Genomic DNA, 113,103 nt, shown 5'->3' on the forward strand with positions numbered 1-113,103 from the left:
TGATCTCCTGTTCATAGCAGTGAATTCAGAGCATTTTCTCATTGGACTTAAAATTTCTGTTTTTAACCATGCCAATCTCGGAGAAATCATCTTCGTCCCGGTCTTTGCGGTTGTCATCAGTGGCGGCTCGGGATATTGATCCATTGTTAAAGGATTTAAATGAAAAGAAGCAGAGCTTCAGGCGCAACGTGGTGTCATTAGCCGCAGAGTTGAAGGAGGCGCGGAGCCGCCTTATATCACAAGAGCAATCATTTGCCAGAGAAACCCTAACAAGACAGGTTCAAAACTTTCTGTTTCATTTCGAGCTATGCTATCATTATTATTATTATTATACTCACGACATTGAAAGTTGAAAACAATCATTCCTGCTCTGTGGCTTGGTGGGGACAAATTTTAATCGAGCTAAATTTTATGAGTATTCTCTCTCAGGAAGCAGAGGTTAAAGCCAGGAACATGGAAGAGGAAATTGATAGGTTGCAGAAGAGATTGGAGGAGAGAAACAAGCGACTTCAGGCTTCAGCCTCTACCACAGAGAAGGTTTTATTTAATCATGTTCTACTATTTTTGGAACCTTGTTTCCGGTTTTTCTTTTAAAAATATATAATTCTAATCATTTTGTTTGCACATATGAAATCTCCATACGATTCTCCATCTTACGTTTTTTGTGTAAACCTTATTTTTTTTTTTTGGCCGTAAAAAAATACTACATATTCGGTGATCATTTGAGCGTTTTTTTTTTTTTTTTTGACATTTCCATTTTATGGTGGAGCCCAAGGGAAGAAATGGTGACTAAATGTTTTGATATGTTATTATGTTGTTACTTTTTAATCTGACTTATTTTATTGTCTATGACATTTGTTTCTGATGCTAATGATTATAAACAGTGTAAGCAACATCAATATCAATAGTCAATAGCATTGGTAAAATATTTTAAAATTAAGCAAACACTCGATCATTGCTTGTTTATGGAGGCACGTTGCTGATATAAACAATTTCATTGATTCGTTTTACTTTTTGGCTTTCATCCTCAACCAGACTCATTTACATAACGGGTTAATCACTAGTTTCAAATGGCTTTGCCAGTACTATGGGAGCAAAGTAAATGTCGTGGTTATTTTACTTTTGACTTCTAACAACGGCTAAACTAAAGCCAAGGTGGAGCAATTTCAAATTCTTTGAACTTTTCTGTGCCTACAGCTGTACAGCATGTTTCTGAGTTATTGCTGAAGTCAAAATTATTAGATTCTTTCACGGTGGTAGACTCCCCCCCCCCCCTTCCCTCCCTTTTCCTTTTGGTTGGGTTCGCCAATTTGTCAGGCGAACACTGTACATGCACTGCGTCTGCCCCGACTCCGGAATTCCTGGCACATTAAGCTTGGTTTCTTAACCTTTGCTTATCGCATTCAATGATATACCGTGTACTTTTTATTTTATTTTTTAGTAATGCAATAAAACAAAAATAAAATTTAAATGCTGGATCAAAAATTACTCCTTTTTTTTCCCCTCTCGCGATCAATCCTCGTTAATGCATCAGGACATCTGGCATGAAGGCAATTAAAAATTGTTGACAGAGTCAAGATGGATCATGACACAGGTCTTTGGCATCATGACATCTGTAACAAATCTTGAAATTTGAAAACTTTTATTGTTAACACTAAATTCTGTATGTGGCACTGTCGCTTAATATCTCTTGCTAGTAGTTTGCAGAAAAATGTCATTATAGTAAAATCATAATGACGCATTTATGTTGGTTGTAGCCCAATCAGTATTGATTAACTAATCAAGTTGTTTTGATGCAGTATTTAAATGAGTTAGATAATCTTAGAACACAGATCGCATCAACTAGAGCGGCTGCTGAGGCAAGTGTTGCATCAGCTCAATCAGCAGATCTCCAATATGCAGAACTTGTAAAAGAATTAGATGAGAAAAATTGTTCTCTGAGAGAGCAGGAGGGTCGTTTCATTAGGATGGGAGAGCAACTAGATAATCTCCAGAAGGATCTTCATGCTAGGGAATCTTCACAAAAGCAACTGAAAGACGAAGTTATGCGGATTGAGCAAGATGTCAGGGAAGCCCTTGCGAAAGCGGGAGCAAACAAGAATTGTGAACTGAGGAAAATATTAGATGAAGTTTCCCCTAGGAACTTAGAGAAGATACACGAGCGTCTGATTGTTAAGGATGAGGAAATAGCAAAACTTAAGGATGATATCAAGATTGTGTCGTCTCATTCGAAGTTCAAGATTGAGGAATTAGAATCACAGGTAAATCCATCTGCTGTTTGCCTTGTCATGTTCTTGTTCCAGCATTATGGCTTGTGTATTTATGAATATCCATTTGTTTTAAAATGCAGTTAGAGAAACGGCGGTGTGTTGACCAGGAGCTGAAGAAGAGGATGCTGAAACTGGAATTTTGTCTGCAAGAAGCCCGTTCTCAGACACGAAAGCTTCACAAGGTGAGATTTTACTGAGCGTTGATCATTTTTGTTTTACGTGATTTATACTTGCTGCTATTAAAATTTTCACGGTTTGCTTTAATATTGCTGTTTGGGTCAGGGTATACACTGCATTATGAAAGAGTGAGTTGGTTTCATTCTGAACTGGCAGGCTTAGAAATGAATCCACGCCCCAATCAAATGACACGTATGTTTTGTATGGTTTTGTGAACACAGATGGGAGAGAGACAGGACAAAGCAATAAAAGATCTGAGAGATCAGTTGGCAGCAAAACAACGAAGTGAAGTGGGTGCAGAAAAGCAAAACCAGAACTTCTGGGAAAGCTCAGGATTCAAAATTGTGGCGTCCGTGTCCATGTTGATCTTGGTGGTATTCTCGAAGCGGTAGTTGGGGGTGTTCAAGTTCTTACCGTTAGGAAATAAATCAAATAATTCTTGTACATAGATTTAAGGAGTGCAGGGAAGTAGGAGAAACCATTTTGCTGGTAGAAATACTGTTTGATATATAAAAATAGTTTAGCTCTAGTTTACACTCCTAACGAGTTTTGCTGTCTGTCGTAAAAGTAAAATGACGTCTAATTAACTGTGCTTGAGGCTGTGGTTCGCCGTACTTGTTGGTTGTTTAATGCATACCAGAGGCGGTGGACCAATATGATTTATTAGTTATTACTGTAATCATAACTTGGCGGAATACTATCACCAAGTAATTGATGCGCGTCCTCTTGGAGCGTTAATTTATTTTACTGGCAGATGAGTCGTCTGCTTCATAAAAGTTAGTCAGCTGTTGTGATAATTTTGGCCCTGTTTTCTGCCTTTTTGAGAACTCGAGCAAGCGTTCACTTCACAATTAGCAACCAACTTCAGAGTTTAACAAGGTGCTTATATGGAAAACTCGCGATTTAATATCTCGTTAAGGTTTAGAATATTCGGACTTTCTTGGATTATAAGATAGTTAGCTCTGCTGTTGGAAATTGAAATTCTACCACTATCGAATGTGTAATCTGAGCGAAGCAGGTTTTCAAGCATGTGGGCTAACAATAATGTTATCTGAGTGTCAATCCGGCAGACACTAATGTAACGTAGCTCCGACAAATTATGTACATTACAATAACCCCGTGTAGCAAAGCACAGGCACAGCAGCCCAGAAGCCAGAAACTGCAGTTACTTAAATTCTACAAGTACACTCACCTAAGTCCTGAGCCATAATAATAGAGCTACTCGTCCTATTCTAAGGAAGCACGCTGAGTTGCGCTGTGACCAGCGATGCCAGCAGAAGCGTCGATCCAACAAAAGGCCTGAGACCACTTGAATGTGACCATGTGGTGGAAGGTGGGCTTTGCGACCCAACAAGCGGCGTATAACCTGACACCGGATTGCTCGAGTTCAATGTCGCCGATGATGATGTTGGGCTACCATAGCTGCAAACAATAATAATACCCAGAAAGAAGCAGGATTAGCATCCATGTTCAAGGCTTAATGGTCAACATTTGAGAATTGGTGAAGCCATGCATGAAACTCACCCTAGAGTACCACCTCCTGGTGATGACGGTGTTGTTGGAGTCGGAGATGCTGTTGGTGATGATGACGCAGATGCTGGCCGCGACGACGAAGAAGACGACGGGGTTGTTGGCGGTGGCGGCGACGACGAAGAAGAAGACGCCGACGATGCGTAAATGCAAGAACCCGAACCTATTTCAAGGGGGGGGAAATAATGCTCGGTAGGTTGAATCATATCATGCACAGAAGACAAGCAATGGAGTGGCTAAAATTAAATAACAAGATCTAACTCACTAGGGTTGATCGTAACTAAGGTGGCAGTGCCTCCGAAGTCGCAGCTGGTAGGAGAGGGGTTCTTTTGGTAGTAGGCGTTGAAGGCATAAGAAGCGTGGTTTTGCAGAGTGTCGGGATTGTAGCAATTCCCTCCCTGCTGTATCTGAGAGCAATCGGCGCCTCCCATTCCACAGGCATAGTCGAGTGCGGATTGAAGAGCAGACTGTGAAACTCCAGATTTAGCCACACACCACTTCTGCCCAGAAGCAGCAGGAGCAGCATTAGAGGTGGTCGGAGGAGGTGGTGGTTGAGAATTTGTCACCGGAACACCAGTTGACGACGGTGGAGGATAAGCCGTAACCGGCACGGGGGAATTAGAGGAAGGTACCGTGACAGGCACCGCGGATGGATTCGTGGGGTACACAGTGACAGGATTACTGGAAGGTACTGTGATGACGGTGGTGTCCCCTAACGTTCTTCTGGGGAGGATCTTGCCAATCATTCGAAGGTGAGATAGGAAGATACTGGCACCAGGTGGGGCTGGAGAGTCGCGATCGGAAAAGATGGGCATCATGAATCCTGAAAAGAGTGTGAGAATCGTGAGATTGCAGATGAATATGAAGGGGAATTGAGAAGAAGCAGAGAATGAGAGAATGAGAGAGGGACTCACCGGAACTGTAGAGAAGGAGGAAGGAGAGAAGGAGGAAGAAGAAAGAACGAGGAGGGCTGGCCATGGTGATGGGAGTGATGGGAGAAAGAGACAGAGACGGTTTGGATCGGAAATGTAGAATCAGAGCGTGGGAGTGGGAGGCGAGATTGAGGATAACAGAGTGAAAAGCGGAAAAGTGTCGCATGAAAGAAGATCCGTTTGGGAGCATAAAGTAAAACATGTTACTTTGTCCTTAAGGATGATGATGTGTTTAGAAATCTTGTCGTCTCCTGCAATTCCCCCTCACTTTTCTTTAATTATCTTCTTTTTAGGCGCACGAATTCAAATTTTATTTGCGTCTTTCACCACCCTCCTACTCTGCTCTCCCCTGCGTCGCATGTGACCCTGCATTTTCTTTTCCCTATCAATGTTTTTTAAAAAAGAAAAAGAAAAGGAAAAATTCGTGCGCTGTCATGTCGGCTATGCTTTTTTTAGCTTGATGAAAGATTTAGCATGCATAGTTGGTCACTCGTTCTAAACAAACGCGCACGAATGTGAATGACGAATAACGCTATTTTTTTTTTTTAGAGGAAAAATGAATGAATTTCTAATGTTGCCATCAAATTGGACCAAGCCACCTGCCTCTGCCTCGTCGGTTGGGTCATGATGGATATATCGGAAAGAAGGGTTGTGATATTGCCAAGTTTGTGGTATCTTATTTTAAAATGTTGGAGTTGAGGAAGGAAATCCAACATAACATATAAGCGAGGGGGAAAAGACAGCCCATGTGGAACAATGTAATGACTCTCTGGATTTCAAGCCAATCAAAATCAGGGTGTGCCAAAGGGCTCCACCACAAAAGCAAAACCACAGACAGAGAGTTCATTCATTACTATTAGTCATCGGCAACGTGTAAAATGGAAATGCCACCACCAAAGTGCTCCGGCCGCCACGCGATCCTACCTAGATTGGGCTCTCAAAGTATTAAAGAGTTGGTGTCCACAAAATCCCACCTGTACTAAACCAAAGCAACAGAAGGACGATGATATGTGACCCATGATCATATATATGTCTCTTAGCACAATTTTATCCACTGATCATTGGTCACATATCAAAGTATAACAGAGTGAGAGTGAGTTTAGTTTGGAGTGACATGGCAAAAAGCTTAGATAACCAAATTAAACCCACTCTCACTCCATCATACTTTGATCGGCCAACACTTAGTTACTGCAATACAAATATGCGTCTTAATTTATGACTGATCCCCCTAGTCTCCTGGGAGGCTAGCACACAGCCACAGACCCCTCAGTTTTTAATTCAGGAAATAATAGACGGCTATGTATGTCACGCGTGCGATTCTGCTTGGACCATAAAGGAGCAACGAAGAACATTTTGTGTAAAGCCGAGTGATATAATTCATAGACATAAACTTAGAAATCATGCCATCGTATACATACCGATCCATGTATTCTCGCTCAATGAGTTTGAACATGCTAGCTGGCGACTACATAATAAACACCCAGATGACGCCCCTTGACGCCCAAAAACCAAAGCCAACAAACTCACACACTAGATGCACTGGCGACACACCAACACGGACATGCGCAAAAGATAGTGTCGTGAACAACCTAACTGAACACAACAATAAGTAGTAACAAGTTGAGGTGGCTTGGTCATGCATGCGGCGGCGATCCCACTCCCACAACTGGGTTAAGGGGCAGGGTCGGGGTACAGCCACCTGGGAAAGTGCAGAAGAATCCGGCAAAGCCGCCGGGGCTCGGAAACGTCCCTCCTGTCCCGGAGCCTCCTCCCAAGAAGCTCTGCGGCTCTTCAACCTTCAGTTTCCGTCCACCTTCGACCTTCGAAACAAGCAGCCCCACCAGCAGCATTGCCAACACCACCAACACCTTAACCTGGCTTGCTCTCTCCATAGTCTCAACTCTCAACGTGGTTCAGTGCTTTGAAATGCCACTTCCCTCCCTCCCAATTTATACTTAAAGGATTTAGTGATATTGGTAGGGAATTTAAGACGGCCCCAACTAACCCAGGAGGAAGGTCTTGGGACCCTTAAAATCTCTGGACATTGAAAACCCCATTAAATTACGTTTCCAAGTTATTGTTCAGAGCTACTAACTCCTTCATCTACCAAGGTGTGTTATCTTCCTATAACAAGCCTTGGGAAAACTAGTACCACTGCTGCCCCGCCTAGCTGCCCTTGTCAGAGTCCTGCCTGTTTCCTATAGAACTGCAACTCTGGTTTACTTTAAACTCGGATCCATTTACATATGTAGGTCATAATACTTGTGAACACTTTTTTTTCCCCCCACTTCCTCCTCGTAGCTGTTTATATGTACTTAACAGGGAAATCCAAATCGAATTTCCAAAAAGTCATTTTACAGGACTTTGTGTTGGCATTGAAAACAGTAAATAAAATATTTCACAACGACCAATGAAGGTCCCGTAGCTCAGTTGGTTAGAGCGTTGGTCTTATGAGCCGAAGGTCGCGGGTTCGAGCCCCGCCGGGACCATTATTATGTTAAAATTCCCTCAGTGTATGCATGATTTTCTAGCCCGTTCGTTGCACATTGGGTGCGCAGTATAATAATACATTTTTCCATCTTCCGACCCAAAAGGGCGAAAAGGTCTACGTGTCTTAATTTACTATTTTTAGGTTTTTGATACTGTGGTCATTTAAAAAAAAAAAGCAAAAAGAAACCTTGGTTTGATAATTTTCTTCTACTTCTAATCCAAAGAAAAAAAAAATGCGCATTTATTGATTTTTTTTTTTCAACAGCACCATTCGGCTATCTTTGAATATAAAATGATAAGGTATTATTGAGCACCTGATATGTAAATCTTTCTTATTGATTATTTTTCAGCACATGAGTACTCGTACTCTCAAATAGATATTCAAATGAAGAAACAAGTGAAGCAACGAAAACGAAGCCTCAGACAAAATTCATCTTTACATGAATACTGCCATTCAAATGCTAACTCATAATGTTATCAGTAACTATTAAAATGGAATTATCGTGCAAATAAAATTATACAGAGCATGATAATTAATAATCGGACTCCTTTTGAAGAAATAAGTAATGAAAACCTTGAAAGGAAGAAATGATGAAGTTGACGAAATGGATTTTTATGGCTTAAGATAAATGTGTACTTTTGGTCTCTCTCTCTGTTTTTTTTTTGCCAACATTTTGGTCATTAGGTTTTTGAATGTTTCGCAATATACAGGAGTTGGTTGGATCCTTAATTCATAGATTTACGATGTTGTTGCATTATCAAGCAATCATCTGTTTCTGTACTAGAATTCTTCAACTTAAATTTAGATAGTTGATGAGAATCAGTATAATCTGACTCAGATATCAACCATTGAGTACGACTAAGCGCCATTTTTCCCCGGCGAGACTGTGCTCCGAAGCTAGTTTAGGATGAAATTTTCACTTTAGAAAAAGGCTTGACTGAATTTTTAAATATGAAACCCGAACTCCTCAAGACTCGAAGACTGTTCCTTGATAGAAAATTAAAATCTCATGAATATTGACACACTTCTTAAACTGTCGTCCACTAAAATTACATTTTTCACAAATCTCTTTCGAAAGCACAAAAATGTGATGACAATATATGTTCTCTTGGCCATGAAGGCACACAAAAACGCAACAGTTGAATCACATTATGGGGGAGCAAGTATAACTGTACAAGGAAGAACAATTTGAGCATCTCCCCTGAATTTCCCTTCACCGACTTTATGAAAACTACCCCAAGCATCAATGTGAAACGCCTCATTGGTGGGGACAAATGATTGCGGCTCTACGCTTCAGACACGAAGAAATCTATTGCCTCATGATGAATGGTTTTAGACCCCCATAAGAAAACAGATAAGGGATATCATTTGGACCCAAAACCCATGAATGATTGCATGAGGATATGTAACATCTCATATGTTAATCTTTGGGTGATAAAAAAATTATAGGTAATTTTGAGGAATATAAAAAAAATTCTTGAGGCATAGAAATCGTGAGAGCATCGAAAATTATTGAGCATTTATTGACGATTATGAATTTTGAAAATAAGTAACATAATTAATATACGTGTGTGTGTATAAAACTTGCCCAAGATGAAATAAATATAACGATTTAATTTCAAACAATAATAATAATAATATAAATAATATGTATGTATGTCTATAAGTTTTTAAGTATAATATGTTATTGAAAAAAGAGGAGAAAATGGATTAGGATGGCACACAGCCCACTCCAAATCCGTTAGGTATTACTCCTCCTATCCTCTTTATAAGTCATTTTTATCAATCTTATTAATACCAATGTAAAAAAAAAATACAAGAAATAAAAGGGTGTAGAATTTCAATTATGCCCCTATATAATAAATTTAAAAAATAATGTCATATTACTTTTTTTTCTCTTAAGAAAGGTAATTTTGAAAATACTTTTAAATATTATCTAAAAAGTCACATCATAACTTATAAATATAATCAAATAGACATTTTAAAATGTGCTTTATAAATAAGATTAAAAGGAGTATACTGTATCATGCAAGCGTGCACATTCATGATTTCATTAGCGGCGCACAGACAAGAACAAGAGAGAGAGGTGGTCAAGAGCATAGCATGAGATTTTAGGATATAGGTTTCAATCAGATATTTCAAATCTGGTACGTGGCTTTGTAGGACTAGGCTCTCATTCAGAACTTTTACTGCTTAAATTGCCGTGTGACTACTTATAAGTTAAAGTACTTATAAGTTAAAGGATAGGTCATTTGAATTTTTTTCATGTGTGTGCAAACTATAATTTATGTCATGCTTTATAAAAGTATACTTGTGCATTAGTTTATCTAATTAAGTATGATACATGTATATAGATTATATGATAGATTGTTGAGAAACTATAAAAAATAAGATTGTGCATGATTCAACGATGTACTATTTCTTTTTTAAAGCTTGTTTGTAAGCAGTAGTTGTTGCATATGCATGACATGCATTGGTAATGGATTAGAGAGATGATAATATAGATGGTGACATTGATATATATTATTTATGACCCTATGACGTTCATGTTGACTTTGTATAGTGGTTGCCATTTTTTGAAGGCTTGTTCCCTAATATCTATGTGGCCAGGCTGGTAAAAAAGGAGGGTGAAATAGTAACAACTCCTAGTTAGGTTATTTAAAAAAGAGATCCATAGTTTAAACTTGGGCTCTATATGTTTGGCCTGGTATATCTTGAGTTTCGGAGATGCTTTGGTCAATCTAGCATTTAGGCTATGTAACACACCAAATTTTTTTTTAAATAATTTAACTCAACCATAGTTGGGTTACAGCCACCCAACACATTTTTATATCAATAATTTTAATATAAAATATTTTATAATTGGCTTCAACTCACACAATATAACATTTCAGATAAATTTTTACCTCCCACATACCATTAGGCTAAATCACATTTATCCATCCTTATACTCCCAACAAGTAAACTAAATTACATTTGTCCATCCTTATACTCCCAACAAGAAAAATAAACAATTTAGTCAATTTTCAACACAACTCAGTTATTTGGCCTCATAATCATGCTATTTTAACCAATCCAAAGTAAACCAAATATTAAAATTACAGTCATCCAAATTGTACTAAAAATAAAAATAGTTTGAAAGGCATGATTGCATTTATATATTCATATAATTGTCAATAAACAAAAAGCCCTAATATTGGCAATATAACACATTATAAATCATAAATCAAATACCCAAAAGAGACAGTGGATCTATGCCACTAAGCCTCTGGGACTCCTTCACGTGCCACTCATGGCTCTTCTCCTGAAAATTGTTAACCACATAATGAGACTCAAAAGTTCCAGTAATCAAAGCCAATTTATGATAGTGTGTACAAACAGTTAAGTGTGTGTTTACTAAGTGGGAACCAAAATAATATAATTCTAACAAATATAAGAAATATTACAATATACACAAATATCCATCCTTATATCCCTCCATTAACCTCGAGCCATAGCCCTCACTCGGTGCTAAATTACCCGACCAAAAGTAGATTAGCCCGAGTCCTTATAAACCACCTATTGAGCTCCAATAGGGGCATACCACGTGGCACATAAATACAACAACAATAGCAAGTCTCCCAACACCTCCCACAATAATCAAACAAATTCATAATAATATTACACAATTATACAATATTATAAAATTTATAATTTTTCTCAATAATCACTCAATTAACATGAAGTAACACTAATCACAAATTAAAAGCATGGTTACCTTGTGGCTTTTTCAATAAATTATTCCTTACAATTTCTCTCCCACCATAATTTTCACCAATAATACAATCTACAAATACCATATTATTTATAAATATTAGTTTCAATTTTTGAAACTAATAAAATAATTCTAATAATAGAATTAAAAATATAACATAATTCATAATCTCAATCTTAATACAAATCTAGAGTTAATACTATTAAGTAAAATTTTTAACTCCTTGTTTACTCATCAATAAACATTAATAATCTAAAAATCAACTTCTAAACTGATTTCTATTATCAAAATTTTCTTTTTATTTTATAAATTCGCATCTAAAATATTCAAAAATTAAAAATTGAGTCTCTAGCTTAGAATCATAATCCTATAGCCATAATAATTCATTTCTCATCCCAAATAATCATCTAAACCTCAATAAATCAACATATATTTTCAGGTCTAATTTAGAATTTGATTCATAAGCCACAAATTCAAAGATCATCAACAAATTTATACTCTAGAACATTTATTATACTATTAACAACCTTAAAAACCATATTTATTCAACATAAATTCATCCCTCTTCCAGATTTTAAATTTTCTACCACTACAAACTCAGAAACCAAAGAAGAAGGATGATTAAGAAAATTTTTTAGAATACTTACTTAGTCTTAAAAAGCTTAAAATCACACCCTAAATATCCTGTTAAAAATTGTTACCTTAAACCCAGCACCAGCGAAACTAGATGCTCTTTTTGCCTCAGCTCGTGCACAGGAAAGAATGAAGAAACGAAGGAAACAGGTGAGTTTTCATAAAAATTTAGTGGGTCCCACATTTTTTTTATTTCTTCTTTCCTCTCTCTTTTTTCTTTCTTTCTTTATTATTATTATTATTATATATATATGTGTGTGTGTGTAATGATGGCACGCAAAAACGCCGAAAGCATCCATTCCTTCTCTTCTTCTTCTTCTTCTTTTTTTTTAACCTTTGCCCTTTTTTTATTATAATAATAATAATAATTTAATAATATTTTTTTAATTTTTTTAATTTTTTAATTTTAATTTAGAATGATATCCTAAGTTAGATTTAATAATCATTTTTTACTAATTTGCTTACTTCTAAATATTTTTTAAAATTTCTATTAACCTAAATTAATTATTAAAATTTAAATTGAGATGTTACAGACTAGACCATGGATAAGCTTATGGCTTCAGTCAATGGTATAAGGTTAGACGAAGTAATAAGGAGGGTTATAGGTATTGCATATTATCATATGTTACATATAACTGTCATGAATGATGGCCCGTAAATTGTTATGCTCATAATGAAATAACAATGATAAAAATATGTGTTTACCTATAGGGTTATTTGTGTGCCGTTGTTTGTACATATATGATATAATTCTATATAACTAAAGTGTTAGTTCTCACCTATTCCTATAACATTTTCAAATTAATAGGATAAAGGGAAAGCATTTGGAAACTTAAGGTTTAGTTTAAATAAGTCTCGAGACTATTTATTTAGTTTAAAAAATAATGTCATTTTTTAGCTTAGGATTCATCTCTATTATTGACATTTATTATTTTATAAATTTATTTGTACTATCATGATATCAAATTAAGTTGTTAATTTGAAAATAAATGAGTGAGTAATTAATTGTGGCTAATAAGATTGAGGCTATGCACTACAATTAGCGCACCCATGTGTTGCGACGAGCTTCCTCTGTGACGTGTGTAAAGATGCCATCCACCACAATTCACTGCAAAAAAATGATAGCACCAATGCTATCAAATCACAACATTAGGTGCATATGCACACGTGCAACCTCAATTTCAACAAAACCATAAGGGAGGCAAATATAGCATATAATCATTAAATACTCCCTTTGCACAATTCCAAAATAATCATTAACTTACTTGTACTAGTATTAAGCCTTAATTCACTTTATCAGCACATACACAGAGCTAAGGCACTAAATACAAATATCAACCACAAATAACATGCATTGGTACAAGTAAACTCAAAAAAACATGACCTAAATTAGCAACGCATCATCAGTGAATTACACATATACATAAAGGAAAGTAAGAGGCCCACATTAAGAATGTAGATTCCCAAGCTTCTTGAGCTTTTTCTCTATCTTCATCAAAATTAGTGCTTACAAAATGTTAAACAGGGTGAGCATAATTATCTAATAACCAAGAAAAGCTCTAAATCACACACATGCAAGTCAAATTAATTAAGGCATATAAAGTGGGCAGTTAAAAATCCAAAACAAAGACATATAGTACAATATCACATCCCATGATGTCATAAATGCATGATCAAATACTTTTTATCTCTTCCATATATTGTTGGCCAAATATGTAAGTTGACAATTCAATAGGATTGAGTCCATGTAGATGGATTAATCCAAACTCACCAATCATATGGAGTCACTTGGCCAAAGATGCATCTCTCAATATTAGACTATGAATTCCTCCAATTTTCGAATCCATTAGGGTGTAGCATGTTTCACCATTTACCAATTCAGGAAAAAGGTTAAGGGCAAGGTCTATGCGACCTACACTTACATCTATTGTTAGGTGAAATTTAGAAAGACCCGACCCAAGAAACTAAATTATTGGAGCCACCTATGATGTTGGTTATATAAGATTTCATGTGAAAAATTATATACTACTCCTCTTAAGGTACCTTCCCGCCCAAACCATGGTTATACCATCATGCACAATGCATCTACTATACATTTTCATAACTCATAACATAATGCAATTATTCAAGAATGCATATAACAATATAGTTAAATTATCACAAGCATGCATATAAAACTTCACCATTTCATAATACAATCATTCACAATATATAGCATTTCTAATAAAATTTGCTTTAATGAAAAATTTGAAAAAGCCACACTTTCATATGTTTTCTAAAACAATAAAATGAGTTTATACTTTAATAAATCACATTAATCATACTCACAAAAGAATCTAAATTAATCTAACAGGCAATAGTACAAGTTAAAGATCCTTCAGTTATTTCAAACCTTTAATAATTTAAAGGTTATCTCACAAAACGTTTGCTTCCCAAGCTTAAATTGAACTCCAAACAGTGTGATAAGTGCAAAACTACAATTAGCTACATTACTAAATATCAACTTAAATGACATCTAAAACTTTGAGACTCACTTTTATTACTTCAACTTCCCAATCACTAGTTCAAAATTATAACTAAGCAGTTTATTAACTCTCAATAATTTTATTGCTATTATAAAAATAACCTTTTACACTTATATTTTACGTCAATTAAAACAGAACAGGTGTTAAAAATAAGGTAGATTATAAATAAATTAAAATTTTAAAAGATTTTTTACGCCGATTATGATTATAACACGAGTAAAAAGTATAACTAATGGCATTTTTATAAAAGACTTTTCACACCTGTTATAATTTTAACCGGTGTACAAAGATAGATAAAAATTAACCCGCTTCAAATTTCAGAAATTTCTCATGACGGTCTTTCATCTTCTCTCCTAGTGTTCTTATTGTCGTGAGGGTTCGGTCCCTCTCCTTGTGAGAGTTCTAGTCTCTCGGCTCTTCTTGGCCTGTCACTCGCTTATTGTAGTTTGATTGTGGCACTTGCTCTTGCTTAAATCGACAAAGGCTCTCACTTTTAGTTCAGATTCAGATCTCAACGTTCACGGCTTTATTTTTAGATTTCATAGTTCAACGCCCCAACCGCTCAGCTTTCACAGCTTTATTTTCTTGCTGCGCGTCATTTTCTCTTCTTTGCATTCTCGTTCATCTCTGCTTAGATTCAGATCTTTAGTCTCCTTCATCCGTCGGCGTCATCCTCTGTTCTGATTTCTACCAGGAAAGCTGGTCCTGTAAGGTATTTTTTGAGTTTTTTTTTCAGCCTCCTTCATTTAGCCTTTTTCGAGTTATTCCGTCCTCTGTTCTGATTTCTATCGTGGATTTAAGGTCTTCAATTGAATATATAAATAACTAGCTTGCCACCTTGAACTACTTAGTTGGGTATTATCTGATATGATGTTAAAATGAATAGCTGTATTAATATTGATATTAATTCAGGCGAATTCCTTTATGCTCAATTCTGGAAAAATTATTTAGGTATTGATGGATGAATGTATTCTATCCTATAAATTGACTGCATCTATTATTTCTTATTTCAGAATACTTTCTCCCAAAATTACTCAGAATTGCTGTTGTAATGTTGTGTTATTACTTTCATGTAATTGCAGCATTGGTTTTCCTGTTGCCTACAGTTTAATTAGTGTCTATATGCACTTGTATGTATGTGTGGTCAAGTATTATTAATTTAGAGTTTTGTAATGATCCATTTGATTCTTCCACATCATCTATTGCATTGGGTGTCTCATATTCTGCATAAATCTAATTTATAATAATCAATTTGATGCTATGGAACTTTTGGTTTCTATGAATGCACGTTCTAAATTGAGAAAAGTTAAAAAGTGTTAGTCTATTTGTGCCGTTGATAAGCTAATAAGCTAAGCAAGTTTGGGTTTGGACTCAAGATTAATTATGATTTATTCAGATATATATTTTTTGAATTGAATTTATCAACAAATTCATTACTCTGTCTACTTTATGTGTCACGCTTATCACTCTTTCACATGCATAGAAATTCCCTCTCATTCCAAACAAATCTCAATGATTCTGTAGTGCAGCACTGTAAACCTTTTTTTTGAACGAAGCAGCACTGTAAACCTTAAGATTTATGTTTGTAGTTCTATTTTTGATATGGACTCTGATTTTGATCTTTGCTAGAATTTTTGAATTAATTTAAATATCATTTTTATGGCAATTAATTTATGTGTTCATGTTCATATTGTGTGCAAATGAGGGTACGCCGTTTTAGTTTGTGAATCAAGCTTATGATTCCAACACTTTATAAGCCTAGTTTCTCTAGTCTGTAATGTCTCCTTGAGTATATATAAATACTTTTACCTAAGTATAGATAATATCATTCAGTCTTGAAAGAGCTTGAAGTGTTGGAAGATCCCTTCAGAAAGTAGCGATGGTGCATAAGAAAATTGATATGGCTAAAATAAAGACTTGAAGCCACTATGACAGAGCTGCCAGAAAATGGTACAAAAATTTATGAGCAACAAATTTTATTTTCTTTTTTCTTTTTGTAAAGTATTTGTTGTCAGAAAATGAAAAAACAATCAAAAGGGAATCTGAATTCTGGAATTGAATGATAGGAGAAATAGTATAGAGAAGCCTTAGAGTTAAAGCTTTTAGTTTCTAAAAGTTTATTACATGTTTCCAATGATCGTGTTGGGTTAGTCTCCAAGAAAATTATGTAATGGTCTGGCTAAAATGATTGCATTAGCAAGGGACTGATAAATGAATTAGAAATTAGACATAACTAAACACCTCTTCCAAGCAATGATATAGTTTGGTAAATAAGACATGTTATTCATGAGCCAATGATACGGTTTACTATATACTTTTGATTTTATATTGATATTTGATTATTCAATCTTTATTTGAATGCTGGGGGATTTTTTTTTTTTTCTCTTTCTCCTCCTACCTTTGAAGGTTTAATGACATTTTTTGGATAAAATAATGCAGCTGAGCTCTAGTCCTGAAGTGAAAGATGAGGTGGATATGTTCAATTCTTTACTAGCATCTGTGTTTTGATCAGGTGGTGGGTTGCATACGCCTTTAAGATATATACCAATAATCAAGATCATACAAGGAAGATAATATGCTGAAATTTTAAAAAATCAAGCCGATCTTTACCTTTTAGGAAGCCCGCCTTCCTAAACTCTCTCTCACTTTTTGTCAATTTATTTTGATTATGTACATCAAACAACTGCACACTCCGAGGTATCTTTCCTACACGTCATCTTTTTGTAGTTGCTAAGAACGATTTTAAGTCTTCCAAACTCGCCTTTATACCTTCAGCTAGTGCATTATTTGAGAAGTGGACATCCAAATTACAGGTTTGTTTGCACAGCTTGAGGGACTTTGAAGAGATAGAAGTCATTTATTTCTTCTCGTCTTTCTGGAGTGAATATTAGTAAACCATCCAAACTCATGTAATAATTTAACTGCTTTCATATTGTATTTTGAATATTATTAAAATTATGTAATGGTCAAAATTTATGTAATTTGTTATTTATTATGAGAACTATTAGTATATATATGATGATAAAAAATGACATTTTTTAGATTGGAGGTAATTTAAATAATCTCCAATCCAAAAAATGCCTCTTTTTTTTTATAAAAAAAATTGCAAAGTTTATTTTCTACACCAATGTAGATAGTTCCTTTTTTATATCAATTATTGAACTGGTGTAGAAAGTTCACTTTCTAAAACCAATGTAAAAGGCTTTTTTTAATTGGTGTAAAAGTATTTATTGTAGTAGTGCATTTAGTTTCCATTAGCTTAAATAATTTCAAATAATAAATTTGTGGGCTAATTTACTAATGCTCTGTATGGTGGTTAGCGACTGTCATCTAGTATTTTGTTGTATCTGGAATTGGGTGCGCCTGTCTGTGTTTGTTTTCCTCTTATTATTTTATTCGTCTATGTATCTATTTGTTCAACTCAATATTTCCCCCTTCTGATTGAAATTATTATTTGTTCCGCAATTGACCTCTTGTTTAAATGGTCTACATAATGGCGTCTTTGTTCACTAAATGAATGTTATTGCTCATCATTTCACACTCGTTCTATTGATCCTGTATATATTGAATGAACTTACGGTTCATCATGTCACTTTCTAGCCTTCCAGTACCATTTATATTTCCAGCCATGGATGGAATTTTTCCCATATAGTCTATTGTCGTGGAGAGGGAGAACAATCAAATTAAATTTAACAATTTAAATTTGATAATTTGTAAAAATATAAATGGGTTTGTTATTAAAATCTAACCTAATGGTAAACTGCAGCGAAGATATAGTGGGGAGAAATGCATTGACTGCATTGGCAACATCATGTAATTGGGAGCTAGAAGGATTTTCTTTCAACTTTGGGACAAATTAGCTTCCTATTATCTCCGTCCTTTTCAACTTCTATAAAGTTTCCCTTGGATAACATTATATAAGTGATAACATTGGAACAAAAAGGTTTTCCTTTCAATCTCGGATCAATTTGCTTCTTATTATCCCCGTCTCTTTCAAATTTTATGCCGTCCCCCACCCAAATTGGCTGCTAGTTCTACCCCACCATTCAATAATATGATTCATTCATCCATAAAAAATGCGACATAGGAATAACAGCTGTAAGGAAAATGAACACTTATTCACGATGTAAAAATGGACGGAGCATTGTCTAGACAAATTATTGGAACGTTGAGCAACATTAGCCATGGAAGCAAATGCCCCTCCTACATCTGTCATTTTCCTTAAACGGTTTAAATTTAAATATATCTTCGGTGCAAGTACATTCATCCCACTTTCAGAATGTTGCTAACATGCGGAAACAAGTACCTCTAACAAGGAAGAAATGAATTGCATTTGAGTATCTTCATCTATTGTCAAGAAGAGAGGGACATGAACACAGAGGGATTTGATGCCGTTCTGTTCGGCGAAGCGCAGGGAATGGTAGTAAACATAATTGCTACAAACCTGCCTGCATCATCAGATGTCATAACATCATAACCTTTCTTTGCCAATTCCTTGCTGATCTCCTCTACTGGAAGGCAAGTCTGCATGAAGTTTAACTCAAAATCATTTGGCACCTTTCTATGTAAGAAAAATAATACGTATTGCTTACAAAAGGGGAGCAGATTTAACTACTTGCAGCTTCAGCCAGGACAATGATGGAACGAGAGTATAAATTCATTAACAAAAATGCATAAGAAAAATCATATTATCTGATCTACCTGGCGTGTTCGTGAAATTCCACCATCTGATGGAACAATTGGGACTTTCTGCAACAGATAAAAAGTAGAAAATTTAGTGAACAACAACATAATCAAACAATATCCGTTTGAAAGACTTAACGAAAGCCAATTAAACATGTGTCCCAAATTTTCCGAACTAACTTGGGGCTTCCATCCCATTTCATCGGGGCAACGAAAATTAGCCTCATTGACAGCTTGGTGCTCTACAGCAAACCTCGTTGCACCACTGTTGACCCCTAAATGCAGCTGAATTACCAAAATCATATATAGTCAGAAAATGAGATGCCGGGGTTTAGTAATACAAATGCATTCACATGACTAGAGATTCAAATAACTGGATATAATCGAGGGAAGATTCCGATCAACTGGGTATTTTCTTCATTACCTTAAAGAATTCTTCTATCTATGAGATGATATTTTGGCCCTCAAACTTCCACGGCTATTCTTCTTTAGTCTGGCCAAAGAAGTTTTATTTTACCAAAAGTACTAAAAAGGGAAGTCTTGTACAAATTTGGTTATATTTCCGTACTTAAATTTTAAAAGAAACTTCAATTACAGAGTTCAGCGACCTTTAATCAAAGTCAAGTCATCAACTATTCACCTTTTATGGAAATGTTTTGTACATTGCATGAATCAGTTCCTTAGTGGGGAAAAAAAAAATCTAGTAGAGCAGAGGCAGCGACTGCATGGAACCTCTGTGACAAGGTCAACCCTACTTACTTTAAAGGCAATACAAGGTTCCTATACTTCTATTGTCCAGGATTGATCAGTTTACCATGTTAGAATTTAGAGGACGTCTTAGTCACACTTTTTCACCAGATGACATAATTACCATTTATTAGAACCATGTTCAATGGGAAATCAGTTGATAAGTTTAAATATGTATTCTCTTTTATTTATTATAGGACACTTTCAATCATTTCACATATTTCAAAAAAAGTTAGTTTTTTTATATAATAAAAAAGTGAGATTCACTCTCATTTTTAACTTTGATTTTAAATAATAATACAACTACATTAAATACATTTATACTAATCAATAAGGGATAAAATTGAAAAAAGTGGTTTAATTATTATAAGGTGTCATATATATTTTGAACAAAAAATTATTCCTAAAAGGTGTCTTATAAATAGGATCGGTGAAAGTATATGGTTACATAAATGAAAACTCAAGAAAAGTGAATCAATAAATATAACTGTAATTCTGTAACTTTATACAGGGAACTTACCCAAATAATTCTTTGGGAATTTGAAGATTCAGAGTTCTTGGCACTAATGGCAGATTGCAAGGTCTGGTACAAGGCAACAAGTGCCCCTTGACCAGCAGTATCAAGAATGATGCAGCTCCCAATATTTAAACCTTTCGGCAAACCTTTCTTCTTCATATACTCGATCAAATTATTTACAATGGTCTCTGTTGGATTCTCTGAGACCCCATGGAATTTTTTAAAACCTGTTATGTTGACTGTTGCTGGTGGTGGAGGACACTCAGACCCCATTTGCTAATATATGTGAAGACGTAGTATTTATAGCTCCAAGTACAAAAGAGTTATCAGATATCTGCACCAAATAATTAGATATTTTCTGTTAGTAAGGGACAGAATTGAACAGTTTGTTGCCTATTGGGTACCTTAGAAATCACATCATAGTTCTTAATAACCCCCATCAATGATCTGTTTTTTAAATGCTACGAAGACATTGGGTCTATATAGAAATTCTCCTTCAAGTTATGTGCTCTTCATCATGTTAGAACGACATCTAATAAACATTGATTAAATTGAACGAGTGGAAATTATCCCTCATAAATCAGTAACCATAGCAGAGAATCCTGTCTCACGAAAATTGTACAAAAAGGATGATTGTATTTCAAAACACAGATAAAGACACATTCGAGAGGATTCAAGAATTTTCAGGATAAAAGAGACAGAAAACACCAGCGATTAATTTATACTGAATTACGCAGTTAGCCATGATAAACCCAGAGCAGAGATCAAAAAGCCATCAAACTTAAGCTGAGCCAACTCAGGAATGATCAAACATCCCCCCCCCCCAATTATAACTAAGCATGTTTTGTGAGAATATAGAAACGAACTCGAGAGCCCTTTTGCTTACCAGTAATCTTCAATGAGAGAGATGACACATCCACCAGTAAGCCGATTAACTGGTGAGGATTCCGATCAGATTTAGAAAGTGAGAGAGGAAGACAATAGAAAATAAAAATGCCAATGCAGGTCACTTTCAAACAACGAAGTACGGCATCATAATGGACTACTGTGCCATTTTTTATTTCGAATGCATAACTAGCTATTTCTTATTGTCATTTTTCAGAAAGCGGGCATTTAATAATGAGTGGCCTAAATCTCATAACAGACGGTGGATTAGCATATTCATTAGGCTCCTTGATCCCATTCTTATCTCGTTCAAAGCTTCAGGGACCCTCTTCACATAATGATTAGAAAAAACAAAAACGATGAACAGCGTAAATGATTCCTTTTCTTGCTTTATAACGTTTCTACGAAGAAGCCATCATCACGAAATTAAGCATAGGAATATAAAAATGTTGACTTTACCCTCCTATTGTGCTGATTATGTTTTCGGTTTGCAGGAGACTACTTTTTCAAATAGAGCGTCAAAACTAGCCTCCCCCTTGTAATAATCCAGAGCCACAAGTTTTGGCAATTTATTTTGAAAAATAAAATGCTTGATCTCGTATTTTGATTGTGTTTTTTTTTTTAAATTTTGTATGATTCTATTTTATTGTTTTCAATTCTTTTAATTTGATCCATCTCTAATATTAATCTTTATAATTTTAAAAATGCATATAATGACTATGAGATGTTCTGTTATAAGTTACAAGTCATTTTAGACTTCCCTTACAGAGCAACATTCAATGACACTTTTCCTGTTTTATCCTTAATGCAATATTGCACTGCTAATTAAATTCTGAAACAAATTAGAAGCAAATTAAGTTTTGATAAAATTTATAATACTTTTACATATTTACGAACTTGTGTGTAGCAATTTCAAAATGACAAATATAAGAGAGTTAGTGGCATTATTAAATTGCCAAGTGATTAGTAGCTGTGAAATAACACTGAACCATCAGTCCGGACGTGGGGAAAACCGGAACATGCAGTAATTACGATAAATAGATAGTTTCTTGTACGATGCACATGTTAGGATTAAAAAATTTAAAATAAATATCATCATTAATATTAATGTCAACACATTGGATATAATTAAATTTTTTTAAAAAAAATTTATTCAATCATTTTTCTCTTTAAATATTTTATTTGTACATATATATTGTCTTTATTTCTCGAGCTTATGGTAAAAAAATTGCATAAAAAATACATGTTGTTAGAGTGCTTAAAGAATATTAGCAAAAAAAAAATTTAGAATTTTCAATAACTCCTCATTTTCCGTTACACAAAATAATTAGGCACTGGTTTATGAATTATGACATAAATTTCATTTTCATAAATATGGATATAAAAAAGAATTTAAAGGGATCCCTCTTTCTTTTTAAAAAATTGTATTATATTCTTTTGTATTTTTTCATTCCTATTCTTCTTTTTTTTATGTGCAAAATAAAAGGGTTATCAAAAAGATATCTCTACGACTCAAGTTTTGCGTGTTTGGAGTATTTAAGTAGTTGTCACATTATCTTAGTAGCGAAGAATGTATGGTGAAACATGTAGAGTTTGAAGGGCTAAGACCACGAGATAAAGATTGATAATTCAAATAAAACTTAAACTTTTTTATTTTCTTTTTTCCTTCTTATGGATAATGTTTGTGGATAATAGTTGATTAGAGTTTATTGACATTGACGATAACGAATAAGGAAAGTGCATGAAAAATAGGAAAAAAATTAAATCTAATTTATCACGAAAATTGAAAAGACATGGAAAAATACAACAAATGCATAAGGATAATCGGATGGAGTTAATGCTAACGATTAAGAAAATTTAAAAATGAGATTGTTCTTAAATCAATACTTCTGTGAAAAGTAGATTGAAAATACATGAAAAATAAGAAAATAGGTTAAATCTCAATTATCAAGAAAATTGAAAAGGTATGGGAAAGTACAACGAATGAAGAAGGATAACATATGAAATTGATACTAACAATCGAGGAAATTTAAAAATAGGACTGCTCTCAAATCAATGATCCTGTGAAAATAGACTGAAAATACATAAAAAATAAGAAAATAAATTAAATTTCATTAATGAATTAAGAGAAATTTTCATATTAACATTAGCCTGAAATCTATTAACCAATAAGAGTCAATTTTTTTAAAAATGAAACTGCTCTTGAATCAATGCTCCCATAAAAATAGACTAAAAATATATGAAAAATAAAAAAATAAATTAAATCTCATTAATAAATTAAGAAAAATTTTCACATTAATATTAGCCTAAAATTTATTTAACTAATGAGAGTTATTTTTTTTTCCAATCAAATTGAAGCTACAAGATATATATATATATATATATATATGATGATCATCAAATTGTAAGGTTACTTTTTCAGATGATGACATTAAAATTCTAAAACAATAAATTTATGATGATTAGATCCTTAATACAAAAATTTAAAAAATATTTATAAATGTTAATTTAATCAGTTATAAATTTAAGAATTTTAACTACATATAAAATATTTAAATTTTAAATATAAATCTAAGATTGCAGTTGAGATTTTTGTTTACAATTATTTAAATAAGTATTTGCAATTTATTTTTAAAAACATTTTGCTAAAAATTTAATTGTCATAAACTCCCTATCATGGGCCTTTATTATCATGTGAGAATTACAGTTAGGTCCCACACAAGAGAATTAATTACTATAAGGTCTATTAACAACTGAATTAAACTACATTGATTGTGGGACTTTAATATCATTCTCCCTATTATCATCTCCCCTTATTTTTTGTTACCCTCACTGATTTCAAATATAGATCCACGTATTAAAGTAAAGCTCTTGAGGGTGTTTTCTTAAGAATGATTTTGGTTGGGAGTTTTGGAGGGGAAGGGAGCATTTGGTTAAAAAACTTTGGAGACTTCCCTTCTTCCCATATTGCTTCTCTCCATTTTGAGGATTTATTGGAGGGGAGCCAAAATTTATGATTAATTTACTTTTTTTTTTGGTATTTGTTTGAGCCTTCTTCCTATATACTCGAGCTAGTCATGTCTCAACATCTGCGTCAGTCTTGTACCCTCTTCTTTCTTATTCTTTGTATGTGTAACTCTATTTCAGTATTACCTGTGCATTATATAGTCATGCGAGCACCTTCAGCTTTCCCATGCCTTCTTCCAATTCTATGTTTCATCATTTTCAATGTCCTTTAGACCATGTTTGATATGATAGAAGAGTTTTTAATGAAATTGAAATCGGAATCGAAATCGGAATTGAAATTGGAATAGAATTGGATTTAAAAGTGTGTTTGGTATGATGATGGAATCCTGATATAATTTTAATAAAATATAAGTACTTAAAATAAGAAAAGACTAAAGTGTCCTTTTTAAAATTAAAAAAAATTATATTGGAGGAGAGAGAAGGGGCAAATTGGAGAAAGGGAACCATGAAATTGGATTCCATGATGCATATGATGAAATTGGATTCTGCCAAATTTCGTTGAATTTTGATTCCAAAGAATCATAATTATTACATACCAAACACACATGTTAACAGATTCCATGTCCAATTTCATTTCTTTCTCCATAATTCCAAGCTACCAAACGGGGCCTTAGAGTCTCAAGTACTGTGATTGCTTTTCAAATTTCTATTGTAATGATGAATTGATTTTTGATTATTAGAATAAGCCATTTTTCTCATACTAATGAAAAATTAAAATATTAAAATTTAATTGAGAATTTAAAAATAAAATAATTCAATTCTAAAATAAAAAAATTGTGTAGAATTGACATGACAATTAAGGTGCAAAATTATCTTAACTATGCAATATGGGTCAAGGTTTAAAATTATTTTTCACAATGAATAATTAAAGAAAATAAAACTTAAATGTAAGGATGTAATAGCAAATTAGTTGATACTTCCCATCTCCTCCCAAACCAAATAAGAAATCATTAAAAACCCTTCTTTTTCTCCAATAAAACCAAATAAAGTAATATGAAAACCCTCCTTTCCTTCTGAAACAAACATAGCCTAAAGGGAGATTTACATGTTTATCTTTTTTTTTATTAACAAGAAGGTGAAGATGTAATTTTGACAATTGAACATGTTGGGGTTCAATTTATTATTAATTTGTTGAATTAAGATGTTCCTAGTGTACATTTTTTAATAATATGAAATGAAGCCCATAGTTTTGTTAAAAAAAAAAAAAGAAATGAAGCCCATAGAAGCAAATAAACATTAGGATGGCTGATGGGATAAGATGGAAGAAAAGCATTTGTGATGGCGGTTAACATTAGGCACGCGGGAACATGACAGCCGATGTAATTTGGTTGCCCCTGGCAGGACGAGACGTGATGATAGGAAGAGTCTCATCAGCTCGACGTTAACTGTATGATGTATCACCGTCTGGGTTCGGTAGTCTACATATGGTTGGGAAGCAATTCATAGACGGAGAAGAGAAGACGTACGACTTCATTTCATAACGAATCATGCTCATCATGGAAGGTAAGTTCTGGCCCAAAACACTCCATCTAGCCATTTAGCCTCATTTCCCAGAGAGCCATGAATGGGGGCCGCTGCCATGGGCTTTCAAGTCTTCACATTCAAGAAACCCACTCATTAACACACAGCATTACAGTCACTCCTTTTTAAAAAAAAAAAAAAATTTGAAATATAAAACAGCACATCACCAAGAGTATAATTTTTCTTTTTCCTTTTTTTTTTAAAAAAGCAGGGGCTTACAGTGCGAGAACTCGACTAGAAAGCATGGAAGTGGAACTGGGTTTCCTTGTTGTGGAATGAGATGTACTAGCCTACTGGGTACTACCAGTCACCAAAGCGACGTCGTTTTAGCGCTCAGCAGTAGCACTTGGTTTTGACAGGGTCACAGGGCGGATGGCAGGGCAAATGGATTCTATATTGCTACTGTCCTGTGCAGAGTGACAGAGGATCCTTGTTCCTCCGAGAGACCCCTGCAAAAGCAGTGCGGAGTGCAAGGTTTGCTATTGTACATAATCATGCTGTAGATCTCCATCAACGAAACTTCCAGCCCTACGGTCCATAGTCTGGCTCCGGAAAAACGCTGTTTCTCCTTCTCCCGGGACCAGGAACTGCGATTGCAACCTTCTTCCATTTTAGGTCTTAGAATTGACGTTCCAAGTCTTAACCGAGAGGTTCCGAACGCTCGACAACTAATTGAAAAATGTCGGCCGTGTCTTTTTCTTCTTCCCCGGCAACTTGCTCAGAATCTTCAATCTCTAGACCAAAACATGCTTGCTCCGATGGTCTCAGAATCACCGTCCGTAGCTGTCCGGTGAGTTGATTCACTGGCTACATGTTGCTTGTCTTAGTAGCAAAATAAACTTTCTTGCTTGTTAGTCATTTGGTGTGCTTGAAAATTTGAAGCTCGATGTTAAAAAATGAAGTAATTCAAGAAATGGAAGATAGTTCTTCCTGATGCCTTTGTTTCTAAATGTTGGTGATTTGTCAGATATTGGTTCTAGCAGTGAATTACATTGTTTGTTCTCGTTTGTTGCAGGCTGCAGCAAGCTACTTTCGTGGTCGTGTTAGACTAAATGGTGGAGAGACGAACGTCTGCCGAGCATTTCATGGTTTGAAATTATGGCTTGAGAGGTTGAATTTTAATCTACAGAGTGAAAAATGTCGACTAGCTAAGGAGTCTAAGAGATCGAGAAGTCAAAATAGAAGTCGGCTGACGAATAATCTGGAAACAGGTTTATCAAATGAAAATAGGCCAACTTCCGCTTCGTGCTCAAACCTTGATGTTTCTGATGGTTAGCCTTTACCAATTTTGAGAGTTCTCTTACTATTCCACAGCACTTTTCGTCTCATAATTTGCTTGGAAACTTAATTTATTCAGTCTAAGCGGAAATAAAATAAGAAAAAAACCGTAAAAAAAATAAAACAAAATGATCATTACCAGAACTGCTTATACAGCATACGTGAACATTGAAGTTTTTCAACCTACCTTCAGCATAATGTTTCTGCAGATAGGGTCACGTCTAATGAATCTCCACCTTCGCCACATACAAGTTCCCCCAGTACTCCCACTGATGATAGTAGAGCACCCTTACTTTGCATTGCTGTTATAGGAGCTACTGGTGAGCTAGCAAAGGGGAAAATTTTTCCTGCATTATTTGCTCTGTACTATAGTGGCTTCCTTCCTGAGGTACAGCTAGTTTTATTTATTTTTTAACTTGACAGATCTCACTTGTTATACATGTTTGTTTTTTTTTTTTTTTTTGAGCAGAATTGTTATACATGTTTGTTAAAAGCTCACTTTATATATTGATATGTGATAACATGATGTTTTACACTGGGCAGATTCACTTACAGAAATACCTTTTTGTCATAATTTGTTTTCTCACCTCAATCTCATTAATATGAATTTGTCATGTTATGGGGTTCTTGGCCTTCTGGTAGGATGTATTTTCCAGATTAACATTTCCCCCTATAGTAACTGATTAGTTAGTTACTCCCTTTGTTAAAAAATGTTAGGCATTTTTTGGGAGAATTGTATGTTTAAAAATGTTAGGCATTTTTAGTATTTCAAGGTATAATTATTACCTTTTTTTTTTCAAAAATACCTCTATTGAATAAATCACTTCATATTTATTTGAGGATGAAATACTTTATTAAATAGGGATAAATATGGACAGATAGGGTTAATTTGAAGACAAATAACTAATTTATTGGGGGTGAATTCAATTAAAAATGCCTTATAATTTTTAACGGAGGGAGTAGAATTTAAGAATTATCGTGAAGATGGGTTGCATGGTGTGGCACTTTCATCTTTACCTATTCTAAAAATTTCAAATACTTTGTTGGATTGGCATTCCTGAGTGTGCAGAATGTTGCTATCTTCGGATACTCAAGGAAGAACATGACTGACAAAGACCTACAATCCATTATAGCTTCGACACTAACATGTCGGGTTGATCATCAGTATGTTACCCTTACCACTTATCCAAATTATTTCTTTCTGTCTTCTGTGCCGGTGTGCCCTGTTTCCAATTAGAGAAAGAAATCATTAGCATTTTATCTTAATCAACCAACTTGAGAAACTTACTGCTTCCTCGTGGTTTGTGGTTATCCACTCCCAACTTATAGCTCAAAATCTCTTGAAACGTTGACTTGTCATTTGAACATTTGTATTAGCTTAATCAACCATTTTCTCAGTCGCAATCATGAAAGAATAATGTCCATTTCCGCTCATGTGCATTTTTACATTATGGGTCTAAAATCTATGATTTTTCTGTTAATGTAAATGCAAATAAAAAATTTCAGAGAGAATTGTGGGGATAAAATGGATGCTTTCCTCAGTAGAACATACTACATCAATGGAGCTTTTGACAACAAACATGGGATGTCCAAGTTGGATGCTCGTATGACGCAGATTGAGGTAATTTTGAACTAATTTCATCAGTGTGTGGTGAATTCGAATTTCTTCTCCGAATCATTCTTGTCCAGCTCGTATGCCTGATGCTGTAGCAGCTTATTGTGGACACAGGAGGGAAGCAAAGCAAACAGGATCTTTTACCTTTCTGTGCCACAGGAAGCACTTCTGGATGTTGCATCGTGTCTTGCTAGCTGTGCTCAGACCCAGAAGGGCTGGAATCGTGTTATAATTGAAAAACCATTTGGATTCGATGAACTCTCTTCTCATAGGCTGACACAATCTCTACTTTCCAAGTTTCAGGAAAAGCAATTATACAGGTGTAATGTTTATACATGCATTCCTCCATCTCCTTCTCTGTCTAACACATCAGCTTGTGTGCACACAGAATTACCGATGCATAATTTATGAGTGACATCATTCTGTTGGCAGGATTGATCATCTTTTAGGGAGGAATCTTATTGAAAACCTCACGGTGCTAAGGTTTTCAAATCTAGTCTTTGAGCCATTGTGGAGCCGTGCGTATATACATAATGTGCAGGTAACTCTTTTGAAGTTTGATCTGGATGGTTCCTTGTTGCAAAGTTCTGCTAGTAATGTCATATTGCTTCGTCGCAGGTCATTTTATCAGAGGATTTGACCACGCAGCCTGGAAGGTAAGGTTTGAGTAAATTTAAGGAGCTATTGTGCGTGCTAATATGGGTGATGAGCTTTTCCACCACAGGCTAGCTGCTCATGCATGACATGAACAAAATGGCCTGTGCAGGTATTTTGGAAATTATGGGATTATTCGTGACATTGTTCACAGTCATGTACTTCAAACAATAGCATTGCTTGCCATGGAACCACCTGTAAGCCTTGACGGAGAAGATATTCGAAATGAAAAGGTACAGTACAAAAATTACTTTCACACTCAAAACCCTGAAGCATTTAATGGTGTTGGTAACGAGGTACTTTCCAGGTCAAGGTTTTGAGATCTATTCGCAAATTAGAACCAAAAGATGTCATCCTTGGGCAGTATAAAGCTAGTAGTGAAAACCATGTCGATGTATCCTTTAATCGTCTGACACCTACATATTTTGCTGCTGCATTTTACATTGACAATGCACGATGGGATGGTGTGCCATTTTTGGTCAAAACGGGCTTAGGACTCATCAAACATCAGTAAATATCATTATATTTTCTGTTGAATATTATATTTAATAGAAATATCAGCATGTATTTCGGTATGTATGCTCACCCGGGTTGGAAACTATAATGCAGAATGGAGATACGAATCCAGTTTCATCATGTCCCAGGGAATATTTACCACGGGTGCGTCGGGCACAACATTGAGCGTGCCACAAATGAACTAATTCTTCGTGATGTGCCAGACGAAGCAATCCTGGTTAGAGTTAACAACAAGATTCCTGGATTGGGGTTGAAACTGGACTCTTCCGAATTGAATTTGCTTTACAAGGACAAGTAAGGACCTGAAAAATGTTGCAGTAATTGTTGCATCATGCCGCTTGATTGTAATGCATGTGTGAATGTTGTGAGTTGCGACAGGTATAAATCAATGGAGGTACCTGACAGATACGAGCATCTTCTGCTAGATGTGATTGATGGGGATAACCATGTATTTATGAGAAGCGATGAAGTGGACGCCGCGTGGAACATTCTGAGTAAGATTTTGAATGAGATAGACAGAGAAAATATACCAGTGGAGTTGTACGAGGTCGGTGGTCGTGGTCCAGTTGGAGCATACTACCTGTGGGCAAACCATGGTGTGCCATGGCCAGGGGAATAGCATGTTGATTTCGTACCTATTTTTTTACTGCAAACCCCTGTTTTTTTGTCTTTAGTTGTATAACTTGGACTACAGCAAATAAATGAGATTAAAAAAGCTAAACCAAATAAGGACTGTTGACTTGCCAGGCTTCGTGATTCGGAGTCAAGATTGCCATGTTCTGCCTGTGCCGCCTGCTGCGTGGTTACCTTTGGGCCATTCTCATTAAATGTCTGTCAAGATGGTTGGGTGGTGGTGGTTGTTGTTTTTTTGGGGTGTGGTTGGCGCTTGTGCAAAAATTGAAAACATTTGGGCAATCGGACATTCTTGCATATTAGGACTTAGGAGTACCTTTGACCTTTCAATCAATATTTATTTTGATTTTTAAAGTGGCATTAAAAACTTTTAAACTCGACTGTAGACATATAATTTTTCACGAGGATGCTTTCCTCTCCTGGATGAACTTGTTTCATTTTCTAACTGACACTCGCAAGTTTATCTTTGCAATGAGTTATTATTCGCCTCGCCTTTACAACATTTTTATCTTTGCCATCTTGAAATGCTTCACTGTGTCGATATATGTACATTTTAGATCTAGTCATATTATTTGTAAATCATAATTAGTAAAATATTTAAATGAGTATAATTCTTGAGAAGCTCTTCCATACAGTATCACTATATCAGACTAGATAAATATATAGTTGTAATAAAAAAAAAAACATATCACGTTGCCAAAATGTAAAAATATTATCTTTTTTCTTTCACATGCTGCTCAATATACTTCCCACTTCCCTACTTTTTTGAGTCAAGTCTTCCCAGTACAAATTAAAAAATGATTTACAGGCCACTCAAGTGTTAAAAGAATGATCTTCAGAGACTTGGGTTTGGTCGCACTTGGCCATGAACCGGCCCCATCCAAAAGTGGCCCCCACTAATACTAAAGAAACTACAGATTCACGACAAGTGAACAATAGATATTGGAGGGAGAGAGAAACATTTGATGTTTTCTTAATTGAAAATTCGAGATGCCATCGGTAATTAGACTTTAAACTACACACATTTTTAAAAAGAAAAAAATATATCTGCAAATTCTTACAATTTTATTTAATTTTGAATAAGGTTTTTATAATTTATTTTATTTTAATTGAACCCTTATAATTTGATTTATTATGTATTTTAATCCTTAAAGGTTAAAATTAATAATGAATTAAAAAAATACTCTTGAAGTTTATAGAAAATTTAATTTAATACTTTTAGTCACAATTGAAAAAAGAAAATTTGATTCAATACACTATTCACACTTTATTAATTTTTTATTAAAATTCTTTATGTATAGAAAATACTTCCTCCAGTGTGCATTATAAGTCCATTTCTAGAACGTATACCTAATCCACAATATTGGTCATTGATAGATGAAGACTTCCCATTTTAAAATAAAATTCTGAAAATGCCCATCCCACTTTACTATTAGTAATCAACTTTTTTGTAAAGTATTGTGAGAGATAATTACTTAAAAAATAATATTATATTATTTGAATTATTTTTTAATTTTTTATTTGAGGGTGAGTTTTAAAATTTTATTTGTAATTATTCTTTATATTGTTGTTGTATTGATATTGGTGAAGTTGATAGATATAATTTATAAATAAGACCGGAGGTTATATAAATTTTGAGTAATAAAAATTATGTAATTTATTCTAAAGTTATCTAATCATTTAATAAAAATATAAAAGTTCTTAATTTTAGTTTTTCAAGAAAAAAATATAAGGACTTTAACTTTTTAGAGATTAAAATATTCAATTAATTAAATTATATGAACTTAATTAAAATAAAATAAATTATAAAAATTTATTTTAAAATTGAGTAAAGTTACAGAGACCTGTAGATATATCTTTTTTAAAAAAAATTGAAAAAAGATCATCATTAACATGTATATACAATTATACATGTGAAATGTGGCGCCAGCATTAATTAAGAGAAAATATGCTCGGTGTGATAGGGACATTTCCAACCACTCTGTACTGTTTGAGACGCTTCATAAATTTAATTTGATTTGTTTTAATTTAATAAGGTTTGGATTTGATTTACAAGTAGGCATTTAATGAAATGTTTTTTGAAAAATTTATCAAGAAAGAAAAAGAAAGTTCAAAATTAATTTATGATATTACCTCTTGCCTATCTTTAAATAACTACTACTATACTTCCTTTGATTTTATTTATAAAATATAAAAAAAAACTTACTTCTATTTATAAGTCACGTCATTAAATTTATATTATAATTTTTTTTACTCTTCATTAAATATTGAAGAGAGAAAATATATTATTAAAAATATATATATTTAATAGGGGTAGAATTAAAAATTTATTAAATTTTAAAATAGAGTTAATGAGTTTTAAATTTTTTTTAATATTAATAAAATATATTAAAAATAATTTATAAATAAGATCATTTCATTCATGCAATCTTTCAGATGTATTAAAAGTAGTATATTTTTTACTTTCTTCTTCTAACTTAATTTGAAAGAATTTAAATTTATAATCAAATTTACTAAATATAATTTTTCCTCTTATCAAGTTAAATAACAAGTCTATTTTTAAGATTGGATATTTATTTTTTATTGCTAATTCATTAAGTTTTTTATAATTTATAATTAATTTTAATTTTTTTCTTTTTTTTATTATGTTTAACTATAAGGGTATATAAATTAGTTATTAAAGATTTTATATTTATTTTGATATTTCGTGTTTATATAAGACCCTCATCATTTTGGACTTGACACATTTGGGTGAGTGGAGACATGACGCCATGAGCTGACGCAAATATGATGCTTCTTTTCTTTTTTGGATAACACAAATATAATGGTTTCACATCGAGCGGGAGTTGGCACTAAGCTCAATTACAATGATGCCCCTAGCTTGAGCGACCCTCTGGCGTCAGCAATGGGCATTATCATCAACCCACGGCCCGGTTTTTAGCAAATAACTCACGCGGATTGACCCGGCTTGCGGGTCAATTAACAGTGTTTTGTTAAGCAAACTCGCCAATTAAACCAGTAATCATCATATCCCCATTCAGTGACTCTGATATTTTTCAGTTCTTCAGTTCCTGTCATATATTCGCTCCTTATGAAATTCTATCCTTTCTCTTGGTCTCTTTGAATTTAACTTTCTTACTCAGTCAGTCTGTCTTTTTTCTCTCAAAATTTGCAGTGCAGGAAGCTGAATATATCGTGATGGACGGAGAGAGGATGAAAAGGAAACTAGAGAATGAGGAAGAAGAAAGCGAAGAGGAAAAGCTGGAGAAGTTCTATGCGTTGATAAGAAGCACAAAGGACGCACATGATCGCCTGGCTAACGCTAAAGACAACAAATCAGATAAGAAGGATGATTTTACAGAGAGGGGTAAGGGTGTCTGGAAGCCTGCGTTTCAACCAGAGGATTTCACTGATGATTACCAGCAAGCCTTCCGATGCACTCATCAGTCATCAAACCAATCTGCTCCTTCTCCTTCTGGTTCTACAAAGCACGATGACGTTGTGCAAGTGGCCGATGAACAACCGCCTCGGGCCACCGCTACGGCACCGCCGCTGCAAATGGGAGATGATGAGAGAGCAAATGACCGTTTAGACCTAAACCTTTCCTTATAATTATACTCTATCTATATATTATACGCGTGGTTTATTGAGAGGGTGAATTTGCTTAATCACCATATTATTATCTATGCATTATTACTCCAAGTTATTTATATACGTTCTTATAATTAAACTGGGCTGTAGTACTGAACTTGATCTACTTGTTGACGCTGATACGTGATTTTGCAGAAAACTATATAGCTCTGACTCAGTCGTCGTCTAAAAATACGGAACAATATCTATAAACATACAAGTTTCAATTATACTGGGAGGACATATAACCTCGTATCTCTTGAAGCCCTTGACTTAATCAACCCCGCCCTCGCCGATTTACTATATATCCATTAAGTCCCTAACAAGAGGCAGTGAAAATCCAGGTCTCTTGAGATTTTACTGCCCTTTGTTTTGTTTGTTTCCGCTCGTATATGTATGGTATATATAGTACTTGAAACGAATAATGCGTTTGCTATTATCGGAATGTCTGGCCTGGGAATCGCAGTTCTGGTTTAGTCAAATTGGGGGGGGGGGTGTCTTGTCTCCGAGAGCGGTGGTTTCTGATAAAAATGACAAAGATGAGGGGCCACCAAGGGCAACCTATATAAAATGCGCGTCCTCTCTATCACGTTCCCTGCGCCGTCAATTGAAGACAGAATGTCTTCAGTTGCATTATCTTTCCTTTGAATTTGAAAACTTTGTACCTTTTTCTCTGTAGTTCTCATCGGTTAACAACTTCACACTTACTGGGCTCAAAAAATGACTTGGAGAGTCATTATGATCCGCTTAGGAGTACCTTAGCTCATCTACATCTATGATCTTAAAAGCAGCAATGTTGAGGTATGCCTCATTAGCTGTCAACATTAACGTTTAATTGCTGTTATTTATAAATTAGATTCATTTTAAAATAAATTGATAGAGTTTGTTTTCTGTCAATGTTTGCTTCCTAATTTTTAACCAGCTAGTGATTTAGTGGAATGTTAGTAGTTAGCAGTATAGTTACTAATTTAACGGGATATTAGCAGATTTTTTATTATTTTTTATCATGATTTGACATATTTAATATTCAATTGTAGACTCAGTAAAATACATCTTCCCATAATATTTTTCTTGCTTTTTTTTTTTCACTCTTTATTCGACAGTCATTTTCGTTTTTCTTCCCCCCTAAAGTCTTCAAGCAACCCGCCTGTAAAAAGATCAAAAGTTTTATATGGAATAATTATGAAAGACTTGTCCCTTTCTATTTTTGCAACTTTATTGACTCCTGGCTTTTTATTTTAAAAATTTATACTTAGCGGTACTTGTATTAATTTCTTATGCTTAGAGGTAATTCACCTTTTTTTTAAGCCAAAAGAGGTAATTAACTTATATAATAATTCCTTTTATATATATTATATATATATATATACACACACCTTTGCAGAACTTGATCCTCTGGGGCACCAAATATGAGGCTAGGAGCACGAGAGCTAGGAATTTTTCTTGGTGGGGACTCTTCTCTCACGTCTTCCCTAGTCTATATATAGAAATCAAGATGGTAGAACTTAAATTACTATCCATAGACAATGTTTAGCAACACACAATAAGAGTAATGAAAAACATTACATTGGAGCCTATGAAGGAGATGGTCCAAGAACAAACAAATTAAACATGGTAAATATGGACCCTTCGCTTGCCAGGTTAGGTTAGGTTTGATGTTGATAGATTCATAGATCAGAGAGGCTTGGACCACGCATGAAAGCTTGGTTCGTGATGGTAATGACTCAATGAGATTTGATCAAGGAATTTACCAATAAACTCGGCTATTTTCCTGCTATTTCCCATATAAAAGCATTTTTATCAATTGATCAATTTCCCTCCCGTACCATTCTGAACCAAATAAGTGGTTTTTTTAAAAACACCTTCCCCTTTCCCTCCTTTTCCATCTCTTAAACTAAACACGGCCTAAAAATTCTCCAAACAAAATCGGAAAGGCCAGTGGACTTGTATGACTGGGTGTCTCTATATATCATAATTGAATGGAATGCAAAGTAGCTAATGGCATGCATGCAAAGCCGTGACTTTTTGCAGCCTTCATCACTAATAGTTTTTGATAATAACAAATATAATTACCATTCAAAATATACTTTTTATAATGGTAAAAGTTTTTTACTGTTAAAAATTTATTTTTATTAATAATGACAAAAGATATTGCCAGGAGATTTTTTTTTTGCAAAAAAAAAGGACCATCTAATGCCATGTGTGAACCTCCTCATATCATATCATCTATCAACATTTGCAGTTTTTCATGTCACATCGTTAGCACATCACTCCATGACACCTTGCTACATGTGCACCTCCTCACGTCATGTCATCAACAATTAACTCCACATCACTCTGCTACATGTGCACTTCTTCATGATACATCGCCAACACACACCACATGTACATCACATATCACATGTCACATATTTATTACAAAATTTGTCAAAGATAAGATTTAATCTTTTGACCTTTATTCCTTGAGCCTTAAATCTATTTTTGTTGTCAATTAAATTAAAATATATTTATAATTATTATAAATAAAATTAAATATATGTTATTTAACTACGTGCGTGAGGACACACAAATATCAAATAAGGCATTATTAAAGATATATATTATCTTTATTTTCAATTATTAAGGTGGTAACATAATTTATATGACTATATATATATAATTTAATAAAATATTTTTTTAGCAGCACATATTTTTTTTAGGAAAATGAATTTAAAATGAAATGGATTTGAAAATGTTAAATAATTTTCTTATAAAAATTTTAACCAATTTTTATTTTTTTTAAATAAAAATAATTAATTTTAAGTTTATCTATAAATGTGTATTATATTTCTTTATGTTAAATATATTTATTTTTTTAAAAAAATAATAAATAAATTATTACACATTTATATTCTCCCTAGTTAAATGTTTTCCCTTCTTTTATTAAAGATAAATTTTGTTCTATAAATTTTCAATTACCATAAAACATTATTTTAATAAAAGAATTAATTTTAACCATATAAATTTTGTTAACAGTCATTTAAAAAAAATTAATGAACATTTGTGACTTTTCTAATTATTCTCTATCTCATAACAAGAAGATAGATTTGAATAATTTTTTATATCCTTCTCAGTAATAATATGATGTAAAAATTTCATTAGTAACTTTCTTTTTCATAACAATGAAAATTTAAAACCTAAATGCTAGATAGAATCATAAGACATTTTTGTCAAAAATCAATTAGATCACAATAGACAAAGTAGACGCTATATGTATACTAGATCAAAAAATCTGCAATACTATACATCTTGTGATATCAATACAACTTTAACTTTCAAATGTCATTTATGTATTTGTATATAATTATTTATCTATAACCTAGCTTGATTATAGTTGAAAGTAATCATCCATATCAAGATTTTAATTATACCATATTAAAATAATAGCTTAATACGATCAATCTTAAAAAAGATGAGCTATATACATCTAAAAAAGATTATGTATAATACGATATATCTTCATTATTATTTCTTTTATTTCTTGATCTTATATATTATTAATTTCTCTCATTCTATATATAAGAAAATTTAATTTCATAAATATCTTTTGAATTATTTTATTTAATTTTAAAATAATTCACAAGAAATTTTTTTAATAATAATTTTATAAATTGTTTTATATAATTTAAAATTATATTTAATATTTTTTAAAAAAATACTTTTAATGACGACAAATGAGGCAAAAAAAATAATTATATAAATTATTTTTAATTTTTAAAATATTTTTTTATAAAATTACTTTTAATAGTGATAAAAGTTATTTTTAATGACAATTGTAAAAAGTTACTGTTAAAAGTGAACTTTTAAAAATAATTTTTTGTTGTCACCTTTAAAAGTTGTCATCCAAAGTGATATTTTTTTTTTTTGCAGTGAATTTCAATAATGAAGAACATCAGTGATAAAATTATCATGTAATTGTTGAATACAGTTTCCCCATTAGATGAAATGTCTAAGATAATGTTTCTAAGTTATTTTCATTTATTTTCTATGTCAGATATGAAATGAAGCGGGAACAGGCAACGTGGTATGAGATGTTCAGGATAGGATGCTTGATTCGGTGGGATATAACATAAGACAAGCATAATTACACAAGAGGGATGCTGTGGCAGCAATCCGATTTTGATGATCCACACTAAAACAGCGTTTCACCATGCGTGGCTGCGAGCCTTTTCGTGTTTCTCTCGACACAAGTAGCGCATAGAGGGAACAATAACACTCGTACTTCAGCTGTTTTTTGAGAAATATTCCACCATCCTATTAAAATTGACGTGTCAGTTCTTTTTCTACAAGGGATGATGAGCCATCACAAGAGGGAGAGAGGAAACGGACAAGAAAAGCACAGAGCAGAAGTTAAACAATCATCAATATATATAAATGACGCGCACGACGTCAAGAAGCAGCTGGCCAGGGGAAGAGCTAAGGACGAGTTAGTTGGCCATCACATGCCAAACAACTTCATCATTGATTCCGCTACCATCACATTCATTGCGCGTTCTCTTGTGTTTTGAGCATATTCTTGATTCAAACATTGCTTCGGCTCTTCAGGAATTGCCTTGGCTCGAGACCTCCTTCGTTCACGAAAGTAAACATGGGCTGCCTGAGAAAGTAGTACAGCCCAAATGTGCTCATCTTAATAACCCATGGAATTTGACCGAGGCTAGACCCAACCCAGAAAACAGAAATGACAAAATCTCATCACTACAGAAGGAACTGCTCAAGATTCACCTCTCTTTTCACAATCCATGCACGTGTCCCGTCCACGATATTGGATGAGGACACGCAGGTGAATGAGGCCCTCTGCAATTATCCTGTTTCATTAGATTAGTCAATTTACTTGTGAAAGACGCGCTCTTCTTGGATCACATGTCTGCTTTTGACCATGATTTAACTTAATTCTCTCGTGACTCCAGCTGGCTACATTACTTTCGAAAATTAAATAACCATCGGGGGGGGGGCCCTTTTTGGATGCCGGCCAGGCCCAAAGAGTAAAAGTTCACTTGATTTTGGCATATATGTCATATTTAATCAAAACAGCACTCTGATGACCTCTTACGCTGAATTTCGGGAGCAGAGAAATTGTATGGATAAGCTTCTTCGTGTCTAACTCTAACATCATCAATATTGATGCGGAATGGAGAGCATGAAGGATGAGTCAAGTAATCAGCCAATGGGCACCGTTTGTTGTAGTTGCTGACAAATAAGCATGGCTTGAAACTAATTGGTTGCTTCAAAACACCGAATACAACGAAAGCTGCTGCCAAAGTAGGAATTGCGTAAACACTAAAACCGAAACTCTTACCATATCTCCACAGTCTACGCTCCCTAAACTCGCGCCCTTGCATCATATTGTTAATTAACCATTTTTCCTCTCCCCCTTCTCTATATATCACCCACCATAACTATCTCTTACAACATGATGTATCGTCCAGGCATTATGGGGAGTGGTGACGTGATTCCAACATTGAGTATGATTCTGGTGCAGCTAGGTTATGCAGGCATGACTATTACCTCCAAGCTTTCAATACAGTCTGGGATGAACCCTCTTGTTCTGGTCGCTTATCGTCAACTCTTTGCCACTGCATTCATTGCTCCTTTTGCCTTTTGGTTGGAACGGTAATGCATCTATGCAACGGTCCGTGCAACGCGCGTATATGTTTGGCATTAGCATGTGGGGGTGTATGTAATATATATCATATGCTCCTCTTTTCGATTCTACTGAGTTTAATTTGAAGCACTACTACTACTCATGCCTATGCTGTGCACGTGTTTTTTAGAGTATCGCAGCCAAAAATAATTTAGAACAGAAAGCTACTGTAGCTCGTAACTTTTGTAACGTTCCAAGGAGCGTGGATATTTGGGAGAGATGCCTTTCTTTCTCGTAAATCGTTTTAACAAGGAATGAACTAGCTAGCAAAACGGGAAGGAGCATCCAGGCCTCACTGAACCATACACAAATATAATAATTTTTTTTTTCGATATCAATTTTCATTTCTATGTTTCTCTTCCTTGTGCAGGAAAACAGTTTGCAAGTTGACGGTGCCCATTACATTCCAAATATTACTATGTTCCTTGACGGGGTAAGCGTTTCGTATTCGCCAATTTTCATTTCCGATATATAGAATGTTTAGTTACAGTTGCGACCAGATTGAAGCTTTAATTTCAATAGCAGCAAATTAAACACATACTGAGTCCTCACATGATTTGATGTGGATGCAGAGTTACAGTGAACCAGATACTGTACTTCGTGGGGCTAAAATATTCCACCGCTACAATCGCATCTGCACTCACCAATTTGCTCCCAGCTTTCACTTTTATTCTTGCTGTCCTGACCAGGTGCCAACGGATCGTTTCTTCTATACATTTCTTCCCTTTATTTTATTTTATTTTGGAATTTCTTTTCCAGATGACCTTCAATTTCAAGTACCTCCAAATCCAATACATTGATTCATTTGATTTTTTTTTTTCCTTTGTCAAAAAACATGTTATGGAAGACAAGAGTGTGTGAGAATCAAAACAAAGGCTGGGCAAGCTATGGTGTTAGGGACTGTTCTGGGTATTGGCGGAGCGCTTTTCTTATCATTTTACCATGGCAAAGCTATCAATTTAGGCCGATCAGGGATTCACTGGGAATATGCAGAGAAAAACGGACAATTAAGCTCCATCTCCAAAACAAATACGTTCTTTGGTCCTCTTTTAGTGATTGGGAGCGCTCTCATTTGGGCTCTGTGGTTCGTAATCCAAGTAAGATTCGTCACAGTAAGTCATTTGTGGGTTTGCCACATAGACACGTGAATCATTATTATGGTTTGTTGAAAATCCAGGCAAACTTGTGCCGGAAGTATCCAGCTCCCTACAAGAGCACCGCCTACATGTGTTTTTTGGCAAGCATGCAATGCGTGGCCATCGCTTTATGTGTTGAACGCCAAGCCTCAGCTTGGTCCCTCGCCAATTCTATGAGACTCACATCAGCACTGTATGCGGTATGTTCTCTTCAATTTGGCCTCACTCACATATTACTGTTGTAAATATTATTGGCTAATCTTTTCGTCATACCAAGACGAAGAGATCATGCATGGCTTTTCAGTGCACCATGATTTGAGAATTTGGAAGCAGCAGAACCGTTTGTTCATGAAAAAAAACTCCAGATATGCAGGAATGAGTCAGATAACATTATTTGAGGATTGAGATCATGCAGGGTATTGTTTGCACTGGGGTAGCTTGTTGCTTAATGTCATGGACTATTGAGAGGAAAGGCGCTCTTTTTGTGTCTGTGTTCAGCCCGTTGCAAGCCGTCATCGCTGCTATTGTCAGCTGGGCCTTACTTCAGGAGAAGTTACACGCTGGAACGTGGGTAATAACTGAGCAAGTTTTATGAGCTTCTTTGACTGTGCTCTCTAGTCACCTACGCATCTGTAGTTCTGCCCTCGAATGTGAATCCAATCTCAGGTTTTTATTTATTGCAGCGCGATAGGGTCCGTCATGATAGTTTTGGGGCTTTATTCTGTCTTGTGGGGAAAGAGCCATGCGAGAGACATAATTCAAAAGACTGAAGAAGAAGCGTCGAAGCGGAATGGAATCGGCGATGGTACGAGTAATAACCAGGAGTTACAGCAGGTTGGCAGGCACGATACTGCTATTTAACTAGATCGGATGGATGATCTCCAATTTGGATTCTTCATCAATGTTTTGTACTTGGTGTCGTCCTTGAGTTTTGGACCAAAGTGATCACATACGGTATAGCTGACTTCTTAAGTCTTAATGACATGTTAACTGAATTCACCATTTAATATCAGCTAGATCAGAACAGCTGATCAATTAAAAAGCCGCAGAGGGGATGGTCTTGATTATATTTCTATTCGATCACTCTGTGTGTGTGTGTGTGTGTGTGTGATAGGACTCCATTCGTTCTCTTTTACGTGATGATGTTGATTAAAGAAACCCCTTCATTGGTTTATCACTCTCTAACATCGCATTGATTAATCAATGTAGACGGCCATGCCTCCTGTAAATGAGGGAGGGATTAACATTAAACTGCTATACGTGTGGACTAACATCATATCATACGTAAATGGGAGTGAAGTCATGAACCCTGCTCACATTTCTTATTTCTTTATTTTTTTTCTGGCCAAAAGCACATCTCATATTTCTTGATAATCAAAATAAAAAAAAAAACGTACTAGTAATTAAGTATATGAGCATTATTTCTCCACCAGGTGCATTTGTAATAATTTTTTTGGGTATATACATGTATTTTTTGTTGGCAAACACAAAAAGTCTGCATGCCTTCTCTCGAATCATGATTTCTTTTAATATTTTAACTTTTATTTTTTTAGGGCACATGCTTTAATTACCTTCTATTTTACGTAAAACTCTATTCTTAAGTTTTAAAACTTGAAAAAAAAATTAAATTTAAACAACCCTCACACAGTATGAATAGTTCATTACTAGAGTTTATTATATGTTATAATATTTTATACTTTGCAAGTTATAAATAGGGCAGCTCTCATCATATTTAAGGTAAATAAACTATGAAGCCCAAAATCTAATTTTATCTTAAATTTTGATATATTAATAATTTAAATCCATGAGTTGGTAGTTTGATTAGTTTCAAATGAAATAAATTTAAATCCCCTGCTACCATACAAATTCAAAAAAATGGTTTGGGCCTTTTTTTTTTCTAATTTTCTTTGTTCTTCTTCTCTTCTACACTTTTTCTTTTAAAAAAACGCATAAAATAACATGCCTTTTAAATTAAATTTTAAAATAATAATTTTAATCAAACATGACGCTGACGCCGTCATCATGACTGTTACTCCCGTTAGCCTGTATCTCGTGGCCACTATAAAAATTAACTGACGAGACTGCGCAAGTTCTCGAGCTTGAAACCTCCTTTACGCTTCGCCTTGGAGCCCATTCTTCATCTGCCCTCCTCTCTAACCTATCGCTCGTTCTCCTCCGTGTAAGTGCGCTTTCCTCTTTAGGCTGCTTTTTGAATATTTACTACTTGTCTTAATGTCTTGGAAGGGTGTTCGTTGGATGATTGAATTTCTATTGTAGATCTGAAACCTGGATCGCTTACACTCCATTCCTGGTGCTTGTTTTCTCTTAAATCTGTGCCTCTTCTTTTGAGATCCTGTTGTGTCTGGAAAACTTATTGTTGCAAGGAGTGCAAAAAAGTATGATTTGAATTTCTAGCAGATCTGTTGCAAGGATACATTTATACGTCTGCTTTTTTTATCTACCTATCTCATTTTTTCGGACTAGGCTTTTTAACTTGTGATCGGTGTATTATATTGTTATTTTTCATTCTGGTTTTTTTTTTCGTTATTTTCTGATATCGTTGGCTGCTTACTTCGATATTGTGCTTGAATCCAACAGCTAATACTATTCTGTTTGCGTGTCTGCAAAAGTTTTCAACTAGATGAAGATCTGTTTCCCCCCCTTCTTTTTCCTTCTGTAACGATACAATGTTTCTGTGATGTCCTGTGTCTTGAAGCTAGAGAGTGATCAATAAAGAAATGTGCCCTTCCATGCATTTATTGACATGTGTCTCTACTTGAATTGTGGATCCAGCTTAACTAAAGAGATGGGGCTGTCTTTCACCAAACTGTTTAGTCGACTCTTTGCGAAGAAAGAGATGCGTATTCTCATGGTAGGTCTTGACGCTGCTGGTAAGACCACCATCTTGTACAAGCTCAAGCTGGGAGAGATCGTGACTACCATTCCTACAATCGGTATGATACAAGATAATACGCAGATCAAAATTACTCTTTACATGCTTGTGCATTTTGGTTCGAAAATATTTCATTTTCTGAAATTGCAGAGCTTTGAATGCGTAATGGTTTTCTTGACTTGATTTCACCATCCAACTTCATTGTTGAACAGGATTTAATGTGGAGACTGTGGAATACAAAAATATTAGCTTCACGGTCTGGGATGTAGGGGGCCAAGACAAGGTGTGTGGTTAGTATGGTTTTGTTATGTGCTGTAGTTTGGAGAGATCATTTGCAGCATCAGAATAGTGTTAAATTTATTTTTGCGATGAATCTTACTTTTTCTGTGTCTTCCTTTTCTTAATTAAGTTTTTCCATCAAGGAAGGAAGGGTTTGAAAACAAGTTAGGTACTCCCTCCAGTCTTATAAGACACCTTCCAGAAGTGCTTTTTTGTTCAAAAAATAGAACACCTTGTAATAATTAAATCACTCTTTTCAATTTTACCACTTCTTGATTAGCGTGAAGGTATTTAATGTAGTTGTATTATTATTTAAAGCTAAAGGTATAAATGAAAGTACATATCACTTTTTTATGATATTAAGGAGAAAAAAAACTAATCTTTTTTTAGATGCGTGAAATGATTGAAAATGTTTTATAATAAGGACTGGAGAGAGTATTTTTTTTTATTTAAAATTTACCATCTACAAGATTTGCCTCGCGTTACCTGTGTTTGTTTTGCTGGCATATGTGCTTATGGACGGTCTTGTGATAATTAAATACGTCATCATTAGCACAGAACAAACAAATAAGCTTCATTTATTGGAGCCATCTTGTCTTTCAAGTTTTTCCTTTAGCTATTTCTATATGACGGAAGGCTAACACTGTTGTGGCTTACATGATAAAGCATATGGTAGTCCCTTTCTCCTTGAAACATTTGTTGTGCTTTAGTTTAAATGTGCAGGCAATCATATGCGTGATCCGTGATACTTGATTATTAATTTATGATCCATTTCATTGATGTAGACTCTGTCCAGTATTATCCATTTTTGTTAGCATATGTGCTTGTGGACGGTCTTCTGTTAAATAAAAGTGTCATCATTTGCGCACAATGCAAACTAAGCTGTGAATAATGGAGACACTTGTCCTTCAAGCTTTTCCTTCAATGCAATGGGGAAGGCTAACCCTGTTGTGGCCTTCACTGTAATATGAAACAGAGTACTCCTGGGGACAGTAGTCATGGTTTATGTACCATTAGTTTTTTTCCCCCTATTTACCATTTGATTTGGGGAGAAGGCTATCCGAATATGGCTTACATGTGAGATATAGGACAAAGACTTCCTAAGCATGAATTTTTTGTTGCAAACATATTTTTGTTGCTTACAAACTTTAAGTCCACCCCATTTCTTAAAATTCATTAGCTGGCTAATATTTCACCTAGTTTCCTGTCTATTTATATTTATATTTTAAGCTGGTAGGTGTGCAGTCTTGTAATCTTGTTTAACGAGTTACCGGGCTAACATTTCTTAACGTTTTACTGAGGTTAACTTGGAATCATGTTTGATGAACCTGCACAATGTTTACTCTAACTTGTTACATGAACTAGCTTGTTCCATTAATTGTTTTCTGTACCTGTGCTACAGATTCGTCCTCTATGGAGACACTACTTCCAAAATACCCAGGGGCTTATCTTTGTGGTTGATAGCAACGATCGTGATCGTGTTGTTGAGGCTAGAGATGAGCTCCACCGGATGTTGAATGAGGTATGTCAGAGTAGACTGTATTCTGAAACTTATTAATAATGAAGAAAGCTTAGCCCTTGATTCAAGTTTGTGATATTGAATTTTCCTAGCTCGCTCTTGCGCTAACAAGTGCAACAATTCGAGTGACGATGGTGAAACCTTTCGATAGTAGTATTACTTTCATTCCCGTTAACCAGTACTGCATTTTTGTGGTTTACCGTATAGGATGAGTTGAGAGATGCGGTGCTGCTTGTATTTGCCAACAAGCAAGATCTTCCAAACGCCATGAATGCCGCAGAAATCACGGATAAACTCGGTCTTCATTCTCTCCGTCAACGCCACTGGTATATCCAAAGCACATGTGCCACTTCTGGGGAAGGACTCTACGAGGGATTGGATTGGCTTTCCAACAACATAGCCAACAAGGTATGCTTAAATTTAAGATCTTCCTGTTGATGGTTACTTTTTCACTTCTTTTAAAATAATCATCTGGTTTTTATGCTTCGCGTTTCAGGCTTGAAAACAAATCATTTGAGGAACGCTGCAATGCAATCTTGTTTCGAAGTGGGTTTGAGTTTGGATTACTACTACGCTCATTGGGTTTTTTGGTGGCCCTGCTTTGTTACTGCTTACATTTTTTTTTAATTTAGAAGAATTTTATTATATGATAGCAATCGCTTGTTGTTGATGTAGATTTTGAATAATTATGAATGAGACATTATGCATGCCATGAACATAATTGGACACAGGTGAATTATCACTGCAATGTTGGTTCTATGTTGTTACTGCCTCCATTTTTTTTTTTAACAAATTCATTTATTTCTCTTGTTAAAAATTATTTTTACCGAGGCGTGTAAATATTTTAATGAAAAAACACAATCATTAATCTTTATAATTTTATCAAATTTTGTTTATAATTTTTGTAATTTTTTTAATATTTTTAATTTATACAGTTTTAGTAAAATTGGGTAATGTTTTTTAAGTTTTATAATTTCTGTGTTTTGATTGAAAATATTTGAAAAATCAGAAAAAATTTAATAAAATTATAGAAATTAATGATTGTTTTTTTTTTATTTTGACCATATTTTTTTAAAAAAAAATAAAAGGGCAATTTATTCTAAAGTCATTAGTTAGCACTGATTAATTCATTAAAGGCCCAAAAATTGGGCCCGGAGCATAAAGAAAACCACCATAAAAAATATATAACAGACAGAAAACTTAAAAAAAGGGGGGGGGGGCGCTTTCAAGATATAGCCAATGAAAACACCATCAACTTCGAGGAGGAAATCATTGCTGAAACAACCGGGCGGGGAAGGCATCTATGTAGCAGCTGCATGGTCTTCTTTGGCTGTCTCTCAAGGTACTTAAAAGGCAGTAAGAAGAGAACAAGACATTCTCAAATAGGTGGCAGTAAAGCCAAAGATTTGCAATAACATACAAATGTCCCAAAGATGCTTGGACCTCCAAGATTAGTATAGTTGAAAGCCATATTGAGAGCCCTTGAGAAAACACTAACGGACAGGACCAAAAACAATAAAAAACCAGCAACATGAGTAGCCTGAAAAGAGGAGGGAGAGCATGACACTACCCATTTCATGCAATTCTCATGTCAAAAGTCTCAAGAAGATTGAAAGCATCAGTATCAACATGTTGGCTAGAACCATTGCAGTGCTTTGGACAAGAAAGAGACATACCAAGACTAACATCAAAACCTTCCCAATCATCAACACACACTCCAGAGTCCAACTCTCATTTGCCTTTCTTACAAGGCAAGAAGAGGAGTCTCAAACAATGGTTAAAAGTGAAAAAAACCCGAGGCAGTAACACTCAAATCGACCTCTGATGAAGTAGGTTCATGATAAATCTCCCTCTTAGCCAGCCGAAAAGCCGTTTCTAACTCATGAGAAATAGTAGAAGCTTTCGGCTTGAACGTGGCAAGTTGAGGAGAAGATAATCTAGAACGCACGAGCATCACCCCACTCCACTTAGCAGCTGAGTGGAAGGAGGAAATGGGCTTCAGGAGAATACGCTTGACACCACGGAGAGAATAAGTAAAGCCCGTTAAACTGAACAGCCATCGACTTTGAGAAGCCTACAAACCTAGCAAGAAGATCGCACCTACTCTGAAACGTACACACCGACTTCATGCACCGAAAAGAAGAATGACTGACATGCAAACAAGAAGAACAAAGATGACCAACATTATTTAAGAACAGAGAGACTTCTACAGGATCACAGGAGTAAGAGAACAGAACTAACTTGGATGGTAACAAAGAACGACAGGAAATAGAAACTTGAAAACGCAAACCAACATTAGAAAACAAACAGCTTCCATGGAACTGGACAAGGAACCAAGTCTGTTGCCAATAAAAGAGGCAATAGACTTAGAGTAGTAAGATAGAAGAGGACCAAAAAGATGAATTCAAATGCAAAAAATAGAAAAAGAGTCACGAGAAAAGGAGATGGCCATCCAAGAACAAAATAAATCATATTAAGCATTAAAGCGTTCATCAAAATCAATAACCAAAAAAAATTTATTTACAAAATATTAAAGGTTCTCATGAAATCCCTCATGATAAAAGAGAATGAGCTAGTTGTAGCTCTAAATATGCAAAATAATTCAAATTCAATAAAAAGATTAAAAAAACATAGAGAAGAATAGAAAAACTCTATAATATCTACTTAAGAATTATTCAGTTGTCTTTTAATTTTCAATGATGCCTCTCAAACCTCGGTTTATACTTTAGAATTGCCTACTTAATTCCAGATATAAACTTTTCTCTTTTTAGAAGCCTGTAAGTGCTTCATTTATAACTTTTTTGCACACCTTTGGCCTTTAATTTCTGTTTTTATCTTATCTAATTTTATAAAATATTGTTTAATTTCATATTTGGATTTTAAATCAGCTATTGCCACGTGTTTTTTCTCACGTCTGCACACGATCAAATTCCTATTCTCTATGGCCGTGAGTGGTTGAACGATGAAAGAGCCATCTCCTTGAGCTCCTCCGTGCATGGTCGAGTGTTGAGTCTCAATATGTCTGTGCATGATGGACTTTTCTTCATGCAATATCCACGCGCGATCGAGTTTTCAGAGGGTGGCTTTCTTCATGCTGGCTACATCTATGGGCATAGATACGTTTGTGTGTAACATTCAATATCTCAACCTACTAACTTGCAAGGTTAAACTAATCCGAACTGAGCTGAGAAGGCTTAGTTTTGGGGGTAGGCTCTACCACATTCTCCTAGAAAGATTTACAACACTACTGCATTCCCAGACTTGAATTCAAGATCTAATTATGTTAGGACAACTCCAATACCAGTTGACCTAAGTGTTTGGTAATATAGACATAAATACTTGCTGCTTTATTCATTCATTAGTGGACAACTTTTTTTGGACTTATTTATTAGGCTTTGATTGGTATTTCATATTTTTGGCCTTTTATATGTTCTTTTTGCTCATTTTTTTAAAAATGCCTAAAAATAATTAAGTGAGGTATTATATTCAAATTTCTATCAATTTACACATTAATGAGCAAATAAAAGAATAAAAAATATATATTAATTTAAGTAAAATACCCACCTATCAATCTCTGAGATGCCAATAAACATCAATCAAAGCTCGGAAGTTAGAAGCATGAAAAACACGATCATCAGGAACTTTAGAGACCAAGAAATGCCTAGGACAAAAATTAACGTGCAAACAATCAAAAGAAGGAAGAAACATCGTAAAACAGAGGGGAGAGGCCAAACAAAAAGCCAAAAGACTCTAAAAAGTAAGAACAAAACCAAAACCGAGTGATCTTGACTTCTAGCTAAGGATCATTGTTATTATCGCAATATCAGTAATACAATGTTGATTAGTTGATGTGTTTTCCAATAGAAATTTATACAATATTTTAATTTAACGTCAAAACTTGTGTATATAAGTTTAATTGAAATTGGGAATAAAGTAATATAAAACTTAAAACACGGTAAACATAAAAATCGAAAAAAAAATTCTAAAAACGAAACAATCATTAAAATTTCTTGCAACTTCAAGAAACTCCAATAATTTCTTTTAAATAAACAACCGAGGGCAGTTTCTTCCACTCTCATTGGGAATTTGAAGCTATTTTCATCTTAAAATAATTTAAATTTTCATTTTAAAATTTATATAGTTACAATGATTTTTTTAAAGGACTTAAAAAGGTATATCAATTGCAAGAATAAATATAAAATAAATTTTTATTAAAATAAAAATATATACTTATTTTTTTAAAATGAGACTTATTATTAGTCATTGTTAAATAAATTTTTTATTAAGTTCTTAAATGTGATTCTTGCTGAATTATTAGATTTCAGAATCCGAGTTTAAGGCAAAGTGGACATGTAGGGTAGTGGAGGTAAAAAGAAAGGAATGGGCCGCATAAGCGATGAGCGAGCCCCATTAGCCTCGATACTTAGCTCAACCCAAAGATAAAATATACCCTGATGTTGAGAGCAGCCCAAATAAGGACAACGGATGAAAATAAATAATTGGCCCATGCAGGTTTCGAACCTGCGACCTTCGCGTTATTAGCACGACGCTCTAACCAACTGAGCTAATAGGCCTTTAACGGCAAAGTGTTTGTCTGGTTTAAAAGTTCAATATGAATAAAATGATTGTCACTTACCTCGACCGGGCGTTTGCTCACTTTTTGGCTTGGAATTTTTATAGACGTAAATTACGCGTGTGTGTGTGATGCTTACTCAATTTTAATTATTCATTACACGGAACTTCCTAATAATTTAAGATGAATTCGCTGGTATAACCAGAACGCTAGGGATCTTCATAAATTTGCCAACGGAATTGCTCCCACTCTTAGAATTTAGAAACGGCTTTCAAGTAAGACACTCCAAGCAAGACACATACGAAGCACTGGATGAGTAACAGCCGGTCCAAATCAAATAAACACATTAACTCTGTGTCTGTGCACGCATATTGGACGACGGATGAACTACTGAGAAACGATTAATTCACCAGCCACCATTGTCTACTTAATAAGTTAACGTATACCACTTCTTATTCAAACCCCTCAACCTCTTCTGGTTCACACTTCACAGAAAGTATATCAGGCGACTAATTGAATGTCACCCCTGTATACGAATCCCCCGTCGCAGGGGCTCATTAGTGCGGCAGAAAATAAAAAGAAATGGAGAACCGTAAATACGAAAATAATTATATTCAATTTGATAGAAGGACGGATACCATCACAGCTCAACAGCACTACACTACTGTGGCTGCAAATTCATCAATACAAACCGAGGGAGAAAAAAAATTTGTTGGGGGGAAACGGACTCTGTACGGTCCCCCATGTCCTAAGAATTTAAAGCACCAAAAAAAATTTGTGAGTTGCGTTGGATATAGGAATATCATCCAGATCACACAGAAAAACCAAATAAGTCGACTCTGTACTTGTTTACAGACCATGAAGTGCATATATAAGAAAACTAAGCGGCAGAGGGGGCGGGAACGAATGCAACCCTAGCAGCCTCGGATAGTGCCTCTTGAATACGCTCTATATTCACTGGGTTCGCATTGTCCAAGGTTTCGTCCTCGTATATATCCCACCATTTGTCTACTAGCATCTTGATGTCTTCCCTGTCCATATTTTCCTCTTTCCCTGTGTATCTCCATGGCTTTGACCCCTGTCACCCACATCATTACAATCATATATCAGTACTGTACAAGTTCACACCATCATGATCCACACCTAAAAGTTCACTACACAAGATACTCACAGCAGCACAGTAGTGAACCACTTTCACTTTGTGAAGCTCAACGTTCTCGGGATGACGCCACAGCATGGCCAGCACAAGGTTGTAAACGTTCGGTATGGGCTTATATTTGTCCTTAAAGTACATGTTCAGAAAGTCCTGCAAACAGAACATTTGAATTTAATCAAACACAAGCACGAGAACAAGAACAAGGATAGAATCGTTTTGACGAAGCGTGTATATACCTGCTCAGCGAAGGAAGTAGGCTCGGTGACCAGGAGGGTCTTCAGGAGGTCACGGTACGTGGAGAGACTGGGCTCGCAAACAAACATCCCAGCGTTGAAGTATAGTGGAGGCTTGGGTCCAAGCTCGGCTCGCCACTGAACCTTATCAGGGCACTGCTGACAGTAGCCGATCTTGTACTGTGGGGTGTGGCTCCAAGTTTTCTCACAGAAACAGTCCATCACGGCGTAGAAGTACCCGTTTGGCAAATCAAAAAGGTGGTCTATGTTGTCAAACACTTGGATGTCTCCATCAAGATAGATCATCTTGCTGTACTCCACCAACTGCAGAATTTCCCATCCAAGTGAGAAACGACACACGACAGATATATGGGAGTGCAAAAGCCATGACTCGACAAGCGAGTCGTGGAATACGTTAAAGACATGCTATGCAAAGACAGAAAGAGACATAGAAACCAACCTCCCAGATGCGCAGCTTAGAGTAATTGATGACATAATAAGCCATGGCGAACTGGGTTTGGTTCTCCGGAGGGTGGACCGGCTCGATCTCGCGGATGATGCAGCCTTGACCGATCAGAATCTGACGGTGCTCCTGGGGCACATCTGGCAGAATAGCAACCACCAGAGGGTACTTACTCTTCACCTTCCTCAGACCTTTGGCGAGTCCTACCACTCCCTTCACGTAGTCACCATTTCCGGCCAGGAAAGTCACGAAGGCACGGTCCCTCCCGCTGGCCTTTGCTTGGATGGCGGCAGCGTTGGCAACGGCGACGGTGATATCGGGAGCCATTTTTGTTTCCGGCGAGGGTGTTCCGGAGTTGACGGTTGGACAGAGTGAGAGAAAAGGAGTACAGGTTTTGAGTGTGGAGTAAGAGGAGGAGATGTGTAAAACAAGAGAGCAAAGTTGGTTTGCAACGAAGGAAATTGGTTCTGGTGTGAAGAAAACTGAGATGGGGTGGCGTTGTTTATATAGAAACCTTGGTGCGGTCTTGTTCGCGGTTAAAATTAAAGAAATGAAATTGAGAGTGATGACAATATAAAATATTATCTTTGAACTTTTGGAAGTTGAGGAGATTTCAGATTTGTACCGATGCTAGGATCTCAATCGCTCTAATGACGTCTGGAGGCTAAATTAATCCTTTTTTTATTTTTTATTTTTTGGGCCGAGACTAAGCTAATCCATTTTGAGTTGGACTTTTCCGTCGTCCGGTCCCACTATTTCCCGAAGGTGGTATCGCCATGTGAGCCCCACGTGATGAGCGACAAATCTCTCTCCGCGCTTGTCGGCAACTTGATCCAATGGCCCTGGAATCGGACGGTGCCATAGCTGTCCTTTCCGAGGAATCAATTTGTCACGGCATTATCGTTTTAGTGCACTTTGAGCATGCTGCCCTGCTTAAATGCACGAATTAATATATTGATACGGAATATCATTCCATTTTTATTTTCTGATTGAGAAAATCTTAGAATTTCATGTCGCGCCTTTAACGAATGGTTGCCATCATTTTTTTTTTGGGTCCAAAAACGCAACGAATGGTTGCCATCTGATCAAGAACACGAGGGAGGAGTGAACCAGATTAATTAATATAATGAGTGGTCGGGCCAAAAATGAAATGACATTCAACCAGTGACGATCCAGCAAAATAAATCAACAGGGATGTAATTTATATCTAAAATAAATATGTATATTTTTTATAAAAAATAATTATATATATAATTATATTTTTGAGAAAATTAATCTTTTAATCCCCTAACTTTTAACTTTTTTATAACCCAAGTTCTCAACTATAACTCACTGCGATTTAGTCCTTCAATTATAACTTGTCTATGACTCGGTCCCTCAACTTTTAACTTACTTTTAATTCAATCCCTCAACTTTTGTTAGCTCTATTTTTTTATGTTAATTTAAATCTCACATTAAAAAGCAAGAAGAGGATATTTTAAAGTAAAATGTGAACATTTTTTTTATTCCTTTTATTTGATGAGGAAAATTTTAAAAAAATTAAAAAATAATGATCGAGTTATAAGTGAAACAAAAGTTAAGGGATTGAGTTACAGTGAGTCATAGTTAAGAGATTGAGTTACAACAAGTTATAATTAAGAGATTGAATTACAAGTGAGTTAAAAGTTAAATGACTTAAAAAATAGTTTTTTCTATATTTTTTATATAAGTTAATAAAATTAAATATTTAAAACAACACTTAAACATAGCATTAGAATGGCATAAAATATTCTCTTCACATGCAGCATCATGTTTTTTTAATTTTCATTAAATAAAATTTATATTCCCTTGCTTAAAAAATATGAGACATTTTTAATTAAATTTTACTTCAATAAACTAGTTAATTGTCTTCAAACCAACACTGTCTTTTCATATTTAACCCTATTTAATAAAGTATTTTATTTTAAAATAAATATAAAGTGATCTATTTATTAAGAGCACTTTTTAGAGAATTTCTTATCATTATATTGCCTCCAAATAAATTACATGTTTGATAATTTTGTACAAAATTTTTTTCACAAACAATTTCTCTTTTTGAACTATTACTTTTCCATCATAAAACTATTGCTATTCAAAGTTATATATATATATATATATATATATATATTATAGTTTTAGACAATAAATTTTTTAATGGCATGAGTAAAATTTTATAAGGCAATAAATAAAATTCTTTTAAAGTGAGGGGGAAATTAAATTTTTTTTGAGGGAACAAAAAAATATAACCTAAACCATTTTAAATAATTTTTTCTTGGATTGTGAGGGCAATTGCCCCCGCTATAGCAAACATGGATCCGTCCCTACATTAAATTATAACTCAAAAATATATAAGAGAAAATGTCAGGCCCAATAATCTATCTACTAAAACAAGATTCTATTCATTTAAAAAGGTACCTCCCACACTAAGTAAGGGATAAATCATAAAAGAAATATAACTGTTAAGATCAAAAGAGATGGGTCAAAAAAATCGTTGTTTGAATGTGGGTCATTACTTGAATGTGTCTTGAATCTCATGAGATCGTCCCCAAAAAGAGCAACTATGCAACTAGGCTCTTTGTTTTGTGAACACAACAACCTTAAACTAGCATTATAAATAGAGCTTCGATGGAGAAAGAAAATAACAACGAACAACCAACAATTCATCCAAACACTTGGTTACTCAAATTATCTTTTACCTTGTATTTAGAATTTAATTTTTATTTTAATTCCTTGTAGTTCTGAAACTTAGTTTCAATAATCAAACAATATTTTTTCCATTATCCTTACATTTTTGTATTCGTATAAATTAAAATAAAGGAGTCTAAAAATCCTTTATTCATATTTAAAACTCTGTGTCTCTCTAACACGATTGGTAGATGAACAATGTGATTTAGAAAACAATAAGCATGAAGGCATGCAGTGGAAACAATTCAGCGCCCGTTTGGATATGTTTTTAATCGATTTTATTCTCAAAAAAATCAATTATTTAGTTTATTAGTCAAACATCTGAAAAAACAAAAAATCGATTTCAACCCTTAAAATCAATTTTTTTTGAAAAGCTAATATTTTGAGCTTTTTCGAAAAAGATGATAAAAAAGTATTGGAGAAATTACATAAAAAGGTCCAAAAAAATTATAAAAAAGCACAAGATTTTATTAAAAAAAAAAATCAAACTCCCTTCTCTTCTCTTTTTTTTTTTCTTTTTAAAATTTAAATTTTAAATTTTTAAAAAAGTTGCTAACATATATTAAGTTAAAATTAATTTTAAAAAAACAATATCCAAACAAATTACGTTATAATATAATTAATTATGATTAAAATCTACCACTTAATCAATTATTTTCACAATCTATTATACCCAACTGAAATTCAAACGGACCCTCATTTGTTTGACTTTGAAGTTTAAGTATACTCATCCTATGTATCAGACATTCTCTTGAAGATAAAGCTAGCTTAGTTTATAATGTATTGTTTCAAATTTAAATATAAAAAAAAATTAATTTCCGTAATTTTAACAGTGTTTTTGTGACTTGAATCGAGATTTTGAACTTTGATATTTTTGGACATATAAGTTCACGTGACAACATTTTTTAATTTAATTAAAAATTGTCTAAAATGAATAAAATACTGGATAACAACAGGGAATAATACATATGCAGAGCCCTTGTCCCCGAACAAGAGACACACGATATCGTATATGACAATATTTACCATGCAGAGTCAATGACAGCAAAATAAATACAGACAAGAATATGGGTTTTAATTTTTATTGAACCAGAAAAACTGGACAAGCGACTTTTCTGTTCAATTGAAATTAGATGTATTAACTCCAGAAAGAAAAAGAAGTGGTAAAGAGGGATGTAAAATACAGGTAGGCTGATTCGCTTGCACCGACCAGATATCACCGATTGGCCCTGCATAATTAACAAAGCACCACCACCATAAAATAAATTGAAAATTCCAAGTGAAGGTCACCGGAGAGTGGCCACGCCACTGTTTCCAGACACGTGGCATGCTACAAGACGGCCGTTACTTTTTGGGTACATGTCTCAGGGTCAGGGGAGTGATGAATTACGCTGATTCCTGCTTTGGCACTCAAGGAAGGAGCCACTCAAATCGCGTTTGTTTCAGACTTGTGACTATTTTAAATTAGGTGGGGTCCATGAAATCCGTTGCGTGTCCATTGGGTAGCCACGACCGACTTTGGTGGGCACGTGTAGAGGCCCCGGAAGCGCGACGTGGCGCTACGTTTAAGTTCTTTGGACCGCGTGATTGACGCTGGACTCATTCCTCGTCTGACCAAGCAGCGGGGCCAGCCTTTAACCCCCGAGAGTTGGTTACTAATAGTGAGGATAATGAAAAGAAATTTAACATATTTTATGGTACATTTCTTTGAATGTTTGAGGATAATGCAATTCCGCTCGAAGAGGGAACCGACCATAGTACTAATGCTAAACGGATAATGATGTGGACAGTTTGGGTGCCAGATAACTTGGTTAACATGTTAATCTGCTGGCGAAGCTTCTCGCGGCAGGCGGCAGTATTTTTCCTTTTCCTCACCGGGAGAGATCACGAATTGATTGTTTGGCGTCCTTAAATTCAGGAAACTTCCTAGTTGAGTGCTGGTAAATAGCAAAATCTTTCTCCAGCACTACAAGGAATGAATAGGGAAAGCCAAAGCTACGTTTTCTTTATTCTCTCTGCCTCTCCGATTCCCATATCAACCGATTTATTCTTTCCTTGTTTTCGTTTTTTTTTCCCCTTTTGGCATCAGAATTTATATTAGAACACTTTTTTTTTTTATTTAAGTTTGGAAACCTATATCTAATCTAAGGCCCTCCTTGTTTCATAAATTATTTTTAAGCAATGGGGATGAAAATAATAATCCAAACGAACAAGGTAAGTATTGGAATGAGTAATACCAAATAACTATAATATTCCCTATATAAAAACATATTAATAGATTCTTTATTGCACTTTTTAATGATAAAATATTTTAATTGAAAATTGTAAAGTGTTCATTTTTTATTTTTTCAACACGTGCAAAATTTTCATATCCTTATGATAAATAATATTTTTCAAATTATTAACGAATGATTTTAATTTTGTCATCACGAATTTTTTTTGGGCCAAAATTACAGAATGTTTTTTAAATCATCAACGCAGCAAAAATATGGTGGTCAAGTATGGATGAGCCACCACCTGGTCAAAAAAATCGTATGGATGAGGATCACGAAGACCCAAGATCTCCAAAATCCTCTAATCGACGTTCATTATCTTCTTGCGTCAGGTTTCACCCTTACAAGAAGGGTATATCAGTCAATTCATCCATTTCCAGAATCTTCTTCAATTTGTTTTTGACAGGAAAATGACAACATTCTCATTAAAAGCCGGAATGGCCGTTGCCATTGGAACGGAAGAGTCCAAGTAACCATTTTAATGTTTTAGATGAAACTTTCCTTGAAACCAGGCCAGTCTAAGTAAATGGATATGCGAAGACTCTAAAATAGTGAGCCTTTCATACATGGGTGCTGAGGCCAGTGGAAAAGAAAAGTAAAATTGGGCTCTGTTGGATCTTCTATGGGGCCCAATTAGTGTGATAATTTTCACGAATGTAGGAAACCGAGCTGACAAAATAAAAGACTGAGGACCTGTTTGGGCTGGGACATGGTGCTTTAAACTACTGCAATCTTGTTGGAGTGAAACAGGGGCATCAAGCAGTAACAAGGCTCTTGCCCAGAATCATATCATCAGTTGAGAAATCAGCCTCTTTTCGGTAAGTTCCTCTACCAAAGTCCAGGTTGTAGGAATCTGCAAGACCTTCTACTAGCCCAAATTCTGGCTCCCACCCCAGCACGCTCTTTGCCTTCTCTATGGATGCAAAGAAATGCTGCATGTAATTTACAAAGTCACCAATTAATCAACACAATTCATCATAATTCAAAGTCCCTTGCATCTGATATTGTTCCCATTTATTTATCTATAAGCCATCAACTAACAATCATGCCACTGCCCTTATCACCTGGTCGCGAAAGGGAAATGCCTTCTTCTTCCCAAAATCATAGGCTTTGGGATTGTAGTGAATGATCTCTGGCTCTGGGAACCCACCAGCCTGCACGATGCCCATAAGAAGAAAAAAGGGCAGAAAACAACTATGTTGGTTAAAAAAATGGCCAGATTAAGGAATCCGTATCATTTTACTGACATGAACTGCTTACCTTGGCACATGCTTTTGCTAAACCATCGAAAGTGACATATTTGTCTCCTGAGATGTTGAATACTTGCCTGCTGGCCTTATCATTAGCAAGAACCTTAATAAAGGCCTTTGCCAAATCCTGTCATAATTGAACCGTACTTTATCAATAACAAAAATATCACGTCAATTTAATTCCCATTCCCAGTAGGCAGTAGCTAGAAAATAAGAGCAGTTATGCGGGATGTAGTAATCTTCAGATGCTGGGACTACTTTTGGATACCTTAACATGTCCGAGTTGGGTAATCTGGATGCCAGAGCTGGGAATGGGAATGGGGCGACCGGCTTTCAAACGGTGGAAGAACCACTCTTCAACAGGGTTGTAGTTCAAGGGTCCATAGATATACACTGGCCTTATTGATGTCCAATTCACGCCCTTTGATTCCAGCAAGCTCTCTGTCTCTAGCTTCCCCTTGTGTCTGCTCTTTGGATCTACTGCATCAGTCTACCACCCCACCCCATCCCCCACCAACATGTTTACCCATGATTAAATTAAGTTCTCAAATTGTATAGTTCACTGATAGGAACTAGCATCATCATGTCATGCCACAAAGTCACAAGATCATTTTTAAGTCTTATATTATCTTCTAGCATTACAATAGTTTATTGTGAAAGGAAACCATTAAGGTAACTGACTTCGTCAAGATGTGATTGTTTGGTTCCATGGATTTTGTTGTAAGTTTGATGCTTAACACAATTGTATCTTACAAGTAGCATCGGAAAACACAGTAATAAAAGCCTGCCAAAATCTTCTTACTCACCTCACAATGAGGCAATAAATCAGATTTGAGATAGACACCGGCAGAGGAGCAGTATATGTACCTACAATTTAGATCCCAAAATTAATCATAATACGATCCATCGAAGCATCAACAATCATACAGATTCTGAATGACGCTACCCTTGCAGTTTTTTTTTTTTTTTTGAAAAATATAATTTTAAATCCTTATGCTTTGCTTGAGTTTTATTATAAATCCCTATACTATTTTTTAGTATTCCAACTCTTTACACTTTTCTCTATCTGCACCTTAAATCTTTGTAACACTGCTAATGGAGGACCTAAGGTGCAAACAGAAAAAAGTATAGGGGCGTAAAATAAAAAAAAAGATACAAAACCTATAACAAAAATCGAGCAAGTATAGAAGTTACTCTTCTGCCAGATGAACTTCATCTGCATATCTAACGACCACCATCTTAACCCACCATTTTCATTCATTGATAACAAATTTCAATAGGCACATACATGAGCAACTGGAAACCAGAAGGTAACAAACAGATCATATATAGCTTTTACTTTAAGACTTCAAACTTTCCTCTTTATGAGAAGAGAACTGGAGAAAACTTGCACACAATCACCGTCACAAATGATTGCTTTATTATATTATTTAACCATCTACGATTTCAAATTGTGGATGGCATTTCCGTGGAAAGGACGACTTCTGAAATTTCAGAATTATTTAGCCTGACTGAATTTGTCGTCAAAATGAACTAACTAGGTGACTGATTAATGAACAAACGAATGACAAGCCGTGTCTATTGCTGACTTTGATTCGAGAATACTGAAAAAGACTAGTAGTGATTACTGCTCCAAATTTGGCAAAGCTTCGATTATGGGCTCTACTTCATTTGCCTCTCGTCCTGGAACATATATCAATCAATCATTATGCGAAGCCGAAGCGTGAGACATGCAAAGAAATAGGATCAACTATATTGAAAAATGTGAAGGATGTTAGACGCAAAAGGTGAGAGGAAGTAAGGCTGTGCGCACCATTTATGTCATAAACAACATCGAACCCCTGTGCCGATAGACTGGACTTCACGAACTCAAAGTCCTGTCTGTCTCCTTTCAAGTGCAGGATCTAGCCAAACCAAAATTATCATGAGCAGTGAATGGTCCGAATATGAGATGAACCAAGCTCAACAACAAATGCATACCTTGGAAGAAAAATCAGAATAATCAGCGTCTGATTCACCAGGCAATTGTTGAGTAATGGGAGCTTTTCCTCTGGTAAACAAAGTCACCTGCCAGATTTATGAAGATCGACTTGCAGATTGTCACCGTTAGGAAGCTAAACAATGTGGAGATGTAATGGATAAGTAATACCTGGTGACCCTCCTTGACAAGAAGCCTAGACAAAAACACACCAATAAAGCGAGTGCCTCCCATTATAAGGATTTTCTTGTTGCTTGACGCCGAGACGTAGAATCCCCCTTTTGGTTGCCATGCTTTCCTTCTCAACTATTATCAGAAAACGAGCATGGGGGGAGTTATCACTGGGGATCCATGAAGAATGATGATTGAAGGTAAGGTGAAGAACCTGGAATTGGGAGTGAAGTCTGGTTCCGCTGAAATCAGAAAGAGAGGAGGCCAAGGGGGAGAAAGGTAACTGGTTCTGCTGGAGGGAGACAAGCCTTGCCATTCCTTCGGGGCTCGACTTCCAAAGTGCGTCTCCTCGCGCCAACCGCTCAACTCTTTTTGAGCGAACAGTTGGGATAAGGCAGCGACCCACCCACAGCCTCTCATTCCATTTCTATTCCAACACTTGTTGATTGTTATCATTGGTCTCAAAGGGCAGTTCTCTTTTTTTTTTTTTTAAATGCCAGTCAGTGGTCGAGCTCGTTTCACGAAGTTTACAATCACTGGAGTAAACCACGAAAGCACGTAGTAACTGGCTCGGGGGAAGTTAAATCAGCCCCTGTTGGCGGTTGCTGCTGCTGATTGCAGGAGGGGGGCAAATGTCAGTCACACAAGGAATGGTGGCTACGTTCCATTAAATATTTTTAATTAAATTTTATCTCTTAATCAAATAATTATTTATTTTTAAATTAATTATTTTTTATATTTATTATTATTTAATAAAATATTTCACTTTAAAATATAAAGTGATTTATTTAATATGAACACTTTAAAAAAATTAATAATTATACATTAAAAAATTAAAAATATCTTACATTTTTTTAATATCCAACCATAAAAAATATCTTATATTTTTTGATGGAAGGAGTGAAATAATTTTAAAAAATATATTGTTTTAATATATATATATATATATATATAAAACAATTTGAGAAAGATAATATTTCATTATTTATACTTTTACGATATTACCTTTAAGTGAAAAAAGAATTAAAATGATATTGTAGCATATTTTCTCCTATCCAAAATATAAACAATTTTTGAAAAAATTCCATGTCTCAATAAAGTCCTCATTGCCATAAAAATATATATTATTTTTTTATTTTTACTCCTAGTTTCAATTATTAATGCACTTTGTAATGAATGAAAGATACATTTACATAAATATCTAAGTTAATAAATACAAGGGAAAAAGGGAAAAAAAAAATTTACATGTACTAAGTTGCTTATATTTTGAACCAAAATTATTCAAGAGAAAATGCTTATATTTTGGATCGGAAGGAGTAATGATTAAGTCTGTAAGATTTTTTTCAAAAATTTATAATTTTATTGTAAAAAAATAAGTTTATAAAATGTTATTATTGTTGTTTTTCACAAATAACAATAAATACCAAGCATGCTAGAAATGCTAAGTCTCAAAAAATAATAATAGGTTCTCGAACTCTCTTGTCACAGTTTACTTAAATGTGAAGATGCAAAGATATTGAAATAAACAAGTGTTTTGATAATAAGAATGCAAAAATATAGAATTGTAAAGATTACAGAAGCTGGAAATGATTTTAGAAACTATTTGGGAATACAAGATAAAATACTAAAAGCATTAGTAGATATTGTTAATTGATTGTCCCTCCTTTCTTTTGTGACCTTTTATTCCTTTTATAATTATTCAGTTGAGACCATTGCCACCATGAAATTTAGAGCTTGTTTACAATATTAGGGATCACTTATCACAACCCATGAGATTTGTGACATGTCACACCATATTCTCTTAATGATCTCATATGTTTAGACATCTTGAGTTTTAAGGACTACACCATACTCGTGCATGGCACGCCCTTCCTTTCCTGAAAATGGACCTAGTTATGTTTCTCAGGCTAGTCATGTTTGTAAACTCAAATTTCTCATTGGACTAGTGTTTTAACTTTTAGCCCAAACAATGCTTCTATGTGCTAATGGCTGATTGTAATAGGCCATTTGGCATGTTTGGATAAGAATTGGTGCATTATTTTGTTCCCTTAAGCTTCTCAGACCTATAAACCTCTCTGTCCACATCAATCATTCTCTTTGTTCTTTCGTGCTCTTAATTTTCCTTGCCTTTCAAGCTTTTTTGCCATGTCTTCTTACATTCTCCTCTATTCGTCCTTTCGATAATGGTCACTTCAATTGATACTACCTAAAATGTTCAAGCCATCATCCTTGGCAATCTATCTTCCTACTCAAACTACCTTAAGATACCATCTCAGTACATATTAATCTTTCTATTCTCCTTTTCTTACTTCTGGATTGTTCCTTTCTTCTGAAATGGGTTTCTTTTCTCTACTGGGAACATCTAACATTTCCTAGACTTCTTACTTCTCCTCGTTTTTAGTAAGTACTTTATTTATATTATCTCTTTATTTTCCTCATTGTTTTCAACTTTCTAAAATTTTTAACACTCAATTGGGTTTAACACTCCTCCACATAGTTTCACTCCAGCTATTGCGGTCAATGCTAACCACCGATCTATTGCTCTAAAGGAGGTGGAACCATCAAGCCCACAATCCTTGAGCCTTCTTATTGATACAGGCTCTTCTGGTTATAACATGTTATGTACTTTATATGATTCAAGTACATCATCTTCCTTTAGCTTTATAGGACAATTTTGATACAAGCTTGCCTGTTTTGCATTTGTATCGATAATCTCTACTGGTGAGAAACTATCATGAGCCCTTATTCCTGTTGTTCTACTAAATTGCAAAATGAGCATTAAAGAAACTACGCAACAGAGTTTTAGAGGTACCTCTCCTACATAAATCCTTCTTGTTTGTTGTTCCTCATTTTCTTTTTTGTTGTCTCCTTCCTCATGCTTATTTTCTATCAACTTCCTTCTAAAACATTCTTCATTGCTAGGGCGGACATCGTTAAGTGGGGCTAAGTATTTTGTGAGTTCCTAAGCTATTTCTAATTTCAATCTTTCCATAGGTTGTCCCTCTAGACCCACATCCCAACCTAAGGGTTTACCTTTAAATGGTTCCCTCGCAATAGGTGGGGCTAAGTATTTTATGAAGTAATCAAACTTGCATAAGGGCTCTCCTAGGCTATCCCATACTACCTTGGCTTTCTTCGAGCTCTCCATAGGTTGCCATTTTAAGACCATATCATAGCCTAAAGGTCTACCTCTAAATGGTTTTGTCATGCCAGGTAGGGTTGAGTATTTTAAAAAGTAATCAAATTTACCTGAGGGCTCCCTCAGGTAGTCTCATACCACTTTAGCCTTTTCTGGTCTCTTTTCTGTTTGCTCACCTCTTATCCAGACATTTTAGGGCTGTCTATTTCTATGTTTCTTTTGTCTTCCATGGTATTTCCTAACCTTTCGCTTATTATGATCTATATCCACCATTTGACAGTAGCAAATAGTAAAAAATAGGTCTTTATTTACTATTATAGATTCCACCTTTCCCAAAAATTTCAATATGCCTTTATTGATTCGCCCTGTCAAATGGTAGAAAATGGGTCTTCATTTAATACCATGGATTCCTCCTTTCCCAAAAATTTTAATATGCCTTTGTTGATTCGGCCTTACACCACGTTCTTGAAGGCCTAGCAAATGTTAGTACTGTGGCTCTACGAATGGTGATACTAGCAATATTCTTTTCCCTTACACTTCTCCCTTGATGAAATCTTATGGTATATAGGTAATGAGATAAATTTCTCTTTCAATAAGAAGTCAAAGATTTCCTTAATTTTGGAGGTGCTAAAGGTGTATTGTACTGCATTAGGCCTTTTTAGGGCTTTAGCAACAGCCTTCCTTACTAAGGTCGAGCATATGCAATCTCTCACATTTTTTAGCTCTACCACAGCCACATCCAACTTATCGAAATATGTTCCAATAGTCATACACTCACGATAATCTTCTTCTTTCAATAACTCTTTATATCCACAAATTTTGGTAGTGAATTTATAGAAATCTTTAAACTCTATTCCCTATAAGTTCTTCCTTAATTCTATTTTGAGTCTTACCTGTGCTAGCTTGACTACCTCAGCCTCTAGAAGAGGTATATTGTACTTGTCTTTCAACCTCTTAAATCTTACAGGGTATTGATTTGCTATTTCTCCTGCCCTTTGGGCCAATTCGCAAAGTTCTGCGATGCTAATTTCAAGCTTTGCCTTGAAGAATTGTATATGGAATTTATGCTTTGTTTTTAGCCAAGTAAGAATAGAATTGCATGCCAAGGTTGTAAAGGTTGGGTGTGAAGACCCAAATTACTATACCCAACACCACACATAATACTTCAATATCATGAATAGGCTAGCTTTTAAGATGGATAAACTTATTAATTATAACAATTAAATTTCTTCTCATGTAATACACAACTTAAAGTAAGAGAATACATTTATCATATAGATGATGCTTCCTTGGCTACTCACCATGGCTAACAACGCATCTTGCCCCTGATAGGTACTTACTTGCCTTGGTGAGAAGCCACTTGCTTACCTAGGCCTGTACTCTACTTGCCCATGCGGATAGCTTGTCTCACAACATTCAATTTCAACCATTCCTAATAATTTTAGATAAAATACAATTTATATGAAAGTGTTTCAGATCATAATCAATCACATTTAATCATATAAATTATACTACAATTCCTAAGCATACTTTTAAATAAATTAAAGTCTCACAAGATGAAATAGAGCTAAAATCTAGCTCGAATCGCTCACACATCCAAAGATAAGCTAAGGCCTTTAAAATCAGTCTAGGCCATAATATATCAAGTAATCACCATAATTTAAATATAAACTACATCTTCCTATTATTGGAAAAATCTTAATTTAAATATATTGCAAAAAAATCGCCAGAATTATAAGCCCTAGTGTTTTGTTCTCAACATCTCGCTCCTTCCTTGCCTTTTTCTTCTCTTGAAAATGGTAAAAGTGACTGGTGAGATTCCATACAAAATCTTAATAACTAGGATGTTTAAATCAACATATAACACAATGGTAACCTACAGTCATACATGTAAAGTCTCCCTTATTAATCTATAATTAACTCCATAATCAAGGTAATTATAGGACTAACATAAATAAATTACCAAGTTTGTAAAATTTATATAAATAGGATCCTAAGTTTTTAAAACTTAAAATGCTATAAAAGCATTTCATAAACTAAAATTAGAGCAAAACATATATAAGAAAGCATAGACATTATACAAGATAAGATAACATTAAATTGAGGCCAAAAGAGGAAGAATAGTGATTTTGGAATAATACACTACAGCATACAAATTTATATTGATGCATAAAATGCAGAAACCCGTGACAGCAAGGCAGATTTTCTAACTAAACTTTTGATGTGGCTCATTTCTCCATTCGATGTCTGATTAAAGTGATTTAGGTGTCTACAAAAAGGTTTCTCCAAGCTTTAACTAATAACACTAGTTTTACATTCAAATTATTTCTCAATCAAAAGTTCTACACTAAAATGAAAACTTACCCACTTATGCTTTCAAAACATAACTAGGGTGTCTAAAATCGCCACCAAGTATAATAAGTTTACAACCACCCTAGCCCACACTCAATAGACTTAACAAGACATATGGAACACATCATAACACTTTAATAACATGCACAACACATTTCAACTCTCAACCTCTTAATCTTAAAAATGATAGGGGGAGTCTCAATCATGTAATCTCACATTTAAATCACCATAATTCGCAAATATACTCACTCCTTATTTGTACAAATATTTTGGCCCCATTTAGATTTTATATTTAATTCACATATAACCTAAGGCCTAAAACACATAACTTAGATCAAGAATTAAATAATGGAAGCAAGCAAAAATATACAATCTCCTAGTTGGCATTATCAAGATGCATTATACACATGAACTCTTAAATAAATGAGGCATATAAATCTAGGATAGAAATCCTAAGCCTTTGATTGTTTTCCTTGATCCTATCCTGATGAGTCAGTTCCTGTAATATTAAAAAAGATGGGTGAGTATAACTACTCAATAACTAAGATCAATCTAACCTATACTATTGCATATCAATTAATTATATATGCAAATGGCAATTAATAACTTCATAAACATCATATGCATATACTTTGAATATAGCCTCAGCCACAAAACTAATAACTATGTAATTGGGTATAAACATATATCATCACATAATTTCAAAATACACAAAATGAGGTTGCAATAATAATAACCATGCGCCCCTAATAGAAAACATGCTGGACCACAATAATAACAACTATATAGTCAAAAATAAAATGCATGATCAATGCCAACCTTATACCTTCCCGATACCTTTGACATGAAACCTGTGGTCATTCAATAGCTACGTCCTCAACTTGGACTAACCCAGCCTTCCACTCATGAAGAGCTGTCTGGCTAGGGCAAACCTACTCACTTGTGATTCACATTTTCTTCCAATACTAACAATTATGGGGTGTCGTATCCCTAATCTAGTTTCTGTATGAACTAGTGGAGACTAGTTAGGTTCGAGTTCCTCAAAAAATAAGTAGAATAGTTCCTGATCAACCATGGGATAATGGCTACCTCCTAATTTTAACTGTTAGTGCCAAGGCAAGCTTTCAATTTCAATAGTAAGTCACTACTACCACGTGGGTTTAACACAACTACTCCTCTTCTTATAAGCGAAATCCTGCCTAAATGATCATGCCATGCACACATTAACAATTTACATGCCATTTAACGACATTAATCATATCACATCATATTCACACAATATTCTTTCTCCATTATACTCCACATACCAAATATCACATATTTATTATTTTCATAATGGCATGCTCTCAATCATCATCATTAATCACATATGTATAAACATGCATATTGTTCTCAACAATCCAACACAATTTCACACACATAATCCATCACATTACCAAAATTTACATCAATGGGTCTTCAATTACCCAATAAATTTTAAACAGTTTAATTTAAAAAAAATTAATTGACAAACAACTATACAAATTAGATTTTTTCTCAATTACTTTAAATTTTTAAGAGGTCAAAGGTTTATCCCTCAATAGAAATTTTTTATAAGCTATATCAAAGCTTGAATGGTGCATAAAATGATTAATCTATAATTAATCATACTAATCATCATTAATATTACACAAACACTTTTTCAACTTCCATAAATCAATAATTTAATTACTAAAATTTGAATTTCTTGCACTTAAGCATAACCATCGGGTTTATTAATTTCTATTAACTTCATTTAGCTTTTATTAACTTAAACAATCACTATATAATATTCAACAATCTAAAATTACACTTTAGAAGTCTAGGATTCATCCAAAATGAATGATTATGTGTAGAATACTTAAACAACTCTCATTAGTTTCATTTAAACCAATGAATTTGGACCTATAGTCTTAAATCTAAAAATCATCATCTTTCAACCTTAAGTCTTACTTCCAAAACATATAAAGAGAAGAAGAAGAGGAAAAGAAGGTATACCTAGTTGAAATCAAGCTCTGAACACCTATAAAATGCTCAAAAGTTGATGCCCTAACAGAGAAAATACTCACTTGATCACATTTTCTCTGTTTTTAAACTGATTCACACTTTTTTAAAAAACCTGTTCAAGTGACCCAATTCACTTTCAAACCTAATCCAAAAGCTAAAGCCAAATCTAATAGCCATATCTAACTATCCTCAAACTTAATTATACTTAAATTTATATAATCACCCTTCATTAGATTAATAAATCATGAAAACATTTTTTAAAATGTTACAATACTACCCACATAGATTCAGCTTAAAGCCATATACAAGTCATCACTCAAAATTTACATCATTTTTTAAATTCCATATAATTCACAGGAAATCATGTATCATATAATGCATGCTCAAATCCCCTTATAACCTCACTGTGACCTTTGATTGATGTGAACTAGAGTTATAGTGGATTGCTCATGAGTTATAGTGGATTACATGTGTATATGTGGTTGTTTGTATATAAAGATTTACATTATATAATTGAAAAAATTGTTAGCCTAATAGCTAACTATCTTTTTAATGGCTGAGAAGATATGGGTTTAAACCCTACCTTGGCCACTTTAAAAAAATTAATTTGGACCATAGTTTCCCTTACTAAAACTTCAGTGTGTCATGATATGCCTAATTAACATTGCTAATTCAAGTAGTGAACATGAGCAAGTGCCTGACCAATACTGCCAATCTGAATGGTGAAACTAAGCGCGCGCGCACGTGCGCACATATATTTTCATATAAATTACTACTGAGGGGTGATCTTAGTAGGGTAGACCATGAATTTTCATAATATTCATATTTTTCCCTACAAGTAAACTCCCACCTTTATGCATGCATCTCCATTAATAAATTTATATATGCAAATATTTTAGAGCAATTTCTCATTTTAGAGTTCACACACAGTCTAATTCACTATGTACATCATTTCATCACATACATTATTAATTATTAATACTCCAAATAACACATAAACATGATATACATACTCAAATCATTTTCATAATGTCTCACAGAATCAACATGTCACATTTAAATTCATATTTCATAACTCAGATGCAACCCATTATTTTAGTAAGTAAAACAACATAAATAATTTCCCAAGAAATGTTACAAACTATACCATATATCAACTTAAATTCTCAATTACATCAAAGGTTTAATTTCTTACTCTTGAGTTCTATTATACTCGGAACTCGGTAGTTCCTTAGATGAACTCACATTATAGATAGGTTTTATATAAATAATTGAAACAATTAGAACTCTTTTTGAGACTCAGATGAGCAAACTCTGATAATTCAAATATGAGATCTAAGCCTAGGGCAAGATTTCAAACATTAAATTTATTGAATATAGACTTAAAAGGTGTAGATTGGTCCTAGAGGATTTACCTTAGTGAAATCTAACTCAATCGGGGCTCCTTAAGTCAATGGAGGCTAATATTAGCAGAGAGAATTTAAAAACTGCACCTCTGTAATGCTTGAAAGTGATTTTTTATTCAAGTTTTTGGCCGAGATGTCTATTTATAATTTTCCCAAAACACATTGCTCTCCTCGGCGAGATATCGCACTCACCTTAGCAAGTCCTGTACTTCTTACCTCAACGAGTGCCATAGTTTAGCCCTACTTAATTTAGGCCCTCTAGCTTTCATTCAGCCCCCAAACCTAGGGTTAACACCTTATCTTAAGAAACGCTAAGACCCTTAATCAATACTTTAACTCTTGAATTCTCAAATCTCACTAATATCTCATTTCCCAGGATCTTACACCAGGCCTGTAAGGGAATAGTCTCAACTTCAGATTGTCGAAGTTGTCATAATTGGCAATTTTATCATATTGAATAGTGAATCTACCAACGTGCTCCAATGTCGATTGTGTACCATCTCCAGAGAATAGGGTAAAGTTCAGGATTCTATAGCCTCTAGGATAAGAATTGTCTCAGTCTATATGCTTCAAGATATGGTTTCACGAATGTAGACTAGCCATTAATAGTTTAACAAGTAACTGTTTGTAAAATGATAAGTAACTATTGAACTCTTGTTAAATATTGGTATGGAAAGTGAAAACAAAGTTATATATATATATGTATGCATGTATGTATATAAAGATTTGCATTATATAATTGAAAGGAATTGCTAACCTAGTAGCTAACTATTCTTTTAATGGCCAAGAGGATGTGAGTTTGAACCCCACCTTGGCCACCTTAAAAAAAAAAAATAATGTCTCCCTCGTCGGTCTGATGATAGGTGTTAGAGCTCTAATAGGCAGTTCAGCTACTGGTATTAAAGATTCAATGGCTGGTCCAATAGGGTGTTCTAGCCACCGGTACCATTTTTTTAAATGAGGGATAATTTTATTTCTTCACACTAAAAATTAATTATGTTTTGACTCCTTAGTCCCGCAGCGTGAATTTAGAATCATTTGATCCTTGTTTGTGAATAAAATGCTTTAAAGGTCCTTCACTATGATATTCCAAAAAAAAAAAACTATTTTAGATTAAGAAGAGTCTTTTAAACAAATGATTGTATATTTTAACTCACAAATTTTATGTTTAAAATAAATTTAGTTGGAACGTAGAAAGGATTTTTTTTAAAACAGAAGGAAATCTATTATTTACTCTCAATATTTTAATGAATATTAATTAGTCTCTTGTGGAAACAATAATATATGCTAAAGTATTTTATCCCCAAAAACACGGCATAGTTAAGATAAAATGTTTTTGTTATGCTAGTGTAAACAATGGTCTCACATTTGAGTCTTGAACCTGTAACTATGTTAAATACTCATTGGGAGAATTTTGACGCCCATATAATCTTACTTAACATGGCCTAGAAATAATTGGTAACTGTATAAAAAGAATAAAAAATAAAATTATTTTACCCTCACTCAAGACACTCTCTCTGCTCTTTATTATTAGATAAACTATTATTTTTTACTTATTTTTTTTATATAAATAAAATCAACCACTTCAATAAATATTTATTTTATATTTTCTAAACTACGCTTTATAATTTATATTAACGAGAAATAATTAACGCACTTTAGTTTAATTTTTTTATTTTTAAACATAATTATTATGGTTAATCAATTTTTTTCTTTTATATATAAAAATGGAGAGAGTAGTGCATCAACCGACCACAGGACCCAAAGGGAGGTTATAGGGAAAATACAGATGAAGGATTGCTGAAAAAAGTTTATATCAATCAAGAACTCGTTGTTATCAAAATTTGAATGAAAAAAAACTCAAATAGATTGTTATTAATTTAGAACAAGTTATTGTTAAAACTTAAAAGAATAGTTACTGATAAAAGACTAACCTATATTGATAAGTATCTATTTTAATTTTAATAATAAATAATTTTTTATTAATATAAATTTCCTCTTACGGTCCTTATTTTATGTTTTTCCAAGGTTATATGGGTATTCTTACGATTATATAAAATGCTGAGGACTGTCTTGCACATCCAACTTTATTTTGGACCGTGGGGGGAGCCCAACGAACAAATACCCGAGACGAGAAGTGTCGTCTGAAACGGAAAATCGTAGGGTGCTGCGATAGAGTTCCGAGCTCATAAGATCTGTTATGCTCCTTACCGTAAGGTTTACGTCCATAATTGTTCCGAAGCTTTAATCCTTCTCGGACTACATGGATCCCAACCAGGTGACGAAACTAGTTCCATTTAAGTCTTCGATTTCGAGGCTTCTCGCTTTCGATTTTTTTGTTCAGGAATGGGTTTACGCTGTAATCTATCTCTTTGTCCCCCGCCCCCGGGTGTATGCGCCGCGATCTTTGTTAATAATAGGCTTTTGCCTATGATTAGATCTGGTTTGCAATGTTAGCCTGATGTTCCTTGGCTGAACTTTTAACGATCTATCTTTAATTATATATTTCTACGATGTTGAAGGAAATCAATATGCATGTTAAGTTGAATGCAGAGTGTGTGTTCATAATTGAGGGCTGATTGAATCAACAGATGTGGAACTCATGCCTTGGTTCAGAACTTCTTGTATATTTTGCCTTCTTTGATTAACTAGAATATTTGAGGCTCTTTGCAAGCCTTTTGTTTGTTTAGAAATCTCATACTGCTGCTTGCCCATTACATACTTATTAATTTTTCTTCCATGTGCAGCCTGTGGGTGAAAACTACGCCAATCCAAAGACTTGCTTCTTTCATGTTCTATTCAAGGTTTAACTATGTTCTTCGCACAACTTTCTTAATTAACCGTATTGACATCCTATAAATAACTCTTTTCGTATCTGGCAGGCTGCAGCCTTGGCATTTTACATTCTTTCTGCCCTTTTCGTTGATAACTTTGTCATCATATTTGTGGTGACTGTCCTTCTTGCTGCTCTCGATTTTTGGGTTGTCAAGAATGTCAGTGGGCGTATTTTAGTAGGATTGAGGTGGTGGAATGAGATAAATGATATGGGGGAAAGTGTCTGGAGATTTGAATCTCTTGACCAAGAGGTAGGTGTTCTGTAAATTTTTACGTGGTGTCATCTTCGTTGAAATAATACCTAACTCCTTGTCATCTATTATACCTACTCAATTTCATCCGGAGTACAATAGAATGTAATCCTAGTGGTCAATAGATACTTGCATCTCAGTCTTTCTCTTTTCCCCTCCTTCAGTCACTGGCCCGGATGAATAAGAAGGATTCGTGGCTTTTCTGGTGGACCCTTTACCTTGCGGTAAGAAAATATAGATTGAATACAGCATACAATACTCAGTTTTTTTATTCTTATACCTATTCAATATAGAATATCAAGTATCAATTATTGCAAAGAAGAAAATTGTTTGTTTTTTAAAAAGGGGAGGGGGTATTGAACATCCTGTTATGATCTTACTAAATGAGAGGGTTCATGTGGTGTATGAGATTCAATTTCGATCGATGATTAAATTACATATGTTGCCTCTGCTTGAACTGCTTCCTTTTCATGTATATTATTTTTACCTTTAATTCAAGCGTATGAATGTCCTTAAGCGAATCTACTCAAAGAGTGAAGTTTTTTCCCCCAGGCGATTGTATGGATCGTGTTTGGAATATTCTCACTCATAAGGCTTCAAGCTGATTATCTCCTTGTCATAGGAGTCTGTTTGACCCTAAGCATTGCAAATATTGTGGGTTTTACCAAATGCCGGAAAGGTGCGCAAGTAGTTTATTGATTTGTTTAGAATTCATATTTTTTTCTCCTATGAGTGGTGTGGAGTACCTTGGTTTCCCATCCCCCGGGAGGTCGGTATCTGGTGTTGATATCAGTTTACTACTGTTTCCGCGACATTAATTGTCAAGTTAATCATGTCATTCAAGAACGGATAATTGTGTCCTCCTGTAGATGAGGCCACTTGTACTATAACACCTCTTTCACGTTTAGGAAAAGTGGTAAATTATGACGCTGAATTTTGCTCAATTCTTGTGGAGCTGTAACAAATAAGGAATTGTGTATAGCATATTTCGCGTGAAACAACGAAGTGTGATTTTTCTAGTCAGCTCCTTGGTGGTATAGCACGGCGGGCCTCCGTTAGTCCTTAACATGACTTATTTAATGATAAAACTATGAGATTTACAAACTTGTGTCGATATTTACTGCAGCACTTCTGGCTAAATGGCTCCTGCTTCCTCTCTTTCCTGTATGTTAAGGAATCCTCTGCATGAGTTTTACCTCGAGCGTCATTATTTCATCTAACAGTTCTCTAGCTCTTTACTTGCTATCCTCTGGGAATTTGGTGTTCATCATGCTAAATATGCTTATCTTGCTCTCAGACGCTAAGAAGCAGATTCAACAATTTGCCACTCAGACAATTGCCTCGCGGTTCACATCTTCCATACAGTCAGCATTCAGTGTTGTCTGAGTTATCCGTCGCCAAAGATGGAAAAGCTAGCTGAACAAGTGCGTCATAGGATGCATTGTTATGTTTTGGTGATTTGTAAAAAACCATGTCTGCCAGCATTGGATCGGATTGAGTCTGAATTGAGCTGTCAGAGGTACGAGGCAGGATATTCTGAAATTTTGTACTTGATTATATGTAATGGATTGAGTGAGACTGATGGAATTACATAGCCGATACAATATGCCATTTCTTTATTTCAGATGGAAAAATCATATCCGTCATTTAATTTTCTTCTCTTGCGCCGGTAGTAAAAGAGTTTTCCACTGAGACTCTACAGCGAGGATTGGCAAATTACAAGTACCTTAGCTTGCTCCAAGATAGCGGAACTCACATCGATGGAACGACTGTCAATTACAGATCTTTTTAAGTTTTAACTAAAAAATTATGCCTTCGTTTTAATTTAATTAAAATATTCAATCATGATTTCTTTTATAAACTTAAATATATTTTTTATGCATAAAAAAGGTGTGACAACTTGATCTCCTGATAAGTTACTTCCTTTGATCCTCATTGCATGGCACCTGTATCATCTTACGTGATAATATACCACCCATCATCTTTACCACCCATGGCCTTTGGTAGCTTATTCAATCATCAATCAATTTATTATATAAAAGTACAATGGAGGAGCGTAATTATTTTATTAATTATTTATTGTTTATTGATATGATTTCAAATTTTCCATTTAAATCATGTATAAGTTGTAAAAATTTAAATCCTTATACAGATGGTTGAGAGTTGAGGTTAGATATATTTGAAATTAATTCTTGTAAATGTAGAGGGTAAGCCTAATTTTTATATATAATGTTATAATTTATAAATTTAAGAAGCGGATGTTAATAATTTTGAGAAAAATTAATTTTACAACGGAAATACAGAAATAGGCACCTATTTTTTTAAAGTACGAATCATTAAAACATGTTAAATTAACTTGTTTTTGGATCTCTCTATTTTGTTAGGAGTTGACATGAACAAGTGCGCGCGCGCATATATAGGAATTTAAAATTGTAAACTTTTTAAGACGAAAATGGCTTAGTGCTCAGTTGGATTTACGTTGAAAATCAATTACTTGTATAGAAATCATGTTTTGGCAAAAATTAAACATCTATGTTACATGTTAAAATAAATTATAAATTCAAAACTATGTTTTCTTAAAAATATTTAAACATCCATTATACATGCTAAAATTAATTATGAATCTAAAATTATAATTTTCTTAAAAATATTCAAACACTTCTTATTATATCAAAATCAATTATGAACAAAAAAAATATGATTTGTAAAATAATTTATATAATTTTTAGATAAATTTTTAGAAATTTATAATTGAAAAATTGAATTGAAAAGCATGTAGTAATAGCTTATGAGATAACTATGGTTTTGAATTCATAATTAATTTTGACATGTATGGAGATGTTTGAATATTTTTTAAAAAACCATAATTTTAAGTTCATAATTAATTTTAACATGTATAATTGATATTTGGATACATTTTTTTAAAAACAAGATTTTGGATTCATAATTGATTTTAACATGTAACATAGGTGTTTTGATATATTTTTACAAAATCATGGTTTTACCTTATTTTCAATTCTACTTTTCAATTTTGATTAAAATAAATCTTATTAATCAATTTTATAAACTAATTATGAACCACATAACATAATCAATTATATTAGTCAATTTTTTCCATAATCAATTATATCCAACTACAATCTAAACACATCTTTACACTTTAACAAAAGTTTTGATCAACTTAAAGACTCCCTTAACCGCTGGATTCTAGGTTCCTTGACCTAACAGAAAGCTACTGTGGGGTTAATGTCTACTATGAATGCCATGAAGGACCTGGATAAGGGTAAGAAGTATGGTAGTTGGATTGGGGTGGCTTGTGTTAGATCCATGGATGAGGTGGTAGAGGTGTGTCAGGTGGATTAGATTGAAGCAAAACTACTTCGGGAACCCAAAACACAAAATGCTAATGAACGTTGGATGGAAGAAGAACATGCCTTTCAGCACAACAAAGTTAAGGCCAAAGCTAAAGGTGCAAGTTGTGGATCTAGCGAAAAATCTGGCATCATGGGGGAAAATGGCAATTTTGGTTATAATAATTTGGGAAGGGGTTGACATGGCAGATAGATGTAATGAAAATCAAAATGATTATTCCAAGTGCATATTGTTGATATTAGTTCAAAAGCACTTACTATTATAGTGACGAGGTTCAGATTTTAGATGGCCCAAAGCTCTAGTATTTATTCAGCCCAGGGTGAAACCTCTGTTTATGGAGGCCAAGTTGATAGTCCTAGTCCATAGATGAGTGTTAGACAAATTCAAATTTAATTTATTTTTTGAGCCATCCGCTGTTACAGATGATACAAAAGTGGTCCAATTCTCTTTCAAGACTGATCCAGAGACTGTAAACAAATCCCATTTGCTGTCTCTAATCATCCTCAACTTAATCTTAACTTAAATTTACTCAATTATCTTTCATTAAATCAATTAATAAGAGAGTTAGTTTTCATGATGTCACATGAGTTTTTTTGAAGGTGGTTATCAAATTGGGGCTTTAAATGATACAAATATTACTCTCATTCCAAAAGTTGATAATCTTAAATTTGTCACTTATTTTAGACATTTAAAACTTTGTAATTTTTTCTGTAGGGTTATTTCAAAAATTTTAGCTAATCAATTGAAACCTTATCAAAACGTGTGTTTCCTCTAACCAAGGAGCCTTTGCACCTAGGGGCTTTATACGTGATAATGTAGCTCTTTCCCATGAGGTTTATCATTACTTGAGAAAAAAGAAAACTAATAAAAAGTATTAATTTGCTCGAGATATATATATGAGTGAGGCGTACAGTTGGATTCGACAGGACTTCTTGAAACTGGTTTTGCTAAAGTTCACATTTTGTTGAAAATGGGTGGGCGTAATCATGAATTGTGTAGAATCTGTTCATCTAAATCTTTGTTTGTCGAGATCTAAAGTCGCTTCCATCAAGTGGGAAAGAGGTTTGAGACAAGGGAATTCGTTATGTTCGTATCTGTTGCTCTAGTCTTTGATGTTCTATCCAAGCTTGATTCACAAACATCAAAGAATGGCCACGCAAAAAAAAAAAAAAAAAATACAGTGCAAATTTAGCTTTACTCGCAATCTCTCTATTTATTTACTTCTTATTTATTATTTTAATTTTTTTTCACTATTTGTATTTTTGTACCATAATTATATTTTCTATTTTTTTTTTCAATTACTCTTTTTTTCCAATTTTTTAAATTTTTAGGTGAATCAAATCTCTCTTTACCTAAAAAGGTAAATCGCATTTCTTTAAATTTATATTGGCTATTGGCCAATAAAATTAATCACCACCTTGCTCACGAGAAGAATGATTAATTTATCTTTTCTTCTCTCAGGACCCCCCAGGCCTTGGCATCAGGTTTTTTCGGTTCTTCGATTTGTAGTTGGAGCACCCACCTCCTTTCGATCACATAGCAGAGGACGAGATCAGAGATGCTGCAGTGCATATTTCTTCTGTCCGATTCCGGGTGAGTTGTTTTGGTGATTGCATTTAGCGAAAAATAGTGTTTTTCAGTTCTACTCTTCTAGATTGTTTAAGCATATGCTAATTAGATAATTTAATGAATTCAATGGTATAAATTCGTCAATTTCTTTCCATTTTCCGGTGTTTGATGATTGCCACTGGCATTGATTGGTCGACTCCGAAACTTTGATTGCTTAGAGAGGTCATGCTAGAGAAACAACTTACTGGGCACCGCGTAGATCGATCTATATGTGCCTGGTTTTGGGAGCAGGCCGTTTCGCAAGGTGATTCGTTCAAGGTATTTTCTTCAGTCCGACGAAGTTGTATTTGTCTGTTCATCAGTTATATTGAGATTTTTCCCCTGGTGTGCCAGTTGTATGGAGCTTACTGAGCATTATTTAGCCATTCTGTTCAGAAATTTTATTCTTTTCATATATGCTACATTTAACTTTTATCTTGCTCAATTCTGGCCTCTTTATAATACCTGTGCTTGTATACAGCAACTACCAGTAATTGCATCCCCAACACATTATCTTTTCCAAGTTTTTAGGGAGGGAATTACTTTTTTGGCGTGCACCCAAGTTGAAATGCCACCATTGATGGGCATTGAGGTAAATGTGCTGTGCAACTCATAATGTGGTGCTACATGAATCGTGCTAATTTTGTTTTTAACTATCTGATCTTTAGTTCCTTTGTAGGGTAGCTGATGTCCTCAATGATTATCTTGGAGGGTTGAACGAAGACGTGATAAAAGACAACTTTGTTATTGTATATGAGGTACTTCTGTGATATTATGATGTTGGGAATTGACATCCTTGAATCTGTACTTTGATATGAGGCACTTCTGTGATGCTTCGCTGTTGGGAATTGACATCCTTGAACCAGTGCTTTAAATATCTACTGATAGGTTGTATTTGTGCTTATTATGCATAGGTTTATGATTTTAATATATAAATTTAATTGTCAGTCAGCATTCCAGTAGCCAATTTGTTTATTTAAATTCATGGATATGAATTGTGAAGTTAATTCACTGTAACAGGGAGAAACATTCTTATGATTTACTTTCACCAAAAAAGAAAAAAAAAACGTTTCTATTCGCCTTTTACCACATTCCCATTTGAACATTTTTCTGAATTGTTGTATAACTTGTAGTTTTGTCCATTACTTTGTGTTGCATTAATGAAAAATGTCACTTCGTTTGATTCTGGCAGCTGCTAGATGAGATGATAGACAATGGCTTCCCACTAACTACTGAACCTAATATCCTTCAAGAAATGATAGCTCCCCCAAATATTGTCAGTAAAATGTTGAGCGTTGTTACTGGAAACAGTTCAAATGTGAGTGACACCCTTCCAGGTGCAACAGCATCTTGTGTACCATGGAGAACAGCAGACCTGAAGTATGCAAATAATGAAGTTTATGTAGATCTTGTTGAGGAAATGGATGCTATAATAAGCAGGTCTCAATGCTCAAACATTCCCATGCTTGTTTTTCAGTTCCCAACATTGATATTGTTTTTTGGATAGAAAAAGATCCTACTGTTGATATTCCTTTGAAGTAGCTGGAAAACCTGAAATATTACAGTGATTAAGCAATTGATTAGTTTGCCAATGACCCTGAAAAACATTGTACAGATGTGCCTCTGTGAGCTGTAAAGTGTGGGAGTCTTATATGCTCACTTTCCACTTGAATTTTTTAATTCCTCAAGGTGTATCTTGGAAGATATAGCTTGATATCTGACACGGGGTGACCTGTTTTCTGGAAATGGGATGTTGCTTAGTTTGAACCTGTGGAACTTTGACTGTTTGGTCTTGATGCAGACTTCTGAGGGGTGATTGAAGATTATTTTTAAATTATTTTATTTAAGGACACTTAACTTGCGCTTCATATCTTTCAGCTGCATGTTTTGTTTGTTACAAAGTTCTGTTCTTTCAGGGATGGAGTTCAGGTGAAATGTGAGATCAACGGTGAAGTTCAAGTAAATTCCCATATCACTGGTATTCCTGATTTGACTCTGTCATTTGCAAATCCTTCTATTCTAGATGATGTGAGGTTCCATCGCTGTGTTCGATTTCGGCCTTGGGAAGCTCATCAAATTCTCTCATTTGTGCCTCCTGATGGACAGTTTAAGCTAATGAGTTACAGGTAATTTACTTAGCTTTATGTTGATTTCTAAATCAGGATTTGAGACCACCGTGATGATAGTTAAGCTTTGTTGTCATGGTTTTGATTGTGCTCTCTACCTTGAACCAAAGTCCCGCATGTGTGAGAAGTCGCGTTAGAGAAAAGATATAATCCTGAATATTTATTTGTTTATTGGTTTTTTTGGATGTCCCATTGTATTTCAAGTGGCTAGCTTTTAACCTTTTCAGGGTCAGAAAATTGAAGAGCACCCCAATATATGTGAAGCCACAGTTAACATCAGATGGGGGAACATGTCGTGTTAACGTATTGGTTGGAATACGAAATGATCCTGGAAAGACAATTGATTCAGTTACTGTTCAGTTTATTCTTCCTCCTTGCATCTTATCAGCTGATCTCACTTCAAATCATGGAACAGTAAACATCCTCTCTGACAAGGTATCTACTTTGCATATTATCATAGCCAGTGGCAGTCTTTCTGCTAATAGATTGTCTAATGTAGACACCGAGAAGAATCACAAACTTCAGAGATCTATGATTTCAATGTATTTTCATACTTTGTCTTGTTTTCTCAGACATGCACTTGGTCCATTGGACGGATCCCAAAAGATAAAGCCCCATCAATGTCCGGAACACTTGTGCTTGAGAATGGATTGGAGCGCCTTCATGTTTTCCCAACATTTCGGGTGGGTTTTAGGATCATGGGCGTTGCCCTCTCGGGTTTGCAAATAGATAAACTGGATCTGAAGAGCGTACCCTACCGTTTCTATAAAGGCTTCCGAGCTCTTACTCGGGCAGGTGAATTTGAAGTCAGGTCATAATTTTGCATTTGCTATTGTGTTATCTGAAGTGATATTCCAGGAAACGAAATTTTGTTGCGTGTAACAAAAACCATAATGCTATTGAATTTTAGTTTGGTTGGTTTTACTTTTCATTGTGAAATAGGTTAATCATGTTTTTCTCTGCCTTTTAAATATGAGGTGAGGGTATGTGACTTGTGCATGGATGATGATGATGATGATTAAATGGAAATGGAAGATTGACTTCATTTTAATTATTGACTGAAGCTTCTGAACGATTAAGGTGACAACCTGTAGAAACTCAGCATCCAGTTATTCTGTGCTTTCAACATCATTTTCTTTAAGGCCCTCTTTTTTTATAGCTCACATTATTTTCTTATTGAAAGAAATTCTGTTTGAGACATTGTTGGGTGCTAATATCTCGTTTAATTATTAGAAAAGTATGGAATGGATTGAAAAAATAAAAGTAAAAATAAAATGATTAAAAATAATAGTGAACCATATTAATAAAGGGAAGGGGTAATTTAGTTTATGAATTTGGGAATCATAATTCATAAAATTTTGAAAGAGCGTGATGATTCTCACATTTGTAATATGTATTAGTGAGTTTTATAATGCTTATCATAACAATAAATGATGATTTACTTCATTTTTGTGTTTATTTTTTGATTCATTTCATTCATTTCTAACAATGATTTAAATGTTAGGATTGGTAGCAGTTTGCACTTCAATTTTAGTACAAAAGCAGATAGATATGTGGATTGGAGGATGCTGTACCTCTTGCGTATATTTTGCCAAATACATTTTACATGTTTACTGGCTGCAAATTTTGATGAAGTACCAAATGAAGCAAATATAAATAAGAAAAGTATTAATGTGAACTATAAAATTTATACTAAATGAATATGTAAATCATGGATAATACAAGTCATAACTCAAAATTAATGCAGAGTATGGAGTATAGTAATTAGGTATGTTTTTTTTTTTGGGCCTAAAAGTAATTAGGTATGTTATAGATAATCAATACATTAACACACTATTATTATATAAAATTTACAATAAATAATAAATAAATTATATCTTAATTTTAAATAACTTTTTTCAAACTTAATAAGGAGTTATAAAATGAAAACTAGTAGTTTTCTCATAAAAGTAGTTAATAATACCATACATGGTGGGAGATATTTGCCCTGCCAAAAAATACATCTCAGGCAATTTTAACTGTGAATATTTCCTTCAAAACACTGTGATTGTTTGAGATGTCATGTAGTTTGCTTAAATTATATTCTCTTTTATCCTTTTTATAAGTTGTTTCTAACTATTTTATCAAAATCAATAAGGGTAGTTACATTGTTGATATTGTCTTGAAAAGAAAAAAAAAATTCCATCTCACCCTTAATAAATGCATAACCTTCAAAAACATTTTTCCTCTCATATAATTTTGAAAAAATGAATCATTTGATCCTTGTAGTTTTGACTTAGTTATTATTTAATACTTGAACTTTGATTCATTATAACTCATTCGTTAAAATTTTGATTCGGTTGTAAATTAATTCCTAAAGTTTTAATCTCTTACATATTAATTTCTATATTTTTAAAAAATAAAATTATAAAGATTCAAAATATTTTATAATTTATTTCTAATATTTTAAATTATTAAACCTTTTTAATATTTATAAATATTAAAATTTTAAAATATTTTTAATTTTTATAATTTTATTACTTAAAACATAGAGATCGATATTTAACAGGCTAAAATTTCAGGGACTAACTTACAAGAGGTATAGTTTAAGGATTGATTTATCATCGAGTCAAAACTTCAAGAATTGAGTTATAACGAGTTAAAATTAAAGGATTAAGTTACAACTGAATTAAAATTACAAAAACTAAATGACTAATTTTCTCTATAATTTGTTATTTGCTACTCAAAGAAAATTGTAAAAGGGTAAAATTAAAAGAAATTCATTAATGATACACTTTTAAATGTAAAGTGACTTACAAAAAAGATAATGAATTTGTCCTAGAGGCAATATATATAGGACTAGAAGAAGTACTCACTTGTAGGCTTAAAAATTAGTTAGGGGTAAAAAAAAAAAATATTTAGGTTAGAGTAGTTGGTAAAGGAGTTTTTTTCCCCTAATTATTGTTAGGTTAAAAGCTAGATTTTAAAGCTTTTACATTAATTATGTTGAAGTCTAACCATTAACTACATTTAATGTATTTTAAATTTATTGAATAACTTATTCATCCTTTTCCATTTCCTTTTGAAATTTGATATTTTTATTATTTACAAGTTTAACATTTTTAATATTTGTAATTTATAAATACTTTAAAAACATTTAATTAATTTTTTTAGTATTTCAAAATATTTTTTACATTAATACATTAACTCTCTTATTTTTATAATTTTATTTTTAATATTTTCTTAAATTTATCATATTGTATATTTATATTTATGTGCGTGAGAGGGATGTAAAATTCATGTCATTTTTTTTGTTTTTTGCCGGCTCATGTTCTTTTTTATTATTATGCATTTAAATATTATTTTTAATTATATTATTCAAACAAATTTTAATATGTAAAATTGACTTTTTATATAAGGATATTTAAATATAAATTATATTATATTACAATAACTAACTTTTAACGTAATTTTAATTTACAAATCATAATTTATATCCTCCTCTTAAAAATATAAGATATTTTTAATTAAATATTATCTCAATAAAATAATTATTTATTTTTAAACTAACATTATTTTTTTATATTTATTTATATTAAATAATTTATAATATTTATTATTTTTAAAAAAAATAATGTTTATATTTTAAAAAATTTAAAATATTTTATATTTTTAAATAGAGAGGGTAAATATAATTTTGCAAACAGTAATTTAAACAAGCGATTGGTACGGGGAAATGTCGGTGGCCTCAGGCGCCTTGCTTTCCGAGAGATTTTTTACCTCTTCTCGCAAACGCAGAACAGAACCGCCTGAATATGTCGTCACCCTTCTTCCACGTGAACGATTTATTTCTCCAATATCTCATCTCATCAGGCTTCCGGTTATGGCTGGAAATAGTCTCGCCTTTTGAAAGGAAGATTTCCAATGCTCCTTCAATTTGTAATACCTCCCTAACATCTTTGGAAATCGCAATCGTTCTCTTTGCATTGTTAACAGGGCTCGGATTTGGTTCCTTTTTCAATTTCCTCGTTGCAATTAAACATAGTCGGCCTCATGAGCCATTTTATCATGAAAACCTCCCGTAGGATTCTCCTTCATTACCGGAATTTATCTTCTTTCGGTTTCCTACCGTCAAAGATGCACCACGCCGCGACCAGCAATTCGTCGAAAGTTCTTATCAATTTGGATCGCTGCAGTGACTACCCCTTTCGAATGATTAATTATAACCAGAAAGCTTCTTGCTTGCATTTTTTAAATTCTGGCCATTCGAGGGCAATTTTAGGGTTCTTCAATTTAAGTGCATCCGAGGTTCGCGGTTTCTCAACTTCAACTAAAACCTGTGTGAGTGAAAATAATTTTGAGAGGATTTATGTCCAGGGAGGTATAAATGTGAAACCATTAGTGGTGGAAAGAATAGATAGAGAGGAGAATATTTTAGAAGATCAAGAATCTAGGTTAAAAGTTGGTAGTGAAGATGAGATCATAGAGAAGCCAGGAGGTTTAAATGTACCTAAGGATGTGAGTTCGAAGACTACAGTGGAGGAAACAGATGCCGAAAAAGAGGCATGGAAATTATTGCAGGATGCAGTTGTGACATATTGTGGCAATCCCGTGGGGACGGTGGCAGCGACTGACTCTGGTGACAAGCAACCATTGAACTATGATCAGGTCTTTCTTCGGGACTTCATTCCTTCTGCACTTGCTTTTTTGCTTCGGGGAGAAAAAGAGATTGTCAAGAACTTTCTCCTTCACACCTTGCAATTGCAGGTAATTTAGCCTAGTGAATAGCGATGTCACATAGTAAATTAATTGAAATTAATTGTTTGATAATCATTCGTTTGTTACTGGTTACTGTTCATGCCTTTACGTCGCATATGATTTTTATGAGCTTCTTACTTTTGAGTTATTACATTTTGAATCCATCATAATTATTTAATATAGAAGAATATTTTATGCTTGATTTGTTTAAATTGTTATTGTTAGTTTATTTAATAATTAGTGACACTTTCTGGGGTTTATTTCATTTTTTGTAATTAATAAGTATACCTATAATAATTTATCTAGCCAAATAGACAATAGCCAAATAGACGAAGTGTTTCTTTGTATTGTTATTATATATTTATTATTACATCACATTTCAAATAGTTGTCCAATTTGTCAATGTTTTTCAATAAATGGATGCGTGGGCATACACAAAAAAATAAAATTCGAAATAAGTATGTATAAGAAAAAGTGAATGTGGCATCTATTGAAAGAATAATGATAAAAATCATTTGAGATAGTTTGGACATATATAGAGAAGGCTGTGGAAGGGACTGGTGAGAAGGGTGGAACAGATAATTTTGAGCCTTGTAAAGAGGGGTAGAACAAGATAAAAAAAACACTTATGAGAGTTATTGAATGAAATTTTAGTTAACAATATTCTTGAAAGCTTGGTTGATAATGGAATACAATGGAGTTGTGCAATCTATGTAACTGACCCCATCTAGTATAATAAAGCTTGTTGCTGCTGCTGCTGCTGCTGCTGCTGCTGCTGTTATTGTTTCCAATCCTGATGTATTTTGTTGTCTAATATATCGTAGTTGACGATTTTTCACCCATTTATTTTTATCAGAGTTGGGAGAAAACCGTGGATTGTTATAGTCCTGGGCAGGGCTTGATGCCTGCTAGTTTCAAAGTTAGAACCGTGCCTCTTGATGAAGAGAAGTATGAAGAAGTTTTAGATCCTGATTTTGGGGAATCAGCTATTGGTCGTGTTGCTCCTGTAGATTCAGGTTAGTATTTTGTGGCTTCTTGAATATTGAGTATCGAATGAAAGAATGATCTACAAAAATTGCTAATGCATTGTGAAGAATGTCCGTTCTCAAGAATATTATTTGACAATATCATATAGTGAGTTGCATCTATTATTTCTATGGTGGTTCTTGACAGGGTTGTGGTGGATCATCTTGTTGCGGGCTTATGGGAAACTCACTGGTGACTACAGTTTGCAAGAAAGGGTCGATGTTCAAACAGGCTTGAAAATGATCCTTAACTTGTGTTTGACTGATGGTTTTGATATGTTTCCTTCTCTGTTAGTCACAGATGGTTCTTGCATGATAGACAGGAGAATGGGCATTCATGGCCACCCGCTTGAGATTCAAGTGAGTGGTACTTAGCTATGTTTTGGTTCCATGGCTGGAAAAAATTAAAAGGAAAAGAAAAGGATATGTTTTGGTTCTTCTGGGTTTGTGCATTAGGTGCTGTATGAATTTAAAAAGCTGATGTATCTTTATTTTGTTTTACTTATAATATGATGGGGTGCCGGTGATGCATTATGTTGATCGGTTGCTCTTGGCCTAGTCTCCAGGCCTATATGCTTTTTTGACTTTTTAATTCCTGATGTTATTTGACTTCTATAGATTATCAAGTAGAAACAATTTATCTTTTGTCATTGGGTTTAAGTGGTATGGTTTCTGAATTGTTCCTCCATTGTTTTACTTATTATTCATTGTCTTTTCATTTGTTATATGGTTTTTACTTTTAGGCACTATTCTACTCGGCACTTCGCTGCTCCCGTGAGATGCTTGCCATAGATGATGGATCCAAGAATTTGGTGAGGGCTATTAACAATAGACTAAGTGCCCTGTCATTCCACATTAGAGAATACTATTGGGTGGATATGAAAAAGGTGAATGAGATATACAGGTATAAAACAGAAGAATACTCCATGGATGCCATTAACAAGTTCAATATATATCCAGATCAAATTCCTTCATGGCTAATGGATTGGATTCCAGAGGCAGGCGGGTATTTGATTGGCAACCTGCAGCCAGCTCACATGGATTTCAGGTTTTTTATGCTTGGCAATCTATGGTCTATTGTGTCTTCTTTGGGTACCCCAAAACAAAATGAGTCTATTTTAAATCTGATAGAAATGAAATGGGATGATCTTGTGGGGCATATGCCTCTTAAGATATGTTATCCTGCCTTGGAGTCTGAAGAATGGCGCATAACAACTGGCAGTGACCCAAAAAACACGTGAGTTCTTTCTCATCTATTGTTTGCTGCTTCATGACGTATCTATCTTCTTGTTATGCTTAGAATTGCTCATATGTCATGGGTCTTAACTGAAACTCTTGCTCAAATTGCGCAGGCCTTGGTCATATCACAATGGTGGATCTTGGCCAACATTGCTTTGGCAGGTGACGTTTTCCTAATTTTATAGTGTACTGCTAGGTCCATTTTGTGCTTTGTGGTATGTCTTGATGGTCCGGACTAGTGAGCGAGTAATTGCCTCCAGTCCTTGACACTGACCTTAGAGCATTAGATATATGGAGTGGCTTTGACCAGTCGCATTTTTTTACTTCCCTCTTTCCGTCCTGGATGTATTACCTGGGATGGTGAATGGTCATAAGCTAGTTTATTTGTTGAAATGACGTTTCACCCTTCCCTCCAGGTCGTACTACTCAGTTTTCTATGTTGAAAAAATTCTTGTGTTGTTATGACATTGAACAAAGGAGAGGAAAGAAAAAGGAGAGTGTTCTTACAGGTTGTCGACTATGAGGGAGAATATCTCTGCATTTAAATAGTTCGTCATAAAATGTTGGATAAAATATCTGATTTCCACCCTTTTCAAGTTTCAGTTCACGCTGGCATGCATCAAGATGGGGAGGGTAAAACTGGCTCAGAAAGCGGTTGCTTTGGCTGAAAAAAGACTGCCACGAGATTCTTGGCCTGAATATTATGACACCCGTACTGGAAAATTTATCGGAAAACAAGCACGGCTTTATCAAACATGGACAATAGCTGGGTTCCTTTCATCCAAAGTGCTCTTGAGGAATCCTGAAATGGCATGCTTACTATTCTGGGAGGAGGACTACGAAATTCTTGAGCTATGTGCTTGTGCACTTAACAAGAGTGGCAGAAAAAAATGCTCCCGTGTTGCTGCCAAGTCTCAGATTATGGTGTGATTAGGCTTTGCATTTTTTAACTGTGAAGGAAGAATGCCTCGTGTACACTAACAAAGTCAAGGGTATACCAATAGTTTATACGACACAGTGCAAATTGAATTTTGAAATTAGCCATTTATTATACCTTGCTGTAATTGCGTTTATGAAAGTTTTCTTTTTAGTAGGTGAGGGGTTTTTCCTTATTTGTATGTAAATTAACTCATGTTTATATAAGTTATTCTCATTGTTTACCTCGATAGTTTTAACTTCGCTCTTCCCTGTGTCTAATAGTTTACCTTCCCATCATTGACATTGCAATGAGATTATTAGGACATTTTTTTTATTTTATAGTCAACGTTAATCTTATAGTATAGGATGCACTAGTGCAAATATGATGGAAGATGATGTTAATGTTGGGCGTAACTATCAGAATCATGTGCGAAGGTGATATTGTTGCTCATCGATTATTATTACAGCTCTAAAACTTGAAATGTTGATGTGTAAAACACAAGCCTTCAATTTAACAAACTTTCACAAGAGTCCTCTTCTTCTCTTGTAGTCACTGATGGTTAATGTTAAAATATGTTTGCTCGTGTCGTTCTCCCAGACTTGGCACCCAACTGTAGCTTCGACATTTTGTTTCCTTGCCAAGAATCCTTTCTTCAATCCCTGTGGTCCTCCAAATTTCTGAAGCTCAGCCAATGAAATGGGTATCTTAAAATCATGCAACATGTTTGTTTCTGTTCCATGACCCACCGGAGCAGTTGTATCAATTAGCTTCCCTGCATCAGCGGCTGCTTGCAATGCTGTCTTTGTGGCTTCAGCACCAACCTTCATTGTCATGCCTGCTTCCTTTTCTTCTCTCATTTCCTTGTTGCTATCACCCCTAGTGGTTTCATCCTTTTGTTCTCCACTTTCTTTAGCTTTATTACTCTCCCCATGATTTGCAGCGTAGCAATTCCTTGACCTTGTCCATCTCCTGGAAAAGGGATCATGCCCATCCTCCCCTGCTTTCAGATTTCCAACCACTCGTTTAAGTTTGGACAAATTTTTGAAATTCTCGACCTTATTCTTCTTGTTCATCTCGGCCAACCTTTTGGCCTTGGTATTGTTGTCTCGAGCTTGCTGAGATGCTTCTAGGTCCTGCAACCTTGTGTAGATCCTATCCACCTCTTTCTCATTATGGTTACTTTTTGCTATTTCTAACTGATTCTTCAAACGGTCCTTCTCCACTGTAATGTTTAAAGGCTTGGTCTTTTTTTCCTCTAGCATCTACTTCACGGTGGCTGCTGAATATATGTATGTGTTGGTTTTCCTAATAGCCTCCCTCTTCCCCGCTACATCTTATTTGCTTGGCATCTAGCTGCAAGTTCTCTCCATTTCCCTAACCCACTGTTTGTACTCTTTTTCTAATGGTGTTGAATCTGATACCACTGACATCTGAAACCTAGTTGCTGAGTTCTCGCTCCCCCATACACAAATCAAACGCTTATGGGTCACTTTATTCTCTATCTTGTACTGTCGATCAGGGCTACTCGCATCAACCCTCTGGACCATACAGAGCCTGTACACAGGTCCATGGTCTGATTTTCCAATCCCAACCCTCACAAAACTGCCCACGACTAACTCATTAAAGAATGGCTCATTCAACCACTTCATAAGTTTTGACCTCTTTAAGGTAATCTCATGAATGTCGTCAAATATTGGAACCTCTGATTCTGTCATATTTCTATCATCATCACTGTCCGCGAGACCATTGTGGCTTAACGATTCTCGATCACTGTCAGACCTTATTATACTCTCACTCTGACAGGAGCTACTCAAACTTGCTTTAACTCCAGGTTTTTGCTTGCCCGATGAAAGTTCTTGGCTAGTTGAGGTTGTTCTCAAAGCTTTTAATTTGCTCGCTTTTCTTTGAGTGTCCATGTTATGTTGCTTCATATGTTTGGCTCTCAATTCACTCAGAGCATCTCCTTTGGAGGCTATCCTCTCAGCATATCTAGCAGAAGAACGTACCTTGGCAGAGGATGGAAGAGAGAATGGAGTTTTTGATTTTCTTGATGATTGGTTGCTCTTTGCATTGTCTATCTTTTTCAATCTCATATGCTCTTTGAATTCCTTCTCTCCTTTCTTTGTCGATCGATCGGACAAAATCATCTCTCTTTCAAGCTCAGTCATTTTGGCGAGCCTCTGCTTGTCATCTTCATTCTTGTAGAGATCGCTGCCAATGTCAGATTCATCGCTGGAATCTACATCATCACGAGCAGAAGCGTCTCTGTCATCATTATCATGATCAATTTGATGGGAAGGTCTTTTGGTGGGGTGGTCTAATCTCTTCTTTAAGGGGACATGGGATTGAGATCTTGATGGCTTTCTGGTGAAAGCATGAGCATCATCTCCAGAGTATTCATCTCCAGATTCACTTTCACCATCAGAATATGAACCCTCACATTTAAACCTTGATTTTGGAAGCACGTGCCGTTTTTTAACAAGAGAACTGGTCCTTCCAGCTGCCTCGAGCAGTATGTTTTCCAAGTCTTCCATTTTCTTGACCGTATAATAATCCCCTGTTATTTTTTGGCAAATAAAGAATGTTTGCAGAATCAATATATAAAGGAAGTGTGTCTATATGTGTGTGGATAGGTTTCAAACCCAAATCTCCCTTGCTAGTGTTTAGAGAAATATATGTTGGAAAAAACAGCTTTCTGCATGAAACATAAATTTCTTGAAGGTAAATTGTTGGATGGAGTAGGGACAATCTCGTTACATATTTTACTATCAGAACAGAAGAAGAAAGGCTTATGAAAGAAGGTAAAGCAGACAAAATGGAGGCAGATGAAGGGGAATACCAAAGTAGAAATGGCAGGGAGCAACGAAGTGCACGTCACAAGCAAAAACAGAGCAAGAGAAAGAGGACAGTGAGCAGAAATTACGAGGCAAAAAAGTGAGAGCGAGATTTGCTCTTAATCCATAGAGCAGAGGAATATAGTTCAGTTCGTCGCTAAAATCCGAGGATAACTCCATATTTATTGCACTCTTAGCTCTTTCAAATCCATATTTTGTGCATGCACTTTGACTCCTTCATTCTCCCAATGCTCCATATTAGCCATTTTTTTCATTCTCCATTTTTTTTCTTTCTTTTTTTCCCCCTTTTTTGAAACAAAATTGATGAAATATTTCTTGCATTGTTTAAAATCCTTCGTAAATGCAATCACACACATGATTTGCGTTGACATTTGAAAAGGGACTTTTTTTATTACTTAAAAAGTATATTCTTATAGGACACAATTCTATTCGAGGTACGTTAATGTATTGAATATGAATACTTCTCTCAATAAAGATTTGAACCTTAATTGTACTTAGTCGTTACTCACATTAGACTCAACTTATCTAGCATTTTCTATGTGATTACTCTCAACTTATGAATGATTAAATGGGAGCCATTAGTAACAATGTTAATAACTATAAATAATAATTTCATCGGTTGTTCCATATTAATTCAACACTCCTTCCCATTTAACATATAGTAAGCATTTTCTCCTACCCAATCTTGATTTAAAATATAAATAATTTAATGTTTATAAATTTTTTTTCTATTTTATCCCATGCATTTATTAACATACAATTGTGTGATTATGAATTTATAACATTCTTCTTGCTTATAATAAATTGAAATTAAAAATAAAAAAGAAAAATAATATATATTTTTATGAAATAAGCATTCTATTAGTATATGGATTATTGTTAAAAAATACTTATATTTTAAACCAAAAGGTATATATTTTACTTATTTGCAATTAAAATAATTTAAAAAGTCAAAATAAACTAAACATATCACTCCATTGATGTTTATATTTTATCTTTTAACTATGCAACATCTTTTATAGGAATAAGTTGGGCAGAAGTTTAAACATCCCAAAGTTAGTTATAGAGAGTGAATTGCTTTTTTTTTCTTTCGGGCACAACAAAAGCCAATTTTATTGATTACCAAAAAAAAATGGAAACACACACTAATAGAAAAAACAGGAAAAAAAGCTTAGAATACAAACTACCAAAAGCAATAAACCCTAAGATACAATCCACAAAAGCAATCAAGTAGGAAAAAAAAAACTAGAGATAAACAAGAAAGCAAGCTCCAACTAGTAGGCCTCAACCAATCCCTTTAATAACCAAGCCTCACCCACAAAGCTTCAAAAAATATGAGCCCACCTAGAATTAGCCAAAAGAAACCGAAGCAATGGAGATGGAGCTTCAAGAAGCCATCTGTTACGATACATCCCCAAAAAACCTTTAGCCATTGCAGTAATTTCCCTTAGTGACAAACCAAAGAGAAGGAGACAAAAGGCTTAGATTTTGGGATTCGAAAAATATCATGAAATAAAGTCCAAAGAGATGATACTGAAAAGTACCTCACAATCAATCTCTATTAAAACAGCCATGCCTTGACCTGTCACAAAATAAAAGAGCCTCCTATGAATCCAAACATTTAGCTATAAAAGTAGAGTTCACCAAAACTAAAGTTGAAAATAAAGGCTGGGCCTACAGGCCTTATTTAAATAAGGGTTTGGGTTTGAAAAATTAAATATTTTTACGGTAATTGAGCTTGTGGGCTCAGCCCTGACAAGTCCTAAAAAATGAGTTCGAGCCCGGGTGACCATCCAAGCCCTGTTATCTTTTTTTTTTGCAATTTATGTAAAAATGGTGCATAGAGAAAAAACATAAGTCTTAAACTTCTCTAATTTCTTATTTCTCAATTCCTACTCTCTCAACCTTCTTTGTTTGATTAAAACTCTCACTCTTTTAGCTTAAAGATTTCATAGTCACTCATATACTCTCCCGTCAGCCATCGCTTATCTCTGCCTCAATCGATATCTCTTCTCTCTTGTTGGCCGTCAATTATCCCTGCCTCGTCTCTGGTCGTTGCCTCACTCAGAGTCACTCAGCTTTCCTTCCCACATCTGCTTGCCTTGTTGCCCTTCATGTCTATCGCATTTGCTCTCCCTCACGCCTCTCATGATCTGCTTTCCACTCGCGGCTGTTGTCTTTCCATGGTGATACTTTAATCTTTGTTTGTCTTAGATGAGTGCTCTGATTCTCATAAAGTTTAACCAAAGTAATTATTTTTTTAGCCAATTAGAGTAATTACCTTAGTTTATTTGATGTTTAATTTGAAAACATTCTAATTAAATTATAATATTAATTTTTTATTTTTTTTATAATTAGGTTTATAAGCCTGGCTTTAAGCTCTTTACATAAGGGCTGGGCACCAGGATTTAGAGGAATTTTGAAAAATCAAGCTTCGGGGCTTGACCTTTAACCATAATGGCCAAGCCTGCCTGTCTCCCAACTCTAAGTAGAACCTTTTTGGAAACTATAATATCATCTAATTAACTCTAATATATTTAATCATAAAATCACACATTACCATGGTAATTAAGGAATAATAACCCTAATTACCTTGTGATGGTAAAAAGGAATTAACTGCAGTTAAAAGAAGCTAATCATAGTAAGAAAAAGAAAAAGACCAAGGTTAAAGGTCTACTATTATTAATAGAATTGAACTTATAATTCGTAATTTAAAATATGTAGTAATTAAATAGACCTTACTATAATAAAAAAGATTCTACTATGGTAGAAAGGATTAAAACCTAAATATTAGGTACTAGTACGTTATAAAAGATTTAAGCCTATTAATAATCAAGCAAAATTTTGCAAGTCATTAGGATCCCAAGCTGAATAAACAATTCAAATCATTTCAGATTGAAACGTTGAGCTATAATATCAAATAGGGCTCCGTCCATGTGACTAAATTACCCAAGCTCACGAATTGTGAAGTGTGACCCAGCTAAAGATCATCGAACTTACTCTCAAACCATAGCTTTATGCACTCTTAAATCTCTTGAGTGTCATCTACTCTAGGCTAACCTCCTCGATAAACTGGTGGAGATAGATAGGTTCTAATCTGTTGACAAACTATAAGACAGTCCCTCAACGGCAACTATGGGACAAGGTTATAGTCTTATGCACTAAAAGACAGCTAACAATATTATATGGATTTTAATTACTCCCTTCTTTAGGTGAACTCTTGCCAACTAATCATGCTATGTATGATGTTCACTCATTTTTACAATTTCTTTTATTCATTATTAATACATTAGACTCATAATAATACACTACCCAAGTGAACATCCATATTATTTTCACAAACATATTTCACTTTATCAAATCATCAATTTCTCCATCAATACACAATTTATCACTTCACATAATATCACCCTTCTCATTTGAAAGCCAGCACATATTTATAGTTTTGAAAATCACTTTGATATCAATTATACATTTCTAATTCAAATATAACATTGCATATTCACAGTTCAGCCAATCATCAAGGCTCATGACATGCTTCACGTTTACAATCAAATCATACATGTCAATATGTACATTTTCATAATAAGTATTCAATTAACAAACAACTATTCAAGATAGAGTTCTCTAGTTACGTCAAACTTTTAAGAGGTTAAAGATTTATCCTTCAATAATTAGTTTTCAAGCTTGTTTTCTCAAGCCAACATAGTGCTCAAACGGTTAATCTACAGTTAATTAAATATAAACTCATCAATATTATCAAAAACACAGGTTCTCTCTCACATTTTCACTTCCAAAATATCCAACACCCTTATGTCCCACTTTTAGGCTTACTCATTGGGTATAATAACTCTCCTAACCCTCATATACCATCAATGAGTCATTAAACCTCCATTAATGGCATTACAACTCCTCAACAACCCTTATTAGTGCTAATTTCAGATGTTTATAGCATCTACCAACCAACCAACAACTATTAAAACCATTAGTATTAAGTTTAAATACTCTAAACAACTTTCATTAACTCTATTTGAGTCAATGGGTTTAGACTCATAACTAATATGAACTGAAAATTATCATCCCAACTCAAACCCTAACTCTAATCCCCATTAAAATGAAAGAGAAAAGGAGGACAGGAGTATAGGATACTTATCTTAAGTGATTACTAGCTCCAAAATACTCTTAAACTGCCAACATGGCAAACCCTAGCAGAGACTTGTAGCTTGCTCTTCGTTTCTCCCTTTTTCTCCTTTTAATTTTCTGTCCATTCATGAGGTTGTGCATCAAAAATTTTAACCATGCGCCACGGCGCATGGCACAGAGAAGTCTTTCTATCCCTTTGTTATCTATGCGCCACAGTGGACATGTTGCATGCAGCAACATGCGGCACACATACAATCCTTCATTTTTTTTCTCCTTCTTTTGATGCTCGAGTTACCCGACTTCACCTTAAACCTATAATTAAGGCTAAAATCACAATTGAATACATGTATTAGACTTCTTTGGCCACACATCACATCAATTCACTCAAGTATCATAATTAAACTTGATTAATTCTTTAGTAGTCGAAGGATTAAAATTTTGGAATGTTACAACCAGTGCCATTAATTAACTTAATAGCTACTTGTGGGTGTTTAAATTACTTTAATTAGACATCAAACAGAGAAATAGTGCACGTAGAAAATTCACCCTAGCATGCTATCATGACATCAGAATGCTATCATGATATGCTTTTTATCACATGTTGAGCTTGACTAGATGTAATAGTAGCTTAAAAGGGTTTTATTGGGATCCTAAGCATTAGAAATGTTTCAAAATGTAATAGTAACTTAACCTTTTCTATCATAGTAACTAACAAGGGACTAGTACATTCTTAATTACCATGATAAGGTGTTTATGTATGGTTCGTTCTGATAATGTCAGAGTGGACATTTCAAAAGTTGCTGGAAAATCTAAAAAGAACAGGAAGGTCTACTAAAAGGACTCAAAGGTACTTGGTGCAAAGCAAAATGGTACCCAGACTTGACTGAGTAAATACCATTCCTTGTAGGTTGCCAAACCAGTTTATTTGAACAATGTTGCTGAGGTAAGTAAATTTGTTTAATAGCATCACTCTCAATATGAGAAATACACATACTAATTGAGATAGTTCCCACCTACCACCTTTAATAAGCTTAGCTACCTTCATACTCTTATTAGCTTTAATCAAATTTAAGCCACGCAATCAACCAGACTTTAAACCAAGCACCCACCTATCATACCAAATCTTTGCATCCAGGCCATCCCCTATCCTCCATATGGCACCCTTTGGCAACAAATCACGCCCATCAAAGATACTAGACCATCCCCAAGAAGCTTTGCTCCCTTTTACTATCCCCAAAATAGAACAATTAGGGAAATATTCCTCTTTCAGAACCTGATACCAAAGCTCCTTTGGTCTTTGTATCATCCTCCAAATCATTTAAGCTAGCAAAGCCTTGTTAAAACACTGAAATTTTCTAGAAGCCATACGACCTTCCCACTTCGAATGAGTAAGCCCTTCCCACCTCTTTTAATGAATCTTGTTGCCATCGTGAGCATTTTGTTCCCGCCAAAAATCAGAAAACAATCTACCCAAGATCCTGGCAAGTTTTCTTAGGAAAAGCAAACATGCCATAGGGTAAATAAGAATGAAGTTGACAACTGATTTAATCAACAACTCTGCCAGCAAAGGAAAGCAATTTCTTCTTCCACCCTATGAGCCTCTTCTTCACTTTATCACAGAAAAACTCGAGCAGACCACCTCAAACGCCCCTACAACACAGGTAGTCCAAGATACTTCCCAGGTTGAGAAGTATCTTTAATCTCCAAAACCTCTGTAATCTCACTCCTTACCTCGTCTGATGCAATAGCTGAGGAGGAAAAAATACTTGATTCATCAAGATTCATTTCTTGACCTCATGCTGCATCCAAAATTCTTCCCAAAACGCAACGGTTATCCTTTTCAGCCTTAACAAAAAATTAATACATCATCGGCTAAGGAAAAAAGGAAAATAGAGTGACTTGATTGTTGCTGTCACGAGTTTGCTGACACTGGGAGACGCAGGAGATTCTCCTCTGAAGCAAATTAGAACGGTCCCGATATTGGCATATTCAATCCATTTTAATTTTCCCAATTTATAGAGTCTATTGATATAAGAATTGGAACCAACTGCTATTAAATAGAAAGTGACAAAAGATTGTCATTATAAAATGTAAAAATTATTAAGATTATATCATTTATAACCATGAACAATATAACTCACTTTAAATCAGACAACTCTACAGTAAAGTTAATGTTAAACCTATTTCTTTTAATTAGTTTGAAGATTAATAACATGACTATAATTTGATTAGTGATAATATATTCTAAATTTCAGATTTTCTCTTAGGTGTTTGGTGTGGGAGACAAAAACAAGGCAGGCTGACATTTTAGATTCCAAAACATTAAATTAATGATAGCGAGATCTTAGATATATTTAAAAAAAATAAGTTATAATTATCAAACTAGATAGATGCAATTTACATTTGAAACTTTTACATCTTATATGCAATTAAAATTTTTGGCTATACATTTATTTAAATCAATATTTGTAACTTTTTTTTTTACAAAATTATCATTTTTAGTAATATAATTGTCATTAATTTTAAAATTTGAAACGTAATTATCATTATAAAAAAAAAGGTTTTGGTGGGACCTGTTGTCACCTTGGTATGTGGTGCCCACCCGTCCATGTGTTTTTCATATTTCATGTTGAGTAACATTGATATTAATTGACAATAGATTGATAATGATGTCGATTTTTTATGCCAGAATAATTATAGTGATTTGAATGTTTTTAAGATTAAAATATCTATAAATTTTAGATTAAAAAAACTAAATACTTAAACTTTTATAGTTAATTTTGCATTATCAAAACAGAATAGATGAATCTTTTTTTTTTTAGAAAGATCAAATTTTATTAAAACACAAGTGAAACGATTAAAAATACAAAGACCTACAAAATAAAAATTAAATTTTACAAACACAAAAATAACTTATTTAAAAGTAAGTTAATAATAAAAATTAGTCATAAAATAAATAATGTAAAAAAAAGTCAACTTATCATGATTTTTGAATAACATACATAAGCACGATAGATTGTGGGATTAACAATTCAGCTGTGGGCTAGCAAAAACGGAAAATATTGAACAGACATCAACTATGAAATCTGGAAACTCGATATTCAGTATCTCGCAAGTCTAATGAGATTCAAAACTTTTAATTAATTTTTAATATTAATTTATCTTTTCTTTTTTTTTTAAAAAAAAAGGAATTTACAATCTCATTTATCCAATTGTTTTAAATCGGCAAAAGCGTAAAACCTTCCATCTCCTGCCCTCCATTTCCCTCCAAGTCTCCAACAAAACAGGTGAAAGGGGTTGAACATGCCAACACAAAAATGGTCCTATAAAATGGTCCTATCGCATTCGCATACATTATTATTTTAGTTCGCTGGTAAAACGGCCAACTTGTATAAATTGCTGGCAATTAACAAAGACTCGGTAAAGTAATTATATGCTTGTTTGCTTCCAATATCTCCAGGCGAAGTTATGTAGATAACTAGAACTTTGAGAAGAAATACTGGGATTCGTGCAAACTCAGCAGCATGATTGGCCAAAAAAGGTAAGAAAGAAATATCACTAGGAATGGATGATTATTATTAAGGGTAAAAGCTAGCTAGCTTTAGAACAAAGAGCAATAGGGATTTATAAAAAAACAAAAACAGAGACGACATAATAATATTAATACAGATTCAGACCTCTTTGAATTCCACAGCGGCATCCACCTCTTGAACCGGCTTGGCTTCCTTATTCGCAGCGTCAGCACAGGCTTCCTCTTCCTCAATTACGAAAGCCGAAACTGGGAATGATCTGAATAGCCCTGCAGGTGTCTTGAAAGTGATCTTCCCCGTGGGCGGATCATCCACGCATATGTCGCTCAGCGACACCCAAATCAACAGCTCCTTGGTCTTCACGCCATTCAGTTTCTTGATCTTTCCAGGCTCCACGTAGGCCGTCACCAGAGGCTCATACGAAACAAGCTTCCCGATCTTCTCGAACTTGTGGGTGGAGCTCTTCTTCTGCTTGAGCCACACGAAGCCAGTCTCCCTCACGATCCCGCATTCCTCCATGTCTTTCAAGGGCAAAAGCCCATTGGGCAGCCCTACTTCCTTCAGCAATAGCTTGGACTTCTCTTGGCACATTTCATCTCCATGGTACATCTCTGCTTTCGCTCTGATCTCCTCTGTAATCTGAGACATTTTCCCGCGTAGAAAATCTGTGTACCTGCCTGGCTGCTGGAAATCGTGGGTGAAGGGGAGGGAGAGAGGAAGGATAATAAATAGTTGGGAAGAAGTGAAATTGCCCTCGAAGATGTCAGAAACTGGAAGAAATGAGACGTAGGGAGAGCGCGGGGACGGAGGTGACAGAGGGGCAAAATGGGGAAAATGACGGGCCAACGTGCTTTCAATTTTCAACGCTCAAGGTTGGGTTGAATGGGTTCACAAATTTATGGCACATTAATGGAGGAAGCGGTGGGTTGAAATGAGTGGCCAATGTAAAAGAGTCACGCGTTATGTAGTTGGGAGGGTTACCTATTTATTGGGATGATGAGCCTATAGGCAGCCACCTGCTACCTCAGACCTACACCTATACTGTCATACTCCTTCTCTACTCAACGTTTTCTACGTTCATCTAACGACCTTCTCTATTTAACGTTTGTTTAATTTTATTATACTATTCATTACTCTTTTTATATCTCAATATAAAATTCATTTAAAAATTTTACCTGATTCATATTATTAAATATTTTTATATTTATTTTTTTAAAATTCCTATTTTATTTGTTATTTTTTAAAAAAAAATCATGTAACAAAATTTTAATTATTATTATTAAAATTTTTATATAAGGTATTTAATAATAGTATAAATAAAAATATGTGAATTAAATTTTGAACCAATATTTTATAAACCTAAAAATTAATTAATCACCGTACAAATATTTTTTCTAGTTATACCTAAAACTAAAAAATTATGTGATCTCTATTTGATATCTTATCACAATAGGTAACTTTAAGCCTTTCCTCTCTCTTGCGAAGATAACCACCTACATTTCCCATAGTATGGCAATCATAGGTTTTCAATTTTTTTCTTTTTTTTGGTAGAAAGGTTTTCAATATTTTTAATCAAAACCAACCTGTGTAGCCATCCTTTTCAGAGAGTTTCCTGTCTTAATCTCCTTTTCAATTACGTAGATTCTGCCCGTAGGATGTACAAACTTCTCAACCTTTTTTGACGTCCGATTCGTACGCAATTATGTTTATTATTTTTGCAATTTTTTGCCAACATTACCTGGACGGGGTCAATGGGTGATCTAGAAACTTCTAGCGTGTTTGGTTGGATTACCTGCAAGGGAATTACACGTAATCCAGATATAATTTTCATATACAAACTGTTAGGTTATCATTTTACCTGTAAAGGCTATTGCATAATGTAATTTGAATTACATCATCTGTAGCAATGAGGATTACATTTAAAAAACCTATATAATCCCCATTCCCTCCTATAAATTTACTCAAATATCCCTCCCCCTCCTTTAATGTTAGAACTGTTAATTAGGATTGAGTCTATCGAACCAAATCTTTTAAATATGAAAAAATTTAGGATTAAGTCACTATTTCAGAATGCAAAATGATAATTTGGATTCAAGCCCTATAATAAAAGGACCGGCCCTTTTATAATTTTTAAAATTTTAATATTAAAAAATTAAATACTATACTAATTTTAAAACCCTAATCTTATTTCACATGGATCAAGAAAGAATATTTAAAAAATTTAATATCTTTGCCACTATTGAGGCGCTACAAAGAGAAGGATAGAATTATATTGATGTTGATAATAATAAAAATCATTAAAATTTTGCTGATAATACTAGCAAAATCTGATTATTATCGGTGTTGATTTTATAATATTATTATTTTTTATTAGACTTATATTTGTTATTATATGTAATGACTTAAATTTATTTTTATAGATTTAATGTTATGTGTAATAATTTTTTTTAGATTTTAAATGTAATATTTTTTTTGTCTTTTTTTTCTTACTTTTTAAAGTTAATTTGAGAATTTTAATTTAAAACAAAACAATGTTATCAATGATTTATAAAATGAACCAAGTTGTATTTTTAAAAAATAACTAATAGGCAAGAATGGAGGAGTAACACCTACATTTCTCATTTCATTATAATCATAGGCTTTCCATATTTTTAATCAAAACCAACCTGTGTAGCCATCCTTTTCAGAGTTTCCTGTCTTAATCACCTTTTCACTTACGTAGATTCCGCCCGTAGGATGCACAAACTGCTCAACTTTTTTCGACGTCCGATTCGTATGCAATTATGTTTATTATTTTTGCAATTTTTTTGCCAACATTTTTCACGCTCATTAGAAACTTCAATTCCTTTCCAGAATCACGTAGAATGAAGTAATATCGAGAAGTTAAAACATTAATCACCAGTGAAACAATAAGGCAAAAACACCCAAACACAAAAACAAGAGCGAGATAGGCATCATTATGCTTATACAGTTGCGAGGTAAAAAGATTATTCCAGCGATATTACAAGGAAAAGCGAAATTTTACGAGAGGCGCCTTTATAATCAAAGGATAATATTGCATCCGTGTCCAATATCTGTCATAACAAGGGATTCTCGATGGCCAAGTAAAAAACCAGGGACTCTCGCATTCTCGCTCAAACAGGTGTCGCTGCTGACTTTTCTTGTGCAGGGTTCAGATTACATATTTTTGGCTAACAATCCCTTACAACGACAAAATACGTGGGCAAGGATCTTGCTCAAAACAAGACCCACCGCTTTTTTTTGGGGGGGGGGGGCGGCAGGGGGCTATGACCCGCTAAGTAAGGAGTCATAATCAACGCAATAATCTCAAAAAAAAAACAAAAACAAAAACAAAAGTGGACCTCCAAGTTCCCCGGTACAAAAGAGCAGTGAACTTGCCGAGCCTCCAATTACCAAACATGGATGGTTACGGAGTAGTTTGTTCCCGCGCCCAGCTAGAAAGTTTCCCTTTCTTCAAGGATTCGCCGCCCTGGTTCTTTGTAATTGTAACATACTTATTTAACTCGGTGTAGATCCAATCTTTCTGTGGCTATCCATTCCCCATTCTACGGCAATTATTTACCAGGGATTCGATGTGATTGATTTCCTTAGGAATTGATGCTGTAAGGACCTGTGAGACAGTTCCAGTATCAGTTACTGCTCATAAAAGAGATAACACACAGCAGATTAACATACTTTACTCTTCATTCTACAGTCATAAAAGAGAAATTCAGATGCATATCAAGATCATTTCACGGACCACTTATTTGGACACTAGGCCTTATAAATAAGTTACAAGCTGCAATACAGAGAGAACAGAAAAATATAATAAATGATAAATTAAATAAATATCGCCTTATGTCAACAGCTAGTTAGAAGATTTGACTTCCATTTATTGTGAATGACAAAGCAATCCTGGTTCGTTATTCTAATGCTCAAAAGAACTGGGGTCACATCCCCTCTAGTTTTCCTAAATTTGATTCTCATTTCAATTTTTTTAAATAAACAAAATTGTGCAAAGAGATTACCTCATAACCTGTTTCCGTGATGAGAACCTCATCCTCAATTCTTATCCCAATGCCTCGATACCTGCACCGCACATTCTCCAGACATTGGCATGTGAAATCGGAAAACTTGATACCAAGACAAAATTTCTCAAGGAGCTTATGCTACAAATCATGTGAAGTTGGGGTTAACCACTGATGTTAGAGACACCAGTGACCACGTTATAAAACAAGCAAAATAGTGAAGGTGAGAACCAAAAGATGTATCGTATAACCAACAGGAGTTGGGCTTAGCAGAAGGGGCTCCCTCACAACATGATGAACCAAGGTTCAAATCCTCGCTAGGAGAGGTACCCACATTTAGTGACCAACCGTGCCTCGAATAGGATTGCCTCCAACAGGAGGAAACCTATGAGCAATTAAAAAAAGACATCGTATATTCATAGTAGCCCAAAGAGTACAATTGAAAAAGATTAACTTGAGAAAGAAGATTCTCAATTCTCAGGTACAAAATTCAAGATCCAGATGAAGTAGCACATTTCTTGGATTACGAACACAGTAAATCAGTAAAATTTTAAAGAATCAAGACAATGAACATGCTATGAAATTATTGCTTGCGACTCCGATTAATTGACTTTGGCCTCTCAGTAAACTGCCAGATTCCAAATAAGGAAGAACAATAAGGAAAATTTTTTAAAGCCGGTCATAAGAGGAGTAAGCACAGGACAGCACCAATTAACAAGAGACAGATAAACCGAAAGAATTTCAAAAGAAGAGAAACTCTCAAAGCTTCAGTACCAACCTCCCATGCATGAATTTGCATGTTTTGTATAGACAGATAAACCAAAAGAATTTCACAAGAGGAGTAAGTACAGGACCCCACCAACAAGTAATAATTTAAGTTTGAGCAAATTTTCTGAGATCAAGTACCTCTCTGGACCATCAAAATGAGATGGCATATATACTCCTGGTTCAATTGTTATGACCTGAACAAAATAATTATAAACAAGCTGTTCACTAATATGTGAATGAACGATATCAATCAGCATGGCTATAGCATGCAAGCAACAAAACTCCTACATGGTCGCCATGTTACTATATAAGGAAAGGGAAAAATTACCACTTTCAGCCAGGAAAACATCTTGTTTATACACATGACATGTGATCATGATCAGTTAATCACCAGTAATGCATCCCTGGGCGTAATTTTTCAAAACTCCCTTCAGTTTTATGTAATATGCTTTTAGACAACCTTGAGTATCAATTACTTCCAAACATAGTAGTTGGAAATATCTGTTACTCTTGGCACATTCAACACAACTCTAGGACTAAGGCAGGAATAAATCCATGGACATGTTATATAGAGTTCCAGTAGTTGAACTTATCTCAAATTAAGAGAAACTAAGGCAAGAAAATGGAGATCAACAGTGAGGGAGACAACTTACAACACCTGGCTTCAGAGGACAGTCATAGCTGATCCTTGAACAATCATGAATATCCATTCCTAAGTAGTGACCTGGACCAATAAAACATGAATATATGCATCCGGTCTGTATTTATCATTTCAAACTAACCTAGAAATTTGCAGAGCCGACGAATAATTCTTCTCAGGTTTGCAAGCAAAAAGATTAACCAAACTGTATTTCAAAGGATGCATAAAGAAACCTATAGAAGTAGGGTTCAGTATATGGTAGGCACTGCTTTGGGCACTTCTCAAAATTCCAATCTGCTTCAATCCTTTCTGGAGCATTTCAACCTAAGCAACCAAACCATTTCAAAAAATGTAATGAAGGTAAACAAGCTCCAAAGCTGAAGCAGTTAGTTGAATAAGCAGAATGATCAAGTGAAGCAAAAGCAAAGATGCCATTCAAAAACAGACAGGTTTAACAAAAGAGATACTCAAGTTACCAGCACACTACAATGACTGTTGCTGATTATGCAAAATAGTATGATGGGTCAAACGCTTATAAGATATCATAGCGGTCATCATGGATAGGGTAGGGTTGATTGCCTAACCAACATGGTGTAAAAAAATTGAAATCTTTTCTTTTGTTACATCAATTCAAAATACAAGGAAAAATGATATTGAAAATTGTTACAAATCTTTGCCTTGGTTAGTTCCAAGGCATCATGCCTGAGGACTGGTCCAAAGCCAACTGAGCTTCTAACCTACCTCCTTTTTGTTTTTTGGCCGGGGGGGGGGGGGGTATATTATAATGATTTTGGAATTTACTTTAGCACCTACCTTATATCTAAGCACACTATCAATATGCAGAAAAAATCACAAAACAGTTTTCTTTTCAATCCATTCATGAACTAGCAATTAACAGCGGCAATATAAAAAGGCGAAAAACATGGCTTCTAATTATAATGCCTAATGATTAAGAAAAAGGTGTAATAATGATGGTACCGAATGATCATGTATTTGCCGAATGCTAGCACCAGGTTTACAAAGTTCCACACAGTGCTTGTTTGTTTCCAATATAAGCTGATAAAGCTCTTCCTGAAACATATAAAAAGCCATGATATTGATCTGAAAAGTGACTTTAACCAGAAGACTTTGAGATAGAAGATGCTATGAAAATAGCTTAAAATTATAGCACGTTTTGCATTTGCGTGGGTGGCTTTCATCTCAAATTCACTGGGCGTGAATGAAGTACAAAGACTAGCATTCTCATACATAAAAATACTAGAATAGAATAAACAGAGGAAAAAAATCCCATGCAGTCAATCATCACCTATATGATATAGGTACAGGCTTTGTCCCCACTGGATCCATAAACAGAGAGGATGATTGGGAGTCTATTCCAAAGTGTAAATTCCATTTAGTGTGCAGGTGCATGAAACTAGCTTAAACCTGTAGCACGTTTTGCATGGGTAGCTTTCATCTCAAAATTCACAGGGCGCGAATGAAGTACAAAGACTAGCATTCTCATACATAAAATACTAGAATAGAATAAACAGAGAAAAAAAAATCCCATGCAGTCAATCATCACCTATATAATATAGGTACAGGCTTTGTCTCCACTGGATCCATAAACAGAGAGGATGATTGGGAGTCTAAGTGCAAATTTCCATTTCGTGTGCAGGTTCATGAACAAGATATATGGAGATTATCTTACCACTTGAATATATTTTCAAATTTTAGAAAGCTCTTATTGGTTGCATGACCTATTTCGCAAGTCTTTGTTTTTCCCCTGCTCGCATGGAGCTCCATATAAACTAACAACCCCGTCTAGTATGAAAGATTCAAACAAGTATAAGTATATTAAGTACAAAATCTATAGGTAAACTTAATCCATCTCATCAACTTGCTTTGAATAAATATGGGACCCATTCTTCACCAACAGGCCAACTGCCTACTCATAAAGCTTATTTCCTCAAAACCTGAAGCAGAGAACATACTCAACCAAGTGCAAGTGCCCAATTACCAAATCAATTTAAAGGTCTCCCCAAACTTCCCTATATTTTGCTCCAATAGCTTTAAATTGCTATCAAGAAAGAAGTAATATCAAATAGAAAAAGGTAACCACATGTTGTCCACCTACCCTCTCAACTTCTCAGCAACCTGTCCTAGTGTCATTATCTTATTGAAGACAGGTTGAATATCACGCTGATTCTCAAATGACTTCAAAATTTCACACCAGCATCAAGCTTAAAAAGTAGCAAAGTCTAGGCCTTGAGAAGAAAACTTAACATAGTATCATGCCATCACAAGAAGCTATAATGCCCTCGTAATGGCTAAACAACAGATAAACTTCTACTTAAAGATTGACAATCCATATAATTTAATCCTGTCTATCAGGGCTTTAATAGGCAATATTCATTCTGCTGGTCTCAAATTGATGCCAAAACAAAACCAAATAACTAATCAATGAAATGGTTATTAGGGAGGCAAAATGTGAAAAAATAGGGTTGCATAAATAACAAACCAAACTTTTCAAGAACTTCCTGAGATGATAAAGAAGATAAGATAAGCATTTATTTAATGCTGCAGCAATAATTAGAATTGATCAAAAATATTGATTATGCTAACCTTGGCAGAAGAAAAGCTACCACAAGGTGGCCAAGTACGGGTAAGATCACTGGTATACCCATGCAACTCACAACCAACATCCATCAAAACAAGATCTCCATCTTCAATCTGCCAGACATATGGTACGGATTCAAAACAAGAAAAATCTAAAACCAGGTGATCTCATTTAGAGAGTGACTGACCTTTTGATCATTCCTAGAATAATGTATAACACTTCCATTAGGCCCACCACCAACCACAGGATTGAACCTGGAAAGAAATCCGAGGAAAAAAGTCATGTAAAAACACAGGTCAAACATGAAAAATCGCAATTTATAGGTCATAATAAGATGCTTACGCCATTCGCTGAGCACCTCTCGTTTTGCATTCGTATTCAACCTTTGCAGCCAGCATACCTTCAAAAGGGTACATCTTCGAGTGCAACATTGTCAACAGAAGAGCCTACCCAAGACCAAAAGATATTAAGAATATCCCCTCAAATCTCCAGAAAGATTTACAAATCACTATTAGTTAATAGAATCCATAGTCTTATGAAGTGGTTGTCCATTGACATCCAAGAATCATCATGTTGCTTATTCTATATCATGAAAAAGTAGTTGTAGATATCACATTCATTGGCCACAGTTTAAAGTACCTGGCATGCAATTGATGCAGATTCCTTCATTAACTTGATCTCTGCAGGTGACTTTATCCACCTTAGTTGATGGGTATAAATAGATAGATCCTTTACATTGTTAGAAAATAATAACTTTTGGAAGGCTTCCAGATTCGTGTATGATGGAATCGCAGTCTGAACATTGTGAAACAATTTTGAGGATCCCCTTAACATATCTGGAAGAATCTGAGTCCATCACCTAAATATGTTAACAAAAATATATTTTTGAAGAATTAAAAATAACTGTTTGACCTAGGAGACAAAATATATCAAGAAACAGTAAATGGCCTTTCATGTTAACTACAAGCTAAATGGAGGGTGGCATATCACCTTCTTGTGCCTTAAATTTTAGGCATATAAGATATTCTTCCTAACTCATACCAAGATGTAGTGGAAGATAATCAAATTTCAATAGTGATAAGTGTGATACTTTGTAAATTGATATCAAAGAGATACTTGATACTTGTTAGCTATTTATATCAGTATAGAAAATTATGTTTAGCCAGCCAGCAAAATTGTGGAAACACTGAATGCAAGTTTACTTCAACTATGGAAACAATTCTGCGTACATGTCACACTAGATGGCTAGACAACATCTATCTAACATAAATTAATTGTATATTTTAAAATTTTAGTAGTCAACGACACGTATGACTTACCTCATGCAATTTTCTCATAGGATATGCCCTGTCAGCTTTGAATGTATCTAATGCTGCATCAACTCCAGCTATTTGCCCTTGCCAAATAACATCCTACATGTATTGATTTTAAAACCACGTTAGCTTCGAGATTAGGTGTTTCTTCATTCTATAATTGTAAAAGAAGTCACAAGAGGAAAGTCGCACAGGGTGTCACAGAGTTATTCAAAAATCACATATACTGTTCAAACCAGCCATTACAGATGCCCAAAGCCCCGTTTTATAGCATCATGGACCCTTCCTGACAGCTACTAACTGACATAGCAGGCCCTTATAACCAATCACCATAACTACCTAACTAAATATTACCATAATATCATAACATGGAAGATAACCACATGCATAATGGAATATCAGTATGCATTCTCATTTGATGAATAATTGAAGAGATTACGTAAATTTCTAAAGATGACATATTAGTAATTAGATAAAAAGATCATTAATTAAAAACAAGACAATCGAAAAAGGTTATATGCAATTTTTTAAAATATAATAAAACAATGTACATAATTAAATTGAGAAAAACTTGAAATTAAGCATAAAAAGTTATTGCACCACAGATTGCAATATGAATTATGAAGAGAGTTTTATAAAAGGTAACAGACACACATGAGGCTTAGCTTCAGGCATGAACATGCATAGACCACAGTCATGACCCAAAACTGCCACACCACCAGGTTGTTGGCAGCCTGTGATATATAAATAGTCAGCATCTTGCCGAAATGTATAAGGCACAACATCTGTCATCATCTTCACAGGGGCAGCTGAAATGATGGCCAAACTCTTCTCAGGGAGAAGTTGCAACAACTTTTTCCTCCTCAGGATGTATTCCTCTGTAGTTATGCCAGGTGTGATCTCTCCATCTTTCAGTAACTGCAAGGAAACACAGTGAAAGCAATGCTAGTTAATCTTAATTCTCAACAAATAAGTGAGCATCAGTATGTTAGTGTTTGTACACCTCAGGAAGATTTGTTTATGTATATATCACTTCGCAAAGAAAACATGAAAAGTACTACGTAATAGCACCTGTGGATGAGATGCATGGGTTGGCTGCCCAATATCAACAGCATTTGCAGTGCAGTACGAACGAGGACCAAGAACCTGAGAGCCAAACTTGTAAAATGCCAAGCAGTTATAGTTACTTAAATGAAACACCTACTTCTTCCACGATCTGATGGAGAAACAAAAGGAAACGACGTACAGACAAATACACCAACAGTAAAAGTATAAAAAATTGGAAAAAGAGACGAGTAAATTTGAAGAGGCTAAACCAAGCAGCTGAATGCCGCAAAGAACAAAATTAAATTTAACGAACTAACAGCATAGAAATGTCATCCAGAGCAGTAAGTATCTGAAAGCGCCAGTAATCTTCTGGAACTAACGAAATAAAACAACAGTTAAAATGGAAAGGAAAGAGGAAGAAAACAGTGTCGAAGTACCTGCTTCAATGAAACCCTCTTTGATAGCTTGCTTAGAGCTACGATGCACTGCATTTTGGACTCCCAATCACCGGCGCGAGGCCGGCCAGAGGTTTTAGGGGTTTAAAGATTCCGAGTTCCCTTCCCAAATTGAATTCAATATTTACTCAGTAAACCAATAGAAGAATCTCCCTCGTCCTCGACCCTTATTAACCGACTTTCTTTTTGGTTCCACTTTGTAATTTGTATTTCTAATTTAATTAATACAACCAACGCAGATTGATGTTCATTCTTAAAATTAAATGATACCAGCTTCCTAAATAATGGATGATGGAATAAGCAAATCGATAAAATTAAAAGTAATCAATCATATGAATATTTAAATGGCTACTGTCGTAAATAAGATTCGTAAGGCTCCTATTACATCTCTTGTAACTTTTTAATTTTTTCTGTACATTTTATTAGCCAAATTATTTCTTTAATATTTTTTATATTTTTACGCCATTGTAGGCTCTAATATTTTCAAGGTCATTATTAACAATAAAATTTTACCAAAATATATAAATAACAATCAAATTTTTTAAAATATTATAATTTCTCTAAATTCCTTAATTACCTTTCTATTGTTAATAATTTTAGGTTAAACAATTAAATTGTTCCTTTTTTAAAATAAAAAATGACAAATCTGGCTTCGTTTTTTCTTACAACTTTTGTTTAAGCAATTACAATTTTTGTTTTTTGAATTATAAAATTTGAATAATAAATCATAACTTTTTACGTGAAATTTCTTTTATGCTTGATAAACAAATTCTGAAAATAACATGTCTCAATCACAACTTTTGTTTAAATAATCATAACTTTAATTTTATAAATCACAAAAATTGAACAATAATTCGTAACTTTTCATGTGAAATTTCTTTTATTATTGAAATTTAAATTCTGAAAAGTAGCCAGTTAAAAAGGCCTAAATCGTATCAAACTTTTCAAATAAAAATTATAATACAAAAGACAATACACCTTAGGTCATTTTAAACTTATGGAAGCAAGCAATGACAATCAAGACCAATTCATGGACCATAACAAGTTAATGGTAGAGGAGAATTCAAGTAGGATTAAGAGTTTGGAATGTTTATAATTTTAGTTTGTTGATAAAGTGACAAAAGAAAAATGATAAACGTTCAACCAAACATTTAAAGTAGCTATCCAAAAAATGAATTCACCTACACTATCATAATTCTCCTAACTCAATTCAATTTGGCTCTTGCCCTTCATTGACATGTGTAAATGCCTAAATGACCTTTAAGACTGAGCACAGGTAATTAAATCAATTCACAAACACCTTAAGAACTTATGCCAATCCGGGACTTAACTCTTAAATTTAGCCCTACTCTTGCCTTGATCGTATTCGAGTACCTTAAACTAATCAATATCATGTAATTAACTTGAGTGCAGACCTAAACAGAAGTTAATTGTCATGGTTAAGCACAGCAAGAGATTGAAATAAAGTGAACTCATATATCAAAACTTTAAAGCATAAACACAAACACCTTAAGTGTACAACTAAGTCAAGAAACAAGTTCATGTCTTCTTCTCCTTTAAACAAGAAATTTGGTTAAGATGAGACAACTAAAACCAAGATTGAATAGTCAAGAACATAAATGAAAGAATCAAAGAAGGAAATGAGAAGAATCACATGACAAGCAAAATGAAAGGCAAAGTAAAAAAAAAACCTCAAGCGCGGGCTTCATCTTCTTAGAGAGTTTTGAGAAGATCTGGTTATTCATGGTGGTTCTTTTCATGAGAAGGGGAGAGTGGTGGCTAGAAGTGAAGAGAATGAGAGAAAATAGAGAGAGAATGAAATGAAGATAGACATGAAATTGTGAAGAAGTGCATGGAATATGTGAGTGAGTGGGTGATAAAAATAATGTGTTTGATGATGTGTCCACTTTGTAAATCACATTCAGCTCACTTGGTCAACATGTGATGGTGTGAAAAAAGTGAAAGGGAGTAGATCCTAGGTGATTAAAACCAAGGATAAATCTGAGCTTACTTAACAAACTTGGTTAGGGAGTCAAACAATGCATGTGACCGTTAATCAAGCTAGGTTAATTTGAGTGTACTTGTAATTCTTCTTAAAGGTCTTTATGCTTGATTAAAACTTACTAACATTTCTAAAATGATGATTTAATGGATGGTTGGTCAAAATCCTCGAGGTTTAGAGTCATTAAAATCTTTCAGGATCAATTATCGCACATATGCCACTTTAGGATTTTCTTGCTTTATAAGTTATCTTATAATTCAACATCTTGATCATTTAATCTTCATCCAAATTCTAATTTGCATCTGTAATTATACATACAACAATGATTAAAGCATGCATGCTGTAAAATTTCAAATTACAATTCAAAGTCAGGTTCAAAGATTATGAAACATAACAATCTATTATTAATGTTTTTGTCTTGGAACATCTGTGACTTATGTCTTTTGATGTCTTTTTATAGCATATAATGAATTTGAATCTTCCATTGACATTAGAAAGATAAAGACACAAACTAAGCCAATGTTCCGAAAATGTCCAGAAATTGTCAAAGTGACTAAAATACTCTCATGTTAAGAGTGAACCTTAATTGATTTTAGCTTAGAAATGTCTAGAAATGCCTAAGCATGCAAGAATTAAGTATGCGAGAATCCAATAATGCAAGAATATCATCCTAAAATATACACAAATAATGCAATACGTCACCAATCACAAAATTTATTTAAATAATCACAATTTTTATTAATTAAATTGTAAGAATTGAATAAAAAATTATAACTTTTCATATAAAATTTCTTTTATTATTGAAGTTTAAGTTCTAAAAATAATTAATTAAAACTTTTCTTTAAACAATTACAACTTTTATCCCGTCAGTTACAAGAATTGAACAAGAAACAACAACTTTTCACGCGACCTGGTTATTATTTTATTTAAAACAAGAGATAATTTAGTCATTTAATCTAAAATTATTAGTGCCAAAAAGATGCCTAAGAACTCCGACGAAGTTATGGCATTTCAAGAAATTTGACTATCATTTATATATTTCAGTGAACTGTCACTATCATTTTCTTGTTATTATTTTTAGGGAGAATTTCAAATGAGGATTAGGGATGTGACATAATTTTTAATGAGTCCTCAAAAATTTTCAAATTTCATTTCAATATAGGGGGATAAAAGTAAAAATAATTTTAACTATGAAAAAAACTAAAATACCTTTAACTTGTTATACAAAATTAGAGCTGGTAATTTAGGCCAAGCTCGACGGCTTGGCTTAAACCCACTAAAAAAAAAGGGTCGTGTTTGGCTATATAAGCTTTTTTAAAGGAGCTGGATATTTTAAACCCGACTCAAAGAAACTTGAACCTTGAAATTTTTGTCTCTACGTATATGTAAAGTAGGTAATTTTAACCAAGCCCGAACTCGGTCGGGCTTGGTTATATGACCTTTTTTAAAAGGATATGATACTCAGAGTCGATCTGAATAGGCCTAGCCCACCTGAATTACCGGCTCTATGCAGAATTACTAATTGTTAATTTTTTTTAATTCACTTGCTAATTTACTAATATCAATTAAAATTATATCTGTTTATTAGATAAACAGTAACATTAGTTGTTAGCTTTACTTATTAATTTACTAACATTAATTATAAATTACAAAATCTTTCAGTAATTTATAATTGATGTTAGTAAATTGACAAGTAAAGTTAGCAATTTAACAATAGATATTACTACTTATGATTGAACAAATGATATCAAGCTTTATATAATTATTAATATGTCAACTCATGTAATTTACAATTCATATTAGTAAATTATCAAGTAAAGTGAGAAAATTAATAATTAGTAATTTTGTATAACAAAAGAAAAGTATTTTGATACTTTCATAATTAAAATTATTTTCACTTTTATTCTCATGGATTGAATTGAAATTTTAAATTTTTTTGGAACCTACTAGTAATTATGTTACACCCTAGGTTTTTATTTGAAATTCTTCCTTATTTTAATGTCCTTATATTTTAAACCTCCCAAACATTAAATGGACGTAAAGGATGAAATTTATTTTACCAAATCATTTTGAGATAAGAATATGAGTCGAATTATATGGGTTAACTCAAATAATTGACCATTGAGGTGGGGTTGGATTAAGGGAAAAATGGCTCAAATAAAAAAGAGTTTATTTTGCCTTGGATTGCATAACTCATGAACTATATATATATATATATATATATGTATATATTAATTCTGATAAGTTAAGATTAGCCCATTTAACCCATATTACATTTAAAAAAATAAAAAAGGTAAAAAGAGAGAATTTTTGTGTGAATAAACCATACAAGGCATGATTTTTTTGGCTGGTTTAATTCAT

At 34.2% G+C, this 113,103-nt stretch overlaps 15 protein-coding genes, 1 long non-coding RNA gene, 2 other non-coding genes and 1 pseudogene across 20 annotated transcripts in view; 10 read left to right on the plus strand and 9 right to left on the minus strand.

The window, feature by feature from the left end:
• Positions 1 to 3,313, plus strand: part of LOC129304541 (nuclear envelope-associated protein 2-like) — a 3,819-nt gene extending 506 nt beyond the window's left edge. For both annotated transcript variants that reach the window (XM_054944225.1, XM_054944224.1), the window contains 5 exons: positions 1 to 278; positions 430 to 537; positions 1,800 to 2,261; positions 2,351 to 2,452; positions 2,669 to 3,313. The exon at positions 1 to 278 is cut by the window's left edge. In XM_054944225.1, coding sequence (XP_054800200.1) covers positions 69 to 278; positions 430 to 537; positions 1,800 to 2,261; positions 2,351 to 2,452; positions 2,669 to 2,839 — 1,053 coding nt within the window. In that variant the 5' untranslated portion in view covers positions 1 to 68 and the 3' untranslated portion in view covers positions 2,840 to 3,313. The remainder of the gene's footprint in view (positions 279 to 429; positions 538 to 1,799; positions 2,262 to 2,350; positions 2,453 to 2,668) is intronic.
• A 128-nt stretch (positions 3,314 to 3,441) lies between these two features.
• Positions 3,442 to 5,212, minus strand: LOC129304540 (uncharacterized protein PB18E9.04c). The gene is made up of 4 exons (XM_054944223.1): positions 4,892 to 5,212; positions 4,243 to 4,800; positions 3,972 to 4,140; positions 3,442 to 3,869 (listed from the first exon to the last, which is right to left on the minus strand). Exons 1-4 carry the CDS (start codon positions 5,109 to 5,111, stop codon positions 3,680 to 3,682), a joined length of 1,137 nt encoding a protein of 378 aa, XP_054800198.1. The 5' UTR covers positions 5,112 to 5,212; the 3' UTR covers positions 3,442 to 3,679.
• A 2,112-nt stretch (positions 5,213 to 7,324) lies between these two features.
• Positions 7,325 to 7,398, plus strand: TRNAI-UAU (transfer RNA isoleucine (anticodon UAU)). The gene has a single exon. It is a non-coding gene; the product is annotated as a tRNA-Ile (tRNA).
• A 7,240-nt stretch (positions 7,399 to 14,638) lies between these two features.
• Positions 14,639 to 17,293, plus strand: LOC129306917 (uncharacterized). Its single transcript, XR_008592274.1, has 2 exons — positions 14,639 to 15,024; positions 16,752 to 17,293. It is a non-coding gene; the product is annotated as an uncharacterized LOC129306917 (long non-coding RNA).
• Positions 17,294 to 18,411: 1,118 nt separating this feature from the next.
• Positions 18,412 to 21,320, minus strand: LOC129306691 (uncharacterized; annotated as a pseudogene).
• A 4,164-nt stretch (positions 21,321 to 25,484) lies between these two features.
• LOC129304667 (inactive glucose-6-phosphate 1-dehydrogenase 4, chloroplastic) lies at positions 25,485 to 30,484 on the plus strand. The gene is made up of 13 exons (XM_054944399.1): positions 25,485 to 25,674; positions 25,904 to 26,482; positions 26,708 to 26,963; positions 27,180 to 27,358; positions 28,040 to 28,134; positions 28,477 to 28,591; positions 28,700 to 28,905; positions 29,018 to 29,126; positions 29,204 to 29,241; positions 29,352 to 29,472; positions 29,547 to 29,749; positions 29,849 to 30,049; positions 30,134 to 30,484. Exons 2-13 carry the CDS (start codon positions 26,372 to 26,374, stop codon positions 30,372 to 30,374), a joined length of 1,875 nt encoding a protein of 624 aa, XP_054800374.1. The 5' UTR covers positions 25,485 to 25,674; positions 25,904 to 26,371; the 3' UTR covers positions 30,375 to 30,484.
• Positions 30,485 to 33,271: 2,787 nt separating this feature from the next.
• Positions 33,272 to 34,173, plus strand: LOC129304542 (uncharacterized). Its single transcript, XM_054944226.1, has 2 exons — positions 33,272 to 33,406; positions 33,564 to 34,173. Coding segments are annotated over exons 1-2 (438 nt in total). The 5' UTR covers positions 33,272 to 33,405; the 3' UTR covers positions 34,001 to 34,173.
• A 5,318-nt stretch (positions 34,174 to 39,491) lies between these two features.
• LOC129304788 (WAT1-related protein At1g09380-like) lies at positions 39,492 to 41,824 on the plus strand. The gene is made up of 7 exons (XM_054944584.1): positions 39,492 to 39,670; positions 40,072 to 40,134; positions 40,274 to 40,390; positions 40,549 to 40,798; positions 40,879 to 41,037; positions 41,253 to 41,404; positions 41,521 to 41,824. Exons 1-7 carry the CDS (start codon positions 39,492 to 39,494, stop codon positions 41,696 to 41,698), a joined length of 1,098 nt encoding a protein of 365 aa, XP_054800559.1. The 3' UTR covers positions 41,699 to 41,824.
• Positions 41,825 to 42,891: 1,067 nt separating this feature from the next.
• LOC129305248 (ADP-ribosylation factor) lies at positions 42,892 to 46,287 on the plus strand. The gene is made up of 6 exons (XM_054945248.1): positions 42,892 to 43,016; positions 43,631 to 43,791; positions 43,943 to 44,013; positions 45,412 to 45,531; positions 45,736 to 45,936; positions 46,025 to 46,287. The coding sequence occupies exons 2-6, from the start codon at positions 43,644 to 43,646 to the stop codon at positions 46,028 to 46,030; spliced, it is 546 nt and encodes a 181-aa protein (XP_054801223.1). The 5' UTR covers positions 42,892 to 43,016; positions 43,631 to 43,643; the 3' UTR covers positions 46,031 to 46,287.
• A 3,741-nt stretch (positions 46,288 to 50,028) lies between these two features.
• Positions 50,029 to 50,102, minus strand: TRNAI-AAU (transfer RNA isoleucine (anticodon AAU)). The gene has a single exon. It is a non-coding gene; the product is annotated as a tRNA-Ile (tRNA).
• Positions 50,103 to 50,698: 596 nt separating this feature from the next.
• Positions 50,699 to 52,438, minus strand: LOC129305247 (galactinol synthase 2). Its single transcript, XM_054945247.1, has 4 exons — positions 51,951 to 52,438; positions 51,494 to 51,814; positions 51,273 to 51,407; positions 50,699 to 51,179 (listed from the first exon to the last, which is right to left on the minus strand). Exons 1-4 carry the CDS (start codon positions 52,278 to 52,280, stop codon positions 50,982 to 50,984), a joined length of 984 nt encoding a protein of 327 aa, XP_054801222.1. The 5' UTR covers positions 52,281 to 52,438; the 3' UTR covers positions 50,699 to 50,981.
• A 4,955-nt stretch (positions 52,439 to 57,393) lies between these two features.
• Positions 57,394 to 60,754, minus strand: LOC129304378 (chloroplast stem-loop binding protein of 41 kDa b, chloroplastic). Its single transcript, XM_054944004.1, has 10 exons — positions 60,543 to 60,754; positions 60,329 to 60,463; positions 60,160 to 60,246; positions 59,993 to 60,083; positions 59,808 to 59,862; positions 58,986 to 59,046; positions 58,448 to 58,669; positions 58,190 to 58,306; positions 57,994 to 58,083; positions 57,394 to 57,861 (listed from the first exon to the last, which is right to left on the minus strand). The coding sequence occupies exons 1-10, from the start codon at positions 60,642 to 60,644 to the stop codon at positions 57,685 to 57,687; spliced, it is 1,137 nt and encodes a 378-aa protein (XP_054799979.1). The 5' UTR covers positions 60,645 to 60,754; the 3' UTR covers positions 57,394 to 57,684.
• Positions 60,755 to 71,334: 10,580 nt separating this feature from the next.
• LOC129306378 (Golgi apparatus membrane protein-like protein ECHIDNA) lies at positions 71,335 to 73,991 on the plus strand. Its single transcript, XM_054946945.1, has 6 exons — positions 71,335 to 71,528; positions 71,998 to 72,054; positions 72,133 to 72,336; positions 72,501 to 72,560; positions 72,889 to 73,015; positions 73,634 to 73,991. Exons 1-6 carry the CDS (start codon positions 71,514 to 71,516, stop codon positions 73,720 to 73,722), a joined length of 552 nt encoding a protein of 183 aa, XP_054802920.1. The 5' UTR covers positions 71,335 to 71,513; the 3' UTR covers positions 73,723 to 73,991.
• Positions 73,992 to 77,129: 3,138 nt separating this feature from the next.
• LOC129304783 (AP-3 complex subunit mu) lies at positions 77,130 to 80,493 on the plus strand. Its single transcript, XM_054944573.1, has 8 exons — positions 77,130 to 77,301; positions 77,496 to 77,595; positions 77,798 to 77,908; positions 77,985 to 78,074; positions 78,509 to 78,756; positions 79,233 to 79,442; positions 79,670 to 79,877; positions 80,015 to 80,493. Exons 1-8 carry the CDS (start codon positions 77,267 to 77,269, stop codon positions 80,258 to 80,260), a joined length of 1,248 nt encoding a protein of 415 aa, XP_054800548.1. The 5' UTR covers positions 77,130 to 77,266; the 3' UTR covers positions 80,261 to 80,493.
• Positions 80,494 to 83,165: 2,672 nt separating this feature from the next.
• Positions 83,166 to 87,618, plus strand: LOC129306667 (alkaline/neutral invertase A, mitochondrial-like). The gene is made up of 6 exons (XM_054947369.1): positions 83,166 to 84,188; positions 85,036 to 85,195; positions 85,353 to 85,564; positions 85,948 to 86,441; positions 86,557 to 86,605; positions 87,047 to 87,618. The coding sequence occupies exons 1-6, from the start codon at positions 83,475 to 83,477 to the stop codon at positions 87,371 to 87,373; spliced, it is 1,956 nt and encodes a 651-aa protein (XP_054803344.1). The 5' UTR covers positions 83,166 to 83,474; the 3' UTR covers positions 87,374 to 87,618.
• A 265-nt stretch (positions 87,619 to 87,883) lies between these two features.
• LOC129305657 (protein RTF1 homolog) lies at positions 87,884 to 88,624 on the minus strand. Its single transcript, XM_054945629.1, has one exon. The coding sequence runs from the start codon at positions 88,622 to 88,624 to the stop codon at positions 87,884 to 87,886; it is 741 nt and encodes a 246-aa protein (XP_054801604.1).
• Positions 88,625 to 88,711: 87 nt separating this feature from the next.
• On the minus strand, positions 88,712 to 89,896 carry LOC129305658 (protein RTF1 homolog). Its single transcript, XM_054945630.1, has one exon. It carries the CDS (start codon positions 89,894 to 89,896, stop codon positions 88,712 to 88,714), a length of 1,185 nt encoding a protein of 394 aa, XP_054801605.1.
• An 8,019-nt stretch (positions 89,897 to 97,915) lies between these two features.
• On the minus strand, positions 97,916 to 98,772 carry LOC129306804 (uncharacterized). Its single transcript, XM_054947539.1, has one exon. The coding sequence runs from the start codon at positions 98,536 to 98,538 to the stop codon at positions 98,032 to 98,034; it is 507 nt and encodes a 168-aa protein (XP_054803514.1). The 5' UTR covers positions 98,539 to 98,772; the 3' UTR covers positions 97,916 to 98,031.
• A 2,051-nt stretch (positions 98,773 to 100,823) lies between these two features.
• LOC129306541 (intermediate cleaving peptidase 55, mitochondrial) lies at positions 100,824 to 108,916 on the minus strand. 2 transcript variants are annotated; one of them, XM_054947198.1, is made up of 14 exons: positions 108,723 to 108,916; positions 108,310 to 108,396; positions 107,893 to 108,156; positions 107,245 to 107,337; positions 106,565 to 106,771; positions 106,268 to 106,371; positions 106,113 to 106,179; positions 105,931 to 106,038; positions 104,305 to 104,397; positions 103,560 to 103,650; positions 103,340 to 103,410; positions 102,825 to 102,880; positions 101,919 to 101,979; positions 100,824 to 101,521 (listed from the first exon to the last, which is right to left on the minus strand). In XM_054947198.1, the coding sequence occupies exons 1-14, from the start codon at positions 108,774 to 108,776 to the stop codon at positions 101,441 to 101,443; spliced, it is 1,437 nt and encodes a 478-aa protein (XP_054803173.1). In that variant the 5' UTR covers positions 108,777 to 108,916; the 3' UTR covers positions 100,824 to 101,440. The 2 variants fall into 2 exon arrangements, with proteins under 2 accessions (XP_054803173.1, XP_054803174.1); XM_054947199.1 differs by having other exon boundaries at positions 108,310 to 108,384; positions 108,723 to 108,914.
• Positions 108,917 to 113,103: the final 4,187 nt, after the last annotated feature.

Source organism: Prosopis cineraria, unplaced genomic scaffold (assembly GCF_029017545.1).
Source record: "Prosopis cineraria cultivar Desert tree isolate PC_DT_omini unplaced genomic scaffold, ASM2901754v1 PC3, whole genome shotgun sequence".
NCBI lineage: Eukaryota > Viridiplantae > Streptophyta > Magnoliopsida > Fabales > Fabaceae > Prosopis > Prosopis cineraria.

What these genes read in the sequence shown, in the direction of transcription:
- LOC129304378 (XM_054944004.1), bottom strand. Translation starts at nt 60,644, where the DNA reads ATGGCAAGGCTTGTCTCCCTCCAGCAGAACCAGTTACCTTTCTCCCCC. An exon ending in GACTTCACTCCCAATTCCAG is followed by an intron (nt 60,464 to 60,542) that starts GTTCTTCACCTT and finishes TTCTGATAATAG; the next exon opens with TTGAGAAGGAAAGCATGGCA. An exon ending in GCTTTGCCAAATTTGGAGCA is followed by an intron (nt 59,047 to 59,807) that starts GTAATCACTACT and finishes TCTAAATTGTAG; the next exon opens with GTACATATACTGCTCCTCTG.
- LOC129305657 (XM_054945629.1), bottom strand. Translation starts at nt 88,624, where the DNA reads ATGCTAGAGGAAAAAAAGACCAAGCCTTTAAACATTACAGTGGAGAAG.
- LOC129304540 (XM_054944223.1), bottom strand. Translation starts at nt 5,111, where the DNA reads ATGTTTTACTTTATGCTCCCAAACGGATCTTCTTTCATGCGACACTTT. An exon ending in CCTCCTTCTCTACAGTTCCG is followed by an intron (nt 4,801 to 4,891) that starts GTGAGTCCCTCT and finishes CACTCTTTTCAG; the next exon opens with GATTCATGATGCCCATCTTT. An exon ending in CCAGGAGGTGGTACTCTAGG is followed by an intron (nt 3,870 to 3,971) that starts GTGAGTTTCATG and finishes TATTGTTTGCAG; the next exon opens with CTATGGTAGCCCAACATCAT.
- LOC129306378 (XM_054946945.1), top strand. An exon ending in TCTTTCATGTTCTATTCAAG is followed by an intron (nt 72,055 to 72,132) that starts GTTTAACTATGT and finishes CGTATCTGGCAG; the next exon opens with GCTGCAGCCTTGGCATTTTA. An exon ending in GGTGGACCCTTTACCTTGCG is followed by an intron (nt 72,561 to 72,888) that starts GTAAGAAAATAT and finishes TTTTTCCCCCAG; the next exon opens with GCGATTGTATGGATCGTGTT.
- LOC129304788 (XM_054944584.1), top strand. Translation starts at nt 39,492, where the DNA reads ATGGGGAGTGGTGACGTGATTCCAACATTGAGTATGATTCTGGTGCAG. An exon ending in TTTGCCTTTTGGTTGGAACG is followed by an intron (nt 39,671 to 40,071) that starts GTAATGCATCTA and finishes TTCCTTGTGCAG; the next exon opens with GAAAACAGTTTGCAAGTTGA. An exon ending in TCACATCAGCACTGTATGCG is followed by an intron (nt 41,038 to 41,252) that starts GTATGTTCTCTT and finishes GAGATCATGCAG; the next exon opens with GGTATTGTTTGCACTGGGGT.
- LOC129306667 (XM_054947369.1), top strand. Translation starts at nt 83,475, where the DNA reads ATGAGCCATTTTATCATGAAAACCTCCCGTAGGATTCTCCTTCATTAC. An exon ending in TTCACACCTTGCAATTGCAG is followed by an intron (nt 84,189 to 85,035) that starts GTAATTTAGCCT and finishes TATTTTTATCAG; the next exon opens with AGTTGGGAGAAAACCGTGGA. An exon ending in GGCCAACATTGCTTTGGCAG is followed by an intron (nt 86,606 to 87,046) that starts GTGACGTTTTCC and finishes TTCAAGTTTCAG; the next exon opens with TTCACGCTGGCATGCATCAA.
- LOC129306804 (XM_054947539.1), bottom strand. Translation starts at nt 98,538, where the DNA reads ATGTCTCAGATTACAGAGGAGATCAGAGCGAAAGCAGAGATGTACCAT.
- LOC129305248 (XM_054945248.1), top strand. Translation starts at nt 43,644, where the DNA reads ATGGGGCTGTCTTTCACCAAACTGTTTAGTCGACTCTTTGCGAAGAAA. An exon ending in GACTACCATTCCTACAATCG is followed by an intron (nt 43,792 to 43,942) that starts GTATGATACAAG and finishes ATTGTTGAACAG; the next exon opens with GATTTAATGTGGAGACTGTG. An exon ending in ATGTAGGGGGCCAAGACAAG is followed by an intron (nt 44,014 to 45,411) that starts GTGTGTGGTTAG and finishes CCTGTGCTACAG; the next exon opens with ATTCGTCCTCTATGGAGACA.
- LOC129305658 (XM_054945630.1), bottom strand. Translation starts at nt 89,896, where the DNA reads ATGGAAGACTTGGAAAACATACTGCTCGAGGCAGCTGGAAGGACCAGT.
- LOC129306541 (XM_054947198.1), bottom strand. Translation starts at nt 108,776, where the DNA reads ATGCAGTGCATCGTAGCTCTAAGCAAGCTATCAAAGAGGGTTTCATTG. An exon ending in CTGCATCAATTGCATGCCAG is followed by an intron (nt 106,372 to 106,564) that starts GTACTTTAAACT and finishes GGTCTTGGGTAG; the next exon opens with GCTCTTCTGTTGACAATGTT. An exon ending in GGCAAATACATGATCATTCG is followed by an intron (nt 103,651 to 104,304) that starts GTACCATCATTA and finishes TTGGTTGCTTAG; the next exon opens with GTTGAAATGCTCCAGAAAGG.
- LOC129304667 (XM_054944399.1), top strand. Translation starts at nt 26,372, where the DNA reads ATGTCGGCCGTGTCTTTTTCTTCTTCCCCGGCAACTTGCTCAGAATCT. An exon ending in CTCGTATGACGCAGATTGAG is followed by an intron (nt 28,592 to 28,699) that starts GTAATTTTGAAC and finishes TTGTGGACACAG; the next exon opens with GAGGGAAGCAAAGCAAACAG. An exon ending in AATTTGCTTTACAAGGACAA is followed by an intron (nt 30,050 to 30,133) that starts GTAAGGACCTGA and finishes GAGTTGCGACAG; the next exon opens with GTATAAATCAATGGAGGTAC.
- LOC129304783 (XM_054944573.1), top strand. Translation starts at nt 77,267, where the DNA reads ATGCTGCAGTGCATATTTCTTCTGTCCGATTCCGG. An exon ending in TTTAAGCTAATGAGTTACAG is followed by an intron (nt 79,443 to 79,669) that starts GTAATTTACTTA and finishes TAACCTTTTCAG; the next exon opens with GGTCAGAAAATTGAAGAGCA. An exon ending in TAAACATCCTCTCTGACAAG is followed by an intron (nt 79,878 to 80,014) that starts GTATCTACTTTG and finishes TTGTTTTCTCAG; the next exon opens with ACATGCACTTGGTCCATTGG.
- LOC129305247 (XM_054945247.1), bottom strand. Translation starts at nt 52,280, where the DNA reads ATGGCTCCCGATATCACCGTCGCCGTTGCCAACGCTGCCGCCATCCAA. An exon ending in CTAAGCTGCGCATCTGGGAG is followed by an intron (nt 51,815 to 51,950) that starts GTTGGTTTCTAT and finishes GAAATTCTGCAG; the next exon opens with TTGGTGGAGTACAGCAAGAT. An exon ending in TGGTTCACTACTGTGCTGCT is followed by an intron (nt 51,180 to 51,272) that starts GTGAGTATCTTG and finishes TGTGGGTGACAG; the next exon opens with GGGTCAAAGCCATGGAGATA.